General features: G+C 43.1%; 2 protein-coding genes across 2 annotated transcripts; both read right to left on the reverse strand.

Annotated features, from left to right (window-relative positions):
- Positions 1-21,596: 21,596 nt before the first annotated feature.
- Positions 21,597-84,331, reverse strand: LOC147607423 (uncharacterized). The gene is made up of 6 exons (XM_086790861.1): positions 83,512-84,331; positions 23,758-23,872; positions 22,788-23,569; positions 22,540-22,674; positions 22,019-22,063; positions 21,597-21,919 (listed from the first exon to the last, which is right to left on the reverse strand). Exons 1-6 carry the CDS (start codon positions 84,208-84,210, stop codon positions 21,803-21,805), a joined length of 1,893 nt encoding a protein of 630 aa, XP_086646987.1. The 5' UTR covers positions 84,211-84,331; the 3' UTR covers positions 21,597-21,802.
- Positions 31,416-62,816, reverse strand: LOC147607424 (uncharacterized). Its single transcript, XM_086790434.1, has 3 exons — positions 62,740-62,816; positions 32,049-32,571; positions 31,416-31,919 (listed from the first exon to the last, which is right to left on the reverse strand). The coding sequence occupies exons 2-3, from the start codon at positions 32,154-32,156 to the stop codon at positions 31,416-31,418; spliced, it is 612 nt and encodes a 203-aa protein (XP_086646560.1). The 5' UTR covers positions 32,157-32,571; positions 62,740-62,816.
- Positions 84,332-128,713: the final 44,382 nt, after the last annotated feature.

Raw genomic sequence — 128,713 nt, forward strand, 5'->3', positions numbered from 1 at the left:
AGGCTAGCAAGATTAAGGTTATATTGGAATTATCACAAGGGTGTTGTGGGCCATGTCGGTTATTACAAAAGATTCATCTTCTTGTACATAAAAATTGCTTGTCCTTTGCACAAACTTCTGATTGTCTTTGTGTGGACAGAGGAGTGTATGATAAATTAAAGTAAACCTTAGCATCAACGTCGATACTATGTGAATTAAATTTGGATGTCATCTTCCATGTCCATATTGATGCTTTTTCTTTTGTCATTGGTTGTGAGCTAGCATAACCCGAGGAGCACAACATGGATTTTTCCATTAATTTCACTAATAGACAACTCAATGATGTAAAGAAGAACTATACCACAACTCAAATGGAAGACCGTGCAATAATTTACACAGTGAAAAAGCTTTGACATTATAGCTAACAAATTTGTGTTCTTTTTTGACCCCATCAAGCTCTTCTTTACTTGGTAAACGAACCTTGTACGACTAGGCGCATTACTATATGGCTTTTAATTATGGAATTTGATTTCACTATTATAATGAAGAAGGGATCCATTCATGTGCATTAAGCTCTTCTTTACTTTGTAACCTTGTACGACTAGCTGCATTACTATATGGTTTTTAATTATAATGGAATTTGATTTCACTACTATTATAGTGAAGAAGGGATCCATTCATTGGCATATGCAGACCATTTGTCCAGAATTCCAAATGATCATGAGCCCCAATAGGGGTGGATGATGATCTTTCTGATGCTCCTTTGTCTTTCAAGTGGACATTATTCCAAAATGGAGTCTTGATATTGTCAATTGTCTAGCCAATAGGTTTCCCCTTGATCCTAAATGACCAAGGATAGAGCACAACGACTTATTAAGCAAGCAACATTGCACGACAACAATTGTATAGAATGGGAACATCCTGCTTTGTAATGTGTCCTGGAATACAAATATGCAACGAATATGCAATAGTGTTTAAACACAATGGCATGAGTTGAGAATATTTTTTATAGTTGAAAACCATAGCTCTGATAGTTCTTCCATTAGGTCCTTGGTGGCCAACAATATTTGGTGATGTAACCAAATTTATCCAAGCTAAAACATAGCTTGAATAGTTCTTCAATTAGGTCCTTGGTGGGCCAACATTATTTGGCGATACAACCAAATTTATTAGAAGGTGCAATGAATGTCAAAGATATGCTTTCACCCATGGTGGAGATCACATGCCTCTTATGTGATGATGTCTCTATTGTAATAACCTTTTGAGGAATGGAAATTGGATTTTGTTGGTCCAATTAGTCCAACTAGAAAGTCCACACATGTTCATTATATCATTGTGGCAACGAAGAATTACATGTGGCAAGTTCAATAGAGGAAGAAAGAGCTTTGGCATAAGGATGGCACAAGCAATGAGAACTGTGTAGCCATGCAAATGGCCAGACTAGATTCTGACCAAGCTAAACCCGCTCATATTTCTAAGCTCTTGAACATATTTGATGGGTTTGGAGATCCTTCCCAACATCTTAAGACATTCGAATAGATTTATGAAGCTTTGGACATGTAGATGACTTGACCAAAGTGCAAGCTTTAGGGTTGTCTTGATGGAAAGGTAAGTGATCTCTTAAAGTAGAGGAGAATGTTGGCTATCCAACATTATGAATTACTGTTATTGGTGGATTTAAGCTAGTGAGTGCAAAATGGAGTGTATTTACACAACTATACAACATAAAGTAAAAAAGATGGTGAATCAATTTGAGAATTTGTTGCATACATGAACACCGAAACTTTCAGTGCAAACCACAAAAGAAGTTCAATTATGAAAAAATATTGATATAATTTCTTGCTAGTCGTAATGACCTAGAGTAGTAGCACAACAACAAATACAACAGCAAAAAGCACGAATGACTGAGTTGTAATCTTTTTATTGGCATGTCTTTTCCACGTGTGCATATGTATTGATAGACTTCTAGTAACTAGCTATAATTACTAGTAATCTATTCTTATGATTAGTTTGCACTTCACTACTAGATCTTAGACTAGTCACATCTAGTAGATTTCTTTAGTAGTATTTAATTAACCTAGTGCACACCTGTCTAGCAATACATGAGTGATAGGAAGGTGATCCTTATCTCCAAGTTCTTGTAGATAAGCAAAGTTTTTGGCAAGACTTCCTAGGAATTCCAATGCATCCACTCGGAATTTCTAGTAAGCAATCAACCTCCATTGCCTCCCAATAACCAATAGAAGCAGAACCACTCGCGACGAACATTCAACAATCTTGCTAGGGGGTGAAACTGCTAAAAAGGAAAGCTTGAGAAGGGAGAAGATCAATAAGTTACTAGGTTTACTATCTTGAGTTTCCAAGAGGAAGCAGGGAGTGCAAAATTTAGCAATGAGTAAGAAGCTATGGTAGACTTGGTAGAAGTTGAGAGAATGCCTTGATACTCCCCAAGTTCATGCCACATGAAATAGGCATAAGCAAATGCCTAGCATACAAGGAGCTTATAGTCATGATGTATGGAAAGCACTTGACACACAGTTTATCATATTTAGTGAAGTGACATGTTGGCCCACATCTTCAAACCCTCCTTGCCATCACACAAATTAGGTCTTGTGTCTTCATTTTCAATATGCCTTATATTCCAATTCCTCTCTCTCACACCATGTCTTAACCATTGATACCTCGCCTTCAATTTTAAAAGCTCTTATAATTCACTACCAATCCCTGCTCAGATTGTCACATCCATCATTAGAGGAACCGCCCCTTAGAATGGATGATACACTGAGGAATACACTTGACATTAGACGAAAGCACTCAACGAGCCAACAAAATAAAGCAAGAGTATAAGTGTGTGAGAATGGGAGTTTCTGGCAAAAATATAAATAACAGTAGTCTCCAATAGGAAAACCAAAGAGTTGTATCTTTTCTTCTTGAAAGGAAATCAACTTGCCCCCACGTACCCAACCATACATCATGCCTACACACAAACACACAATTCATCATGTATAGGTATCACAAAATTAGCTGACATTACCCGACACATGGTCACTCTTTTCATTCCATCTTTTGTAACCGCACAATAAACTTAATGTCAGATTTTGTAATATTTTCGAGCTAACAACGTGTTATGCCAATCGATAGCTAAGAACTGAGCTTACAACTTGTGTAATGCCGAAGAATTATTACACATAGCCTACGACATTAGTCTCATTTAGCTTTTGGGACCCTAGACATTCCTTGGGCAACTCAACATTGTACATAAGTAGTCCTTTTTTAACTAATGGGAAAACAATTATCACAATTGAGTCTAGTCTTGTGCTCTTGTGGTGTAGCTTGCTTGCTTGTCTTCTATGAATTGCGTGTGAAAGCTTGAAGTGAAGAGAGCTTGTTCTCCTCTTCTCCCTCTCTTTCTCCATCTCCAGCTCTCCCTCATTCTTTGCACTGACGTAGGCATTGAAGTTGAGATAGAGCTACCCATGACTCTCTCCCTCCTTGCTCCATACCCACTTGCATGGGGTGACACCATGGAGGCAAGGTTGAGGACCCCTACTTCTCCACAAGAGAGAGAATTGTTCGATCTTGAATGGCTAAGGTGCAAATTGGCTATATGTTAACCCACGACGGACATTGAGACGTACTATGTTTTACGTCATTTATTTAAATATTCTGAGTCATGGGCCGGGCTTGTTGGCACCATATGTTAAGGATGAAGGGATTGGGTGATCGTCGATGAGAGGCGCACCTTGAATATTAGTAGGATAAGGGTTAGGATCGGCCGGCCATGTATGGGCGCCCAAGTGTGAACGGCCAAGTCACCTATAAGAGTCAAATGTAACCCTAAAATCCTCATTCTCATGTGTTGTGAATACAAGAGTGCTCTTGCCTTATCTCTTTGGTTTCCTTCTCCTGCGTGTGTGTGTGTGTGTGAGAGAGAGAGAGAGAGAGAGAGAGTGAGAGAGCGATCGAGCGCACTGTGTAGCGGCACGGCGGCGGCGGTGAGGCGGTAGAGCGGCGACGGCGGCTCCTCCTTCACGGCGGCTACGACGCGGGAATCCTTCAAGGCGGCGGTTGAGCGGTGAGTGACACACCCTTTGGCATTCTGTTTGAGCTTCCTTCCCTGGTTGTATGCTTGTAGCCATTCGTGGCTCGCATACGGTGTCTGGCAAGTCCCCAGCTACGACCTGTGCGGCAAAAGCGCACATTTTTGGCGCCGCTGCCGGGGAGTTGCCCTGCACCAAGCTCCAGTTTGCAGCTCGGCTGCTGCGTGAAGTTTAATCTACACTGTAGGAAAGCGACTATGTGTTTGTTGTTAAGGTGTTTCTGTGTTGCATTTCTGTTTCTTTTGTTATATTTTCGCTCCGCGTGTGGGCGTGCGTTCTGTTATCTGGTTTCTGCGTGTGAGAGGGATTTCTGAATCCCCAGATCTGTGTTGTGTGTGCGAACTGCGCCGCGGCCAAGGCTGAACCCTAAGGAAACCCTAGAAAACTTATCTCACAAAAAAAAATAGAAAATAAAAAATATAAAAATATAAAAAATAAAAAAGAAAAAATTAAATTTTATTTTCAAAGAAAGAACCGAACGTGTGGAGAGGAAAGATTTTCTAATTGGAGAAAAAAAATTTTGAAAAGAAAGAACCCCAATTGACCCACGACCCCGGCCTCGGTCTCGGTCTTTTGATATATATATACAGGAGAGTGAGCCTCCATAGCTTTCTTTCAAGTGAGAGCTTATGGGAAGTTGTGCCCTATATGTAGCCCACTCCCCAAGGAGTAAAGTGAGTATGTGGGATAAAGCCCTCACCCTTTCCTCCACAAGCAAATAGGCTTTTGCTCCTTCCCCCCAAGGGAAACGGACTGTTTTGAGGACTACAGGAGCTCTAGATAGGCGAACACGGTGCTGTAAAGCACACTAGGACCCTTTGAACGATACGCTCGTTTCAAGCTATCATACGTCCTAGTCCAAGTTCGACCGTAAGTAAGGGGGTCAAAAACGGGTTAAAAACAACACAAAAACAAGTAAAAACGGGGTGCGAAACACCTAAGAAACCACTTGTGTGAGTTTCAAGGGTAGTTACCAATGCACGTAGGGTACCCACGTCACATGCATCTACGCTCTGGTCGGGTGCTGGAGTCTGAGGCACTAGAAAGTGTTTCAGTCTACGCAGGCTCACACCATCCCTCCACATTAGCATCTTGGCCTTCGGCTGGAACCCAAGGGAGTGCGACCCAAGATCCACGAATAGTGGATAGTGACTCATCTTCTGACTCAGAAGCCATGGAAGGACACCCTACCAAGAACCCTGAGGAGACAAGCCAAAACATGCCAGTGTGGGCCCCACAACCTGGATCTAGCATGTTTAGTCGTCTAATAGAGACTTTTAGTAGAGCTACACGCTCTGAACATGCGACAAGCGAAGTAAATGAAGAAGGAGGGGTAGTGGATTCGCCATTCACATCTTATGTAGACCCTACCCTCCCAAAGAGTGTCCATGTGGATATTCTACCCACTTCGTTTAATAAGGGCCCTACTGAGCTACCACCTTCCGATACTCTTCCTAAAGTAGAGGTCCCTAGAAGCCAATCCATAAGAAGTGACATTGCGTCCACTTCAAGAGAACCGTTTGGCACACCAAGTCTAGATGGGATATTTCTCAATGAAAATTGGGAATATGATCTACACACAGAGACTCTAATGGACCTATACACGGGTTACACATACCATGTAGGTTGGTTAGAAGTCCTACGATCTACATCTAGCGCCACTAATCTAGAGGAGCAACAACACATGATATGTGATGTTATTCATAGAATTATCCAAATTGAGAGGCAAAATAGGGGAGTGGACCTAGTTTCCACTGGCCCTATGAGGTTTTTGGATATGGGCAAGGCCAAACAACCAACCCTATCACAATTGGAGACTCCCTCGGTGAGTCCCATAGACCCTTCATATGTTGTTTCGCCTGGAGTCTCAATGCAGGTTGAGCCCACGAGTAGTAACTTTAGCTTTCCAACCTTGGCTCAACTTTCCATTAGGGAATCCGCAATGCCTACCCCAATGATGAGCATAGCTGAAAGTGCACCTGTTACCGCTGTAGTTAGTATGACATCGCTACCTAGTGGAACAGTACCTACAACAGTGCGTGCCAGTGCCTATCGACCCTATGTACCTATCGCTACTCATGCTCAGGTAGCTCCTACGCCTCTTAGCATGCCAATGGCGTATGCTCCACGACCGCCTTATCACCACCCTTATCCAAGAGGAGCTAGGCCTAGCCACATATCATATCCTACGTCATTTGCCAACCTACTCAGACCAACGCCAACTCCTGTCAGCCAGGCTATCCCGGAAGTGCCTCCACCAGCTATGCCTGCTCACCTAGGTGATCTCGCAGCGTTTGCTCAGACGATTGGACAATCTATTGCGGAAAACATGCGGGGTATGCCTGAGACAGAACCTAGAAGCAAGGCAGTACAAGTGGCTAAGCTCACTCAAAACTTCAGTGGTAATGAGGATGTTAGGAAGCACATTGAAGTCTTTGAACACGTGTGTGATTCCTTGGAAGAGCACAATGAGCTGCATAAGTGTAAAGCCTTAGGCTTAACCTTGAGTGGGAAGGCCGGAGATTGGTATCGAACCTTAAGGGTTGAAGAGCGCACTCACTACCCCACTCTCAAGAGATTGTTCTTGAAAGAATACATACGTGAGGGTGTGCTTTGGGGAGTAGCATCTCAACTCCAAAAAGCTGAACGCGAGGAAGGAAAGTCAGTGAGAGACTTTATAAGTCGATTGAAGCATCTAAATTCTCGCTGCACTCCCGATGAACGCTTCAATAACAACCAACTCCTCGATAGATTCATCCGAGGATTGCGCCACGAGGACATTTACAATGGCCTAGTCATTAGAGGTCTTACAACGTGGGAAGCAGTCACTGCCAATGCAATCCAGTTAGAAGACAACTTGATGATCGCAGGTAAAAAGGTGTCTTCAGAAACAAAATCCATTAGTTCGCAAGTATCTGGGCACGAGCCAATGACGGTAAAACCTATTGCCAAGGAGCCCAAGATATCTGAAATGTCTGTGACCGACCTTACTAAGGCTCTCCAAGAATACTTTAGGGGTAATCGAGCTCCTCAGAATAGCCATATGTACCCAAGGAGATTGCAACAATGGTGTTCGGTGTGCTTAGGACCACATAGCACGAGTGAATGTCCCACATTCAGAGTCAAATTCAATGGGAATTGCAATGCATGTGGTAAGTATGGCCATCAATCTAAAGATTGCCTAGTACTTAAGCGAATGTTGGCAAATCAGGCACCACTAGCCTGGTCAAACACACCTCAAGTACCCGCGCTAATGCCTGCACAACCTGTCGAGCAACCGTCACAGCACATAGTTCCAAGGAATCCGAATGTAGTCCAGTCTGTGCCGTTACCACCGCCAGTGCTAGGACCACAACCTCCACATCCAAGGATAACCCCAATAAACCAGATGGGTTGTGAGTCACATAGTGCATGTGGGGATTATGAAGAGAAGATAGACCCTACTGCTCCATACGGGATTGATACGTTTGAAATGATTCCCCAGTACTACATGGAGGATCATTTCGGGCAAGTCAAGCCTGTATATCAAGCGGCTGCTCTTGCCACAAGAGGGCAAAACCTTAATACCATGGCGAGGAGACCACCTCTTCAATGTTACGAGTGTGGTGGACCGCATCGTGTAGCGGAGTGCCCTAATAGGCTACAGAAGATCGCTACTCATATGCAACCAAATCAAGGGAGCACATCGGGAATGCCGGTACTTACATGTAATCGTTGTGGCATAGATCATTTGATTGCTCAATGTCCACATAATCCTAATGCACCCAAGATTACGCCATTGAATTTGGTTGAGGTCACCAACCAAGCACGAGGAACCACACCTGTTGTACCCGCGAATGTAGTTACACGGTCAATGCTTCAAAATCAAAACTACATTCTTGAAGAGAGGGATACTGCATCAATCGCTCAGGCAAAGAAAAAGAAAACACGACGAAAGAGATCGCTTAATGCCACGAGCTCCAAGCCCAGTTCAAAGACTAACATAGGGACAGGAGACGACCCCGTGTATATGAATGATCCTGAAGATGATTCTGATTCAATAGAAACCATGGGGACCAAAGCCACTACCTTAAAGGAGGAACCCACTCGGGAGCTCAATGAAGGAGAATCAAGCGAGTACATAAATAAGGAAAAACAGAAGGAAACTTCCTCGGTCCCATAACCAAGTCAATTAATGCCCTCTCGACCACCCAAACTGACTGAGACTCCCCAAGACAAGCCACGTGGGCCAAAAACCCTCAAGAAAAAGATTGGAACTTACCCAAACCCAGTTGAGGAGATTGAACAAGTGCAACACTTAAGGGGTTTGGTGGAAGAAACACAAAGAGAACTAGAGCCAAACCCGAGAAAAATCAAAATTCCAGACACAGTGTTTCCTACGCAAGTTCAGCCTCACCGGAACCATAAACCGTTAGCTATACCTAGTATCATTCGGGAAGAAAGTGAGGATAGGACATCCGGAAGTGGGCAAACACCCTTCTTGCTGGAAAGAATGTTTAGTGAGGGAATGCTTGACCCCATCGAAGAGGAAGTGATTCCATCTTCACCAGTCTCTAGTCAAGGGGCGATGTCTCGAAAAGTACCGTTGAATGTGTCCAAGCTAATGGATTTCATGTCCTCCGAGATCAGAACCACGATCATATCCAAATTATACGGAGATCCTGAGCTATTCTTAGCTCTTCGGGCATTTCTCAATGGAGAACTAAAGGCGGAGTTACCACAATTTGCAAATATGGATAGACCCGACACGCTTCAAGATGAAGGGGAGCATTGGGATCTACAACCCAACTTTAATGAAGATTCGGTCGTGGAAATACCTGTGAACAAGTTGGGACAGTACTTTGAAGGTGACGAATCTAATGCCACCCTCCCCATTACTACCAAGGGATTAACTCTAAAGGGAATCCTTGATGGTGGTGCTGGAGTGAGCATTGTGACTAAAAACTGTTGGGAATCTATGGGAAGGCCTCACCTCGAAGTCACAAACATAGTGGTTAAGATGGCAAACGGAACCATAGCTAAACCTATTGGAATGTTAAGGGACCTTAAGATCAAGGTCCTGGGATACAAGGTAAAACATACCTTCATTGTAATGGATTTCTCCAAGCATCCTATGTCATATCAAATGATCTTAGGACGTCCTTTCATGAGGGAAGCACAAATGGTGCATGACTGGTCGAAAAACCATGTCTATCTACAATTCCAAGACTCTGTCATTCGAGTTGATCTTGAGAATGGTCGTGCACATCCTTTAGGAAGCAAGGTTATCATTGATAATCGATCGGATACCACTATTCACTCCGCCCCATTAAGGTATTGCTATACATGCAAAAAAGAGACTGATGATGGGAAGGATTCTCCTTACATGGATGTCCTACCGGGTATGACTGAGTCGGATAACGTGGATTGGGTACACCTAGCGGCAACCATAGACACATGGGAAAATAGAGGCACAAGTTGGGTAACACCTGAGGGGCAAAATATGCCACCGTTAGTGCCAATGAACATGATAGGTGTTATGCACTTGACTCCTGATGGCGAGAAAGTGGCAAACTCCACCGACACTGAAAGTAGCGAAGACTCTGACCAATGCAACTCTGAGTATGAATCTCAAGAAGAAACTGACCCTGAGCCTGATGGGGAAAATGAATCAAATATTCACCCAAATGTGGAAGCAAGGTGCTCAAGGCCTAGGACAGTGACCTCCTGCAGTTCATCCGAAAGTGAAGATTGACCAAGTGAGTTCGAATCTGATAGAAACAAAAATCAAAAACTTGGTAAGAAGAAAACGAGACATAAGCGCCAACGCTATCGAGCTAATGTACGAACTGCAATAAACAAGGAGCGATCCACTGCAGAATGGCTTAGTTATGTAGGAGCCATTGATGCTCATCGGAAGATAGCGGATAATTGGGGACAATACCTCCAAAGTGTCATGTGGTGTATTCCGCAACCTCATGACGTCGCCCAATTAGAAATCGAAGAGAAGCCAAAACTAAGTCGTACTGCAAGAAGGCGACAAAACCAAGAGTTGGCTCAACAACAAAAGGAGGCGGAATTAAAAGAAAAAAACCGGGCACAACAAGAACCAGTAGACTTACACCCCGCACCCGAGCATTTCAAATCATTCACCACAGGGGAACGTAAAGTAGTCTACACAAAAGCCCAACGAACGCCTACCAATGGGAGTAGCGGTGTCTACGATGGCCCTGCGGTAGTCAAGGAGATAGACTTAGCAGATCCGGGTAAGGAGTCTAAACCAGTTTTTATTGCTCAAGACCTCACCAAGGCGGAAGAAGCTGCACTTACGAAGCTTCTTAAAGAATTCAAGGACATATTTGCTTGGACATATCATGATATGAAGGGTGTTCCACCCTTGGTGGTGCAACACACGATTCCAATGATTAGCACTGCTAAACCAGTCCAGCAACGTCCCTACCCAATGAATCCTAAGTACGCAAAGATTGTACAAGAGAAAATTGAAAAGCTGGTAAAATGTGGATTCATATATCCTATTGAGCACTCAGAATGGGTTTCTCCGATAGTCATCGTGCCAAAGAAGAATGGAAAACTCAGAGTGTGCGTTGATCTCAAAAAGGTTAATGCAGCCACCAGAAGGGATCATTACCCCTTGCCATATTCTAAACATGTGCTTGAAAGAGTGGCAGGCAAGGAGGCATATAGCTTTTTAGATGGGTACTCGGGTTACAATCAGATCACAATTGCAGTCGAGGACCAAGCTAAAACAGCATTTATCACGGAGTTTGGAGTGTTTGCCTTTCACGTCATGGCCTTTGGCTTGACCAATGCACCTGCAACATTCCAACGATTGATAAACACGGCCTTTAAGGAATATCTAAGGGACTTTTGTGAAGCTTTCTTAGATGATCTTTGTGTTCATTCCTCCTGGAACGAGCACCTGATGTGTTTACGAAAAATATTTGAAAGGTGTAGATTATATCGCATCTCCTTGAATCCTTTCAAATGCCAATTCTAGGTTAAACACGGAGTTATCTTAGGGCATATAGTGTCCAAAAATGGGATTTCCACTGACGAGAGTAAAATCAAGGTCATTCTGGAATTACCCCCACCCACCAACTACAAGGGAGTCCAACGCTTTGTGGGCCACGTTGGTTATTATCGAAGGTTTATTCTCTTCTTCGCCGAGATAGCTCGACCATTGTATAAGCTTCTCATCGAGTTTATTTGGACCGAAGAATGTGACCGTGCCTATGAGCTATTAAAGAAGGCCTTGGCGAGTGCCCCAATCTTGAGAATGCCTAACTGGGATTTACTCTTCCATGTGCATATTGATGCATCAAACTTTGCTATTGGGTGTGTGTTGACTCAACCTGGAGAACACAAGCTAGACTACCCCATTAGCTTTGCCAGTCGATGATGCTGAGATGAACTACACCACTACGGAGCGAGAAGGGTTGGCAATGATATATGCAGTAAGGAAATTTCGTTATTACCTCCTTGCCACCAAGTTTGTTTTCTATGTGGATCATCAAGCATTGTTGTATCTGGTAAACAAACCATGCTCCACAGGAAGAATCACACGATGGCTATTGATTCTTCTTGAGTTTGATTTCACTGTTGTTGTGAGACCTGGCAAAAAACATGTCATGGCTGATCATTTGTCTCGCATACCTAATGGTGAAGCTCCTACGGGGGTTGATAATGACTTACCGGACACTTCCCTGTTCATGGTGGAGACAATGCCTGAATGGAGTGAGAAGATTGTTAACTTTTTGGTTAATGGCTTTCCACCCAAGGAGCTTCGAAAAGATCTAGCTCGAAAGCTAATCAAAGAATGCGAACCCTATTGCCTGATAGCTGGGACTCTTTATAAAAGAGGAAAGGATGACGTTCTTAGGCGTTGTGCCCGAGAGGATGAGTATCTATACATTTTGCAAGAGGCACATATGGGCGTAGCCGGTGGTCACTTCTCAGGAGACTTAACTGCGCGAAAGATCTTACAATCAGGGTATTGGTGGCCCACTATGTTCCAAGATGCATCACTCTTTGTGAAGGGTTGCGATGAATGCCAACGATATAAGAAACCCCAGAGGAAAGATCAGATGCCCCTACATCCAATCAAAGTAAACCAACCATTTGAAAAGTGGGGTTTAGACTTTGTAGGTCCAATTAGCCCAGCGGCCCGAAACACACAATCTCGCTATATTATTGTGGCCACTGACTATATGACCAAATGGGCTGAAGCGAAAGCGACACGTAAGGCAGATGCGAGGACAACAGCCAAGTTCCTCTTTGAAAATATAATCACACGCTTCGGTTGTCCTTTTGAACTTGTGAGCGACAATGGTACGCATTTTATAAATGAAGTGATTAAGGAGCTCACAACAAATTTCATGATATCCCATTATAAATCTACTCCTTATTATCCACAAGCGAATGGCCAAGCCGAGAGTACAAACAAGACATTAATCTCTGTTTTGACAAAGACAGTTGAAGCTCATCGCACGGATTGGGATCTAAAGCTCACGACAGCTTTATGGGCCTATCGTACTGCGTACAAAGTGGCTATTAATTGCACACCATTCAAAATGGTATATGGCCAAGAAGCAGTCATGCCATGGGAATTTGTCATTCCTAGTCTTCGTGTTGCTACTCAAGAGGGTTGGGATGGTAATCCCTTAGTAGAGCGTCTATATATCCTTGAGCGGCTAAACGAAGAAAGACAATTGGCTGTATACAATGCCCTTGTGGAGAAGGATAGAAGGAAAAAATGGTTTGATCGCCATCTAAAGGACAAGGACATCAAGGTTGGGGATAAAGTCCTGATGTATGGAGTGCGAAACGAAAAGAAGAAGCTCAAATATGCTGGTAAGGGACCGTATAGAGTATGTGAAATTACACCGCAAGGTACCATCAGAGTGGAGACTCTCGACGGAGTTGAAACCATTGGATTCCTTAATGGGAGTAAATTCAAAAGATACTATGACCCCCTGAGCCAGGAGGAGTTACACGCAATCCATCAAAAGAAGGCAGCTAAAGAACAGGCTGAGCTTAAAAAAAGATACAAGCAAGAGTCGAAGCCAAAGAACGTCAACAGCGTGCTAGGAGACAACGAGAAGCCAACTTGGGAATTACGCAAGTATTTTTCGAGGAAGCAGAGGAGGATGCACTGGAATCTGACCCACCTCTAAGATACCCAATTGAGTTACAGAGTCCTTACGGGGAGGTGCTGTATAATGCATTATTGGATACAGGAGCTCAACACAATTTGCTATCATATGGCGTGTGGTGTCAACTGGGAAAACCACCTTTATCCAAGAGCTCTATCCAAGTTCAAGGAATCAACAAGAAGAAAACCCCTGTCTCAGGAATTCTGCACACTCCGGTTGCTTATGACAAGGGAACCATAATTCAAAGCTTTTTGGTTATGCCTGCTGGTACCATGGAAGGGACTGTAAACTTAGGGCGCAAATGGATGATGGCCACCAAATGCAATATCGATTGGGCAACCAGACGAGTCACGACGCAAGAATCAACACTAGGTCTGACCGCTCAAAATCTCGCTCCTAAGCCATCGACTCTGGACAAAATGATGGATAACGAAAAATCACCAAGTCCAGTGGCAAAACCATCTTTGATTGTTTGCCACCCCTCTAACGCTTCAACGCCAAGACTGGAAACAGGCAAGGTGGTCTCTAAAGCTTCGCTTACTATGCCAAAGAGTACATACAAATGGGTTCCCAAAGCTTCGTTAATAGCTACTTCCCCTGCTCAATCTCGTTCAGCCACCAAGAAACCTCGTAAAAGGAAAGCAGCTACCCACCCGAGAAAGGGCAATGTAACATCGCGATGGATCCCTAAAAAATTATTAGTAGCCCAAGGGTACTACGAGGGAAATGACCAGATTTGGGTCCCTAAACATAAGTTGAAACCCTCTACATCACCTGTAAAACCTTGCAAACCAATTGTTGCCACCCCAATGACAATTCAAGACCGTGGTAAGGGAAAGGTAATAGAGTGCTCTGCACCACTTCTTCCAGAGTTAGTTTGGATTCCCAAACGATATCGATCATTACCACCTAGCTCAGGAAGGGGGGAGCCACGTGAAGCTTCTAGCTCCTCATGCCAGGCACACACTCATATAGAAGTTTCTACATGCTCTACACCTACTCTTGTCAACACCCAACAAAAAACCGATGAGTCTACGTCTCCCCTTGTAATAGTATCGTCGGAAACCATTTCCTCCATTCGTCAATGGGAGCGTACACTACCATCTCTGCAATTGGATGTGGCCACAAGGGTCATAAAAAGCTATCTGCCCACATCACAACCTATGACCCGCTGGACAAATTGGTTCCAAGAGGCTGCAACATCATTGCAAATAATATGATCTACCCAAGGAAAGGGGGAGCATGTACTCACGCTCGAAATTCTATTGCTTCCTCCTTAACCTTCTCCCCTGACCATGTAATTGCCAAATTCAAGGGGATGTATATATATAGCTTCATACATAGAAAAGAAAAGAGAAAAACAAAAATAGTAAAAAGAGCAAGAGCACAAAAACAAAGAAATATCCGTATACAATCAAGAACTAGATTGTCCTGTCATAAACCTACTGATGCTATATCTGTGTTTGCAGATATGACAGATGCCCGATCATCATACACTTCATCCACTCCTACCTTTGGTGAGAGGTATCATCTGTACCTTTCTCAGATATTCCACATGTGCTATCCTGTAATTGAAACTGAATGGGATCATATAGATGTACTAGCCAGAGAGGAAAATATTGAGGAATTAGAATGGCTAATTCGCCTATTGACCATGACTGACCCCTACTCCGTAGAGGACATATCCCCGATAGCCCAATGCTTTCCTTTTCCACAAGATGACTATCCTCGCATGGTTACATTTTTGATGAGTTTATGTGGATGGGAAAATGAAAAGGAAATATCTGACAATGATGAATGGACGGATGAAACTCATGGCACTACTGAGGTTGACTTTATTTGTTTGGATGATGCGGATAGAGGCTTAGCCTTAGGACTAGAGCCAGGACTCTACAACATCCTCTTACCGTATCCTCAGTAGTAGTGTGGTGACTGGTAGGTAGGTTAGTGTTTTTAAGTTTTTTCTAGTTTAGATTCCTTAAACAAGTCTTGAAATTTTCACACTGATGTGCCTCTCGAGGTATAGTGCTTGTTAGTTGATTGTACAGGTTAAAAAAGTTTGAGGTGGGTTCGCTTTCAAGTCCTGAGACTGCCGCAACGTTCATCAAAATATATCTACATCAAATTGCAAGCTGTCTCATCGAATCAAGGAGATCTCCAATTTACAGGTGTAATTCTTCCATACCCACTCTCTTTCGTTTTTACTGTTCAATCAATTGCATAAACTATAATGCATGACCACATGGAAATTGTCAATGTACTACTTAGTTTTTGAAGTTGCTTGCATGCTAGTGTAAATCATTAATGAGCTTAACTTTATTGGAAATATTCCTAGGCAGCATGACGTCTTTAGTTAACCTTGGAATACGATTGTCTTAGGTCTAGGGTCAAACCATCTTAATGTTTGACACCTGGCCATGTGTGTGTTGACCTCTAGGACATAGCTATTACCCCTTTGTCGAAAGGATGCAAGACAAATTATAGTTCAGGAGCGAAGATCAAAAGAAATAGATTATTAAAAAAAAAACCTACAATAAATGGCAATACAAGTCTATGATGTGCTTTAATGTTGGCCTATCGCCTTATTGATACTTGGTAGGCGAGGAGTATTCTACTCCAGACCGATGCCTTGGTTGGTAGGGGGTAGCCTTGCCTAAAGTAAGCTAATAGATTCCTGGATAATGCCTTGTGTTAAACATGGTACCAGGATCGATGTTAGTTTTGCCTTAGGAAGGTCGCCATTGTGTGTAAAAATTGTCACGTGCATTTTTTTTTTAAAAAAAAGAAGGCAAAAAGCTCTTGTAACTCTGATGTTTCTTGTGTCCCAAGGCTTGTGGTATTAACTTGTTCTTAGAGTAGACACAGTGTGGTCATCTGTTTATTTATTAAGCTTGGTTATTTTCCTTGACTTAGGCCAGTTATAAACCTTGATTAACCTTTGACACCTTGCTTACTCTTGATTTACTTTCAATAATTTTAAACTCCTGTTAATTTGCTACACTAGCTCATTCATGTGACCCTTAAACTAAGTTCTCATAGCAACATCCATTGTGGTCTAACATGCTTGAATTTATACACTTTATATCTTTTGAATTTCAGCATACTTTCACTCTACTTCCCTGTTTTGCAGACGGTCAACAACAGCCCTCTCGAGCTTACCATACCATAGCTTCCGAGGACGGAATCTACATCAGGAAGGGGGGCATGTTAACCCATGACGGACATTGAGACGTACTATGTTTTACGTCATTTATTTAAATATTCTGAGTCATGGGCCGGGCTTGTTGGCACCATATGTTAAGGATGAAGGGATTGGGTGATCGTCGATGAGAGGCGCACCTTGAATATTAGTAGGATAAGGGTTAGGATCGGCCGGCCATGTATGGGCGCCCAAGTGTGAACGGCCAAGTCACCTATAAGAGTCAAATGTAACCCTAAAATCCTCATTCTCATGTGTTGTGAATACAAGAGTGCTCTTGCCTTATCTCTTTGGTTTCCTTCTCCTGCGTGTGTGTGTGTGTGTGAGAGAGAGAGAGAGAGAGAGAGAGAGAGTGAGAGAGCGATCGAGCACACTGTGTAGCGGCACGGCGGCGGCGGTGAGGCGGTAGAGCGGCGACGTCGGCTCCTCCTTCACGGCGGCTGCGACGCGGGAATCCTTCAAGGCGGCGGTTGAGCGGTGAGTGACACACCCTTTGGCATTCTGTTTGAGCTTCCTTCCCTGGTTGTATGCTTGTAGCCATTCGTGGCTCGCATACGGTGTCTGGCAAGTCCCCAGCTACGACCTGTGCGGCAAAAGCGCACACTATAACACTTAAAATCTTCTCTTTTTCCCCTCGTTATTGGGAAGGTGCCCTAGCTTAGGAATCCCTTGCTTACTATAGTGAATGGTGTTAACGATTAGCAAGGTTGGAATGCAAATCCACCAATTTGTTTCTGCTAACGTTAGTGTTTTTTTTGTTGTTTTTTTATCGCATTAGAGACATAATGGAGCACCCTCACAGCATCGCGTATCAAGCCATACTCTTATCGTCTCAGCCATGAATCCTAAGTAGATGTAGGACGAAGAAGATTGCGAAAGGGGATGACCAAGTGACAGTTCAAGATGGCTCTAGCAAGGACACTTCCTCGAACGTTTCATCATCCTCCTCTGAAGAGGAGACAATTCTACAGCCCGTCGTTGAGGCGAAAGAAGTTATAGACCCCAACCTGTCAAAGAAGTTGGCAGAGTACCCTAATCCCATAGAGATGAAGCACAAGCTAGAAGTTGCTCTCGAGTTGATCAAAGCCTGTCAAGAGCAGTTAGAGGGTGAGGCTCCAGCAGTTCCGACTGCAGAAGCTCGCTCTACTCCATACACCAACTTCACATTGCTCAAGAAAAGACCTTGGAAAGAACCTGTTCTTTCCACAATGCAAGAAGAGCCTCCCCTAGAAGAGGATGAGAATTAGGCTCAGATCCATCGGACATGAACTTTGACAACATAGTCACAAAGGTTCTAGGAGACGATATGAGAGTTCCACTCTCAGAAGGGCCAGTGCATATCCCCTATATCATTGCAAAGGCCCACATACCTAGAAAAGTGAGAGCATCCCCACTCCAAGAGATATTGTGGGTCTCTCTATCTTTCTCTCTTCTCAAGTCCAGATCTCTATCAGCTCCTTGCTCCAAGGCAACCCAAGCTTAGTACATAGGACTTTTGCGGGATCTTAAAATCAGCACTTTTGGCCTAAGTTTTAGCCACCCTTTCATGGTGATGAACTTTGCGCAGTAGTCGAACACTCATGATCATATATTATGCAAGCCCTACATGCAAAAAGAAAGATTAGTCCATGCTTGGGGGACAAACCACATTTATGTCCGAAAAAGGGTGAAAGTAAATCTACGTACATTGAAGACCCATACTATGTGCGGATGCCCTTTTGCCAAAGACTCAATCACAACTACCGAATCCACAACAATGAACATGTGCCTTACTTGTCACAAGACATTGGGTGAAGAGTGCAGAAGTTCAAAGTTTGCTCCACTTCTAGAGCCAAGAGACTCTGAGAACTAGATGCACATCCTTGAATCCATGGATATTCTCCCTAAAAAATCACCTCAATCTTCTATATGCTAAGTTCTACCACAATGTTGTGTATGCATGCATGCAACCATTACCCTAGAGGAACCTCCGAGATTCCCAAAACCGAAGGGACAAGAGAAGTTGCGCAAGTGTCACATCTCCATCAATATAGTGCAAGTCATCGACTTGGAGGAAGAAGTGATAACAATAGACTTTGGCTAGGCATGGCCATGGAGATATGGAATTCAATAAAAGCTAGCTCTAGTCAACACTGAAGCTAGCCATAATCTCATGTCTCATGAAACTTGGTGCTCATTAGATCAACCTACACTACCACCTAATCAAGCATGGATAAGAACTGTAGATTCTTTTAAGATTGCTTATCCTGGGGCATTTACTATTGAAATACTCCTTCGGAAGGGAAGTTTTATGGGATGCCTACAAGAACCATGTGCAAAGAGGTTTTCCTTGGACGGGAATGGATGGGACACAAGGTGTTAAACTGACTGGGAATCAAGACCATCGCTACAACTTTCCTCCGAGAAGGTAACCGTACTCATGGCTGCGGACGAAGAACCCATTTCCCTAAAGTCTTAAGGGAGAAAAGATGGCATCACTTCTATCATATGAACCCTTTCTAGCTTAGGGGGGGGCCATTAAATGAAACCACACCATCAACCATACCACTCAAAAATAGGCCTATGCTTCCACTTAAGACTGAGGTAAGTCACTCCGATCCATCCAATGCCTCACCAAAACAAGTTGCAACCTCATCTTCCACTACCCCCCATGAGCAATTACCCTCACCAACGACTCACATTACTACTCTTCCACTAACCCAACACACCCCAACTACCTAACCGCTAAGAGGCCCCAAAACATCAAAGCCTATCATCAAGGTAGTCAAAAGTGGTGGGTGCCCGAGGGTGTACTCCAAGCACAAGGGTATTATGAGGGCATTGGCAGTATATGGAAAGAGAGCCACAAAAGCTGTACCAGCCACTACCCAGACCAAGAAGAAGAGAAGACCCGCCCACAAGAGCCTAAAGCTTCCAAACATGGTGGGTCAACAAAGGTTTGCTGCAAGCACAAGGATTCTATGGAGGCAATGCGTAGCTATGGCTCTCAAAGATAGCAAAGACTTGAGCTGCTTCACATCCAAATTTTCAAAATTCAGAGATCACCTCATCTCCCCGGGTCCTCATTCAACAAGTTCAAATACTGTCTCCATCAACTCAATGATTCCCAATCATGGCACCTGATCTATTCACTGATGACAACCCATATGTTACGTATCTGGACACAAGGCAACAAATTATTGGACTGACCTTCTACCTTAGCCATTGTTTAACTCAATGAAGTTGCTTGAAAAACTTCTTCTGAATTTCAAAACTCCGCTTACGTCTGTTCATGTGACAAGGGCTATTTAGCCCTATTTTGCAACCAGGGCTTAAATCTACAAATCGACTGTTTGTATACTTCCAAATAATGATATGTACAAAAATAGCTTGGGTATATATGGTGCACATATTTGTTCCAACAGATCCCAAACTTATCATCCATGCTGTTTACGCTTAATAAAACTGCTGCATGAATGCTTAACCATCAAACCATAACTTCTATTCTAGGCCTGACAATATCATCAAAAGGAAAGTAAGGGTCATGCAAACCAAGTGGCTGGCATATGTATAAATATATCTAGATGTGTGTATGTGTGTGTGTGTATGTGTGTACAGTAATATGCATAAATATACATGCATATAAATACACACACACACACACACACACACACACACACACACACACACAATTTTAAAAAAAAAGCAAACACATATGCAAATACATGTGTGCACATATACACATGTAACGTATGTATATACATGTGTTAAAATGGTCTAGACACTATTACTAGTCTTGAACAAGTATGCACACAAAGTCTTTAGACTTTCCTTATTTGGCATTAAGGTCTGGGAAAGGTTGCTTTATCCAATGCCGATATACAAAAGATAAGTGCCCATTCGATCAAGTAAGATGGCAAAGCACCCTTATTGCTCTTGCTTTGCATGGCTTTGTAGGATGCTTTACATGCCTTTATTGGCTTTGCCTTTGCTATATCAGTTCATGCATTGCATTTTTTGTCTACCTTCTACTCTGTAAGCAACACAATACACACACACACACACACACACACACACACACACATATACGTGTGTGTGTGTGTGTGTGTGTGTGTGTGTGTGTGTGTGTGCGTGCGCGCGCGCGCGTGCACATACATACTTTTTTTAAATGAAAATAAAGCTTCTATTATGGAAAAAAATATCACAAGGAGTTAACCCAAGGTGGGATTGACTCAAAAGTACTGAAAAAACAGCTGAAACTAGGCAAGAGAAATCTCCTCCATTCGAAGGCTGTCATGGAGCAACTGTCTAAAATGCATTTTGAAAAAGGGATAAGGATCAAAGTCTGGCTGATTGAACATGGTAGCATTGTGCATTTGCCATATTGTCCAAAGTGCCCAAAATCTAACCCAAGAAAAGAACGTAGCATTATCTTGTAATCCCAAATTGCCCACACCAAAAAGCCAAAAGTTCTTGGAGCATCTTCTATGAGGGAAATGAGCAGCCAGATCATCAGCTAGACGTGCCAAGAACTGTCTGGAATAAATACACTGCCATAACAGCTGTGGCACAGTCTCAATGTGACTACGACATCTACAGCATCTATCAGACGCAATATCACGTTTCACAAGAATATTAGAAACCGGCAACGTTCGAGTCAAACATCTCCACAGAAACAATCTTTGTTTGAGTGGAAGACCATTTTTCCATATACATTGCAAGCATTTCTTCCACCATCTTTGATGTTTATTCAGAACCCATAAATGATTCGCATGCTCTTGTATCCATGGCCATGGAAGTATTCATTGGTCCTCTCTACATCTTGAGTCTCTAGCCTTTCAAGAGCCTCGAAAAGCATATTCCCTTGAAAGATTTGCCTTAAATCAAATAGAAGATGTAGTGGTTGACAGTGGCATGATACTTTCTTTTCCGCAGGCTTCTAGAAGATATGGGCTTGGTATGCATCAGAGGCCACTATGGAGAAAGATTAGACATATGTTGCACCTCTTGAACCAATGCCCCCTTTAGATCCACATAATAAAATGCATGATTGCGTTTTCCAACATCCTGATGGAAGCCGATTACGAGTACACACACACACACATATATATGATACACACAGGCGTGCCATATGCCATGATCTAACCTCAATCTTCTGTAAGATGAGATAAGAGATGAAACAAAGGATGAGTGGCAAATCAAAACCATCCATTTCCTACCATGTTACAGAAGGATTTCATTCTTTGATGCTAAGAATGGGACAAAGGATACAGTACAATGCAACATGGTAAGTTGGAACCTGGGGCAGGCATTTAAAAACAGATCAAAAGAAGAAGAGAATCAAAAGAGAACTTGCTTTTCAATTATGTTACAACATGTTGCCTTCACCACTCCTACTCTGTGGCTGCTTTCCCTTCCCAATCTTGATAAAGCAAATCCGCAGCTGCTCGGGCAGAAGCTGATGAGCTATACTTCTTTCTCAATGATGTCAAAAGGGCATTGTGGGACTCCTGTTTTCAATTTGAAGAAAAGCATCAAAAGCCAGCACATAGGCAACCCAGATCAACCAGACTCACAATAAGCCATCAACCCAATATCAAGGGACATACCTTCAAGAGCCGCACTTCCTCTTCAAGGACAGCTGCTGCCTCTCTCTGTTCCAAGTACAAAACACTGATTGATAAGTAATCATAAAATTACAATACTGCTCATAAAAGCCTTATTTTTCCCAGGTAGAGATCCTGCTAATACGTAGAGTTCAAATACTTACCAACTCACGTATGAAGCCACAGACCATAAAAGCCCTTTTAAGCTCAAAAATAGCTCCCTTAAGCTGATAAGCTTAGAAATAACTTTATGAGGTCTTTTGAGCTCTAATAAAGTGTTATGAAGCCATAGGACCTCTTTTGTGCTTCCACTCCAATGTAAAAAAGTTAGGGTGCCAAGGAGGTGATAGCCCGAGTGGTGAAGGTGTTTTGCCTAGGACCAGGACCCCACAAGATGCTTCCTTGGCGGCATCACTATGGGCGGATAAAATGCGCCTACGGGCGGTGAAAAATGATAACTACGGGAGGATCAAAGAGAGGGTAAATTTGTTTCAATTATCTAAGAATTACGTGAATGAATTTACCTGTTTAACCATTTCGTCCTCCAGAGCTATGCTCCGTTGCCTTTCCTCAGCAAGGGCTAGCATGGCAGCTCGACGATGCTGTTCTACAGCCTGAACTGTATGATACAGCTTTTTTATCCGCCTATCTAAATCCAGCTGTGGGAAGAAGACGCAGATTAGGTACATGAGGATGACAGCTTTAAAGGTAAGCACCTCAATCTTAACCATAATCAAAAATTTCAATGTAGAATTCAAGGGGCATTTTATACCTCATCTTCTTCCCCCCACTGGTTGTGACCAGTTCTCTTTGTTGAGGCACCCATCCTTGAGGTTCTCTTATCTGCTTCTTCGATAGAATCATCTTCTTGAAGTAGATCTGGTGCTTTTCTTCTATAAGGCCCCCCCAATGAGAACCTCTTATGAGGCATCACTCTTGTAGGAACCTTGTCTTTCACTGAAACAGTTTTGGGCTGAGAGAAGCCTGTGTCTCTCTCTCTTTCCAATGCGTCATCATGATTTTCTGAGGCTCCTGACAGTCTGTGTTTTGAGAGTCCAATTACCTCAGAATCAGATAAATCTCTGTCATTTGAAGCTCCACGTACCTGAGCCTTGTGAAGCCTAGATTGTCTAGCAGGAAGCTCTTTGCTACCATGAAAAGACTGTCTGATAGGCTGCCATTGTGCTTTCTGTGAAGCCAACACCTGATCATTTGTTGTACTTGACAACTGACCGCCTCTTTTGAAATTGGCAGCTGGAGTGCCACTTGTGTCAAATGGGAAGCGCAGTAACTTCTTATCACCGTCCACTTCAAGTATTGGATACTTCGGAAACTCAGAAATTCTCATTTGGAAATTTCTATGACCCGCTGACTGTGTACCAGGATTTCCATACCATTGTGATCTCAGAATTCTGCGTTTTACTGAAGGCCTTTGTGGTTGCCCTCCGATGGAGAAAACAAGTCCAAATGTCACAAACAAAGCCCCGGCAATCACCATACCTATTGCAACTTCTCCCCAAAACATACTGCTGCCAATGGAAAGAGGCATGATTTCTGCACCAGCAGCATTGTAAAAATTTAGCCCATCTTTCAACTGCATTCTCAAGAAAAATGGGAGAAGCAAAAAAGCATGCTGAGCTGAAACCACTTTCAGCAAAAACTTTCTGGTCTTTTTTTGAAGCAAAAGCCAATCCTAAAATTCAAAGCAAGCCCATGGCACACAAAAAGGGGGAAAAAATCACCTGCAAATGTCCAAAATTTTCCTGTTTCTATCTGTGCCTCCAACTTTGAACTTCTGAGAGCATCATTAGAAAGGGCTACAGGTTGCTCACATCTGCTATTAACTTTTGCCTCTTCCTATTCAAGGCAAGACAAGGTGGTTAGAAGCGTGAAGTACAATACATATCAGGGGGTTCAGTACACACACTGAATGCAGCAATGAAACAAAATGAACCAGCAAAATGGTTTAAACAATTGTGAAGAATTATAGCAGCTTAGTGCCCAAAATCCAGAAATATTTACAGAGGGATACACGGTGCCTTACGGAAAAAAAAAAAGACTCCCTTTCCCCACTAAAACAAGGGGGGGGGGGGGGGGGGGGGGGGGGGATGATGCTTGTTTGCTTACCTCCAAAATCTGTTCTCCTAGTTCTGTTAAACTTTACCTTGGTCTTTATCTTCTTTTCCCATGAACTTTAGATAGGCTTTTCGGAGCCAACCTTAGGACTTTCTTGAGCCCATAGCATTCAACGAAAGCATTGTGTGTGTGTGTGTGTGTGTGTGTGTGTGTGTGTGTGTAGAGACCTTATCTACATGGCCTTTGCATGTTCGCCCCAATCAATTCTTATGGCATACATACAAATTTTCCTCCCACTCTTGGTGTGGACAAAAAAGCAGCTTAATTCTTTTATGTCCCAAGTGATGGAAGTCTTTGGAAGACTTCTAACCAGAAAAAAGGCATGCGGAAATCTGATAGTATCTTCTCCCCCAAAATTCAAATATTCATTATCATGTCTTGGCCAGAAAAGGCACTACGCTTTCCACACACTTTGCACGGAGTCCACCATGGACTTTGATGATCTCTGACGTGTGTCGAAACTTTAAAGTTGACTCTTTTGGTAAATGGGAGCTCCCTCCTTGGGAGATTTTGGTAGGCCATGTGACTAGCAAAATTGTCAGATGCCCTTATTCTACTCAATTGATTACAGATTAGCAAAAGATTCTACAATATCTTCATTGGTCGAGCACACCCCCACAGAGGAAATTCTCTACGACAAGAAAGTCTACATTGGAGTCGAGCATTTGATTGTCCACTTGCTCTACATTCTCCAAGAAAGGCATACTTCCTGTCCACAAAGGGTATCTACTCGTATCAATGAAGGAAGAGTAATGTCTTTTCCAGAAGCACAACAACGTTGGCATTTGGGCATGCATTGCAAACCAGCTTGGATACTAATTAGACAGTAGCTACAACCATTTGGTGAGTTATTGGATGACCCTATTGAAGGGAATGGAACATGGACCATTCCCTAAAGTCCCTTTATCACAACTCACTACTCCTAGATTTGTTATCGATTGATTCTCCCAGAACCATGGTTTTCTGATTATGTTAATCATCTTTGGGGAGTCCATCAAACCACAAAATATTGGACGCAAAATTTGCATAAGGTCTGGGACAGCAATTTACCTCTAAAGGAAAAAGTATTCATGTGGAGATGTATTGCTGGAGTTTTCCCTGTTGGAGAATTTTTAGAAAACATGCATATTGCGTCTGCTTGCTAAATGCCTTGTCAGAATATGCAGCGGAAATGATAACCAACTTGGGTTGACAAGAGCAAGTAGAGTGCAGAAAAATAGACGCACAAGAGACACAGAGAAATAGGCGTGTAAACTCTTCTCTATATACAAGATCCCGCAAATAACTGAATGATACAATGGTGAGGGGCATGGGGCCTATTTATATGCCCCATGCATGCAATCGGCCAGCGCTAGTGGCTCTCCACGACTGCATGAAGCAGTCGGCCAGCAGTAAATACCTTCAACGACTGCATAAAGCAAGTCGGCCAGTAGAAAAAACTCCACGCTTGCTGATTAGGCAGTCGGCCAGCCACACGACTGCTGAATGGACAGTTGACCAGCCACCAGAGGCTCTTGGCCAACATCTGGCATCCATCCACACCACCGAAAAATGGGGAAAAATAGGGAAAAAATACGGGGAGTGAGGAAAAATGATAAAGCACCTATGCAGGGCGTGCACACCCACAACAGAGGCCCTGGTGTATAAAAATAGACAGGAGATGACTTCTAACATGCCCTTCTCGTTGGCATCAGAAAGAACAATGCGGCATATTGTCCAAACAATAGATTCTTTTTTGGAAGTATTTTTGGTTTACTTGTGGTAAGATTTCCTAAGGTCACTTTTTCCAAGAACTTTTGGATGTTTGGAAAATATGCACACGGAATGGATAAATATGCTCTCTTTATTGCCAGGCTGCAATTTTGGACACTATGGACTATATGGGTTGCCCGCAAAGTGTGCACTGAAATGGCTTCTTTGAGAAATCGGGTATCTGGCTGTAATTCTTCACATCAATTAAAGACGTCCTTGCAATTATTTATTACCATTTGCTTGTTGGACTTTAAAAAGTCGCTAAGTACATCCAACAATTGAAATTGATGCTCTTAGAGATTCAACTGCTTTTACCTGAAGATCAACAATCTCAACCAAACTCTTTTCTTGTTTTTGTGGTGCTCTAGTAGTTGAGCACCTTCATCAACTCTAATGCCATTCTTTCTTTTTCAATTGGAGTAGGTGCCTTTGTAATTCAGACTTGTTTTTTGAAACAACCCTCAACTCTTCCGACTCTTTGGTGTGTTTCCTCATTCGCCTATGCCCATGAGCTAGTTCTTCAATTGTCTGCTTGTTAAGGGGCTTCTTCAGGTAGACCGGAAGACCTTCCGAGTTACAGCGGGACCTCTTTGACTCAAAATAAGTCTTAAAAGAATCGAAGATAGTGTTTAAATGCCTTGATTCATTACACCATGGTGAAGAAAGAGTTATGAATTTGCAAAGCATTGGTTAACAACCAAGAGCAAACAATGAAGAAGAACTTGGAATTTGCAAAGCATTGGCTAAAAAGCAAGAGAAAATGATGCAAAGCTATCAACAAGCAACTCCTAGGAAAGTGTCCTGGCACTGAGCAACCTCCAGATGGGTTCCCAGGGACTTTTCACAAAATGAAGTTGGCCTTGACGAAGGAGCAAGACACCCTTCCAAAAGTTGTGGGAGGTGCAAGCCAATCGAGTTGGTCACCTCGTTCCCAGGTAAAAATGGCTACATTGGTGTCATGTGCATGCACATGTACATGCTAATCCCAAGGCTAATCCCTGAAGGGCAGCAGAATAAACAGAGCATTTAGGACTTGAGCAGGGCAGAGGAGGACACTAGATTGGATTTTGCATGGCTAGAATCTGGCCGACAGGGTTCTAAGGGGGACTAGTGGGCTAGTTGGCTACAATTGTAGATTCATTCAGCCCCTTGTGGGCTGAGTCAGTAGACTAGGGTTTAGATAGGTGTTTTTTCACCTTTTCAAGAAGGCAGCCTATGGCTTGCAAGATTTGTACTTCCTTTTTTGTACTATATGAATGTACTGAAACTCGGCTATCTCTCTCTCTTCTCTCCGTCTTCTACTTGCGTAACATATTCCAAGAAGGTGTTTAGAGCTGAAAGAAGGCTCCCATAGCTTCCACATGTGACATTGCCAACAGAGCTTCAGGTTGGCTCTGGAATATTTTTGCTGCCCATGTCACAATGTCCCACCCACCCTTATTGCATCACGCATGGATGAAACCATCACCCGTGTCTTGATCTTTTGGTGGTGTGGTGACCACACAACATTGTATCAGTATCAGGTTCATCAATGCTAAACACTAATTCAATCCCACATGAAGGTGCACAGTCCAAGGAGAGTACCACAAGACATGGAAGAAGTTCCCAAGAGGTTGGTTGGTGGTGTCCACAAGACCCAAGGGGAATGGCAGTCCTCTGAGTAGGATGCCACTTGGACATGGAATTACCAAGAGGTTGGTTGGTGGTGTTCCACAAGACCCAAGGGGAATGGCCAATCCTGTGAGTCGGATGCCACTTGGCGCATACCAAGAAAGGCTTTCAGGCAACGGTTTCCAAGGGAAGATGATCCTCCAAGGGATGGAGTGAGAGTGCCAAACTCAACACTTAGGAAAAGAAGACCAAAGGGAGTGTTCAGGACAAGGCATGAAGGGATAGGGACAAGGTCGAACAGATGCACAGATCTTCATCAGATTTGGAGTGAATTTGTCTAAGGGGACTAGGGGGCTAGTTGGCTGCATTTGTGGAATTAATGTCCACAATGCTAACCGATAGCAGTCGGCCAGCATATGGGGGTGTTCTTGTGTAACAGAAGGGCAACCGTAACACGGAAATCTTATCATCATGAAAACTGAATAAACACATAAACATGCCAAATAAAAGAAAGATGTCAGCTCCTGCACAGTGCCACTAGGGGCCAGAAGATGGGTTGGACCCCCCCCCCCCCCCCCCCCCCGGTTAGATTACCAAAAAGGAGTCTACTTCCAAATACAACTTTGCGGGTGCCCAGGGATTCTCCACTGCTAGCACTATTTCTTCCATACTGTATGCATAGTTTGTTCTCGTACCGGTATGAATGGGTTCGTATCGTACGGTACGAGTTTTTATTTTTATTTTTTATTTTTTATTTTTTTTCCCAAAAAATTTTTCCCTTGAAAAAAAAAAATCCAAATGCTTTAAAAAAAAAGAAACCCTGCTTTACGAAGATCCCAAATGCTCGCAATACTTCGCAACTTTCGTGTCCACTCAGTATTCCATATGGGGTTGTTGAGAGACCTAAAAAAATCTGGCAAGGTAGACTGGTAGTGTACACTTGATTGGTAGGATGAGAGAATCTTGCTACATCACTTGGGGATCCCTGGTATAGGTAGGCTAGACAATTAGATTCTCAAGTTATGTACGAGGGAGAAGATTTGGACATGGCCATTTTGATCTAGAGAGGAGTCCCTAAACTTATCACCCTAGATGCACTCCTCGTATTTATGCAAGGACGGTCCCTTAGTCATAACGCTACACTGGGAGACCTTTGGTATTGCATTACCCATCCAGGTTCTTTTTTGGAGACAATCGGGAGATCAAACCGGGAGAGACACATATCCATGTTTTGGTTCCTCAAGCACTGTAGACTCCTCCCCTCCCAACCTTCCCTCACATTCAAGCTTGAAGCTCCATAGGGTTGTAAGTGTAAAAAATAAAAATCGTATTTTATCGTACGGTATCCAAAAATTTCATATCGTACCAAAAATTCCCGTACGGTATCGTATCGTCGTACGGTATCGTATTTTCATATCGTGACAACCATGTAGCCCACTAGACACTACTAACCCGACCTGGATGTGGTGACCTGGCCGACTGTAGATACACTGGCCGACAGCCCATTTGTTGGCCGACTGGCTGGGAAAGGTCGTGGGTTGCTGTCGGCCTGTTTTGTGCTGGCCGACCAACAACCAAGGGCCATATAAAATGGCCCCTTGCCCCCCCACATTTCCGCTGTGCATTCTGACAGTAACTACACTTCTGAATGTTCCGGATCTAAAAATTCAAGATGTGGAGTACTCTCTTATGGGAGAATATAAAAAGAAACAACTACGACATGAAGCCTATGAAGAGAAGCTAGTGGATCAAGCATATCTCACTCAAAAGAAGAATGTCAAAACCTCCTCAATGCACTCATGTGATAGGATTGGCCATCTCACGAAGAATTCTTATCACAAGGATAAACCAAAGCTCCAATGCACAACATGTGGAAAGCTAGGACATCTTGCAGAAAAATGTTACAACAACAAGGGTGAAGCAAACATTGCTAGCATCTCTACACTTGAAGCAAACATTGCACTATGCAACATGTAAACGCCTCTTATGATGATGAAGAGGCATCATGGGCTTTTTAAAGCCATGTAATGTTCTCCATTGCCCATATGTAAATCACCTCTAACCACCTATGATGTAGGTTATGTGATATGTCTATGCCCACATGGCCATGTAGCCCTTAAAGGGAGATTGATGGGAGTGTTGGGTTTCCATGCCCAACTCATGATAGTGCATAGGAGGCACTATGTTTCATGGAGTTATGATGGGGCTTTAGAGGGATACACTATGCTTAGAAAGTACCTAGGACTCATGCATTTTTATTCATGTAGAGCTATGCTCATAGGAGCTATGCTATTGCATATGTTTTCTTTTTTTTTTCCGAGAAAAGATCCTTTCATTAGTTATAAAAAAAAACGCCCACTGGGCTACAAAACCCCTCTCCTGCTCATAAGAATATTGCATTATGTTTTCATTCTCATGTTCCATAGTATGGATCAAGGAGGCTGTTGGATATGCTCCATCACATGAACACATACACATCCCCTTGGTAGAGTTCAAACTCAAAGGTCATTAAGACATTAGTATTGGCCCTTTTCACTCTTGTAACAAGGTCATAGAGCAACCACCTACATCCACCTTCTTTGGAGATATTCTTGGAGGCAAGAGGTGGAGATAATCAAGGAGTTAATGGAGGAGGGGATTATGGAGAAGATTAGTACCTAATCATCAACTAATCTCATGTACCTTGAGCCTATTTAAGAGGCATCGAATTAATGCAATTGTGTCTCTCTATTTTCTATCATTTGCAGTGTTATTATGATTAATGCTAATCACTATTATCAACCCCCTTAATCAACAAAACCAACAAAATCACCACTAGAATAGGTGATGCCATAATCTTAGGTACCTCGAAGATAACGAAGAACTCTCAAGGTTGCCTCCCAATGAGACCAAGCAACTGATGAGAACTGACAGAGAACACTCATAGCATAGGAGATATCTGGACGAGTGTTGGCTAGGTAAAGCAATGAGCCAACAATCTACCAGTATTCTGTGGAATCCACCAAGGGTGTATCATCCTCCTTGGATAACTTGGCATTGGGATCCATGGGACAAAAGGGAGGTGTACAGTTTGACAACCCATAAAGTGAGAGCAGCTTCTTCACATACTTCTGCTAAGAAATGAAGATACAGTCATTTTTCTGCCAAACCTCCAGCCTAAGAAAATAATGAAGAAGGCCAAGATCAGTCATCTCAAATGTCGTTGAAAGCTTGGACTAAACCTATGTGACCAACTCAATATCTAAGCTAGAAAGGATGAGGTCAACAACATACAAAACAATGACACAAATATCCCCATCAGAAAGAAGCACATAGAGATTGCTGTTAGCATATGCCCTCTCAAAGCCAAGTGATAACAAGAAGACATCAATCTTCTGATACCAGGCACGGGGTGCCTATTTGAGACCATAAAGAGCCTTCTTCAGAAGATACACATAGGTGTCCTGCAAGGTTGTTAGAGGCGTCAGATGCGTTTGGTACGAGGCAGGTATGGTACGCGCCTCGAAAGACTCGTATTTTTTCGAGACGTTAGACGTCTCTTATATATATATATAAGAGACGTTAGGCGTCTCTTATATATATACATACATACATACATACACAATGAATCATGATAGATAGATATATATATCACATAGATAGTGATAGATAGATAGATTATGAGAGAGAGAGAGAGAGAGAGAGAGACTAGAGTCAACTTTCAAGACCTTAGACGGTAGAGTCTAGACTGTAGAGCGAGTCGTGACGAGTCTAGATGATATCACCATTTAATTTTACAAAAATTAAGAATGATTGAACACTCAAAAGAGTCAAAGACAATAGATTAAGAATGCATACATCAAAAAGATTCATACATATTACATGCCATCATCATGATCATCATAAAGATTCACTCAGAGTCTTAGACTCCAGAGTCTGAACTATCGGATCTACCACTAGCAGCCTCACTTGAGGCATTAGACTCATCACTACTAGGAGAAGGCTCCTCACTAGATTCTAAATGAAAATCCCCATCTGAGATGAGATTGTCATCATCATCATACTCGGGGCTCCGAGCATCTACATCCACAAGGGCTCCATCCTGACCAAGTGATGCATCCTCATCTGCAGCATAAGTAGAAGAGCTACTAGAGCCCCGTCGCCGATATGTTTGGATGGGTGGTTGAGATCCTCCCCGTATAATCTGGCAGCCTCGACTCGCTACACTAATGCCTCCTCTGCTCGTGGTGGTGGAATGAGAACCACTAGCAGCAAGGCGCTCACGACCTCGAGTACGGGTGATGCGCATATCTATCTCCTGTAGCTCTCTATGGAGCTCAGCGTAGATGGCATCTTCCGGTGTCTCTTGCCTTGGTTGAATGCTCCTACGGTTCTCTGCAGTGAGTTGGATGTCATCGAGATTTACCTACATTGAAGTTGACAGAATAATAACATGTAAGTTGTAACTTCTGGGTTACAAGATAGTCGAGGGTCGAGACTAAATAGAAAGCATTAAAATTATAGATTTTGATTATTAGAGAATCGAGATACCTACTTGCTTCGGGATGTGAAGCTCTTGAAGATTTCGCACCATCCGCGAGTTAGCGCAGCAATATACGAGGCGCTCTAACTGGGATGTGCTAAGCTTGTTCCTAATCTTCATGTGCACGAGGGAGTATGCACTCCAATTCCTCTCGCATGCACCCGCAGAGCAATCCTAAGAGCAAAAAACAAAAAAATTAATTTTAATAATATGAGTAAATAGAATTAGAAGAGGCAATGGCAAATGACCGTCACCTAGGCAAGGATCCTCATGGCAAAAGCTTGTAGAGATGGGGTGGAATAGCCATACGTCTCCCACCATGAGAGTGGCTTCACCATCACCTCTCTTCTTCTAGAAGTAGGACGAGTGTACGATTGCCCGGTCAAGTTGTTGTAGGCAATGAGCTCCTCGTCCATCTTGATTTGTGCTTCATCATCAAGCACACGACGCATATAGACGTCTGCATTGGACCGGATCTCTTGATCCGAGAAGACTTCCCTTGTTTTGTAGAGAGGATGGAGGAATGCGGCCATACCTGAATGGGAGAGGAGAATTAGGGTTTCATGTGGGAGACATACACAGAGAAGAAGGGAGAGAGAGAGAGAGAGAGTTGTGGGGATAAGTCAACTCATAGAATGAGTGTGTGACTCCCCTATCACACATGTATATTTGCACTAGTACACAGTGCACTTAGTACATTAAAAGTACTAAGTGTACTATGTACTATAAAACACATGGGCTTGTACACACTATAAGGGTGGGCATAATGCCTTTACCCCAACAACCTCCCACTTAAAGGCAAAGTGCCCTTAAGTAAAGGAAAAGAAAAATCAGCATGTACATGATAATATACAAGGCCATATCAAGGCTGAAACTGGCCTCATCCAATGCCCATCAAGTGTCTGCAATGAGCAAACCGCTCCGGAGGCAAACTCTTTGTCAACAGATCAGCCGGTGTAACGGGAGGCGGACGCGTGTATTGGAATCGTATAAATGTGAACAAGATTCTGAGCACTTAACACTTGAGCATTACAACCACAAAGCTGAAAATGACAGTACACCACATAAAGGGGCCGATGATAGGCTGACCCCCCCCCCCTTTAGGTTATATTACCAAAAGAGTCTGCAAGTACAAGTTTACGGGTGCCTAGGGATTCACCACCAGCCTGCACCTGATTCTTCCAAATACATCATGAATGAATACATTTCAAACAAGAGAATCTGTAGGTACATCCGCCCTACACACAGGTACATCCGCCCTGCACAAGCCTCTTCACAGGTACATCCGCCCTGCACAAGAGTATCACAATCCTCACAGGTACTCCGCCCTGCACAAGATGTAAATGGATCTTTAGGCCCTGTTTCCACGCGAGAAACTGATCCAGAAACCTGTGTTCTCCGCGAGCAAGTGTTCCCAATGCTTGCCCTAAACACCTGTTACACCAGGAATCCTTGAGACACATCCATGCTCACATATTCCATTGCTGTCCGGCCTGTTTTATGCAATAACCAGTCCAAAACAGCAACTTTCCATCGCGAGAAATCCACCTGTAAAGGGTCCTACAGCCCTGTGGAGGTCCCTAGAGCTGTCCTGTACTGTCCAAGTTGACTTTGGACACCTGTAACCAGCCCAAAACTTAAGGGGCTTGGTGGGTTCACATACAGGCTGACAAGTGTCCCCATAAGGTGTCCAGGTAGGTGTCCAGCCCATAGTGCTCCATTTGTCCTGTTTGTATAAGTTTAGGTCCAAGTTCCAACCAAATGGGAAATGGCCATAAGCTGTCCGGACTTCATTAATTTTGGTCCAACCAAATGCGAACCCATTATAAGTTGTCCAGCCACTTATTAATGAGTGTGGACCTGCAAACCAATAAACTTTAGTAGTAAATGAAATAAACTGTAAATTAAGTGTGGACGCACTTACCACCTGCAAAACCCATAAGCCCACAGTTTTAGGCCCAAGCAGGAGTGCACACACGTGTCCACAAGGTGCCCGGGCGTCCCCGGTCCCTCGGACTTCACAAGCCAAAATAACAAGCATTGACCAGGCAGCAAGACAATGTCACACAAAGTAAAATAAAGTTATGGCATGCATCATTTATGCATTGTGCACATGTAAACTTGGAGAACCACCTATCATCATTCTTGTACTTGAAAATATTCCGCCTGCCATCATAACACACCATGTGTGCATGGCCGGAATCCACACGGGCACCGCCCGAAAGTCCACAAATGTCTTGCCATGTCCTTGGACTCATATGCATCCACTCATATGATCCATACACATGCCCAGGTATAATACATACATGCATCCGCATGTTTCTAGGCCTGACACGCATCCGCATGTCCCTAGAATATAGGGATTTGTGACAGCCGGGTTGTCATCCGTATGAATCTTAACAAGCTGAATTTGCTTGTTCTCTATCACCTCTCTGATGAAGTGATACTTCACATCCACATGCTTCGTCTTTGCATGAAAGACAGGGTTCTTTGCCAACTGGATGGCACTCTGACTGTCACAATGCAACAATGGAATATCCCCTGTATAACCCAAATCAACCACTAACCGAGATAGCCATAATGCCTCCTTGCAAGCCTCTGTGGTTGCAATATACTCGGCCTCTGTAGTAGATAAGGCAATGCACTTCTGCATCCTGGATATCCATGACACAGCACCTCCTGTGAATGTAAACACATAACCGGTAGTAGACTTTCGGTTATCTGGATGACCGGCATAATCCGAACCCGTGTAACCATGCACTAATGCATCCTGTTTGCCAAAACAAATGCACATATCCTGTGTGGGCCAAAACAAATGCACATATCCTGTGTGCCCTTCAGGTATCTCATGACACCTTTCACTGCTTCCCAATGCTTCTTGCCAGGTTTGGCCATGTATCTAGAAACCACTCCCACTGCAAATGCAATGTCCGGCCTAGTAGCAACCATGGCATACATGAGACTGCCACAAGCTGAAGCATACGGAATCTTGGCCATATCAGCCCTGTGACTATCCGACTGTGGGCTGTCCATAGCACTGAGTTTCACATATGGAGGCAAAGGAGTACTAGTCTTCTTCCCCCCATCCATATTGAACCTCTGCAAAACTTTGCCAATGTATTCCTTCTGAGACAAATACAACACATGCTGATTTCTGTCCCGAAGTATCTGTTAGAAGTCATCTCCTGTCTAGACATATACACCAGGGCCTTTGTTGTGGGTGTGCCCGCCCTTATGAGGTGTTTTATCATTTTTTCTCACTCCCCGTATTTTTCCCCTATTTTTCCCATTTTTTCCGAGGCTTGGGAGGGTTGCCAGAGGGTGCCAAGAGCAGTACAGTGCTGGCCGACTGGGTGTTGATCAGTCGGGGGCACTCTTGCTGCTGGCCGACTGGTTTTGATTAGTTTTTGGCACCAGATTGCTGGCCGACTGCATTAATGCAGTCGTGGACCTTTTTTTATCAGTCGTGGGCTTTTCTTTATGCTGGCCGACTGCCCTCTAGGGAGGTATATATAGGTCCTCAGCCCCCATACCTCATTTGTATCATATTTCGGGATCTTCTTGTGTATATCAGAGCAGAGTTACACGCCTACATCTCTCTCTCTCTTGTGTTGTTTTTCTACCTGCGTTTTTGCTTTTGCTCTTGTGTTCCCAGATCTGGTCATCATCTCCACTGCAAATTCTGACATGGTATTAGAGCCCTAGGCTCTAGATAGGTCTTGGGATTTGTGTGAGCAAGAGGGGGACTGTTTTGTGGCTGATTGGTGGACTGTTTTGGGCTGTTCGGGAAGAGGAGAAGCAAGAGGAAGGCGGGCTGATTTGCTGGACAGCCACTTGCAGGTTTTAGTTCTTCTTTGTTCCCACCCACCCACCCTTTTCAGAGTACATCCCCGCTATGGCAGATCTGTTTGAGATGGCCGAGAGACATGTGAAGATTCCGACACTCCCCACGTTCCCGGTGGACCGTCAGTTGGACGGGAGCAACTACGGCATATGGAAGGTGATGATGGAATCCGTTCTGGAGTCCTACGACCTCGCTGATTTCGTCGTTGTTGGTGTTCCACGGCCGGAAGTAGAGGAAGGGGAGTTACCGTCAACCCGAAAGGACCGGGAGGCCCAAATACAGATGTGGGATCGTGTCAACGCCAGGGTCCGTTCGTTTATTTTTCTCAACTGCACACCGCAGGTAATCAATCATGTCAAGCACATGACGCTGGCTAGAGGTATATGGCAGCATTTGGCCTCACTTTACAACAGGGTATCGCCCATGAAGAGGATTTCCTTGGTAGTACAGATGCGGGGTATGAGCCCTGCAAAGTCGTCGACGATGTGGGAGCATATTAACAAGCTGCAGGCTCTTCAGCAGGAAGTTCTTCAGGCTGGGAAGGAGATATCGTCAGAGGACATGGCCATCACGTTGCTGTCACATTTGCCCTCTTCGTACTCAGCATTTTACTCGTCTTTGATTACCAGTGGCAGGCTCAGCACCATCACGTGGGAGGAGCTTGTGCCCATGGTCCTGGACCAGGAGGAACGATTCACGAACCCTCCTCAGGGTGGAGGTTCGGAGGCCTTTACTGGCCAACGGTCGAAAGGCCGTAACTCGGGCAAAGGGAAGGCTTCATCGGAGAAGTCTTTTGAGAAGAAGTCCGACGCTGACCGCGTGTGATATGCAGCGGAAGTCTTTGTATTGGTTGATCCTGTCACACAATATGCTCACACCGTCTTCTGTATCCTGAGTTTCGTGAGTTTAGCAATCCATTTCATTTACTTCAAACTTTAAAGAGATGAGAGAGAGAGATATGAGAACTGTACACCACATTGGGTCCCGAATTACCCACTGAAGGGCCCCCTATCCCGATAACGAGATAGTATTTGCTTTATTACTTTAGAGAGAATGACTTTGTGTTGGGGTAAAGGCGTTATGCCCACCCTTATAGTGTGTACAAGCCCATAAGTTATAGTACATAGTACACTTAGTACTTTTAATGTACTAAGTGCACTATGTGTACTAGTGCAATATACATGTGTGATAGGGGAGTCACACACTTATGCCTCATGAGTTGACTTATCCCCACAACTCTCTCTCTCTCTCTCCCTTGTTGTGCTTCTCTGTGTATGTCTCCCACATAACCTAACCCTAATTCTCCCATCAACTGGTATCAGAGCCTGCAGGTCGACTAGGGGTTGACGCTGAGTTTCTTCAGAAACGCGTAGCTGAAGCTGAAGCTGAAGCTGGAGCAGGCCCGTGCTCTCTGTTTGATCGAGCAAAGAAAGCCTGTGTAAGCTGAGTGCTGGGCGTGAACGAAGGCAGCAAAGCGAGCGTTAGCCATTGAAGGAGGCGCAGCCAATCAGGCGGCGAAGGCTTTAGTCGACCGCTGGTCACCGAGCGCATAGCAAGTGGAGGCTTTAGTCGTCGGCTGGCGCTAGGCGAAACTGAAGCGAAGGCGTCGAGCGTGGAGCAGCTAACACAGCGTGGAGCGAAGAAGCGCTAGGCAAGTGAACGCACGGCGAAGGCTTCTGCGCAAGGAAGTCACCGTACGCTGCAACTCGCTACTAGTCGAGAGGTGGGCGAAGAGCAATGGAGAGTGCCGACTCCAAGCCCCTTCAGGGTCGCAGCAGCCAAGCGACGTGTTGCCACCAGGCGTATTAGCGCTGGGCGTTAGACACGTAAGCCAAGGAGGCGCAGCAGAGACCCATGAAGCTTCTGTTCGTGGAGATGGGCGTTGGATACGATCAGCATGGGACATCACTGCAGCAGCCGTCCGCGCTTGCAAAAATGCCATCAGCTCGAACTCCATACCAGCATTCCGAACAGGAGCAATTCCAGGAGTCAGGAGATGAAGCTAAAGTTAAAACTTGGTGTGCCAAAAGCCCTCCAACAGCATCATCTATACAGCAGCATCAAATTCATCAACCCCTTTCCTGCAACAGAAAATCAAAAATCAAGGTATTTGCCTCAATTTTTTTTTTGGGATTTGCAATTGAGCAGGTGCAATCATTAATTGAGCAAATACAGGCGCCGAATTGCTCAATTTTTTGAGCAAAATTGGCAAAATTGGGTGACATTGGTCACAATCAGGATCAATTTGCAGGAAATTGAATGTCGAAATTTGGGGCTTTTGATGTAATTGTGCAATTAAGCACTCATACATGCTGTATGATGTGAGAAATCGCACATTTGGGCAAAATTGCAGCAAATTGCAGTGCAAATCAAGGGGCTTTTGTGCCGATTTGGTTGATTTGCATGCAGGCAATCGCATTTGATGGTGTGGATAATGTGTTGATGCCTTACAAGCACTCAATGTGCCTGTAAATCAAGGGGCTTTCATGTATTTGATGTATATGTGGCCAGGGGGAAGCATCGTGAACACTCTGGATGCCTTCATGTGCGTCAATGTACCATGTATGATCAGAAAATGATCTTAAATCAAGGGGCTTTTCAAGTTTGTATGCTTGTTGAGCTTGGCAAAGCAGCAGGCAAGACATTTATGCCTTGAATCCTCAAAAAATCAGCTTGCAGTCAAGGGGCTTTTGCCCAATTTCTGTTCGGGACTGTTTTATGCAATGTTCGGGACTGTAAAAGTCTGATTTTTAATCATTTGGACAGCCAGGAGAGCATTTATTGCTATTGTACCTGCCGGTACAGATTTGGCACAGCTTTGTGCAAGTTTTGGCATTGCTGTACACTGTTTTGAGTGACCAAAAGGTTCAATTTCAGCTGCTGTACTTGCCGGTACAGGTTTGGTACATCATTGGTGAGCACTTGGTACTGCTGTACAGTACTTTGGAAGGGCAAAAGAGCACATTTAAGGTGCTGTCCAAAATCTGCAGCAACCAGATTTTGGTGTTTTTCATCACATAAAGTGGGAGAAAAGTTGCATTCTTGCTTCCGCAGTGGGAGATAAAGCTTGGGAGAAAAACTGTGAGCACTTTATGTGCTTTTGGTGCAGTGTTTGCACATCTTGGGTGCAGTGTTTGCACATTTGCAGGGAGTCAGGCATTAAAGGTTGCATATTGCTATGGCAACCACAGGTGAGAGCTCTTCATTGCTTCACATCAAGAAGCTTGAAGGCTCGCATAATTATGATATTTGGCAAACCCAGTGCTACAATGTGTTGCTTCAGAAAAAGCAGCACAAGCCTATCAAAGAAAGGGGTGTAATGCCCGCTTCTCTTACTGCTGAAGAGTGGGAAGATATGGATGAGCTGGCAAGATCTACTATCATGTTGTCTGTGTCAGACTCATTACTTTTCAGCATTCGTGAAGAGAAGACAGCTTGGGGAATGTGGCAGAGATTGCAGGACTTGTATGCCCAACAAAGTGCCTCAAGCAAAGTGTATTGGTTGAAGAAACTCATAGGTCTTCAGATGAAGGAAGGGGCGTCTATGACAACCCATCTAAATGAGTTTAATGGTATTGTCAGCCAGGTCATTAATCAAAAATTGGCAATGGACGATGAGTTCAAAGCCACTTTTCTGTTATGCACTTTGCCAGAGAGTTGGGACACATTCAGGACAGCCACTAGCAATTCGCATGCTATGCTGTCATATGCAGATGTTGAGGGTGCTCTTCTTCAAGAAGAGATGAACAGGAAAAACAACTATGTTGGAAAGTCTAATGCAATGAATGCACGTGGGAGATCCCAACAAAGGGGTAAAAGCCAAGAACGGGGAAGGAGCAAGTCTCGCTCCAAAAAGGATTTGGAATGCCATTATTGTGGCAAGAAGGGACACATCAAAAAGCAATGCTACAAATGGAAAAATGATCAAAAAGAAAAGGGAAAAGGCAAAGACAAAGAGAAAGATGAAGCCAAAGATGTAAAGCCAAAGGGCAAAAGTGGAGTCAAGATTGAAGAAATCAATGTGTCACATGCAGGTGGCAGTGAGGATGAGGTCCTATTTACTTCTTCACTTGTTGCCCATTCACTTCTTACAGGTGGTCATGGTATGCACTCATGGATCATTGATTCAGGTGCCTCCTTTCATGTCACAGGTTGCAGAGACTTGTTTGTCAGGTATACTGCTGGTAATGAAGGAGTGGTTTATTTGGGTGATAACCATGCATGCAAGATTCTTGGCAGAGGTGATGTGAGGCTTGTGTTTTCAGATGGCTCACAGCTTATGCTCCATGATGTCAGGCATGTGCCTGAGATCAAGAAGAATCTGCTTTCTACTGGACAGCTTGATGATGCTGATTATGTTACCACATTTGGTCGTGGAAAGTGGAAAATTAGTAAGGGCTCACTGGTTGTTGCCAGAGGCTCTAAGGTGGACACTCTTTACTTTATGCATGCAGGTGTTTGTCACCATGCTAATGTAAATGCAACCGAGCTGCCGGAAATTTCTATGTGGCATAGCCGGTTGGGACACATGAGTGTCAAGGGAATGGAGCAATTGTCTCGTTTGGGTTACTTGCCTTCTCTAAAGTTTTCAAGTTTTCAGTTTTGTGAGCATTGTATATATGGTAGGCAACTACAGTGCCCCCACAAGAAAGCTCTTGGACAGAAAGATGCTCAGTTAGAGCTTGTGCATACAGATGTATGTGAGATGCCTCAGCTTTCTTTGGGAGGGGCAAAATATTTTGTGTCTTTCATTGATGATGCCACACGCAAGGTGTGGGTTTATCCTCTTCGTTTGAAGAGTGATACATTCTCAGTGTTTCAGAAGTTTGTTGCTCATGTTGAGAATCAAACTGGCAAAACACTGAAGGCTTTGCGTTCCGACAATGGTGGAGAGTACATGTCCAAACAGTTTCAGGACTTTTGTGATGCTAAAGGCATCAAGAGGGAGCTCTCTACTCCTTATGATCCTCCACAAAACGGGACAGCAGAGAGGATGAACAGGACCATACAGGAGAAGGTCCGTTCTATGTTGTCACATGCTGCATTACCTCATGGTTTTTGGGCTGAAGCTGTTATGACAGCCGTTCACCTTATAAACAGGTCACCTAACACGAGGCTTGGTGGGAAAGTGCCAGAAGAAGTATGGACAGGGAAGCCTCCGTCATACAAGCACTTGAGAGTGTTTGGTTGCGTTGCGTACGTGCACATACGCAGGGAAATGCGCACCAAACTTGATCCTAAGTCTCACAAATGCATATTCCTAGGATATGGTGACAGAGGTGAAATGGGGTATAGACTTTGGGATCCCATGAATAGAAAGATCATACGCAGCAATGATGTCATTTTTTATGAAACATGCATGTATAAGGAGCCTGCAAGGCAACAGGAGCCTGGCAGAGTCATCTTTGATGATGATGGACATCATGGACAACAACAAAGGGCTGTAAATCAGCCATTACAGCAAGAAAACCAGCCCTTAAATGGTGCTGAAAATGGTCCAAATGGACAGCCAGAGATGGCAGAAGATATCCCTATGGATATACCACAGTTAGAGGAGATACCGGGCATGATTTTTCAGCCTTATGGCATGGAACAGGAGCCACCAATGGGTGATATGCAGGCTGGACAGCAACCTGCAAATGATGGTCATTGGGTACGGAGGTCCACAAGACCCTCCAGAGCCCCTGACAGGTTTGTTCCAGGGGTTGACTATTTGATGCTTACTGACTGTGGGGAGCCCTCATGTTATAAAGAGGCTTTACAGAGGGCAGACAAAGCTCTATGGGAGCGTGCCATGAAGTCAGAGATGGATTCTCTGCATAAAAATGGAACTTGGAAGTTGGTGCATTTGCCTGCAGGCAAGAAGGTTTTGCCATGCAAGTGGGTTTACAGGCTCAAAGTTGCACCAGATGCAAAGCCAAGATACAAAGCCAGGTTAGTGGCTAAGGGCTTCAAGCAGGAATATGGTGTGGACTTTGAGGAGATCTTCTCTCCAGTGGTCAAAATGACCACACTTAGAGCTGTGTTGGCTTTGGTTGCACATGATGATCTGGACTTGATTCAGATGGATGTGAAGACTGCTTTTCTTCACGGTGATCTCCATGAGGAGATATATATGCAGCAGCCAGAGGGTTATGCAGTGACTGGAAAGGAGAAGCTTGTATGCAAGCTGAAAAAGAGTCTTTATGGACTCAAACAGGCACCAAGGGAATGGTATCATAAATTTGATACATTCATGAAATCTCAGAAATTCAGGAGAAGTGACATAGATCACTGCTTGTACACCAAGAAAGCTTTGGATGGCAGTCTATTGATCCTCATCTTATATGTTGATGATATGGCAGTCTATTGATCCTCATCTTATATGTTGATGATATGTTGATTGCCGGGAAATCTCGTAAAGAGATGGATTCCTTGAAGAAGAGGCTGCATGAAACCTTTGATATGAAGGATTTGGGTGATGCAAATCACATTTTGGGTATGCGGATACTTCGGGACAGAAATCAGCATGTGTTGTATTTGTCTCAGAAGGAATACATTGGCAAAGTTTTGCAGAGGTTCAATATGGACGGGGGGAAGAAGACTAGTACTCCTTTGCCTCCATATGTGAAACTCAGTGCTATGGACAGCTCATAGTCGGATAGAGACAGGGCTGATATGGCCAAGATTCCGTATGCTTCAACTTGTGGCAGTCTCATGTATGCCATGGTTGCTACTAGGCCGGACATTGCATTTGCAGTGGGAGTGGTTTCTAGATACATGGCCAACCCTGGCAAGAAGCATTGGGAAGCAGGTGTCATGAGATACCTGAAGGGCACACAGGATTTGTGCATTTGCTTTGGCAAACAGGATGCATTAGTGCATGGTTATACGGATTCGGATTATGCCGGTCATCCAGATAATCGGAAGTCTACTACCGGTTATGTGTTTACATTCACAGGAGGTGCTGTGTCATGGATATCCAGGATGCAAAAGTGCATAGCCTTATCTACTACAGAGGCCGAGTATATTGCAGCCACAGAGGCTTGCAAGGAGGCATTATGGCTATCTCGGTTAGTGGTTGATTTGGGTTATACAGGGGATATTCCATTGTTGCATTGTGACAGTCAGAGTGCCATCCAGTTGGCAAAGAACCCTGTCTTTCATGCAAAGACGAAGCATGTGGATGTGAAGTATCACTTCATCAGAGAGGTGATAGAGAACAAGCAAATTCAGCTTGTTAAGATTCATACGGATGACAACCCGGCTGATCTGTTGACAAAGAGTTTGCCTCCGGAGCGGTTTGCTCATTGCAGACACTTGATGGGCATTGGATGAGGCCAGTTTCAGCCTTGATATGGCCTTGTATATTATCATGTACATGCTGATTTTTTCTTTTCCTTCATTTAAGGGCACTTTGCCTTTAAGTGGGAGGTTGTTGGGGTAAAGGCGTTATGCCCACCCTTATAGTGTGTACAAGCCCATAAGTTATAGTACATAGTACACTTAGTACTTTTAATGTACTAAGTGCACTATGTGTACTAGTGCAATATACATGTGTGATAGGGGAGTCACACACTTATGCCTCATGAGTTGACTTATCCCCACAACTCTCTCTCTCTCTCTCTCCCTTGTTGTGCTTCTCTGTGTATGTCTCCCACATAACCTAACCCTAATTCTCCCATCACTTTGGACTGTAGATAAGCCAAACGCAAGATCTCGGAGGATCGGAGAGCGGCTGATCTGTACACTGCTGTAGAAACACCTCAATGACTTGATCTCGAGCCTATGCACTCTTCCCAAGGGCATGAGGAAGGGCTGCACACCTGAGGCTCAAAGAAGAAGAAGGTGGACTGTTCTACACACTGTTAGAATGCTGAAAACACATATGAATGCTGAGTTACCTTCACGAGATGACTGCTGAATGTGTGGATGATGCACAGAAGGTTGGGCACTGATGCAAACAACTGTTTCAGGGCTGGAAACTGCTGTAGACTGAACCTTCAGGGCTGGAATCTGCTGTGGACAGAAACGCTGAGCTGTGGAGAGGGCTGTGGACTGAAACGCATGAGCAACAGGGGACTGCAGGGCTGCTGTACGGCTGGAACAGAAATGCAGCACTGCTGCTGTACTGCTGTGCAAAAACGCAGGTCTATGCAGGCTGATTTTTGGCGTTGAACTGAGGGTGAAGGGTATGCTGAATCTAGGCCTGAACTGAGTGCTGAATTCAGGGCTGAATGAAGCTAGGGTTTCTCAAGGGCTGGAGAAGAAAGCTTATGGGCTCTAGGGCTGGATTAGTCTTGGGCTGAAAGCAAGAGAGAGGAGAGCTCTTAGCACAATGAAGACTGAATGAGGAAAAGAGGCTCTAGGCAAGCCTATTTATACTAACTGGAGGTTGGTCATTTAATAAAGTTAATATTTATAAATGCCCAATAATGCAAATAATGATAAATAAATACTAATAAATATGGAAAAAATACCAGATAAATCCCAGTAAATTCCCTAAGGCTTTGGGGATGTTCTAAATGATGCACAGGCATATGTATGCATATTATGCAAGATGCAGAGTGCTTTCTGATGCAAACCCTAAGGCTTCTACTGACTCTACATGCATGAATGATTCTCTCCAAATGGGTTAAGGGACTTGACTGACTGGAAGACCCACTAAGGCTGAGGAATGACCTACGTAGCTCGTGCCTCACTTATCCTGGACTGAGGATGTACAATGGGGTCACGGCGTATGACAAATATCATCCTACTGGGTTCTAAAACTGTACAAATGTTGCACTTCTGATGATGAGCCATCTTGTCACCATGCACTGAGTGCAGAGTGCATGTGACACCGCGAGAAACTGAAGGCAGAGAGGACCTGTAATGATTGTGGCGAGAAAGGCCACTACTGGAGGCAGTGTCCCAAGCAGAAGACCGAGAAGCGTGATGACTCCTCAGCAGCAATCATGAAGACTCCGGCTTTTGTGCACCTGGAGGTGATGGACACCGATGTTTCATTTTCTTCAGGCAGGGAGGAGATTGGAGGACTCGCCGCAACGGATACTCGGGAGAGGATTCTCGATAGTGGTGCTTCCAGGCACGTGACTCCTTCCCGTTCCGGTTTACAGGATCTCTGCAGGTGTTCTGGTCATATTCTAACCGGGGATACGTCCACTATCCCAGTTCACAGTGAGGGCAAGATGGAGATAGTTCCCGATGGCAGAGGGGGGAAGCATTCCTCCCAGGTGTTGTATGTTCCGGCACTTGGTTTTCATCTGTTGTCAGTGCATCAGGTTTGCAAGACTGGCGTACGGGTGGAGTTTGATGAGCATTTTGTTGCTCTCCGGGACAAAGCAACAGGCCAAGTGGTTTGGGAAGGTGGAGTGGAGAATGGAGTCTACAGGCTTTCAGCACTCTCTCTCCCAGGTCCTCAGGATTGTGATGAGTGGCAGTGTGGTAATGGCGCGTACAGGCTTTCCGAGACCAGATGGTGGATAGCTTACCAGTAGATGGCAGCAGTTGGCAGGAACTTTCCAGTACTGATGTTGGTAGTTCTTGTGTTCGTCAGTCAGAGGAAGCTGAACAGGTCACTTGTGCTCTGAAGGTGGCAGGTGCTTACTTGCAGAAGGAGGTGGTTTCTCCAGGCTTTGTGGTTCCGGATTCAGAGGGGGTGGTTTACAGGTTTCATCACGTTTCCAGGACTTGCTTGTGCACCGTAACAGGTGTTGATCCTTGTGAGCAGTGTGATGTCTCTGTGACTCAGAAGCTGTATGGTTCATTGATCTGGTTGATGGACACCGGATTGGACGGGAGCTTCCTGATGAGGCGGTTGAGCTCATGGTTGCAGATGTCTCTTTGGGAGGCAGGATTGCGTTTCCTGTGGTTTCTGCGGCATGCGAAGGATCATGGACCCTTGTACACAGGAGGGGGATTGTTGGATGGAGTCCGACTCCACGTCTGGAGTGACTCAGTTTGGGGGGGACATCCGGACACGAGGGGATCTACTTCAGGCCCAGGAGCAGTTTTACGGAGCAGGAGGAGGTTGCATTGCAGGTTTGGGCTTCCACTGGAGGAACCCATGGTCATCCAGAGGCACTTTGTTCGTGAACAGATCGTTGCTGATGACATCTTGCTGGAGTTCTGTTCGACGGAGGACAGTACGGTGGACCTCTTCACGAAGTCGCTCTCTCAGGATTTGCTCAGGCGGCACCCCAGCTCCCAGTGGTTGGTTACACAGCCAGGAGCTGAGAGGGGTGTTAGAAGTCATCTCCTGTCTAGATATATACACCAGGGCCTTTGTTGTGGGTGTGCCCGCCCTTATGAGGTGTTTTATCATTTTTCCTCACTCCCCGTATTTTTCCCCTATTTTTCCCATTTTTTCTGAGGCTTGGGAGGGTTGCCAGAGGGTGCCAAGAGCAGTACAGTGCTGGCCAACTGGGTGTTGATCAGTTGTGGGCACTCTTGCTGCTGGCCGACTAGTTTTGATCAGTTTTGGGCACCAGATTGCTGGCCGACTGCATTAATGCAGTCGTGGACCTTTTTTATCAGTCGTGGGCTTTTCTTTATGCTGGCCGACTGCCCTCTAGGGAGGTATATATAGGTCCTCAGCCCCCATACCTCATTTGTATCATATTTCGGGATCTTCTTGTGTATATCAGAGCAGAGTTACACGCCTACATCTCTCTCTCTCTTGTGCTGTTTTTCTGCCTGCGTTTTTGCTTTTGCTCTTGTGTTCCCAGATCTGGTCATCATCTCCGCTGCGTATTTTGACAGTATCCGCATACCCAAGATGTGATTTGCATCACCCAAATCCTTCATATCAAAGGTTTGATGCAACCTCTTCTTCAAGGCATCCATCTCTTTACGAGATTTCCCGGCAATCAACATATCATCAACATACAAGATGAGGATCAATAGACTGCCATCCAAAGCTTTCTTGGTGTATAAGCAGTGATCTATGTCACTTCTCCTGAAATCCTGGGATTTCATGAATGTATCAAATTTATGATACCATTCCATTGGTGCCTCTTTGAGCCCATAAAGACTCTTTTTCAGCTTGCATACAAGCTTCTCCTTTCAATTCACTGCATAACCCTCTGGCTGTTGCATATATATCTCCTCATGGAGATCACCTTGAAGAAAAGCAGTCTTCACATCCATCTGAATCAAATCCAGATCATCATGAGCAACCAAAGCTAATACACCTCTAAGTGTGGTCATTTTGACCACTGGAGAGAAGATCTCATCAAAGTCCACACCATATTCCTGCTTGAAGCCCTTAGCCACTAACCTGGCTTTGTATCTTGGCTTTACATCAGGTGCACCGTGCAACTTTGAGCCTGTAAACCCACTTGCAAGGCAAAACCTTCATGCCTGTAGGCAAATGCACCAACTTCCATGTTCCATTTTTGTGCAGAGAATCCATCTCTGACTTCATGGCACGCTCCCATAGAGCCTTGTCTGCCCTCTGTAAAGCCTCCTTGTAACATGAGGGCTCCCCACAGTCAGTGAGCATCAAGTAGTCAACCCCTGGAACAAACCTGTCAGGGGCTCTGGAGGGTCTTGTGGACCTCCGTACCCAATGACCATCATTTGCAGGTTGCTGTCCAGCCTGCATATCACCTATTGGTGGCTCCTGTTCCATGCCATAAGGTTGAAATATCATGCCCGGTATCTCCTCTAACTGTGGGATATCCATAGGGATATCTTCTGCCATCTCTGGCTGTCCATTTGGACCATTGTCAGCACCATTTAAGGGCTGGTTTTGCTGCTGTAATGGTTGATTTACAGCCCTTGGTTGTTGTCCATGATGTCCATCATCATCAAAGATGACTCTGCCAGGCTCTTGTTGCCTTGCAGGCTCCTTATACATGCAAGTTTCATCAAAAATGACATCATTGCTGCGTATAATCTTTCTATTCACTGGATCCCAAAGTCTATACCCCATTTCACCTCTGTCACCATATCCTAGGAATATGCATTTGTGAGACTTAGGATCAAGTTTGGTGCGCATTTCCCTGCGTATGTGCACGTACGCAACGCAACCAAATACTCTCAAGTGCTTGTAGGACGGAGGCTTCCCTGTCCATACTTCCTCTGGCACTTTCCCACCAAGCCTCGTGTTAGGTGACCTGTTTATAAGATGAACGGCTGTCATAACAACTTCAGCCCAAAAACCATGAGGTAACGCAGCATGTGAACATAGAACGGACCTTCTCCTGAATGGTCCTGTTCATCCTCTCCGCTGTCCCGTTTAGTGGAGGATCATAAGGAGTAGAGAGCTCTCTCTTGATGCCTTTAGCATCACAAAAGTCCTCAAACTGTTTGGACATGTACTCTCCACCATTGTCGGAACGCAAAGCCTTCAGTGTTTTGCCAGTTTGATTCTCAACATGAGCAACAAACTTCTGAAACACTGAGAATGTATCACTCTTCAAACGAAGAGGATAAACCCACACCTTGCGTGTGGCATCATCAATAAAGGACACAAAATATTTTGCCCCTCCCAAAGAAAGCTGAGGCATCTCACATACATCTGTATGCACAAGCTCTAACTGAGCATCTTTCTGTCCAAGAGCTTTCTTGTGGGGGCACTGGAGTTGCCTGCCATATATACAATGCTCACAAAACTGAAAACTTGAGAACTTTAGAGAAGGCAAGTAACCAAAACGAGACAATTGCTCCATTCCTTTGACACTCATGTGTCCCAACCGGCTATGCCACATAGAGATTTCCGGCAGCTCGGTTGCATTTACATTAGCATGGTGACAAACACCAGCATGCATGAAGTAAAGAGTGTCCACCTTAGAGCCTCTGGCAACAACCAGTGAGCCCTTACTAATCTTCCACTTTCCACGACCAAATGTGGTAACATAATCAGCATCATCAAGCTGTCCAGTAGAAAGCAGGTTCTTCTTGATCTCAGGCACATGCCTGACATCATGGAGCATAAGCTGTGAACCATCTGAAAACACAAGCCTCACATCACCTCTGCCAAGAATCTTGCATGCATGGTTGTCACCCAAATAAACTACTCCTTCATTGCCAGCAGTATACCTGACAAACAAGTCTCTGCAACCTGTGACATGAAAGGAGGCACCTGAATCAATGATCCATGAGTGCATACCATGACCATCTCCTTGATGGGAGAGAATTAGGGTTAAGAGTTATGTGGGAGACATACACAGAGAAACACAAGGGAGAGAGAGAGAGAGAGAGAGTTGTGGGGATAAGTCAACTCATGAGGCATGAGTGTGTGACTCCCCTATCACACATGTATATTGCACTAGTACACATAGTGCACTTAGTACATTAAAAGTACTAAGTGTACTATGTACTATAACTTATGGGCTTGTACACACTATAAGGGTGGGCATAACACCTTTACCCCAACAACCTCCCACTTAAAGGCAAAGTGTCCTTAAGTAAAGGAAAAGAAAAAAAAATAAGCATGTACATGATAATATACAAGGCCATATCAAGGCTGAAACTGGCCTCATCCAATGCCCATCAAGTGTCTGCAATGAGCAAACCGCTCCGGAGGCAAACTCTTTGTCAACAGATCAACCGGGTTGTCATCCGTATGAATCTTAACAAGCTGAATTTGCTTGTTCTCTATCACCTCTCTGATGAAGTGATACTTCACATCCACATGCTTCGTCTTTGCATGAAAGACAGGGTTCTTTGCCAACTGGATGGCACTCTGACTGTCACAATGCAACAATGGAATATCCCCTGTCAACCACTAACCGAGATAGCCATAATGCCTCCTTGCAAGCCTCTGTGGCTGCAATATACTCGGCCTCTGTAGTAGATAAGGCTGTGCACTTCTGCATCCTGGATATCCATGACACAGCACCTCCTGTGAATGTAAACACATAACCGGTAGTAGACTTCCGGTTATCTGGATGACCAGCATAATCCGAATCCGTGTAAGAGCCTAGCAGAGTCATCTTTGATGATGATGGACATCATGGACAACAACCAAGGGCTGTAAATCAGCCATTACAGCAAGAAAACCAGCCCTTAAATGGTGCTGAAAATGGTCCAAATGGACAGCCAGAGATGGCAGAAGATATCCCTATGGATATACCACAGTTAGAGGAAATACCGGGCATGATTTTTCAGCCTTATGGCATGGAACAGGAGCCACCAATGGGTGATATGCAGGCTGGACAGCAACCTGCAAATGATGGTCATTGAGTACGGAGGTGCACTAGACCCTCCAGAGCCCCTGACAGGTTTGTTCCAGGGGTTGACTACTTGATGCTTACTGACTGTGGGGAGCCCTCATGTTATAAGGAGGCTTTACAAAGGGCAGACAAGGCTCTTTGGGAGCGTGCCATGAAGTCAGAGATGGATTCTCTGCACAAAAATGGAACATGGAAGTTGGTGCATTTGCCTGCAGGCAAGAAGGTTTTGCCATGCAAGTGGGTATACAGGCTCAAAGTTGCATCAGATGCAAAGCCAAGATACAAAGCCAGGTTCGTGGCTAAGGGCTTCAAGCAGGAATATGGTGTGGACTTTGAAGAGATCTTCTCTCCAGTGGTCAAAATGACCACACTTAGAGCTGTGTTGGCTTTGGTTGTGCATGATGATCTGGACTTGATTCAGATGGATGTGAAGACTGCTTTTCTTCACGGTGATCTCCATGAGGAGATATATATGCAGCAGCCAGAGGGTTATGCAGTGAGTGGAAAGGAGAAGCTTGTATGCAAGCTGAAAAAGAGTCTTTATGGGCTCAAACAGGCACCAAGAGAATGGTATCATAAATTTCATACATTCATGAAATCTCAGAAATTCAAGAGAAGTGACATAGATCACTGCTTGTACACCAAGAAAGCTTTGGATGGCAGTCTATTGATCCTCATCTTGTATGTTGATGATATGTTGATTGCCGGGAAATCTCGTAAGGAGATGGATACCTTGAAGCAAAGGCTGCATCAAACCTTTGATATGAAGGATTTGGGTGATGCAAATCACATCTTGGGTATGCGGATACTTCGGGACAGAAATCAGCATGTGTTGTATTTGTCTCAGAAGGAATACATTGGCAAAGTCTTGCAGAGGTTCAATATGGACGGGGGGAAGAAGACTAATACTCCTTTGCCTCCATATGTGAAACTCAGTGCTATGGACAGCCCACAGTCGGATAGAGACAGGGCTGATATGGCCAAGGTTCCGTATGCTTCAGCTTGTGGCAGTCTCATGTATGCCATGGTTGCTACTAGGCCGGACATTGCATTTGCAGTGGGAGTGGTTTCTAGATACATGGCCAACCCTGGCAAGAAGCATTGGGAAGCAGTGAAAGGTGTCATGAGATACCTGAAGGGCACACAGGATATGTGCATTTGCTTTGGCAAACAGGATGCATTAGTGTCCTGTTGCCTTGCAGGCTCCTTATACATGCATGTTTCATCAAAAATGACATCATTGCTGCGTATAATCTTTCTATTCACGGGATCCCAAAGTCTATACCCCATTTCACCTCTGTCACCATATCCTAGGAATATGCATTTGTGAGACTTAGGATCAAGTTTGGTGCGCATTTCCTTGCGTATGTGCACGTACGCAACGCAACCAAACACTCTCAAGTGCTTGTATGACGGAGGCTTCCCTGTCCATACTTCTTCTGGCACTTTCCCACCAAGCCTCGTGTTAGGTGACCTGTTTATAAGGTGAACGGCTGTCATAACAGCTTCAGCCCAAAAACCATGAGGTAATGCAGCATGTGACAACATAGAACGGACCTTCTCCTGTATGGTCCTGTTCATCCTCTCTGCTGTCCCGTTTTGTGGAGGATCATAAGGAGTAGAGAGCTCCCTCTTGATGCCTTTAGCATCACAAAAGTCCTGAAACTGTTTGGACATGTACTCTCCACCATTGTCGGAACGCAAAGCCTTCTGTGTTTTGCCAGTTTGATTCTCAACATGAGCAACAAACTTCTGAAACACTGAGAATGTATCACTCTTCAAACGAAGAGGATAAACCCACACCTTGCGTGTGGCATCATCTATAAAAGACACAAAATATTTTGCCCCTCCCAAAGAAAGCTGAGGCATCTCACATACATCTGTATGCACAAGCTCTAACTGAGCATCTTTCTGTCCAAGAGCTTTCTTGTGGGGGCACTGTAGTTGCCTACCATATATACAATGCTCACAAAACTGAAAACTTGAAAACTTTAGAGAAGGCAAGTAACCCAAACGAGACAATTGCTCCATTCCTTTGACACTCATGTGTCCCAACCGGCTATGCCACATAGAAATTTCCGGCAGCTCTGTTGCATTTACATTAGCATGGTGACAAACACCTGCATGCATGACATAAAGAGTGTCCACCTTAGAGCCTCTGGCAACAACCAGTGAACCCTTACTAATTTTCCACTTTCCACGACCAAATGTGGTAACATAATCAGCATCATCAAGCTGTCCAGTAGAAAGCACATTCTTCTTGATCTCAGGCACATGCCTGACATCATGGAGCATAAGCTGTGAGCCATCTGAAAACACAAGCCTCACATCACCTCTGCCAAGAATCTTGCATGCATGGTTATCACCCAAATAAACCACTCCTTCATTACCAGCAGTATACCTGACAAACAAGTCTCTGCAACCTGTGACATCAAAGGAGGCACCTGAATCAATGATCCATGAGTGCATACCATGACCACCTGTAAGAAAGAATGGGCATCAAGTGAAGAAGTAAATAGGACCTCATCCTCACTGCCACCTGCATGTGACACATTGATTTCTTCAATCTTGACTCCACTTTTGCCCTTTGGCTTTACATCTTTGGCTTCATCCTTCTCTTTGTCTTTGCCTTTTCCCTTTTCTTTTTGATCATTTTTCCATTTGTAGCATTGCTTTTTAATGTGTCCCTTTTTGCCACAATAATGGCATTCCAAATCCTTTTTGGAGCGAGACTTGCTCCTTCCCCTTTCTTGGCTTTTCCCCCTTTGCTGGGATCTCCCACGTGCATTCATTGCATTGGACTTTCCAACAGAGTTGTTTTTCCTGTTCATCTCTTCTTGAAGAAGAGCACCCTCAACATCTGCATATGACAGCATAGCATTCGAATTGCTAGTGGCTGTCCTGAATGTGTCCCAACTCTCTGGCAAAGTGCATAACAAAAAAGTGGCTTTGAACTCATCGTCCATTGCCAACTTTTGATTAATGACCTGGCTGACAATACCATTAAACTCATTTAGATGGGCTGTCATAGATGCCCCTTCCTTCATCTGAAGACCTATGAGTTTCTTCAACCAATACACTTTGCTTGAGGCACTTTGTTGGACATACAAGTCCTGCAATCTCTGCCACATTCCCCAAGCTGTCTTCTCTTCACGAATGCTGAAAAGTAATGAGTCTGACACAGACAACATGATAGTAGATCTTGCCAGCTCATCCATATCTTCCCACTCTTCAGCAGTAAGAGAAGCGGGCATTACACCCCTTTCTTTGATAGGCTTGTGCTGCTTTTTCTGGAGCAACACATTGTAGCACTGGGTTTGCCAAATATCATAATTATGCGAGCCTTCAAGCTTCTTGATGTGAAGCAATGAAGAGCTCTCACCTGTGGTTGCCATAGCAATATGCAACCTGTCAATGCCTGACTCCCTGCAAAATGTGCAAACACTACACCAAAAGCACACAAAGTGCTCACAGTTTTTCTCCCAAGCTTTATCTCCCACTGCGGAAGCAAGAATGCAACTTTTCTCCCACTTTATGTGATGAAAACACCAAAATCTGGTTGCTGCAGATTTTGGACAGCACCTTAAATGTGCTCTTTTGCCCTTCCAAAGTACTGTACAGCAGTACCAAGTGCTCACCAATGATGTACCAAACCTGTACCGGCAAGTTCAGCAGCTGAAATTGAACCTTTTGGTCACTCAAAACAGTGTACAGCCATGCCAAAACTTGCACAAAGCTGTGCCAAATCTGTACCAACAGGTACAATAGCAATAAATGCTTTCCTGGCTGTCCAAATGAGTGAATATCAGACTTTTACAGTCTCGAACACTGCATACAACAGTTCCGAACAGAAATTGGGCAAAAGCCCCTTGACTGCAAGCTGATTTTTGAGGATTCAAGGCATAAATGTCTTGCCTGCTGCTTTGCCAAGCTCAACAAGCATACAAACTTGAAAAGCCCCTTGATTTAGGATCAATTTCTGATCATACATGGTACATTGACGCACATGAAGGCATCCAGAGTGTTCACGATGCTTCCCCCTGGCCACATATACATCAAATACATGAAAGCGCCTTGATTTACAGGCACATTGAGTGCTTGTAAGGCATCAGCACATTATCCACAGCATCAAATGCGATCGCCTGCATGCAAATCAACCAAATCGGCACAAAAGCCCCTTGATTTGCACTGCAATTTGCTGCAATTTTGCCCAAATGTGCAATTTTTCACATCATACAGCATGTATGAGTGCTTAATTGCACAATTACATCAAAAGCCCCAAATTTCGACATCCAATTTCCTGCAAATTGATCCTGATTGTGACCAATGTCCTGCAAATTGATCCTGATTGTGACCAATGTCACCCAATTTTGCCAATTTTGCTCAAAATTGAGCAATTTGACACCTGTATCTGCTCAATTGTTGATTGTACTTGCTCAATTGCAAATCCCAAAAAAAATTTGAGGAAAATACCTTGTAATTTTTGATTTTTCTTCAATTTGCAGGCTGTTGCAGGAGATGGGGGCAATTCTTGCTGCTGCAGATTGTTGGTGCAGAAAGAGTGCTCTTGTGATTTGCTACGGGGGGATCATCCTCCATAAGCTGCCCAATCAGCCGCTCAAAGGGTCCGGCCATGGCTTCCACAGCTCGAGACAGTGCCGTGAGACCACCTCCTCCTCCAGGGTAGCTAGCCGTCCCCTCAACAACGCTTTCTTTGGCACAGGTCACGAGTTTGGAGCGGCTCTGCCCAAGAAGTTTGCTGCCAGGCCAGTTGCTATCCGCGCTCAGGAGAAGTACCAAGTGATCGAGCCTCTGAATGGAGACCCCTTCGTCGGTGGACTAGAGACGCCAATCACGTCGACGGGCTCCCTTCGCTACTGGCCAGGCGTCGCCTTGTATTCGCCTTCGCTCAAGCCTTGTGCTTCGTATTGCTGCTGTGCGCTTCGCTCGCCTAGTGCCAAGCTACAAGACGGGCTCCGCCCAACGATTCTTCGCTCGTGTGCCTTCGCCTAGCTGTCGCCGACTCAAGTAGCCAGCCGACGACTTCGCTTACGTATTGCTTGTGTTCGCTTCACATCGGGTTCACTGCTGGCCTCCTCGCTATGCTGCCTTCGCTTGATTGGCTGCGACTGACTCCTTGTCCGCCTGGATGCTGTGACCCTGATGCAAGCTGCTCAGCGCTCTCTGCCACAGCTGTAGTATCACAGCAGCAAAGCAAGCAGCTCGTTCAGCTATCAAGGAGAAGAGGGAAGAGGGAGGGATCACTAAGCTCTGATACCAGTTGATGGGAGAGAATTAGGGTTAAGAGTTATGTGGGAGACATACACAGAGAAACACAAGGGAGAGAGAGAGAGAGAGAGTTGTGGGGATAAGTCAACTCATGAGGCATGAGTGTGTGACTCCCCTATCACACATGTATATTGCACTAGTACACATAGTGCACTTAGTACATTAAAAGTACTAAGTGTACTATGTACTATAACTTATGGGCTTGTACACACTATAAGGGTGGGCATAACGCCTTTACCCCAACACTCCTGCAAGAAGTGAATGGGCATCAAGTGAAGACGTGAATAGGACTTCATCCTCACTGTCACCTGCATGTGACACATTGACTTCTTCAATCTTGACTCCACTTTTGCCCTTTGGCTTTACATCTTTGGCTTCATCTTTGTCTTTGTCTTTGCCTTTTCCCTTTTCCTTTTGATCATTTTTCCATTTGTAGCATTGCTTTTTGATGTGTCCCTTCTTGCCACAATAATGGCATTCCAAGTCCTTTTTGGAGCGGGACTTGCTCCTTCCCCGTTCTTGGCTTTTACCCCTTTGCTGGGATCTCCCACGTGCATTCATTGCATTGGACTTTCCAATAGAATTGTTCTTCCTGTTCATCTCTTCTTGAAGAAGAGCACCCTCCACATCTGCATATGACAGCATAGCATTCGAATTGCTAGTGGCTGTCATGAATGTGTCCCAACTCTCTGGCAAAGTGCATAACAAAAAAGTGGCTTTGAACTCATCATCCATTGCCAACTTTTGATTAATGACCTGGCTGACAATACCATTAAACTCATTTAGATGGGCTGCCATAGACGCCCCTTCCTTCATTTGAAGACCTATGAGTTTCTTCAACCAATACACTTTGCTTGAGGCACTTTGCTGGGCATACAAGTCCTGCAATCTTTGCCACATTCCCCAAGCTGTCTTCTCTTCACGAATGCTAAAAAGTAAAGAGTCTGACACAGACAACATGATAGTAGGTCTTGCCAGCTCATCCATATCTTCCCACTCTTCAGCAGTAAGAGAAGCGGGCATTACACCCCTTTCTTTGATAGGCTTGTGCTGCTTCTTCTGGAGCAACACATTATAGCACTGGGTTTGCCAAATATCATAATTATGTGAGCCTTCAAGCTTCTTGATGTGAAGCAATGAAGAGCTCTCACCTGTGGTTGCCATAGCAATATGCAACCTGTCACAGTCAATGCCTGACTCCCTGCAAGATGTGCAAACACTGCACCAAAAGCACACAAAGTGCTCACAGTTGTTCTCCCAAAGTTTATCTCCCACTGCGGAAGCACAAATGCAACTTTACTCCCACTGTATGTGATGAAATCACCAAAATCTGATTGCTGCAGATTTAGGACAGCACCTTAAATGTGCTCTGTTGCCTTTCCAAAGTACTGTTCAACAGTACCAAGTGCTCACCACTGATGTACCAAACCTGTACCAGCAAGTACAGCAGCTGAAATTGAGCCTTTTCCTCACTCAAATCAATGTACAGCCATACCAAAACTTGCACGTTGTACCAAATCTGTACCAACAAGTACAACAGCAATAAATGCTCTCCTAGCTGTCCAAATGAGTGAAAATCAGACTTTTACAGTCCCGACCACTGCATACAACAGTCCCGAACAGAAATTGGGCAAAAGCCCCTTGACTGCAAGCTGATTTCTGAGGATTCAAGGCATAAAAGTCTTGCCTGCTGCTTTGCCAAGCTCAACAAGCATAAAATCTTGAAAAGCCCCTTGATTTAAGATCAATTTCTGATCATACATGGTACATTATCGCACATGAAGGCATCCAGAGTCTTCGCAATGCTTCCCCCTGGCCACATATACATCCAATATATAAAAGCCCCTTGATTACAGGCACATTGAGTGCTTGTCAGGCATCAACACATTGCCCAAAGCATCAAATGCGAGTGCCTGCATGCAAATCAATCCAATCGGCACAAAAGCCCTTTGATTTGCACATCAATTTCTTGCAATTTTGGCCTGAATGTGAGATTTCTCACATTATACAGCATGTATGAATGTCCAATTGCACAATTACATCAAAAGTCCCAAATCCAATTTCCTGCAAATTGATCCTGAATGTGACCAATGTCACCCAATTTTGCCAATTTTGCTCAAAAATTGAGCAATTTGGCACCTGTACCTGCTCAATTGCAAATCCCAAAAAAATTGAAGCAAATACCTTTGCAATTTCTGATTGCAGGAAAGAGGAGGGGGTCGTGCTGATGCTGCTGCAGTCTGATTCTTGGAGGTGATCCTTGGAGAGCTTTGATGGCTGCTCCAATCAAGCTACTTCCTTTTTTTTTTTCGAGAAAAGATCCTTTCATTAGTTATATAAAAACGCCCGTAGGGCTACAAAAGATCTCTCCTGCTCCTAAGAGAGAGAAGAGCAGCGAGTACATAATGGCAGCCCGGGAGACTCTCCCTAGGTGCTGCAAAATACAAGCATCAGTATAAAGAACTGAGCGGCTAAATCATACAATAGGGGGGGGGAAAGAGCCAAACAGGTGGCCTGTAGTGCCAACGGGGGGATCCCGTGTGTAAGGTGTAGAACGGGCCACAGCGCCAAGTGGTGTGAAAGGCCTGGCGCTGTAAGATCGCCTCATCCGAGTCTCCCCGGATGCAGTCGTACTGTCCTCGCAGGGTGTGGATCAACTCCTGCCAAATCCCCCGCACAGTCTCTGCTGGTGGCTCCAATCTCCACTCAAAGGCCGTGAAGCACCGGGCCCTCCAGGTGAACCAGATGGTGAGGCTGCTGAGGAGCTTCCATCGTAAATCCCTCTCCTGTGTCCAGCTGGCGGACGAGAAATCCGGTGCCGGAACCAGGCGAGGCTGGCCCCTAATAAATCTGATGGCCTGACTGCCCTGCTCCATCTTATAGCCCATAGCAGGCCCTGACGAAGTCGACCAAGCAGCGGCACCCCACGTAAACACACCCTCTGGAGAGAGGGGGGCAAGAATACACAGCATCCGCAGCCAAATCTGTTGTGCCTGAGGGCAGTCCCAAAGGCAATGTCTCTGTGTCATCATAGGGTGGCCGCATCGGACGCAGGCCGCCGGAAGACCGCTGTAAACAAGCCAAGTGCCAACTGCTGAGCCCCTGTGGGCGACCAGCCACTGAAAAGCCGAGATCCTGCGGGCCTGCCGACTAGCCCAGAGCCAAGCCCAGAAATCCTCCAGGAACTCCTGTGAGAGTCCCTGCAATCGCCAATGCCCCGCTGCCGCTGGAGAAACCGTCCTCCTCGCCGTCAAATATGTCGTCCCAGCCGAACAGTATACTGGAAAAAGGTGATCTCTGTGGCCTCAAGGGATGCATAAGGATCATGCCACTCGTACTCCCCGGGGTCCCACTGTAGCCGGGCCAAGGGGCGCGCAGCATATGCCCATATGCGCCAATCCGGGAGCACATCAGCAGGGTCGGGGTCAATATGCCACTTCCGAGAAGCGGCAGCCACTACCCGAATCCTCTGAAAGGTGCACTCTGCAACCAAAGGCGACTCCACCTCCACTCTCTGGAGTCTGCCCTCATCCTGAATCTCATAGTAGAGGCATCTGCCATCCTCAGTGCTAGCTCTGACAGCAATCAGGATCTCCAACTGTGTAAAGGCTCCCATCCACCGTGGGGCCACTGGCTCAAGAGGTGTGAACCACTCCTCTGTAAGTGCCTCCTGAATATCATCCCTCATAATCAACCCCCCTCTGAAGTGACTCAGCCTCTCCACCTGGATCTCCTCTGGTAGACTGCAGAAAGCCTGCCAGTCTCCAAAACTACGAGCTGGGCCTGCCGCTAAAGGTCCCCAGGCTAGACGAGGCCGAGAACCCAGCATATGACCCTGCTCCGTACGAACCGCTGGGCTCCAGATGAGCAGCTGCCTGGCCCGCTCCTCAACACAAGAAGGAGGCCGCTGAGAGAGCCCCGGTCTCAGCAGCTCCCAAGCTCTCAGGATACTCAAAGCAAATCTGTCCTCCCATCCTCTACTGAGGCCTGTCCTCCTCATCTCTATGAAGATCCAGCGAATCTCTGGCCTGCCCATGCAACCTTTGCCCGAGCTGGCTGACCGTCCCGCCCAGACCACAGAAAGTTCCTGATCAGCCTCTGTACCTGGCTGATGCAAGAGCTCGAGAAAATCCAACAAGACGTAATGTACCACATGGTCGCTAACAGCACCTGATTTGCCACCACCACCCTCCCAGCCAAGGATAGTCAAGCTGTACTCCAATACAATAGCTTCTTCCGAATGCTCAGAAGAAGCGGGGCAATCTGCTGCTCAGGTGACAAATCGAGGCCAATCTGGCATCGCAAATACCGCACTGCTGTGCCTGGAGGAATCCATCTAAAACCGGGGTCCGGGCTCCATGCCGGAGTGGGAGCACTACTGATCCAAAAGGCCACTGTCTTGCGCCAATTGATCAATGCTCCCGAAGCTGCACTAAAAACCTGGAGCGACTGCTCAGCTCGAATAAGATTGGCCTCTTGGCCATGCAAAAATAAGCCCGTGTCGTCTGCAAACTCAGCATCAAGCAAATCCTCCCCCCGGACTGGGAGCTGAAGTCCTCTCAAACCAACCTCCTCTGCCGTCAAATACATACTCATAGCCTCCGCAAAGAAGAGAAAAAGGAAAGGGGCGAGAGGACACCCCTGACGGACTGATCTGGTCAGCTCAAAACTCGGCCCCCGTCCTCTTGCAATCAGCACCTGGCTGCGAGCTGTGGAATACAGAGCTGCCACCCCTCTGATCCATCCTGGCTCAAAGCCCAAGCGAAGCATAGTGCCCTCTAAGAATCCCCAATCAACTCTATCGTATGCCTTCTCAAAATCGAGAAGCATCACGACCAAGTCCTCGCCAAGAAATCTAGCTCGGGCCGTCGCCTCCCAGAAAGTAAAGATGTTGTCAAGGATACTGCGCTCCTTGACAAATCCTGTCTGAGTAGCATGAATCAACTCCCCCAGGAAGGGCTGGATCCTCAAACTCAAGGCCTTTGCTAAGACCTTGTAGACAGTATTGAGGATCGTAATAGGCCTCCAATGCCGAATGTCATCTGATACTCCCTCCCCCTTGGGGATAAGATAGATCAAGCCCTCTGAAAAGCTCTGCGGCATCACCCCAGTGTCCAAAACATGCTGAAAGCCCCTGCGGAGGCCTGGCCCCATAAGGTCCCAATAGCGCATTAAAAAGGCCGGCATCAGTCCGTCCTCCCCTGGGCAACTATGTCGCGGTAGGACCCTCAAGGCCTCGGCAAGCTCAATCTCTGACAGAGGCGCACCTAGAACTGTACGCATATGGTCTGTGACCCTCCTCTGCACATGGGCCCACACAGTCTGTCTGCAAACATCTCGATCCTCAGTGACTGGCTCCGCTGAAAGCAGGTCACTATAAAAAGCAGTGGCAATGGCTCTGATCTCCCCGAGCTCAGTAGCTACCGATCCATCCGGTCTACCAAGCTGGCGGACTCCTGCTCGCGCATGACGGGGTCCAGTGATCTCAAAAAACTCCCCAGTCACTCTATCACCAAGCTGCGTCCACTGAGAGGCCTGACGACGATAATAAAACTCATGTCTCTGCTCCTCTACCTCTCTAACCTCCTGGCGTGCCTGGCTCAGCTGGGACGCCACCCACTCACATGCAGGCTGCTGCTCCTGAAGGCGCTGTAGCGAAGCAAGGCTGCGTCTCGGCCGTTGCTCCCGCTCGCGAATCTCTCCCAGTCGTGTCAAAGCTGCAGCGTGCAAAAAAGAGCTAAGATCAATGAGTCCCTGGGCACACTGGCCCGCTGCATCCTGGTCAAAGCACTGACTATCATGCCAGATCCTCTCAATGTCCTCAGCGAGACTGGGATCTGCAAGTACCCTCTCTGGGATCCTCAACTGCAAGCTGGGCTCCCGTGTCCCCTCCTCCAATGTCAATATAACTGGCGCATGATCTGAAAATGAGGTGCCAACGAGAATGCCGACGGAGCCCCCTCGCTCCCCTAACCAATCGCCCACATAAAAGCGATCAATCCGTGATAGATTAGTCCCTCCCTGCCGGTGATCCGACCGAGAGAAACTAAGACTGTCCTGAGACCGGGAGAAAGCCCCATGCTGCCATGCATCAGTGATCCTCAGTGACATGCAAAACCGGTCCCAAGCTGCAAGCTCCGTGCCGTGCACTGTAACATGACTGCCTCCCACCCTATCTGCCGGGTCCTCAAGCATGTTGAAGTCTCCCCCAACACACCAATGTGCGGCCTCTGGCAACGCATCTGTAACCTGAGTCCAGAACTCTGCTCTGGCACTAGCATGATTGGGCGCATAGATGTTGAGCACACCCAATAGCTTATCATGCATCCTCAGAATGACATACTGTGCTCTACCAGGCACAATGATCCCTCGATCCACAATGGCCTGCCGCCATACATCTGCAATAACCATGCATACTCCTCCCTGTCCACCCAAAGGACCAAACCCTGCAGACCAAAAAGTGTCCCATCTACCAGGCATCACCGAACCATATCTCCGGATCCTGCTCTCACCCAAGCTACTTCCTGTGATGTAGATGCCCAAGTAGATGATGATTGCAGAGAAGGCGTAAGCTGGCGTACACGGCATCCGACCAGTGCTCACGGCTATTGACGCTGCCCCACGGCTGTCCCGACTAGTTGTGCTATCGAGTTGGCGTCTCACGGCTGTTGACGCTGCCCCACGACTGTCCCGGCTACTCCTCCCGGCTAATGGTCGACGGCGATGACTTTTGCACCGGCCGCGTTGGAGTCAAACCTGTAAGCGCACACACGCGCACGATTTCCAGCTCATGCGCTTTCAAGCGCTTCACAGCTCTGCCGGCTCTTACGTGTTCACGCGCTGCTGAGCGCCGCTCGCCTTCGCCTAGTAGCCAGCCGTCTAGCGCCCAACGCTTGAAAGCTCTTCGCCGCCTCCGCCTAGTAGCCAGCCGTCTAGCGACCAACGCCTTGCTGCCTTCGCCTAGTGGCCAACACTGCACACAGGCGACTTCCAGCGCTGCAGCTCTTCTACAGTCGACTTTCACTGTCTTGCAGCGCCCAACACGACAGCAAGCTCTCCTCTGCTCGTGCCAAGCTCAAGGCTCCATAGCCGAGCTTCTTCTTCGCGATGAAGACGACTCCGCACACCCGCACACACACGGACACAACCGTGGCTCTTATACCAGTTGAATGGGAGAATTGGGGTTTCATGTGGAAGACATACACAGAGAAGAAGGGAGAGAGAGAGAGTTGTGGGGATAAGTCAACTCATAGAATGAGTGTGTGACTCCCCTATCACACATGTATATTTGCACTAGTACACATAGTGCACTTAGTACATTAAAAGTACTAAGTGTACTATGTACTATAAAACACATGGACTTGTACACACTATAAGGGTGGGCATAATGCCTTTACCCCAACAATACCATGAATAGGCCTACACATCCATTGCCACCTCCTCTCCACAATGGTCTTGATCTCATCAAGCCTATTAAAGCATATGCCACATTACACATATGAAAATTTAAAATCAAACTTACAAGTACTATGTACACAAGAGTACATGAGGGAGGAATAACTTACTAACATTCTTGCATCAAGTGTCGTGCAAGCTTGAAGCTCCTCAATTGCATTTCTCATAAAATGTGTGAGAAGGCCCAAAGTGGATCCCTCCATGTCCGACATGCGAAGTGCTCGGTACAATGGAGTCATCGCAACTACGACGGCCCGTGCATCATCCCAAAAAGAAGGATCCAAGCACTTGCGCTGCACCGCATAAGCCTCGGGGCTTAGATGATCATCCCATTCTTCCCACTCTTGGGACACCACCGTGCGTTGAAGCTCACTACGAACGGCATGTAGTCTCTCCAAAACAATCCACATGTAGGCAAACCTTGTTTTGGAGGGCTTCACGAGCTCCAATCGCGAATGAACACGGAAGATGGCCAAGGGTTTCACCTTCTTAGTGAAGAAGGTCACAATGGTGATTGCTTGGGCCAAAATGTCCTTGACCCAAGCCAACTTGCCGATATCTTCCATGAGCAAGTCAATGCAATGGGATGTGCATGGAGTCCAAACAACTGTTGGGAACTCCTCCTCCACCATGCGACCCATTGCACGGCAATTGGATGCATTGTCGGTGATGACTTGCACCACATTTGCATGGCCAACCTACAACCCAAAGTGCTCATGTAATTAGTACTATCATCTATGTGACATGTACTATGTTACATAAACATGTAGACTTATAGTATGTACAATGAATAATTTATCTCGATGATTGCTTGGCGGATGTGTTGGAACATGAAACTCCCACTTGTCTTTCTACCGGCTTTCCCGGCATCCACCGCTCGTAGGAAATACGTGCCAAGAGGGCAAGACACGAGGATGTTGATGATGCTTCTCCTCTTCAGATCACTCCATCCATCGGAGAGGATGCTACATCCATACTTGGCCCATCCCAAACGAATAGGCTCAAGTGATCTACCAATCCTCTCCTTCTCCTCGGTGAACTTCTTCGTCCTCATGACGGCGTAGCTCACTCCCGTCCATCCATCGCATGGACCGACGGCAGCAATGGCCTTGACCATCCTCTTCCATTGCGGGGTTTGAAGGACATGAAAAGAGAGATTGCACTCAATGTTGAATGATGGTGCGTGCAATCTCAATCTCCGCCACTCGTTGACGCTCTTTTACATAGGCCTTCGTGTTTTGAGTGGCTTGTAAAGTGGGTTGTACAAGCCCTATAGCACCGGCATCATCAGAGGGATGTCGTGGTCGCTTTGATTGGGAGCTTGACCCCGATCCTTCCCTAATATTTACACTCGCGCTTCCGGATGCTGAAGAGGGCATGAGTCTCTCTTCCTTGAGCTCTTGTTGTCGCAGAGGTGGGCTTGACCTTGTGTTATCCGCTTGCAAATGAGAGTTCTCCCTAATCACCTCATCGGCAATGGCTTGTGGAATGGATTGACATTCGGAGATTCCACCTCCTCCCAACTTTGCCATGTGACGAAGCACTCGGGTGATGATGTTATTCCCTTCGAAGCCGCAATACCGGCATTTCCAACGCTTCTATCCCGAACCAGCGGTGGAGGGTCCAAGCACTATGGTGAAACGATCCCATGCGGGATTGGCCGGCTTAGGCATGATGGATTATGAGGGAGAGAATGTGTGTGTATGAGAGAGGGAGAGAGAGAGAGAGAGAGTGTGTCTAGACTCTAGAGAGAGGCCTTGAGGGAGGAAGAGAGAGAGTGCGTGTGAGAGAAAGAAAGAAAGAAAGATTTTATTAACGTCTTCCAAAAGACCGAACTCGGCCTATGAGACAAATCAGTGTACCTATGTGGGGTATCCTCTGTCATCCCAACGAAATGAAAAAGTACTGAACTAAAAAGCTGAATCTGGGTGTGCCATAAGTACAATGAGTGGGGGAGGGGATGGAGCTCTACTACTAGGAGAATGCAAAGCTATATGCATGGAGAGAGAGAGAGAGAGAGAGAGAGAGAGAGAGAGAGAGGCCTTGAGGGAGGAAGAGAGAGGGGGTGTGTGAGAGAGGGGGGGAGAGAGTGTGTGTGTGTGTGTGTGTAAGAGAGAGCCTCGAGGGAGGAAGAGATAGGGTGTATGTTAGAGAGGGAGAGAGAGTGAGAGGGTGAGTGTGTGTGTGTGTGAGTGTGTGTGTGTGTGTGTGTGTGTGTGTGAGAGGTGTGTGTGTAGGAGGCCGCCGAAGACCTGCTCGCCTGCTGTCGACTTGCTCCCTTGCTCTGTCGACCTGCTCGTCTGCTCCCTCATCCTGTTCGCCTGCTCGTGTGAGAGAACGTGTGGTGAGGTGCTTGTCCCAGGACTGTATCGGCCCTGTAGCCTTTACTGTGTCAGCCCTGCAGTAATCTACGCGACCTTCTGAGGCTACCCAGATGCTCTTTTTTCTCATCGCCAATCTGCTCTTCTTCATCTCTTCCTAGACCTGTGTGCGTGTATAGGAGTGTGTGTGTGTATGCGTGTGTGCTGTGCCTCGCTACAGGTCTAATTTTTCCCCTTCTGTATAAGTCGCTTCAGCTCTCTGTTTTTCCTCTCCTTGTAAGATAGCATTCCAATAGTGCTGTTCCCCCTTTTTTTCCTGATCTGCGTCTTCCTGCTGAATCGATTGGTCTCGATGGCAGAATCAAGCAAGTACTATGTCAAGAGAGCTCTTTCTCCTGAACCTAAAAGACAATCAAGGGAATCTCTGCCCCCCATAGCTCCTTCATCTGAAGATGCTTCCTATGTGTTTGACATGTTGAATGAGGATTTTCAACAAAGTAGAAGAGAATGGATACTACCTGCTCCGGAACTCACTTACAAGATGAAGTTACCTTCTCTTGTGCATCCTCTGAAGAAGCTCTCTCAAACTGCAGTCATCATCTTTTTTCCAGGTAAAATACCCTCGGCTAATGATGTGGGACAATGGGTGAATTCTCTCCTAGGTGGATGCTATGTAGAAGGAGTCTATTTTGCCTCCAGAGGATTTTATGAAGTTCATCTCTTGGATGTATTGACAAAACAAAAGATGCTGGAAATGTCCCCTTTATTTTTTGGTCGTCAAATGGTGCACGTCATGCCCTGGTCTCCTAACAAGGATTATCAGAATCTCATCAAACATCACTGCCCTGTATGGGTTGAAGTTGTTGATTTCCCAGATTATATGAGAACAGAGCTTCCAGGCTTAGCGATGACTTTGGGACAAGTGATTTGTCCCCCTCGTCCCACAGGTAACAAAAATCGTTTTTGCATTTTATGGGATACTGATAGACCAACCCCCTCTTCTATTGCAGTTGAGATTGAGGGTGTTAATTTGGGAAAGAAATATTTCACTTTGAAATGGGGCATTTTTGCCGGAGCTTGTTTCTCTTGTCACAAGTTCGGACATCTAGCTTCGGAGTGTCCCTCAATCCTTCATCCGCCTCCTCCAGCTGCCATTCCTCCATCATCTAATAAAGGAGGTCAAAAGACTTATGTGGAAAAGATTGAAGCTAAAGGAGCAAAGCCTTCACTTCCTCCAGGGAACCAAGCCAATTTAGCCCAAAATAAGGATAAAGGAAAAAGCAAGCTAGTGGAAAATATTTCATCTTCTCACGAGGGTTGGCAGAATGCAAAGAAGACGGTGCCTCTCAAACAAAGACCTCTCCAATCTCGCAATTGGGATGCTTCTGCTCCGTCTCCTGGCCAACCTTCTACCTCTTCGGACAGCCCCATCTCAAAAGCATGGGTCAATGCAGTTAAGAAGGGTATTCCACTTTGTGAAGAAGATGATTTAGTCAGGGAATTGGATTTTGAGGGTCAGCAAGACCCTGTGGCAATGGCAGAGGCTTGATGCCTCCCTTTCTCTTTGAGGACTGCTCTTCTCTTGTACATATTTTCATGCGTACTTCTCTTAAATGTTTTTCTTATAATATACAGGGCCTCTGTAATCAGCACAAATGGAGACTCCTATGGCATTATATAAACAATACTCATCCTGATGTTGTGTGTCTGCAAGAGCATAATCAGCATTCTTTTGCTGGCCAGCATGGGTTCTTTTCAGGCTATGATATATTTTATGCAGGATCTGGACAATTCTCTGGGCTGTGCATTTTAGCCAGACATGATCTGCAGCCCTGTGTAGCATTTAATGATCCTTATGGCCGATGGATGATTATCCAATGCATGATCAATGGAGAGATTTTTGAAATAGGCTCCTTGTATGCTTATCAAATTTCAGCTTCCAGAGCCCAAATGTGGGATTCCATTAACCAATATCCTTGGTCTTCAAATGCTTTACTTTGTGGTGATTTTAATAATAATTCCCCTCACTGGAAAGACAATACCACACATAAATCCCATATGATTCCCTCTGAAATCCAGCGATGGGAACATATGAATTCTTCTCTTCATACTGCAGATTTATGGACAGCAATTCACCCTTCGGTTTTGGGATTCACATATCATCATAATGCTTTTACAGAATATTGGGCCAGGCTTGATAGATGGTATCTTATTCATGCTCAGCAATATGATGATTATACATGTCAAATGTGGACTGATTATTCTCAACAACTATCTGATCATACTCCACTCTGGCTCATCCTTTCTTTTGGTATGCCTCTGGACGACATTCAGCTCTCTTTAGTCAGACACTTGCAGGTTAATCAATTATATCTTTCTCATGAAAAATTCCAGCAAATGATCAGATTGGCTTGTAAGCCATTGTTAGCTCATGCTCAGGAGGATCTGGATTTTGCTTGGAACTCCTTTGTACATCGTATTCAAAATGTCATTAAGGAATATGGAAGATGGTACATGGCAGAAACTAGACAGCATATCCAGTGGGCAAAATCATACAAGCAGTCCTTGGTACAGATTAGCCATCAAAGGTCTCTTTCTGCTTCTGAACAGAATTCATTGTCTTGTGCTTCTTCCATAATTGATGCTAATGATAAACGCAAGCTTTCCAAATGGCAGACAAGGGCTAGAGTTAAACCTATGCTGGATAAGGGCTGCTCCTCGAAATCTTTCTTTCGAAATTTACACACCTACAGACAAAGTCAATCTATCATGAGAGTCAGGAAATCGGATGGTCTTTGGACCCAGTCTTTATCTCAGTTAGAAAAACAATGTCTGGATCATTTTCGGCTTCTTTTTTCTCTACAATCTTTCAGAAACATCTCAGGCTGCATTTTGGGTTGGCAGCTGGTTTAAAGATTAATTTTCAGAAATCAAAACTCTTACCTCTCAAGCATTGTGATTGGCATGCTATCCTGTGGCCCGGCCAGATTATTTATCCGGAAAGCATAGTAAGACACTTGGGCTATCCCATTGGCTGGAAAATCAGAAATAAGCAACAAATATCTTGGGTGCTAAACAAAATTAAGGACAAACTAGAATATTGGAAGATCTCCACTTGGCCATTACATGTACGGCTTCGAATTGTTCAGTCCATTGTTCTGGCTTATGTCCAATTCTACCTTCCTCTATTACACTGGTCATCTCGAGATCTTTCTTCTTTTATGTCTCAAGCCATGGAAATTTTTTGGAAAACTAAGCTTCATAAAAAAGCTTTAAGGTTGCTCAAAATGGACCTGCTTTGCTCGCCAAAAATGCATGGTGGTTTGAATATTATAAACATCAAATTTCATGTGCTGGCAAGAAAGATCACTATGCTCAAAACCTTCTTTCAGCAAGAACAGCCTTGGTCTATCATGTTGGCTATTCTGTGTGGTCGGATGCGCACAAATGCTTATGGTCGCTGGTTGGTTGATCCATCGGAAGTAGTGCTTGGCAAATTTCAAGGTAAAATCCCTGGTTGTCCATTTTCTACTTCCTTGATTCAGGATTGGAAGAAAGTGCTCTCCCGCATCAAATGGTCTCCCCATCCTGCTTCTATAGCTTCCTCGCTTCGAATGGAAAGCATACATTGGAGTGCTGTTTTTTACTCTCCCCTTGCTGTACAACAACCAATCAGAGCTTACAATCTTATGAAATTGGGCATCCGGTTCATCAATGATGTAGTGGATACTACAGGGCAAATTCTTTCTTTTCCGGCAGCTTGCCAACAATACAATCTTGGGATGCATCATAGATCTATATGGAAAGCTATTGCAGATCTCTTACACCCTTTCATTCCGATTCCAACATTGGATGTAAGAGACAGGCTTCAAGATTGGCATCTTCAGTCTTCAGGCTCAAGATTATCCTCTCAATCTTTGCATCAGTTGACTTCTATACAGGCTTATCGATTGATATTACCTCCTCCATGGATTGCTCAACATGCTAATTCTCTTTGGCATCTGGATAAGTCTTTAGCTTGGTGGAAAGCAAAACTGACTTTGATATGGAAGTTGAAAATGCCATTGAAACAGAGACTCTTTCTCTGGAGATGCATTGTTGGTATTTTTCCAGTGGGAGTGAAATTGGCTCAAAGAAGGATTGCCTCTCCTATTTGTCCAAGATGTCATCATACTACTGAGAGTGTTCCGCATTTATTGTGGTCTTGTTCACGTTCCAGAATCCTTCTAGACAAGATCTCCTATTTTTTATCTCTCAGATTTCCTGCACACAGATTCTACAAGTTTTTCTGGATGTTTGGCACCTTATCAGCTTCATTGTCACAGTATTCTCTTTTCTTCCATTGGATCAGATACTGGGCCTTGTGGACCCTCTGGCTACAGCGAAATCATACATATCTGAATTCACCCCTTCAGCAGCCTTATGAGTTCTTCCGAGCCTCGTTGCGGCAGTCTTTATATGATGCTGTGCATGAGGGAGATTTGGATGTTTCTTGTATTCAGCTTTTCTTTTACTGTTTCTGATAGATAGGGCATAGGCTCTTTTCTTGAGCACTGCCCTGCTCTTGCATAGAACTTTTTTACTGCTGTTTTTTGAGTTCTAGGGTTTAGACATCCTCCTGATGCCTAACCCTTTTGTACATTCATGATATAATGCAATTTCAACTAGTTTTACTAAAAAAAAAAAAAGTGTGTGTGTGTGAGAGAGAGAGAGAGAGAGAGAAAGAAAGAAAGAAAGATTTTATTAACGTCTTCCAAAAGACCGAACTCAGCCTATGAGACAAATCGGAGTACCTGTATGGGGTATCCTCTGTCATCCCAACAAAATGAAAAAGTACTGAACAAAAAAAAGCTGAATCTGGGTGTGCAGGGGATGGAGCTCTACTACTAGGAGAATGCAAAGCTATATGCATCGAGTATACAATCATGATATGCAACCTAGCTAGCTCCATCCTGTACCATACTGGGAGTATAAAATGGTATACATCAATGAAGGGGGTGTCCACAGCTCCCTGAAGAACATGTCTGGGTGTGCTCTGAAGCGAGCCAGTCGCTCCGCACCCTCTCTGTGAAACTGAGCTCTGATCTCTGTCATCTCTCTCTGGTATAGGCGTGGTGTTCGAAAGCCAGGTGTCCTTTGTCTCCTGCGGGCTCTAAGTGTCTCTGCTCTCTGGAGAGTAATTCCCTGCCGTGTAGGGGCTGGGAGGGGGATGGATCTCTGAAAAAATGTAGTAATCTGTGTCTATCGCCCCCCCTCTGGAGCTGTCCGAGCCTGTAATAATGTCTCTCTGTGGCGATGTATGTCTAGAATGTATCTCCCCAGTATGCGCTGGTCTGCTGCCTCAAAGATCTGGCGTATGGGAATGTGGCTCTCTGAATAAAATGGGATATCTCTCTCTGATGGCTGTATATGCTCTGCATCTGCATACATAATGCTCCTCACTCTCCACCTCCTCTCTGCACAATCTGCATACCCTCTCCTCTCGGGGGATCCGTGCTGCTCTGCCAGTCTCAATCTCCAATCGGTGTGATGAAACTCTTAGCTGACCAATAGCCACTCAGGAGCCGTGTGGTAAAAAGCCCTCCATGTATCTAGGCCTCTCTATAAATCCATCATCAGTGATACTCATGAAGTGATCTCTGTAGTATAGCATCTTCGGTGGAAGAGGCTGTGTAGGCGATATCCATGTCTCTCGTGTATAGAGCTGCCATAGATCTTGTCTCAATACTCTGTTCCTCTCACTATGAGAGAGACGGATATGTGGTGCATCCCTGTCATACTGGAATGGTGGTAGATGATCCATGTCTAGGCCATGCTGTGAGAACCAATGTGTGACCTGTGCATACCATGATCCTCTGTCTCCTGCCTCAGCCAGCTGTCTAGATGCCTCAAAAGCTCTGTATGACAATCTGTCCTGTGGCATATCTCTGAATCTGTCTAGCAGGCATTTAGTCTGAAATATGGCCTCTACCATCATAGGAGGCGCAGCAAACTCTGCTCGGATAATGTCATGAGGTACTGACGGTTTGCTGCGTATCATGCATGCCATCATGAGGGCCTGTGGTCTCTCTATCTATGTCCACCAATGGGTAGCAAGGCCTGGCGCCCATACCGCTGCTCCATACATCAATGCCGGTGTGACTAATGTGTCAAATAGCCACCCCTTCATCCGGGGCTCCTGAAAATGCGCCTGGTGGCACTGTCTCTCTAGCATAGCCAATGCTGCATATCCTCGTGTCAATCTAGCTCTGGCTGCTGAACCCATGGTGAAGCGTGTGGCTGCTGCAGAGAAGGTAACCCCTAGGTACACGTATGATGTCATCACCTCCACCTGGCATCCTGCGAGAGTGAATGTCAGCCGACTCCTGCCCTGTCTCGATGTATGAAAGACCATAACCTTGGTTTTCCCAAGGTTCACAGTAAGACCCCTCTGTGTGCAGAAATCATCGAGTGCATGTAGATGCTGCTGTAGACCACCTGGAGACTCAGACACTAATACAATATCATCAGCATAGAGCATAATATGTACTGAGGTACCTGCTAAATCAACTCCATCTCCGCCTCCCCGTGTAATGAAGTCAGCCACCTCATCAATGTATAACCCAAATAGCGTGGGGGAAAGTGGGCATCCTTGCTTCACACCAATGGTGCTAGCAATAGTCTCAGACATACCTCTTGGACATCTGACTCGCCCAAAAACCTGCTCATATAATGCATAGATGCCCCATGTCATATCTGCTGGTATGCCAAGAGACTGTAGGCGTTGAAAGAGCCTCTCTCGTGGTACTGTGTCAAATGCCTTGCGGAAATCCACAAAGCAGCAATAGAGCTTTCTCTTCCTCACTCTGGCCTGATCAATCATACATCTCAAAGTGAATACATGGTCAGTGGTAGAGAAAGCTCTCCTGAAGCCTGCCTGCCTTGATGAGCGTAAACCTGCTCGCTCAGCATATAAGCTAAGCTCTTGCTCCAGCACTGCACCATAGAGTTTGGCCAGCACGTGGCCAACCATAACCGTCCTGTAGTTGATCGGATCGAGCATATCCCCTGTTTTGTGAATCGGCACAATGGTGTGCATCGTCCACTCCGCAGGCAAACCCTCTGCTAGTGCCCTGTTAAACAGGTGTGCAAGAAAAGGAGCTAAAGAATCTACTGCATATATGAGATGCTCACCCTGCAGGCCCATATGGTCGGCGGCCCGTCCATGCTGTACGCGGCGGATAGCTTCCTGTACCATCGAGTGGGTAAAGAAGCTAGCTGTGGTAGGTCGAGGCTCCTGTGTGGCTGAGGTATAGGTGGCTGCTGTGGGGCATGGTATAGACCCTCTGCATATGTGTGCCATGTCTGTGGATCTGCAATAGGTGTCGGGGTTCGGGGCTCTCTGAAGTGCCGCCATGAGAGAGGGCTATCTCTACTCATGAAGAAATGAAAGATCTCTAGCTCCTGTATCTCTGCGAAGGCCCGCCTTTTGCGGCGAGTAAGTCTCCTCATCTCTCTCCTCGACTCCTGCTCTGTGATGGCTCTCGAGGCTCTCTGTATGCGGAGCCGTGAGTATAGGGCTCTGCACTCGTCATCATACCATCTGTTCTGGGGCATAGTCCCAGGTCTCGCAGGCTCTCCTGAGTGTACACGATGTGGGAAGCTCTGTAATGCAGCCGTGTGTAGGAGTGATGCCAGCTGGGCTGTAATGGTATCCATAGGTGCCAGGGGATCCATGAGTAGGAGTCCATCCTCTACTATGCCAGTGTATATGTCTGCCATGTCATGTGTGAAGTAGATGGTAGTGTGTGGCGTCGGTATGTGGGGGGCTGGTGATACTGGTGATCCGGCTAGTGAAAATGCCAAGTATGTATGATCTGCCCCAATAGGACGAGGTGGAATGGAGAATGAGGTGACAAGCTGTGATGCCTCCACAGACCCCATAATGTAGTCTACCACCGTGCCTCCGGTCCGTGTATGACCCCCATGTGGGAAGCATGTCAGCCCTCCTGATCCCGGCCACTGTAACATCCTGTTATAAATAACGAGACGATGCCTGGCTCCTAACTCTAGTAAGTGGTCCCCATAATGTCCTCTGTCTGGTCCAGTGTCCTCTGATGCCCGACTAGCCCCTATCTCCTCTGGATCCACAGGGTGGAGGATCTCCATGTCATCATAGTCATACACCTCACACTGTCTGCTCTGTGTGTGGGCATTGAAGTCGCCCGTAAGAAATACTTCCCCTAGTGTAGAATAATGCATAATCTCCTCTGACAGACAAGTGTATGGCGAGGCTCCTGTGTCCTCCTCCTCTGGCATGTCCTCTGTAATGACATAGGAGGATCCTGATGGAGAAAAGTAACATAGAGCTATGTATATAACCCTGTCCTGTGAGAGCTGTAAGCTGATCCACATGTATCTGGCCTCTGGATCCTGTGCTACCACTCTCAGTCTCCCCTGTAGCTCCCGTCTGAATAGGACTGCTACTCCCCGCGACCCTCTCGAGGTACCCTGGCGTGTGGTCCTCCTGTATGCTGACTCCCACTGGAATCCCTCTACTCGAGGTAGCCCTCTCTCTGGGCTCTGATGTGTCTCTGTCAGAAGTATGATGTCTCTCCCCACCATAACATGCTCCAGTCGTCCAGGCTGCACCCATAGTGAACCATTACAGTTCCATACTGCCATGTGTATCTCTGTCAGTTGCCTGGTCTGTGTCCCATAGGCCCCAAACCGCTAATCCATGGGCCGGCCATCAATGATGACCCGACCATCTCGATAGAAGGCCTTCTTGCCTTCTCTCCTCGCGTGTAAGACTCGTGGCATGCAAGTTCTCCTATGCTCAAGCTGCATCCTCGTGAGATCATCATCCAAGAAAATAGGAGATCCCTCTAAACCTCGTAGTATGATCCTCTTCCTCATGAAGGTGACCCTCTCCGTCTCTCCTGCAAACTGTAGGATGAGGGCTCGCTTGCGTGTTGAGTCTTTCCCGGCTCTCCATGCTTTGGTGAAGGGGAGAGGGTGCTCTTCCTTGTAGCCGAGCTTCATGCATAGAAGCTGTCCATCTTTCTCGGGAGTGGAGTCGGGTGTCTCGGCTATACCTGTGACTCGAATGTTGAGGCGGCGGGCATGCCTCATCTTCTCCTCCTCAATGGTGGTGTGAATGATTTGGTGTTCTTCCCTTTGAGTCTCCTCCCTCACTTCTTTACGGATGTTCTTCTTCACCACCTCGACCCATCCTGACTGCTTGGCTTCGAGCTTTCCCTCCATGTCCTTTGTGATCTCCTTGGAGATCTCTTCTTTGATGGCCGTGAGAGTGTTGTCATTGATCTCCCCTTCTTCCTTCTCAGCATTCTTGATGGCTACCATTTCCACTTTCAATGCACTCACCTCCTCCTTGAGTGCCGTGTTCTCTTGTTCGAGGTTCGTGACCCGTGCTTCGAGAGCTATGATGTGCCGATGTAGTTTGTTTTCCACCTCATTGAGGTTGGAATTGGATGTCTTCTTGTTCTCCTTGATTAGTGCCTTCATTGCCATCTCGAGGGCCTCGAGTTTCTCTTGGAGACTCGGGGCCATCCCTCCAGGTCACTCTGCAGTCCTTCCCACAGGCAGAGAGAGAGAGAGAGAGAGAGAGAGAGAGAGAGAGTTATGTTGCTGCCTTGGGGACCTGAGCAAGGGTCGGTGGGGAAAGGGGGGCACAGGCGAACTGGCGGGAAGAGGCGAAATGGTGAACTATGGCGGGCAGAGGCGAACTGGCGGAAAGGGGGGCACAGGCGAACTGGCGGGCAGAGGCGAAATGGCGAACTGGGGCGAACTGGCGGAAAGGGGGGCAGAGGCGAAATGGCGGGCAGAGGCGAACTGGGGGGGGCACAGGCGAACTGGCGGGCACAGGCGAACTGGGGCTGCCTTAAGGGGGAGAGAGTGACAGAGTGTGATTCGAGAGGGGGAGACGAGAGAGAGAGATTGAGAGCTCACTCGACGCTTCTGCTGGCCTGTGGCGGCTCAGGCTGTATCAAATAGCCCAGCCCCTGGGGCCTGCCCAGTGCCGCCTGCACAAGAGAGAGAGAGAGAGAGAGAGAGAGGCCAGTCGGGCGCAGTACCCAAACGGGCAATTCGTCGACGCCCAAGGCCCAGGCTGCCACCTTTCGAATTTCCCAAATGGGCAGTTCGTCGACGCCCAGGGCCAAGGCTGCCACCCTGCCACCTTTCCCAAACGGGCAGTTTGTCGACGCCCAGGGTGCCACCTTTCCCAAACGGGCATACACGACCACTATCCTGATTCCCAAACAGGCATAAATGGCGTCACGCATGTTGGCGAATTTGCGAAAAGTACGCACATGCGACTCGGCAAAAACAGCGAAAAAAGGCCAAAAAAAATACAAGTTTTGTACACACCTCGAATGGACAGTACGCCTCGAACGCCTCTATCCTTTAGGTGCGCGCCTCGTAACAACCTTGGTATCCTGTCTCTGAATCACAAAACCAGGAGACTGCTCAACATAAACTTCCTCCTCTAAATCTCCATTCAGAAAAGCGGATTTGACATCCATCTGGAACACGAGCCATTTGAAGTGTGCAACCAGAGCCAAAACAATCCTTATGGTGGTATACTTGGCTCTAGGAGCAAATGTCTCATCAAAGTCTTCACCTGCCTTTTGAGCATATCCTCGAGCAACAAGGCGGACTTTGTACTTGTCCAAAGTACCATCCACATGAAACTTGACTTTGAAAATCCGTCTCACACCAATCACACGATGATGTAAAGGTTGTGGCAGCAAAGACCAAGTGTGATTCCTCTCAATAGAGGACATCTCTGCTTCCATGGCTTGCCGCCGCTGCGGCTGCAAAAGAGCCTCCTCTAGACTCTCAAGCTCATCGATCTCCTGGAGAGAACTCATGAGAGCATAATTCACTGTGTGATGAGATGTGGAAGCCCAAGATGAACGACGAAATCCAGGGATGGTGGTAGAGATCTAGTTATGAAGCTATGCATCAGTGAGACTAGAATCTCTAAAAAGTTGTTGAACCCACCGAGGTAGGCCAACCTTCCTCTCAAAGCGTGAAGAAGAAGATCCAGCTGCAGTAGAGGACTCATCCGATGCTGCTGGGAGAGGTGATGAAGTAAGCACTAATGGGGGTAATCCCGGAGTCAAAGCAAGACTCGTAGAGGAGTTGGACGTGGAAGAGGTATGAGATCACTAGCATCCGCCGTGAATGGATCATCCAGAAAATATGTAGATGCATCATGTGGAGAGGAGTCGATGCCAGCTCTCATCAAACCGAGCATCACAGAAAATGATGATGTCATCAACCTCCGTGTAACACGCGGAAGCTCTGGGGGCTTCTTTCAACCCTAAACACCACTGAGAACATGTTGATGTAAAAACACAAACAGAAGGGAGAGTAGAGCGAGAGAGATATGCTGGAAATTCATTATATTTATACGGTACAAAAAGGTACTCAGTCTACAGCCCTAGGTTGCCTTGCAAAAAAGGTGGTAAACACCAAAATCTATCCTACTCTAAGGACCCAACTCATAAGGAGTTGAATGACTACAACAATGAGCACATGTGCCTTTTATAGGCCTCTTGGACCAAAGGAGATCTGGCCGACCAGCAGTCGGCCAGCCAACTGGACAAAATCTTCAAGCATTGATGCGCCTGCAACCGATAGCCCTCTAGTACAGCCCACTCTCCTGCAATGTCCTCCATTGTCCTTCTCCAAGTCCACACTCGCCAAATCTACACAACATGCTCCAACTTCTGGTTCTTATCATCTTTTTATGGCTGCCCCTTCTGGATTAGCTTCTGAGAATGTCCATGGCAATTCTTGCACATGACATCCCCCTCTCCTAAACTTGATGACGGGATTCCAACCTGTTCTTGGATGACTGTCATCATCCCCTTCTTTTCCCGAAGTCCCTCTGTCATCCATCCATCTCTGGCAACCCTTTTCTTTGAAAACCCGGCCCGGCTCCAAAACCACCCTAACTCTGAATAATATCTATGCATCTATTCCATCCAGTCCCCAATCCATTCCTGCCTTGACTCTGAACACTATCTTGGTCTTCATTCCTGAGAAATGAGTCTGGCACTCTCACATCACCCCTTGGAGGATAACCCTCCCTTGGGACCGTTGCGCCCGAGAACCTATCTCGCTCACAGGACTGCCATCCCCTCTGGCTTTGTGGAACACCACCAACAAACCTCTTGGGAGCTCTTCCCGATTCTGTGTTCCTGGCCTTGGGCTTCGTATCCGTGCACTTTCTTGTACGTTGGACCTGTACACCATCATATGGGACTGAATCAGTATTTAGCTTTGCTAAGCCTGATGCTCTGATACCAATGTAACACGCGGAAGCTCTGGGGGTCTTCTTTCAGCCCTAAACACCATTGAGAACATGCTGATGCAAAAACGCAGACAGAAGGGAGAGTAGAGAGAAAGAAAGAAAGTTATATTAACGTCCACGGGAGGCCGAATCCGACCTATGGGACAGATCAGGTACATCCATTTACATTCCACTCTGGGTATCGATGCCAAAGAGGCATAAAACTGAAAAAAAAAATAACTCAAAATGAACTCTTAAGACTCTTAAGAGTTTAAGTTACAATGGGTTCTATTGCATCTAGTTCGAAATTGAGGTTCAAAATAAAAAAAGCTATATTTCATCCATGGATGGATTTGCTCTCGAGGGGGGTGGGGTACAGAATTCTTTAATGATTGCTTGTCCTCCTCTGTATATTGCCCATTTGCCATTCTTTCTTGCTTCTTTAACTTTATTCAGCTCTGCAGATTTGCTCTTGAGTTGTAGCGGGGTGAGTTCATCGCTATCCATACCTTTGTCCCTTGTAGAGACCTTGTTTGCTTCATCACTGCTATTTTCTCATTGTTGTCCATATAGGAGACTTTTGCCTGTGTACCCTTTACTATAATAGAGATAGGGTCTCCTAAGTCCATGAAGGGGACTACTTTGCTCAGTTGTGCTGTAAGTACATCTGTATCTAATATGTAGTCTTCTCGAAGCTCTTGAGCTATGTCTGCCCTATCCCAGCCTTGAGGAAGACCACCGACTCTGATTACCTTTTTGTTACTTTCCATTTGTTCCTTTTCTTTGACCGCTGATATGACTTCTTTAACAAAATCTTGTGAGTTAACTGAATTTACCTTTAAAACATGGTTTGTCCTTTTTGTTTGTAGTGTTGTAGGTATGGGTCCTTCTCGTGCTTCCTCTTGCTTCGTCTTCATGGCTTGCACTTGCACTTTCAATTCATGGATTTGTTCGTCTTTCTTGATAGTCTCGTGTTTCAGTGCTGCTAATTCTCCCTGGAGTTTCTTCAGTTCTTGCATGAGGTAGGCTTCCCATGGTGTCGGCTTGCTCACGGGTGGAGGAATGGGCGGTAATCGTGAAGCGGTGACTGAGGCAAAAGACTTCTTACTTTCCATGTGTTACTGCTGATAAAGGAGAGGGATGTTGGTGAAACGAGTCCCCCCTCTCCCCTTTGGGAGAGACTCAGAAAATGCGACCTACAAGATGCTCAACTACAGGTGCAGGGGAGAGTTATGTTGCTGCCTTGGGGGCCTGAGCAAGGGTGGGTGGGGAAAGGGGCCGAAGGGAGAGAGAAGGCGGGCGAAATGCAGGCAGAGAGAAAGGGGGCGAAGAGAGAGAGTGCGAAGGGAGAGAGAAGGCGGGCGAAATGCAGGCAGAGAGGAGAGAAAGGGGGCGAAGAGAGAGAGAGAAGGCGGGGGCGAAGAGAGAGGGTGCGAAGGGAGAGAGAAGGCGGGCGAAATGCACGCAGAGAGAAAGGGGGCGAAGAGAGAGGGTGCGAAGGGAGAGAGAAGGCGGGCGAAATGCAGGCAGAGAGAAAGGGGGCGAAGAGAGAGAGAGAAGGCGGGGGCGAAGAGAGAGGGTGCGAAGGGAGAGAGAAGGCGGGCGAAATGCAGGCAGAGAGAAAGGGGGCGAAGAGAGAGAGAGAGAGAGAGAGAGAGAGAGAGAGAGAGAGATGCTGGAAATTCATTATATTTATTGGTACAAAAAGGTACTCAATCTACAGCCCTAGGCCACCTTGCAAAAAAGGTGGTAAACACCAAAATCTGTCCTACTCTAAGGACCCAACTCATAAGGAGTTGAATGACTACAACAATGAGCACATGTGCCTTTTATAGGCCTCTTGGACCAAAGGAGATCTGGCTAACCAGCAGTCGGCTAGCCGACTGGACAAAATCTTCAAGCGTTGATGCGCTTGCAGCTAACAGCCCTCTGGTGCAGCCGACTGTCCTCCATTGTCCTTCTCCAAGTCCACACTTGCCAAATCTGCACAACATGCTCCAACTTCTGGTTCTTATCATCTTTTTCTAGCTACCCCTTCTGGATTAGCTTCTGAGAATGTCCATGGCAATTCTTGCACATGACACTCCGGATCCCAGAAGCAGTACCCTTTGGATCTTAGACTGTAGCTTGTGAAGACCATCCTCTTTGACTTCAGTGCGAGTGTAGTCCTCTTCTAATTTGGGACATGCACATAAGCAACACAACCGAAAACACGTAGGTGAGAAACAAAAGGCTTGTGTCCTGTAAAAGCCTCCTCCGGAGTCATCCCCTCAACTGCTTTTGTGGGAGCGTGGTTAATGAGATAAACTGAGGTAGCCACAGCTTCACCCCAGAAAGCAGAAGGGAGACCTACATGATGCACCAAAGAACGAGCCATCTCTTTTACGGTCCGGTTCTTCCGTTCCACAACTCCATGCTGCTGAGGAATTGCGGTCTGTCGGTGAATGTCCTTTGATGCAAGGAAGTTATCAAACGGTATAAACTCGCCACCATTATTAGTCTGGAGAAAAGAAACTGTACCCCCAGACTGATTTTCCACCATCGCGATCCAAGTCCTGAAACTAGCAAAAAGCATCTGACTTGCAAGCCAGAAAACATACCTAGATTTTGTGAGTGAAATCATCCACAAGAAGAAGAAAATATCGAGCCCCTCCAAGAGACTCGACCTCCATGGTTCCAGCAAGATCTACATGTATAAGCTCCAATCTTCAGGTTACTCGATGAGTGGCCTCCTCTGGAAATGTATCTCAATGATGCTTGCCCATCATGCACCAGCATATGTGTTAAAGAGACCTGAGCTGAGGTAGTCCGCTAACAACCTGCTGAGAATGGAACTTCTGTAAGGCAGCAATGGGTACATGACAAAGCAAGAATGCCACAGAGAAGTATTTGCCTCAAAAACCAAAGCCATCAAGGGGGAGAAAAGTTGATGAATATGTGAGTCAGTGAGGGATCTAAGAAGAAAAGTTGGTGACCTTGTAGAGACCCCCATCATGGACTCCATTGGCAACAACCGAGAGAGTCTTCCTGTCGATCACTTCAATGACCTCATCATCAAAGTACACACCAAGTCCATTCCGAGAAGCTTTGTACACTGAAAATAGATTTTTGGAAACCATGGTACATATAAAACATCATGTAAGGTGGCAGAGGAACCCATAGAAATATTACCAACACCGGTGACAGATAACGAGGAGTTGTCGCCGATGCGAACTGAAGAAGAGAGAGTCTGGTAGTCCTCCAAGATATGGGCTTGATTGGTAATGTGGGCAGAAGCACCACTATCACCGACCCATTCCACCGCTTCAGGTGTGTCACTGACTTCTTCTGGAAAAGTCATCGCTATGATCACGAGGAGTGAATCCTGTGAAGAAGTCGATGAACCTGTGACTGCCATGTATGCAACTTTGGCAGATCCCTCTTGTCCTTGCCCTTGTCTTTGGTGTTGTCCTTGTCAGATGCTTGGAAGCATCCTGGGCTTTATACTTGGCTTTGGCTGCTCGAGAGTCATCACGACATAAAAGCAGCGAGCCAATATAACCTGTCCTACAAAAGTAATCACATTCATTGCTTTTGTCCTTGGACTCCTTTGAATCTTGTTTACCCTTGCCCATTTGGATGCCTTCGATGCTTATCTGGCCTTGGCATGAGCCCTAACCTAGATGTTATCTGTTGCCTATCAGGACTTAGCTTGGGATTAAGCATGTCCATGTGCATGCACCTGACATAAGCATGTCCATGTGCATGCACATGGCATTTCCTTCTACTAAACTTGATGTGATAGGATTCTAACATTTGACCCTGGATCACTATCTCCACATATGGCCTCCCATACTTGTCATCCTTTCCTTCCTAGTAACCTTTTCACTGAAAACCTTGCCTTATGTCTCTGAATCCACTCCAACTCTGATGTAGAGATCTGTGCATCTGTTCCACTTTGTCCCCTTGCCTTCTTGCTCTGTCCCTAAACACAAACATGAATCCTTCTTCTCGAAACTGATCCTGACACCCTTGCCTCCATCCCCTTGGATGAACATCATCCCTTGGAGTCACTCCATAAAAGCTTTCTCTAAGGCCGCCCCAACTAGCTACCAACTCTCATGAAACCCTCTCGTTGGGTTTGCCCGACACCAACCAGCTTCTAGGAGTCTTAACACATGCTAAGTTTCTATCCTTGGACTTGTGCACTTCTTCTAGGACACCAACAGCGCTTGGCATAGCTGAGCCTAATGCTCACACAATGTTGCATGGTCACCACACCACCAAAAGATCAAGACACGGCCGATGGTTTCATCCATGCGTGCTGCAGTAAGGGTGGGTGGGACATGGGCAGCACCAATACCTCAGAATCAACCTAAAGCTCTGATACCACTATGACATGCGGAAACTCTGGTTAGTCTTCTTTCAGCCCTAAGCACTGCATAGGAACTCTTGATGCAAGAACAATCAACACACACACACACACACACACATATATATATATATATATATATATATATAGAGAGAGAGAGAGAGAGATGGCTCTGTATTCAGAATATTCATATAGTACAAAAAGGTACATGATTTTGTGGCCTTTGGCCTTCTCAAAAAGGAAACATAATACCTACTCTATGACCTAACTCCTTGAGGAGAGAGAGATCCAACAATAAGCGATGGTATTGCCTTTTATAGACTTTCGGAGGAATATACAACTGGCCAACCTGGTGTCGGCCAATTCCATGGACACCAATAAACAATGATGCTGCTGACTCGAAGTACCCGACCTCCAACACCTGGCCAACAGGGTTCTAATCTACCTCTAGCTCTCCTCAAGCCTGTGACAAGAGTATACTGCTCCAATCCTGATGTTTTATCCTGCTACAAATCAGGGATTAGCCTGGGATTACGCATGTCCATGTGCATGCACATGACATAGGGAACCAGATAGGGTTGTAGGGGAAGAACCAACTGCGACACACGTGTTTTATAGGATAGCCATGTGGAAGAGCCAGGCAGATGTGCCCCATATTGAAGGCCAAAATGCAGCCAAAAAGACCATAAAAAGTGGCCACCTGAGACCCCCAAAAGGGTAAGGCTGGGTGCCATAGGCAAGCCAAAATGGAAAGTGGCCACCTGATACTTCAAAAGGATAAGGCTTGGTGTCCATAGGCAACCCAAAATGGAAAGTGGCCACCTGATACTTCAAAAGGATAAGGCTGGGTGTCCACAGGCAAGCCAAATTGTGAGCCTAATAAAGGACATTTTTACTGTTTTCTGCTTATGACCTCGCCAACCAGTATGATAGGGGTATTTGAGGCCTAAAAAAGGGTCATGTCTTGGGTACCCGCCGGTGACATGATAGTACCTATATGTGCAAGTTTTGTGCTGGTGATTAGCAAGGTGCCCTTTGTCCATGGACCAGTCAGTGAATAGCCATTCTGGGTAGGCCAGGGTAAGTCCAGGCAGCTGTTCATGCACAAACCATGTAACAAACTTAAAGTTGACATTTGTATGTCCAGGCAGCTTATTAGGCCTAGTGCTGGGCGTCAGACATGCAGATAAATGGTCAAGCGTTTGGACAGGTCAGGCAGAGGCCAGGCAAGTTCTGCAGGGCCCGGACAGGTCAGGTAAGGGCCGGGCACATCTGGGAAGAGGCCGGGCAGGCCTGATTGAGCAGTGGCCAGGCAGGTCAGGCAGCCCACTGAAGGGCAGAAAACTCAACAAATAGGCCCCTCCTCTCCCCATTCAAGCATCTGATCTCAGGTCAGGTGAACAAAGCACCGCTCAAGCATCATCCAAGGCAGCAAGCCCAAGACAACAGCACTCTTCTTTAAGATGCAAGCATCAGCATTCGATTTATACCTAGCAAATACGGTAATCCAGAGCCCCACTCTTCAGGCAGTCTGTATAAATGATGCAAACAATGCGTAAATTCATTGTTCAGTATGTACAATGTAAGGGCTGGTTTTGAACGTGCAGTGTACTATTTGCAGCCGGATGTTGTGGCAGGTGCCTTATGTGCTTTAGCTATACGGCGTTTGAGCTTTGTATTGCACAGAATGGCAAAGCAATGGAAGATACAAGCACGGTGCACACACATACCAAAGAGTTCAAAATCTACCTCCTGCAAACGGTGAGGCCTGGCGTTCACTGCCTTGAGCAATTCATCACTCAAGGCGCCTGCATGATTTGTGCTTCTCCAATCCTCCAGTTGATCCCGCCCCCTGAAAGCTCTGCAACGAGCTTCTTGCAGCAAGATATCTTCTTCCGAGTTAGCAGAAAGGCCACCAAGGCCAAGGCCGGGCTGTGCAGAGCGTACTGTGTTAATAGAAAGGTCATGATGACCACAGCCTCTGTCTGCAGAGCGCACAATGCCATCTGATGAAGAGAACAGAACCAAATGGTGAGCATGTGCGGTGCTGCCATGGCTTGCTCTATCATGAGAACCGAACTGTAGAGATTCACCGCTTCTAAAAGCTTGGCTAGGTTCCGTTGATAGCTCGAAATCAAGGTGCCGGCCGGACACCTCAAACCCTAGCACGCGCGTGAGTACAGAATGATAAGCATTGCCGTCCAGAATCTCCGTCGCATTAACCAAAGCTCCAACAAGAGCCTTTTTCAGCCCTAAAAAGGCACCGCTGTCGCTGTGCGGTTCAGGGACTGCTCTATCGCCATGGCTTCTGCACAGTGCGCCGCCCTGCTCTTTGGAAGAAGGCCTGCTGGTAGAGGCGGGGGGGCGGCAGGCGTCCAGAGGAAAGGCGCCCCTCCCATGGCTGTCGAAGCCCAAAGGCAACTGCAGCTTGCTCCAGCAAGCGATCATCGTAGTGCCATAGCGAACTGTGTTAGCCTGTTGTCATGAGCGCGCTCGCTCTCTCTTTCTCTTTGCACAGCTTGAAGGCATAGCCGAACACACCATGGGAGCGCGAGGAGAAAGATCCGTGTGAAGAAACGTGTCTGGAATTCGGGTGGTTTTACACGCGTCCGTGGCGATGGACAGCGTTTGAACTTGACGAATCACATGATACGTCCCATCCATGTTTAGGGCCCACAATTTCGTCCGGCCTTCTGTTTTTTTGTTTTTTTTTTGAGGGGGGAGGGGTTATTTTAATTGGTCAAAGAAACATTTTTTTCAACCAATTAAAATAAGAACAACTCGTAAATCTATCCGGTTTTTGTTTCTTAAATCTCTACTATATTCCGGTTTTATAACTAAAATATATGAAAATTCATTCCTTAAAATAACGGCTACCTAATATCTCAGTCGTCCCTTTTCTTCGAGCATTGGTGAGGGGGGAGAGGTGGGGGCCAAAATCAAACCTCTGTCCTCAAAGGAGGTCCCTACCCCCCTAAATGTTTATGGCAATGTACAAGCAAACCAACATTCAATAAGCATGGCACATAAATACTTTTTTACACAAAAAAAAACACATTTTTTGCATTTCATCTACCTTTTATAATTGTTAGTAAGAAAACAACACTAGCTTGACTCACTTTCAATGCATCATAAAAATATGAAATTAGTAGTATTCAACTAGATATCATTAGATAGATACCATGTAGCTAACTAGGGCGACAATCATCTCTTGTCTAACACACACAACCACTTAGAATATTTTGGAGGACTTAATGTTATTTTGTGCAAATCTCTTTAATGTTATTTTGTGCTGATCTCTTTCAAGCAAAACCTATGTGAGACACTCATGAACCTTTTTTCAAAATCCTTGTTAGCATCATTTCATAGTAAATATATGTTCCTTCAAATTTATTGAAATTATGCAACAAGATAGCATAATTTTTTTTCAAAGTTTAGATAGAATAAGGAGATGGTGAACATGGTAAGAATTATACGGACTACCTAAATCAAATTTTTCATAGTTCACAACCACTTGGCCTAGTTATTTCTAGACTTATATATTAAGAAATAAACAAAATACATATGCTTTTGAGGCAACTACATGCATTCCTCATATTTTTAATGATGAACCTCAAAAGCATGGTTATCACCAAAGAAGACTTAGAACACCAAATCATCCAAAATAAATAACTAGATTACATTGCACATTTCAAAATTAAACCAGCTATGTCTTAATCTTATGATGGAATATTCAAATTACCCAAACCAAAGTTCTATCACATGGTCTCGGCACATGGAGTAATTGTGAGTTGAGGAGCCATGCTAAATATGGGGATAGATGAAGATCCCCAACCATAACAATTAAAAAAGGTTCATATCTTAAGCTCAAGGAATTTTGTGAAAGAATATCCATATGTATTTACATGGGCCAATTGCGCCTTCAAGCTTGTTTCTATAGCCTGCAACTCCTTTTCCTTTTCTTTCAGTCTTTTTTTTAAGGGCACGACGGCTTACCTTCCTCATTAGCGAGCTTGGTTTGTACTTCGAGCAGTGTTGCCTTGGCCTCTACAAATCAACAAATTCAAGCTTGTGTTGTTCTGTGAGGCCTTCCACCTGGATTTGTATGGTGGTCCCTTTCATGTATCACCTCCTACCTATGGTACTCCAGCTATGTGAGGAGTGCTTGTACTTGCATGTTGAGAGCCTAGTTGGTGTCTTGCAACTCCTTATGCTGAATGGCAGCATCCCTAGTCACTTTATCTACCTGTGCTATTACTTGGGCATTCACCTTTGCTAGGTTACTAGCATATCCTTTAAGCATGTGGTTGTTGGCATAGTCTTGCATGTGGAAATTCCTTTCTATGAGTCGAGCTGATAAGATGTTGAGGTTAGAGACATAGGCCTCCATCTCATAATCTTGTTTTTCGCCCTGTTTCATGTATTCTTCTACCCTATTGTACTTTGGGTGGAGGTAGTGAATTTGACCCTTTTCGAGCTCATACATATAACGACTCTCCTAGATGTTGTGTCCATGTTATGTAGTTGGAGGAGAAGTGGCTTGAATGAATCCTCTTACTTTTTCTCCTCTTCCTGCCTTTGCCACTTTGCTAGATGTTGTGTCCATGTTATGTAGTTGGAGGAGAAGTGGCTTGAATGAATCCTCTTACTTTTTCTCCTCTTCCTACCTTTGCCACTTTGCTACCATTTCTATCTTATCTCACCATATGCTTTCTATTCGTTCATGCTTCTTGGAAGAAGAGGGTTTGATTCCAACTCGGGTAATTAATTCCTCAAATTTGAAAGGGTCATCTGAATCCCAATGAGGTGCCGCTTGGCCATGTTCTTGTGGCAGAGATGGGCTTTCCTTTTAGATCTAGACAATGCTGAACACCTCATGATCCATTATAGGCATGCTAGGAACAATGGCGGTATTCTCATGTATTTCCGTGGTTGTGGGGTCTTGGGGAGATGGACAAGGCAATGGTGGGATGTTGGGTACCTCGCGTAGTGTACTTTCCTGGTCTTCTACATGAGTTGGGGTTGAGGGGGTGTTGGAGAAATAGAGATCGGGCAATCGAGGTCTTTACTCTCTTCATCTTTGCCTATTTTGTTGGCAGGGAGCCCAACCCAAACTTAGCCATCAAATCCTTTGTCTCTGCTAACACTCTAATCCCTTCTGCAATGCCTCTTTATCCAAGGGAAGCTCTTTGGGTTCTTGGAAGTGGCTCTGTGGTGGCAAGGGAATTCCGATAGCATGGCTAAGCACCTCTATGAGAATGTATGGGTTGACCACCTTGTTTCCGTGCTTGCTTGAGTAATGGGTGAAATCCTTATGTAGCATGCTCGCCTAATCATCTTTCTCTCCTTTGTGCAACCTGTAAACCTTGTGCATATCCACCTTATTGTATCTGTGCTGATGGCTTGACTTGCATAACCATTGACGCCACCTGGCATGCTTTCTCTAGCTTTGGATCTTAGAGAGTAGATAGTTCGGCGCCGTTGTTAACTTTGTCGGTCAGGGAAATGCTCGAGAAATCTAGTTTCTTTGAAAGGGTGTGGGCTTAGTTCCAAAAGGTAAGTGCAGGGCTTCTTAGATGAGCTTTTTTGTAATCAATATTGTCTTCTTTGACCCATCTAACCGTGCTAATGAGCTTTTCTATAATCAATATTGTCTTCTTTGAATGTTCCTTTTTTGGATCCTTGATGGTAAGAGGCTAAGAATTTGGCGCAAAGCTTAGTCACTTTGCATTGTTCTATCTCTGCCAGACTCCGGAGCCCTATTTGGTTAAGCTTCTCCTTAACTTTAGCATCATTCATCATCATGATTTGTGTACACCTGGGAGAGTTATACTAAAAGTACACCTTTTGTTCTCCACTGTCTCGGTATGCTCGAGTATGGTGTTGTGGCATTGGTCCATGATGAGAGGCTAGCAGTCTTCTAGTGTGACAAGTTCGGCTACTTTTCCCTTGGTCTTCGTCTTTGGGATTCTATCATCTCCCTTTGAGGATAGTGTGACCTCCAAGTCTTCATATAAGGGGTTGAGATTCATGTCTTACTTGCCATGATATGAAACATATAAAGTTTTATCAGGCAAAAGCACCATTTTCCCTTGTTAGAAGTTTGTGTTAAGCTATGGTATGAATGTTAGAACAGAATTGGTTCAAGGTTCTAGGGGATGAATTGCAGCCCTTTGGAAAGATAACGCGGCCATGATTCAGCAATCTACAGAATCACGGTATGACATACCTCATGGTTTTCACCCTTTGGGTAGCAGTAGAACACAGTATCAAAGGATTAAGAACTGGACTTGTGCATGATGGATATTTCTTTATGATTATGTAGACACAATTGGTGACATGATTATGTAGACACAATTGGTGACATGATTTTACAGAGATGATTTGGCAACGTGATAGATGGCGTGGTAACAAACACGGCATGTTCTGCAATCGTGATTGGTGACATGGTGTTGTGATTGGTGATGTGGCAAATCACGACATCACGATCGATTCCTCAAATTGCAGAATCATGGTGAAAGTATTGTGGATATTCTTCTTGAAAAAGGCTCCCTCTAGACAATTTTTGGACACTCAAAGTTGTTAATTGATGTTGTGGAGAGGGGCTTTACCTCCATGATTAGTGATGATGTGGCAGTCTCCCCATGATTTTGCTGACTAAATTCACAGTGTGAAACACAATATGATACTATAGTTTTCATGCACTATAGGCATGGTAAAATGTTGTTACCCTTGATTTTGTTACATGACTGTGTTTTGAAAGTCAAAAAACAAATAACCGTGATTATGCAGGTGCGACTAATGATGTGGCAATCATGATCGTGATTTTGTAGTCGTGATTGTCATGTGGTGACTTGGCACCATGATTGGTGATGTGGTAGTCATGGTTGTGATTCCTCATATTGTAGAATCATGGTGAAAATTAGGATCCACTGGGCATATGAGAGCCATTGACACCTCGAATGGCAATGTAGAAGGGGTAATTTTTGAGTGGGCTTGGTTTTGGCGGCATGGTTTTGGCGATGGTGGCTGTGATTATGCAATCATGGTTTTATTGATGAAGGTAGGTGAAGCAGTAGGTGCAAGTGTGGGTGCATTTGGTTGAATGATGAAGCTTGAAAAATAAAAAATGAGAAAGATAATGAAAAAGGAAGAAGAACTCACCTATTTACAGTTGGGTGATTAATGCATGTGACACATGGCAACATCTTATTAGTATGGGAATATGGTCCGTGATCACATTCGATTGTTACCATCAATCATGTCAACTATGGCCGTAATCACATCGATGAATCACGGTGCCAATCACGTCAAGTGAGATGCACGGTGAATCACGATGCCAATCACGTCAAGTGAGATGCATCAAAATAATGTAATTCAAGCATAAGCTATCACAACACATCTTGGGGGGGGGGGGGGGGGGCTTAATATTTTTTTAGTTCATTTTTTGTGGCATGATTCTACAGGGTTTAGAATTAGGGTCATGATTTATGCAGAATCACAGTGATAGGAATGTGAGGTTCCAGAGTGGATGATGATGCATTGTAGGTCATTTATGGGGCAAGATGGATTTGGGCAAATGTGGTGTGACATGATTTTGGGGACCAAGAATCATGGGTGTGATTCCGCAAAATCACGGTGATGAATCTAATTAGACTGTAAGTAAAGTGGCTTCTAGAGGGTTGTTAGTAGTGTTAAAACTCAATTAGCCAGTTATTCCTATATATCTTTTTTCATAGGTTCTTCATTACATTTACTAGCCTGATGAACCATTGGTTAAACCTAAGTATATTTGGATGAAGCTCTTTATATAGAAGAGTTGTGTTGATATAAACCTTATAATTCTTCTGTAGAACACAGCAACTCTTGCTCCATCCATTGAATCAGTCAATCCATAGAATCTGTAGAGTAGGTTCTTGTGTGAACGTGTCTTGTTTGGACATGTTCATAGAATCTGTAGCAAGTTCTCATGTGAACATGTCTTGTTTGGACATGTGTTCTTGTGTGTTTGTACGACAACTTTGCCCTTGGGGTAGGGAATTGTGCAATTCACTTGTTTTACCCTAGTTTGATTAGCATCGTGTGACGTCATGTTAGATACGTTCTCGTGTGGCTTCCCAGTCACCTCTTTAGTGGGTAGCACCGATTTGCGGTTGTACTATCTCGACCTTTTGGCTATGATTAGAGAGGTTTGGTTTTTGACTTGGTTTCTTTTGAGCACCCATAACTTCTTTGTTACTTTGTTTGGGAGTGCTAATTTCCTAACAAGGATCCATTCTAGTCTGGCTTGTCCCTTCCAAGTTTTGCTAGTAGGCTTTGGTATAGTATTTTGGGTGATTGGTGGGTCGATAGGGCAAGGTTCTTGCATAGATGGTTGTACTTCATTGCTTTGTTGATTACGTTTCCAAATCTTCATGTTCCCTTCATAGTATCCATGTGCCCTTAGCAATCATTTGGGAACTCAACATTTATGAACATGAGGCCTCTGGCTCTTAAAGGCTTGCTGTGAGGTGGGACTCTTGTCTTTGCTTGATACACTAGCCTCCTTTCTTTGGGGCACTTGTAGTGTTTCTAGACCAGGAAGACATAATAACATCCAAGGTGGCTTTGGTTGTTCAAACTTTGGATTACTGCTTGAGTCTAGAGAACTCCATAATGGCAATATATAACTAGATCCCCCAAGTAACAAGTGTGTCATCCTTTGCTCCCAAGCCACTTTGCAGTCCATAGCTAAAATCCAACTTCGCCCAAGCAACATTTCTTCTTCCAAGGCACTTGGAGGCATTACAAAAACCTTACACGGACAAGGGTTATTTTTGGTGGAAATATTATTTTTTAAACTTTTCAAGGCCCCTACTATTCCTGCATACACACTTTTAACTTTGGTTGATGTTGACTCTAACTCTAGTTTTCATAGATTCACCCATGTTTCATATGAGAGTAAGTTGTGTGACTTGCCCCCCCCCCCCCCCCCCCAAGTTAATCATCGCAAGGAGATTTATTGCTTTCCCCTCCTTAGATAGTCCAACTTTGAGACAAGCAAGTTTTATCTCTAAGTCATTTTCTTTGATTAGTGTGAGAGTAGCCATGTTTACTCTTAATGTTAGCTTGTTTTTTTTTTGCTTTGGTTTTGGAAACCCTTGCCTTAGCATCCTCTTATGCCTCTTTCCTGAGTGTTGCTTTTTTCAGTTTCTCATGTTTCTTTTTGCGTGATTGCTCCAACATATATCTTTGGTTAAGGGTCCATAGTACTTTTTTAGTTTGCTACCATTTATGTAGCCTTGCATCTTGACTTTGTCAATTTTTTCGATGCTAGTCACACCTTGGGAGGTGAGCTCTACAACTCTAAATGGCCCTAGCCCTCGATATTTCAAATTTTTCCTCTTGGAAGAACCGACTCCATACATAAGTACCAAGTCCCCTTCCTGTAGCTCTTTTGATTTTAGGTTTTGATCAAACCATTGTTTACGCTTGAGCTTCTCTACTTTCATCCCATAGAGAGTAACCGCTCTAGTTTCATCAATCTTTTCCAACTCAATCAACCCCTTAGCTAGAGCATTCTCCCTAAGACATTCTTTCATTGCTATTCTTAAGCTGGGAACTAAATATTCCATAGGCATCACTGCCTCAATCCCATAGGTGAGCTGATAAGGATTTTGTCCTATAGACACCTTATAGGAAGTCTTGTAGACCCACATTGCTATTGGTTAACTTATGCTCCTAATCGTTATGAGATTAGCTTCTATAGTCTTGATCATGATACCACCAAGGACTTTATTAGTACTTTCTACCTACCCATTAGCTTGAGGATAGCATGGTGATGACTTTCTGTGCAACACCAAATGTCCAGTCATTGATCAAATGGGAACCCTTATCTAACCAGCTCTAGGGGACACCCAAACCTTGATATGACATACTCGTATAAGAATTTGGATAGTTGTATGAGCATTCGCCTTTTGTGTGGCTTTCACTTCTGCCCACTTAGTGAAATAGTATGTGGTAACAATCATATACAGGGCTTGCGTTTGCACGCAGGTGGGCTAATAGGTCCAACAAAATTGATTCCCCATTTTTCAAAAGGTTGCACAATGATTGGAACCAATGGCATTCTGTTTTGTCCATGAGAAATGTTAAAGCATTAGCATTCATCATAATGTTTGACAAATTCCATAGCATCACTAAACATAGTTGGCCATAACCTTGCTTGTGTTTGCAAGATCTTTCAAGCAGTTACTTTGCCCGTAAAATATTCCCACCAGCGATCCCACTATGAGCTTCTTCCAAAACTCATCCTCCCTGACATGTCACACTATCAAAACACATGATTCTTGCCTAGCTTATACAATATCAATTGGTAAGGTGCTGCCAACTTAATAAGTCATTATATCTTATCCTTATTCAATAGATTATCCTGTGGAAACCCATAGGCAAGATATTCAGAGACCTGTTCGCTCCATTATGGTACCAGATCTAACTTAAACAACGTAGCATTTGGTAGTTCATTATCGATACGAGTGGGCAAGTTCTCCATTAGGTTTTCTCGACATGTGATCTGCTAATACATGTTGTGAACCTATTCTTAGTGTGATGATAAAGTCAAACTCCATCAATCACAATAACTTGCCAGTCATGCAAGGTTTCTTGACAAGGTACAACAAAGCTTGATGATCCACAAAGAAGATAAACTTATTACTTTTTACACATGGCTAACCCTTTCCTCTCTATTGTGGTATAATTCATCATGGTTTCATTGAGCTATCGCTAGCAAAGAAGATTGGGTAGTATAATTTATGCTCTTCTGGTTGTGCCAAAACACACCCAATTGCGAAAGTTTGAGGCATCATGGAACATGAGGTCCCAATTTGACGATCTCAAGATAAGTGCACTAGAGCTAATGCCCTCTTCAATTTATCGTAACACTAGAGCTAATGCTCTGTTGACATTCCTCAGTCCATTCAAAGACAATCAAAAGCTTATATAATGGTATGATAGTATCAACATAGAATGAACCTCCAGTAATAGCCTACATGACCCATAAACCATTATACTCCGTTGTAATTGGTGGTGGTGGTAACTCTAATATGAGTTTCACCTTGCTGTTATCAGTGGAAATCAAATTCTTGGACACTATATGCTCTAATATCACTCCATGCTTCACCTAAAATTGGCATTTCAAAGGATTTAAAGATATACAGTATAATCGACAACTTTCAAACACTTTTCTTAGGCAAGCTAAATGCTCCATCCATTTACGAATGCACACAAAGATCATCAATGAACACTTCCAGCCACTTTTGCAAAGTAATCCTTGAAAGGTGTGCTCATTAACCTCTGTAATGCTATAGGAGCATTGGTCAGTCCAAACGGCATGACCTTGTACACAAACGGCATGACCTTGTACACAAAGGTTCCCCATGTGGTGTTGAAAGTTGTTTTGTGTTGATCCTCTGGGGCAATGGATACATGGTTGTATCCTAAGAATCCATCTAGAAAACTGTAATCTTCTGCCCTTGCCACTCTTTCCAAATCATGCTTTGTGTATGATAATAGGTAGTGATCCCTGTGGGTCATCACATTCACTTTCTTCAAAATATCAACACCATGCGAAGCTTCCCATTTTTCTTGGGTGTAAATCCACAATTGGTGATACCATGGCTTGCTCAATGAATGGGTCTATAAGGAGTAATCAAAGATGCAATGGCAGGGGTAGAGAAGGAGAGGAATAAACATGAGAAAAATGATGAAATTTTAATAAAATGGGTAATTACTCACTAATCACGGTGAGGGTATGTGATGAGATGAAGCTAATGAGAGTGGAGTAGATGATAAGCATAGCATAAACATTGAATAGCATGGCTCTGATACCATGTTGGCAATTGTTGAAATGAGTGATGCTAGAGTGCTGAGTCACCTAGGCAATTTATCCCACATGAGCTATTTTAGCTTGGTTGTACTCTCCTCATATAAAAGGGGCCATTTTCAAGCAATGAAAACAAGCACAACATCTCAAGTCTTCTTATGAGTACAAGTTTCCATCTTGTAACCTAACTGAACTTGAGTCTAAACCTTAATTTGCACACACTCATGATGATGAGTCTTTCTCATTTCTATCCATCTTAGTTTAGCATTGTGATTAGTGTAGGATTAGTTTATGATTAGGTAAATGTCTTGTTATTAGGATGTGTAGCTAGGAGAGCTCGATCCATGATTTCAACATGGTATCAGAGCCTAGGTCTAGCTCTCCATTAGCTTAGATTCATTTCTTATCCTTTCCTTTTTAGCATTCACTTAGCTTTAGTAGGGTTTTGATTCTTATTCTTCCCATTCCATTAGGGCTGGGATTTCCTTAAACACTTTATTATTTTTCTTCTTGATTAAGGGTTCTTTAGGTGACTAACTATTGTTGTTGCAGATCTTAGCAGTAGCCTCTCATATTATAGGTTTGCTTTAGCTCTTCAATAGCCACAAAGGTGCACAAGAAAAGAGTGAGTAGAAGGTGAGCACTGCCTAATAGCATAGCAAAAAAGAAAAAAAAAAAAATTTCAACAGCTTAACAATTGAAAGGATGTGTTCATAATAAGAGTCAAAGATCAACAACCACCACTTAGAACAAATTAAAACATAGCAAGGTTCTCTGCAGCAAGTACACAGGCTAGGCCAATGTGAGATCCCAGTCTCCACCACGCAACAGATTCGGGGTACTAGCAGCGGAAATAGCACATCGTGCGCGGGTAGGGGTCTCACACTCGGGGCCTCGCCCACGGATATCCGGACAAGAGACTAATCCGTCGGTTTGTCCAAAATCGAAACCGGAAAAACTCCCTTTACTCGGAAAGCATGGGCGATTCCACCAGGATAACTCTTTACTCTAACGTAGTCAAGATCATTACGGATCAACTGATCTGACTGCACCTTTAACGGTACTTGGTCAATTCAAGGAAGAAACTTGCACTTGGATCATTGGGATCAACGCTTTTTTCCCCATCAAGAGGCACAGCCGTTGATTCCTATCCATAGAACAATTTCTATCCGAGATTTACTTCATCTATCGTAATAATAGAAATTAAAATCTCGATTTACGGATCCATCAGTCCAGCCTAACCCCATCCAGTCCCATGGGTTAGCCAACCGCCCAACCACTATAGTGATGGGATCCAATTAATAATTTGGTTAGGTTTTGTCCCGGGTACCAAGGAAAAGAGTTCCAAGGCCCCCTAGCCGGAAGTTCATACAAACATAAAACTAGTCATACCACTTACACACCCAATATGAAATTGCCTTTTTCTTAGCATCAACTAGCTTTAAAACAATCCTTTAATAAAACCATTATGTCACTGATGACAATCCTCAAAGTCTCTGGTTGAATCCTTATTTCCAGTCATTCTTTCATCGGTGTACTTATGGCATCATTGGCAACCAGAACGCTCACCACCTGTTCTCTCAGGGGCCTTTTCCATAGTTCCTAGCTCATAGTAACCGGTAATATATTCATATAATAGAATGGAATCTCCGTGGAAGATCAGTAAGATCAACCCACAGATCCATATAAAAGAGCCATGGACTCATCTGTTGAGGACCAGCAAGGTCAATCAACCAGATCCATGCCCGGTTTCAGAAAACAACTCTTACTCCTTGTTCCAATATCTTCCACGACGCACGTGTGGGTATCTTCGGCGACCCAGAGCCCGAGCACCGTATGGTCAGCACCCTCTAGGATCCTTCGCAGGTGACCTAGCGCTTCACTCATAGGCCGCTTCCTTGGTCCCTCATCCACCGTACCGGAAGCTCACCATTTAAATCGAACCGAGGCTGGTCAAGACCTCGATCGACCTTGCTACGCGAGACGTCCTCCATTGACTCTCCGTCAGCAGTTGCAACTTTATCAGTTCAGTCTTCATGACCTTAATCCTCAAGACGGTCAAAATGCTTCTCCAGCATTCTTGACATAAAACAGTCATTTACAAACAGTCACAAAATACAGTTTCTATAACGAACTCTTGTCTTTCCATATTATCCACTCTCGGACCACATTACTTATTCCACATTCCATTCAGTGTGTACTCGTTCTCATCCATTCACTCATATAGACTACATTATCTCACATACATCTTCATATTCATTATTCTACATACATATCCATGTTCGTACGTCCACATCATACATCCAATTTCACATTCATACATACGCATCTACATGCATACATCCACATCTACATTCATACATCCATACCTCCATTTCCACATCCACACATCCACATTCATATTCATACATCCACATTCACATGCATACATACATTTTCACATCCTCATTCATACATCCACATTCACATACATACATCCACATCCGTATCTACATCCATACATCCACATCCACCTCTTCATTCACATTCACATCCATACATCCACATCTACATACATACATCCACATCTATATACATACATCTATACATCCACATCTACATACATACATCCATTTTCACATCCTCATTTATACATCCACATCCACATACATACATACACATCCGTATCTACATCCATACATCCACATCCACCTCTTCATTCACAATCACATCCATACATCCACATCTACATACATACATCCACATCTACATACATACATCCATACATCCACATCTACATACATACATCCATTTTCACATCCACATACATACATACACATCCGTATCTACATCCATACATCCACATCCACATCAACATTCACATTCATACATATACATCTACATGTATACATCCACATCACATTCATACAACCATATTACATCCATTCTCGTCCTAACACATCCCATATACATCTTAACACATCCTAACTCATCTTAACACATTCTATCACATCTCATACACATCTTATCACATCTTTTTACATCTCATACACCTCTTATCACATCCTATCACTTTCCATACGCATCTTATCAAATCTTATCACGTCTCATACACATCTTATCACATCTTTTTACATCTCATACACCTCTTATCACATCCTATCACTTTCCATACGCATCTTATCACATCTCATACACCTCTTATTACATCTTATCACATTTCATATCTTTAAAAAAAAAAAAGAGAATTCTTATATTTGATATAAGATTTCTCTACACATTTATTTATACATAAATTCCATTTAAGGAGACTAACACTTTCGAAATTAAAATCAATCTTTTATGCATCTTCTTATGCATAAATTCAATTTGGTAGGAAATTACACTTTTAGAATAAAAGAATTTCTCTTATGCATCTAAGTTATGCATAAAATCCATTTATGAGGAAAATCACACTTTTAGTATAAAAAGAATATCTTTTATGCATACCTATATGCATGAAATCCAATATGATAAAAGTAACACTCTTACAATAAAATAATAAACTTTTATGCATACCTCTATGCATGAAATTCAATTATGATAAAAGTCACACTTTTATAATAAAATAATCAACTTTTATGCATACCTCTATGCATGAAATCCAATATGATAAAAGTAACACTTTTGATATAAAAAATTTTCCTTTATGCATACTTCTATGCATGAAAATTAAAAATGATAAAAGTAACACTTTTGATATAAAAAATTTTCCTTTATGCATACTTCTATGCATGAAAATTAAAAATGATAAAAGTAACACTTTTGATATAAAATTTTTTTCTTTATGCATACTTCTATGCATGAAAATTAAAAATGATAAAAGTAACACTTTTAATATAAAAAATATCCTTTATGCATACTTCTATGCATGAAAATTAAAATTTGATAAAAGTAACACTTTTATGTTAAAATAATAATCTTTTATGCATACCTCTATGCATGAAATCCAAATATGATAAAAGTAACACTTTTATGTTAAAATACTAATCTTTTATGCATAGCTCTATGTATGAAAATCAATGATGTATAATATAAAAATCAATTTCTCTATGATTACAATGAATATCTTTCAATTAATCTAGGATGATAATTCCTAGAATATGGTAGGAAGTCCTCTTTTTATGGTTTGAATGAAATGATTTTATGCATAATTTTTATAAAAATTTTGCCATAGCTCCGCTGCTATGACTGATAAATCTTAATTTTTCTAAGGGATAAAGCTTATCATTAAGGAAATAATTAAAATGATCTCTAATTGGATCATTAATCCATAATGGATTGAATCATCAATATACATAAACTAAAAGCATAGAAAAAAGCCATTAATTTTGGCCTCAAGCATAGCTTAATCTTGGGTTAAGGAAAAGCTTTATGAAAAGCTTGATTTGGATTGAGAATGGGTCATAAGTATGACCATTTCTTGAGTGAGAGAGAGAAATTACATAAAAACCATTAGAATTTAAACATAAATGGAAATTAACTTCAACTCTTCATCTTATGTGAAATATGCACCTCCTTTAAAGAACTCCCCTTCCTTACATATGTGTCATAATGGAATCATTTTAATATTGCTCATAGTTTTTTACTAATAAACCTTGTACATTTTCAACTCTTCATCTTATGTGAGCATTTACTCATTTTTGGATACCCAAAATATCTCATATTTTTAATATTGCTCATAGTTTTTTACTAATAAACCTTGTACATTTTCAACTCTTCATCTTATGTGAGCATTTACTCATTTTTGGGTATCTTCTTTTACAAATTGGATTTATCTCCTCCCTACACATGGATTGATGCTATTGGCCCATAGGAACCTTAATTGGACCATAATCCAAAAATTTCTGAAAATCTAGACCCTTAGGCTAAGGTCCTTTATACCCATTTCCAATTAATTCCAATTGCACATTGGAAAGTTCTTTTTGAATTTCTGTTTCAGGGGAACTTATTTTAATAAGATGAGATAATTTTCTATCCAAAAATATTAAAAATTTGAATATTCTCTCTCTAGAATATTTTCTCTCTCTAGGTTAAAACAGTTAGAAACAAGTCTTTTATATTTCTGAAGAGGGATTGATTACAGGGGAAGATGCTGGACATTTTGAGAGGCTGGGGAGGAATCTTACATTCTCTCCCACTTGAAAAACGCGAGATGCCCTCATCTCGCAAACTGGGGGTAATTTCGTAAGATGCACAAGTATGAGACTGAGAGAAATTTTTTAATTAAGATTAATCACCAATTAAAAAAATCTCAAAGAGAGTAGGGTCAAGACAAGAACAAGATTTAAACTTTATTCATTCTTGGAACATATACAGTAAAGATAGAAGAACTCTTTACACTTCCATAAGCCCGTCCATCATATGATCACAAAAGCAGCACTCACAAGCTGCGCACGTATAAGGTAACTCATCTATGGGAATGATTCTGTTGGTTATTGCCGCGCCTATCTCAGTGGTATGAGGTGTTCTAACAAAAGGACCTCTGAGAGGCAAACCAAAAACGGGGTAAAGGCATATCTTCTGATGAGGAAGAAAACACGCCAGTAAGAAGACCCGCTTAGAAAACCCAAGATGTCTTGATCTCATGACGCAGTAGTATCGGGGACCCAAACCCAAGGCTTCAATAACCATGGCCAAGCGGACATTGTTGCGAAAGTGCTGCTGACCCCAAGGTGTTACCCTAGTTATGTCTTGATAGGTCCGCCATTTGGTCTGAGCTACAGACGTTCCCAATTGATGAGGAAAAAGTGAGCGCTCATACTGTTCTATAAAATCCTTCTTCACAGACTCGCTTGCGTCTTGAAGGTGAGAAATCATCATGGATAAAACTAATTCCTGTTGCCAAGCCATGAAGGAGATTAAGAAGAAGGAGATCGATGGAAGTAAGATTACTGTGAGCGATAAGTAAAAGTTACGACTTATATAAAGGAAGGAGTTAGCGTAACCTAGAAGCCAACGGTATCTTGCCACTGAAGTTTTACCGTCTTTCCATGATTTGGGTTTGGCACATTATTCTATAGAAGGCGTTAAGAACTTTGAGATGAGGAGATAAAAGAAGTTCGTAGGTTAAGTCACTTACTTTCTTTGGTCCACAATATCTGGGGGATAACTACTTATACTCCCCTAGAGATAAAGAAATTCTTTTGGTCCGTATTCAATTGAAGACTATAACTGCTTCTTTGATTTCTCTGACTGTCCTCTTCTTATCCGTATATTGTCTCTGTCAATCCTAGGCAGCGTTTATATCTTTATGAATTGCTTGCATCTGATGTTCTAAGTCGCCAAGCATTTGACTGGTCATCTCGACCCTAATCAATGGGTCGGACCTAGTTAATGGAGTTAAGCAATCTTGTCTGAGATGGACCCTGATTAGATTGGTATGAAGGAATTGGTCTCTGAATTTGGGTTCTAGACTTCCTTGTGCCCTTTCCATGGTAGGAGTCGGGCCGTCAGACTAAAACCTTGGCATCCAAAATACCGGTTCTCACTTCTGAACTCATCGTTCTGAATCCTTAAAACAAGTGGGCTCCTGAGAAGGTATTCTGGGGAAAGTGTCTTCCCTTTTTAAACATAATCTTTCTTTTATTTTAGAGAGAGAATAATTATAAGATCAGAATGAGAGATTCTTACTCCTGTATACCTCTAAGGCTGGGGGAGGAATCTTACATTCTACCCCACTTATTAAAAGGTGCAAGATGTCCTCATCTCGCAAGTAGAGGACAACTCTTTTGCTTAAGATCCAATTTATTCTGGGGTTCCTTATATTCCGGTCAACCCAACAGAATATGGGGATAAATATCCCTTATATAGAACTCATCATTAAATAACAATTCATTCAGATCATATCATTCATATCTTTAACACGATAATGGTCCATTAGACCGAAAAATTTTCTTCTGAACATTCCTCCACGGAATTTAAGTTAAGCAAGTTCTCAATTTGTCATCCCTTAACTTGATCTACCGTCTCAAGTATTAACAGTAGCAATTTGACAGCACAATCCAGTAATCTCATAGTGATTTGCTGAATCATTTTCATCATTTATCATTACAGGGACTCGTCCCAATCATCCACATTGTGGTTTCGCTCAGCTTATTACATTTCAACCCATTTTCAGGGATCATCATTTTTCAATCAGAATCCAAATCAATTCATCAGTTCCCAAACAGAATTAAAAATCATATCAACCACATTCGAAATCATCATCTGGATAGCATTAACGCTTATAATTTCAAGTCTTAGATTTACTCGTATATACTGTCGGTAAAGAGCTGCAGTTATACCCTCGGTATATACGGATAGTCATGATACTCGAAACTATAAGGTAAATACCATCATGTCTAGGTCTCAAGCAAGTCAGGGTTCCATACAATTGCGGTACTTCCAATTGAAGACCCAATTACTAATTTACGAATTTCAATTTGCATTAATAATTTGTATGAATTATATCAAACAATTACAACCTTTTTGTGCGTCTTGATAAACTTTTGACATAATTGGCTCCTCAGTTGATCTTATTGGAGATCTATGACTTAAGTGTGATAAATAGATTTTTCTTTATCCGATCATCCGTAAAAAAAAACATTTGTATATTTATATACAAGTTGCAATAAGTACATAAAGTGGCTCGGCTCCAAAATTCAAAATCTCCTCGAGAGACGCATAAGACGACGGTACTGGGCCATAGTCATGCCCTGTTACATAAGTTCTCTAACTGCGAAGGAAGTTATTATTTTCTCCTTAGGGATAAATCGACTAAGGAGTCTAAATTCGACATGAAAGTCTGAAATTTCGAGGTGTCGAATGATATAAAATGACACCACGCACCATTTTCAGCTTTAACAGGATCATAGTCAATGAGAGATTCTGCCACAGCATTGTACGGCGGTTGCAATGGGCGTGGACATATTGCCCTGCAAACCACTTATGTTGTATTCTCTCCGCTGGGGTAGGAAAATATAAATCCGCGAAATGGCGTGCGAGTCTTGCTCGGCTTGTTTGAGTTGAAGCGGAAGAGATGAGATGCTCGAAGGCAAATGCAATCATATCTTGAGATTGGGTGAGGTTGGGAATACCAGATAAATGTGGAACTTCCATCTATAAAAACAATTTCTTTGATTAAAATTTCTTCATTAAAGAAGCTTACGGAATGAAAATACATTATGAAAATGTTGTTTCTGAATTCTTATTACCAATTTCAGATAAGAATTTAATTATCTTTATTAGCTTTCAAAACCTGCTCTGATACCAACTGTGAGATCCCAGATTCGGGGTACTAGCAGCAGAAGTAGCACATCGTGCACGGGTAGGGGTCTCACACTCGGGGCCTCGCCCACGGATATCCGGACAAGAGACTAATCCGTCGGTTTGTCCAAAATCGAAACCGAAAAAACTCCCTTTACCCGGAAAGCATGGGCGATTCCACCAGGATAACTCTTTACTCTAACGTAGTCAAGATCATTACGGATCAACTGATCTGACTGCACCTTTAACGATACTTGGTCAATTCAAGGAAGAAACTTGCACTTGGATCATTGGGATCAACGCTTTTTTCCCCATCAAGAGGCACAGCCGTTGATTCCTATCCATAGAACAATTTCTATCCGGGATTTACTTCATCTATCGTAATAATAGAAATTAAAATCTCGATTTACGGATCCATCAGTCCAGCCTAACCCCATCCAGTCCCATGGGTTAGCCAACCGCCCAACCACTGTAGTGATGGGATCCAATTAATAATTTGGTTAGGTTTTGTCCCGGGTACCAAGGAAAAGAGTTCCAAGGCCCCCTAGCCGGAAGTTCATACAAACATAAAACTAGTCATACCACTTACACACCCAATATGAAATTGCCTTTTTCTTAGCATCAACTAGCTTTAAAACAATCCTTTAATAAAACCATTATGTCACTGATGACAATCCTCAAAGTCTCTGGTTGAATCCTTATTTCCAGTCATTCTTTCATCGGTGTACTTATGGCATCATTGGCAACCAGAACGCTCACCACCTGTTCTCTCAGGGGCCTTTTCCATAGTTCCTAGCTCATAGTAACCGGCAATATATTCATATAATAGAATGGAATCTCCGTGGAAGATCAGCAAGATCAACCCACAGATCCATATAAAAGAGCCATGGACTCATCTGTTGAGGACCAGCAAGGTCAATCAACCAGATCCATGCCCGGTTTCAGAAAACAACTCTTACTCCTTGTTCCAATATCTTCCACGACGCACGTGTGGGTATCTTCGGCGACCCAGAGCCCGAGCACCGTATGGTCAGCACCCTCTAGGATCCTTCGCAGGTGACCTAGCGCTTCACTCATAGGCCGCTTCCTTGGTCCCTCATCCACCGTACCGGAAGCTCACCATTTAAATCGAACCGAGGCTGGTCAAGACCTCGATCGACCTTGCTACGCGAGACGTCCTCCATTGACTCTCCGTCAGCAGTTGCAACTTTATCAGTTCAGTCTTCATGACCTTAATCCTCAAGACGGTCAAAATGCTTCTCCAGCATTCTTGACATAAAACAGTCATTTACAAACATTCACAAAATACAGTTTCTATAACGAACTCTTGTCTTTCCATATTATCCACTCTCGGACCACATTACTTATTCCACATTCCATTCAGTGTGTACTCGTTCTCATCCATTCACTCATATAGACTACACTATCTCACATACATCTTCATATTCATTATTCTACATACATATCCATGTTCGTACGTCCACATCATACATCCAATTTCACATTCATACATACGCATCTACATGCATACATCCACATCTACATTCATACATCCATACCTCCATTTCCACATCCACACATCCACATTCATATTCATACATCCACATTCACATGCATACATACATTTTCACATCCTCATTCATACATCCACATTCACATACATACATCCACATCCGTATCTACATCCATACATCCACATCCACCTCTTCATTCACATTCACATCCATACATCCACATCTACATACATACATCCACATCTACATACATACATCCATACATCCACATCTACATACATACATCCATTTTCACATCCTCATTCATACATCCACATTCACATACATACATCCACATCCGTATCTACATCCATACATCCACATCCACCTCTTCATTCACAATCACATCCATACATCCACATCTACATACATACATCCACATCTACATACATACATCCATACATCCACATCTACATACATACATCCATTTTCACATCCTCATTTATACATCCACATCCACATACATACATACACATCCGTATCTACATCCATACATCCACATCCACATCCACATCAACATTCACATTCATACATATACATCTACATGTATACATCCACATCACATTCATACAACCATATTACATCCATTCTCGTCCTAACACATCCCATATACATCTTAACACATCCTAACTCATCTTAACACATTCTATCACATCTCATACACATCTTATCACATCTTTTTACATCTCATACACCTCTTATCACATCCTATCACTTTCCATACGCATCTTATCAAATCTTATCACATCTTTTTACATCTCATACACCTCTTATCACATCCTATCACTTTCCATACGCATCTTATCCATTCTTATCACATCTCATACACCTTTTATCACATCTTATCACATTTCATATCTTTAAAAAAAAAAAAGAGAATTCTTATATTTGATATAAGATTTCTCTACACATTTATTTATACATAAATTCCATTTAAGGAGACTAACACTTTCGAAATTAAAATCAATCTTTTATGCATAAATTCAATTTGGTAGGAAATTACACTTTTAGAATAAAAGAATTTCTCTTATGCATCTAAGTTATGCATAAAATCCATTTATGAGAAAAATCACACTTTTAGTATAAAAAGAATATCTTTTATGCATACCTATATGCATGAAATCCAATATGATAAAAGTAACACTCTTACAATAAAATAATAAACTTTTATGCATACCTCTATGCATGAAATTCAATTATGATAAAAGTCACACTTTTATAATAAAATAATCAACTTTTATGCATACCTCTATGCATGAAATCCAATATGATAAAAGTAACACTTTTGATATAAAAAATTTTCCTTTATGCATACTTCTATGCATGAAAATTAAAAATGATAAAAGTAATACTTTTGATATAAAAAATTTTCCTTTATGCATACTTCTATGCATGAAAATTAAAAATGATAAAAGTAACACTTTTGATATAAAAAATTTTCCTTTATGCATACTTCTATGCATGAAAATTAAAAATGATAAAAGTAACACTTTTAATATAAAAAAATATCCTTTATGCATACTTCTATGCATGAAAATTAAAATTTGATAAAAGTAACACTTTTATGTTAAAATAATAATCTTTTATGCATACCTCTATGCATGAAATCCAAATATGATAAAAGTAACACTTTTATGTTAAAATACTAATCTTTTATGCATAGCTCTATGCATGAAAATCAATGATGCATAATATAAAAATCAATTTCTCTATGATTACAATGAACATCTTTCAATTAATCTAGGATGATAATTCCTAGAATATGGTAGGAAGTCCTCTTTTTATGCTTTGAATGAAATGATTTTATGCATAATTTTTATAAAATTTTTGCCATAGCTCCGCTGCTATGACTGATAAATCTCAATTTTTCTAAGGGATAAAGCTTATCATTAAGGAAATAATTAAAATGATCTCTAATTGGATCATTAATCCATAATGGATTGAATCATCAATATACATAAACTAAAAGCATAGAAAAAAGCCATTAATTTTGGCCTCAAGCATAGCTTAATCTTGGGTTAAGGAAAAGCTTTATGAAAAGCTTGATTTGGATTGAGAATGGGTCATGAGTATGACCATTTCTTGAGTGAGAGAGAGAAATTACATAAAAACCATTAGAATTTAAACATAAATGAAAATTAACTTCAATAGCATTTATTAAATTATGTAACTCTTCACTACTATTCACCAATTAACTTCAATAGCATTTAAAAAACCATACCAATTAAGCTTCTCAAGCTTGAGAGGGGTTGAGAAGAGAGAAACATTGAGAAATTATAGAAAAGATCAATATTCACTAATTACCTTACAAATTGCTTGATTCTTTGTTCACGGTAGAGGCCCCCAACCAATCAATTGGTTAAGTATGTTGATGGAGCCACTAATTGGGATTGAAGAAAGAGGGAAGCTCCAAAAACTAGTGAATTATTAAATGAATTCACAGTTCTTGGCTTAGGTGGAGTAGAGTAACGACGCATAAACACTATATATTTTTCAACAAGGGGGAGGCTTCTATTTATAGGAAAAATTGAGCTCCTAACCAAACAAACTGATTCTAGAATTTTCCAAATCAGTTTGGTCGATTTTTGACCATTTTTAGGTCAGTTAAGCTAACTTTTTGGAACTAGACTTGAATTAGGAGAGAGGAGAGATGAAATATCTCAATTTTTATGAGTTTAAAACTCATTCAAGCATGTGAAATATGCACCTCCTTTAAAGAACTCCCCTTCCTTACATATGTGTCATAATGGAATCATTTTAATATTGCTCATAGTTTTTTTACTAATAAACCTTGTACATTTTCAACTCTTCATCTTATGTGAAATATGCACCTCCTTTAAAGAACTCCCCTTCCTTACATATGTGTCATAATGGAATCATTTTAATATTGCTCATAGTTTTTTTACTAATAAACCTTGTACATTTTCAACTCTTCATCTTATGTGAAATATGCACCTCCTTTAAAGAACTCCCCTTCCTTACATATGTGTCATAATGGAATCATTTTAATATTGCTCATAGTTTTTTACTAATAAACCTTGTACATTTTCAACTCTTCATCTTATGTGAGCATTTACTCATTTTTGGATACCCAAAATATCTCATATTTTTAATATTGCTCATAGTTTTTTACTAATAAACCTTGTACATTTTCAACTCTTCATCTTATGTGAGCATTTACTCATTTTTGGGTATCTTCTTTTACAAATTGGATTTATCTCCTCCCTACACATGGATTGATGCTATTGGCCCATAGGAACCTTAATTGGACCATAATCCAAAAATTTTTGAAAATCTCTATAGACCCTTAGGCTAAGGTCCTTTATACCCATTTCCAAATAATTCCAATTGCACATTGGAAAGTTCTTTTTGAATTTCTGTTTCAGGGGAACTTATTTTAATAAGATGAGATAATTTTCTATCCAAAAATATTAAAAATTTGAATATTCTCTCTCTAGAATATTTTTTCTCTCTACAGTTAGAAACAAGTCTTTTATATTTCTGAAGAGGGATTGATTACAGGGGAAGATGCTGGACATTTTGAGAGGCTGGGGAGGAATCTTACAGCCAACTAGCCTTGGTAAAGTCACGACACAAGCAACACATAGAGAGAAGAGTAGCTTGGTGGTTCATAGAAGAGCAATTGCCGTGAGTGCAGAAGGAGCTGTTTGCACAATAGCTCATGTAGGTAAGGCGGCCGACATCAGAGCACTAGTAGGTGCATATTAGGTGGCCCTCACCATCACGGCTGGCAGAGTCACCATAAAGCAGAAGAAGAGAAGGCGAATTAGAGTGCATGGCAGGAAGACGCGACAGATCTCCATGGAATATGTAGACGTCTGCAGCCACACGATTTGAAGATGAGGTTACACGTTTTTTTTAATAAAAAATAAATTATAAAAAATAAAAAATAAACTTAGCTATCCCTTAAGAGGTTGTTCACATGGGCACCATTGAAGCCGTCATCAACAAAGTTTTCTGCACATGTTCATCATGGCAATCATCGGCAAGATCAACACCAAAATTATCGAACAAAAATACAAATTTTCATGGACTTCACAAAATGAATGCAAGCCAAGAACATTAACATCCTATCATAAAAAATTCTTAAATATGTTGTAAGTGGCCAAATGAGCACGCAATCAAAAATCCTCTCACTACCCATTGTTGTGAAAAAAATCGTACTTCCTACAAAAAGTGCTTGTATCTAGCCTCTAGGACCGATGATGTACCCAAGCTAGAAATTCATCCCTCACCTAAGAGCCAAAGTAGCATTAAGGGGGGGAAGTGCCAAAGTAGCATTAAGGGGGGGAAGTGCCAAAGTAGCACATGAGCCAAAGTTGCTCACAACACATAGGGAAATATAGAAAGTAAAAAGTTAAACAAAACTTTGTAACCGACATCCAACCACCTTGAGTAGCCCAAAGATTTGGCACCAAGGGGGGGTGTTGAGAAATATGGTGCCATGGAGCACAAGGAAAATATGGAGTGAGTTTGAGAAGCTAATCACCTAGTGAGAATTATCCCACATGCAAGAGAAAGAACCATTGTACCTTTCACCTCTCTTGTCTCTACAAAAAGTGTGATGTAATCAGCCTTTGAGGCTGAAATCATAGCCAAAGTAGATATAATGCCAAAGTAGCCTAGCACAAGGGGAGAGAGAGAGGAAGAGTGATAGCCTAAAAATTGTACCCATAGCTTGGTTATGCTCTCCTCATATAAAAGGGGACATTTTCAAGCAGTGAAAACAAGCACAACATCTCAAGTCTTTTTATAAGTACAAGTTTCCATCTTGTAACCTAACTGAACTTGAGTCTAAACCTTAATAATTTGCACACTCATGATGAGTCTTTTTCATTTCTATCCACCTTAGTTTAGCATTGTGATTAGTGTAGGATTAGTTTATGATTAGGTAAATGTCTTGTTATTAGGATGTGTAGTTAGGAGAGCTCGATCCATGATTTCAACAGCAATCATATGTTCAACCATGGAGCTATGGAGGATGAAATCTCTCCATGGTTGAGGAGGAGGAAGAAGAGAGAAAAAGAGAGAGCAAGTTGGGCACAACACAAGGTGATTGTATCATGAATGAGAATGAGATATGAATGAACCATAAAGTACAATACACTTTTATAGGCATTATACCCTATCTTTTGACTCTAACTAAGAGGTTGTTCACACCTAGAGTGTTCATACCAAGTTGGCTATAAACCTAATGACCGGATACCTGTATCCCCAATGTCACATGGTATTTTGGTGTATTTCTAATAATGACATGAAGTGGTGTTGCCACCACCCTTGATCGTACCCCAATCATTTGGAGTCTTGTGGTTGGATTAGTGGTGGTGGTTGTTGCTAAAGACTCTCTAGTGCCTCTATAAGGATAGTCCTTGATTAGATGGTCAATTCTGCATTTTACACAACTCAAACTTGGGTGTGTACTGACTTGAGTATTTTGTGAGTTCATTGCATTGACCTTGTGAGTACACTTAACCACACGGTGAGGTCCTTTTTGATAGGTAAAAGCATTGCCTGCGGGGCTGTCCTTGTTGTGCCATTAATCTCCTTTCCCTTCCATTGCACTGTAGCCTGGAACATTGGCACTATTGTGTTCCCTTGCATTAGAAAATACTTCGGGGTTACCTCCCAAATGTCATCTAAGTCCTCCATGGCTTACCGGTGTTCCCATACATATTCTCCTTCTTTTAGCACTTCTTCAATGATAATTTGATTCATTGGCATTATTCGAGGTGTCAGTGGTTGTGGTGGTAGGACAGGTGGTAGTACAGGCACCTCGAGTACTCTATACATCCCCCTCACCTGGTTTTGCACATTTGACAAATTTGCCCCTAGAGCATGCTCTTGCGTAGGTGGTGTAGATGAAGCTAACTATTGTCGTGTAGAAGAAGCTAACTATTGTCGTGTAGAAGGCAACTAAGGTATTTGATGTACTCATAGTTATTATAACTGATGTGGGTACCTACACATACTCGTATCATGGTTTCCAAGTTGTATACAATGCGTGCAGTACATCAAGGGGCAAGGCCTCAACTGAGGACACTAGTGCTCATGTGATTTTATTGACATATTGAGCACCCCATACCAATGCTTGTCTAGGGTATAGATGTTAGTTCATGGGCACGTCCCTCACCTCCTTTAGCTTTATTTTATCTAAAAGCATAGTGCTTAGCTCATCTAAGGTCATATCATTTTTTCACCTCTCCAAGGAAACCCAACTTAGAAGGCTTGAACAAGAGAAGATAAGCTTAGACAGACATGCCTTTTATATGGCAATGCATGGGGAAGGTTCTTCTAGCCTCAGTGAATTGAGACATAAAGAAGGCTTGGTCACACGAGACAATGCTAGGGATATTGAACAGGCAATAGAGAAGGGATTTCCACCTCTATTTGATGTTTCAAAGGACTTGGTCACACGAGATAGTGCCAGGGATATTGAACAGGCAATAGAGAAGGGCATGCCACCTCTATTTGATGTTTCAAAGGACTTGGTCACACGAGATAGTGCTAGGGAGATTAAACAGGCAATAGAGGGGGGCATGCCACCTCTATTTAGATTAGTCTCAGGAAGACCTAACTACTCTTGCAGCACCTCTCTCAAGAAATAATAATCTATCGAGAGAATTTGGAGAAAACTTACACCAAGGTAGAAGTAGATGCAATGTTGAGAACCCCAAAGTTCCAGGAGTACATGAGAGGCATGTTGTTACAAGAGGGGAACGTGGGAGAAGCAGTCTTGGATGATGATGTGAACAAGAGTATGGGAGTTGTTCCAATACCACCCGACCCAAGGGTATATGTAAATCGACATGTTGGAGTGGCAAAGAGGCTAAGGTGGTATAGGTGGGATAGCCATAGGAAGGATGGCATACGAGGCCCCCACCAAAAGAGCCAATCAAAGTGACCCCTCACATGGAAGCCGCAACACCCTACCTATTAAGAATGATTGACGAAATCGGAAGGGGGGTTGCTAGGAAGTTAGGTACCACACCGGCACCCTTAAAGAGCAACACTAGTCAAGCCCAACCGTGTGGCGAGATTAATGTAAAAATTCTTAGGTGATGGCGATGCCATACAACACCTCGAGATATTCGAATCGATGTGCAAAACTTGTGGTCGATTAGTGACCAAATGAAAATATTTGAGTTCTCCCTTACACTAGAAGGAAATGCACATCAATGTATCGATCGCTTAAACTGGATAATAGGATTAACTTTATACGTCTTAAGAGTGTGTTTGTACCAAGTTTTGCATGAAGCAAAGATAAGTGAAGCCCTATGGCTCAATTATACAACATTAAACAAGAAGAGCATAAGTCTATGAGAGGTTTTATCTCACGTCTTAAAAACATGAACTCAAGGTGTAAGCCTAGGGAAAGGTTAAGAGATAGACCAATTGTTGCCATGCTTCCATAGGGGAGTAAGAGACACGAGGATGTATGACTACTTGTTGTCTAAGACAACATTACTTGATCATTGTTGTAAATCAGCCATCAACTTTGAGGATAACATGCTTGAGTTACCATAACCTGATGATGTCAAATCTATCACTTTCGATAGCTCTATCGTGTCGCATGTAGCACGCCAAGCAAGTGCAACATGCCTCTCTCATTCTTTCCTCAATCTCAAGTTCCTTAGAAGTGGGGAAATACATTGCACCCATCCTTTGGGCACTTATCCCTTCAAATTCTAGTAGTAAGTTGTATTGTGGGTTGAGGATTGCTTCCCCCTCATAATTGCTCCTCCATCAATTGTTGCCCTATACTCCCACGTCCTCCAGTGTTTACTTCCCTGGTTGATCTCCACAGGTTGTCCCTTTGGCAGCCTGTGGAGCTTCTCTTTTAGGTTCATAATTGTATCCTAGGATTCCTCAAGCTAATCCCATAAACCCACCAGATAGTGTTGGAGAAGAAGTACCCTTCTCCCTCGCCAATTCCTTGGTTGTTAAGAGGGTTCTCCATGGTTTCCTCACTACCTTATCTTATCTTATCTTTTTATTTCCTTTTTGGTGTCATGGCATGGACCTACGTTGTAGTCCACTCTACTGTGTGGCATGCCAGTGGAGTTGACCGCTTTTTCTTCCTCTCACCGCCCTCCTTAGCCGCGCTGATGCTTGCACAACAGGCTTCTTCTCAACCTTTGTGGTCTGGAGCACCTTCTTGTCGATCTTGACTATGGGGTACGCGGGGGCAGCTTCGTTGTACTCAGTTTCCATAGCTGCTACTTCCAAGACCTTGGCTGTGATTGCTGCCCGCTTCTCAACCAAATCCATTTCTTTCATGTTGTTTCTTCTCTACAAGCTTTGCCCCAGATTTCCCCTTGAGCTTTGGCCTTGGCTTCTACATCAGCTCTACACTCAGCACAGTAGCTTCCATGTCAAGCTTTTCTACTGCTCTTGTCTTGGCTGCTTAGCGACTAAATGCATTGCCCAGCACCATGAGATTGAGACTACCCTTGCATACCGCATGTGTCTTTTTGCACCTGATTTTCTTTAAACCAAGGTCTGCCAGTCGCTTCTTCATGTTTTGGTGATGGCTGCTCTTCCTCACTCTGTCTCTCTCTACTAGGTGCTGCCGGTTCTTCTGCTGACTGTGTGAGAATTCTCTAACACAAACTTGGCTGCGTTGGCACTTGCCAGCTTGATGTCCAAGCTCTCTATTATGTAACTTTTTTAGTTAGAAACTCTTTGCCTCAACCTCCTTCATGAGGTTATCTTAGCTATTGTGTATGGCCACCACCATTAGAATGTCTACAATGAGATCCACATGCATGCTACCATCTTGCATGTAATCATGGGTGCTTTCTCGTAGCTTCTCCAATAAAAGCCATAGGTGCGAACACTGTGGCAGCTACTGAGGGTTCCACACAAGTTCACTCATCTTCCACAAGTAGATTACCAAGCTCAACCCCTTTCTTGAGCTCAAGATGAGCTGCAATCTCAGCCCATAACCTCTTGCCCCTTCCTTGGACAAGTTTGTATCTCTTACACTCTTTGCCCAAATGAAAAAAACCATGGGATCCAAATATCCCATCAAATAATAGCCCTTTTCATGAGCAGTCTCTCATAATTAAACCAAAAAAGTGATGAGGCAAATAATTACAAAATACCTTTGAGAATGGTTGCTCCATCAACTTATGTAACAAATGTTGGGTTACAAACTTCAAGATTTAGCTCTTCAGAACTTAGAGAAGAAGGCAATTGATCTCTGCATGAGATGTATGGGATGCATGAAGAAGGCAATGGAGCTTTGCATGAGATGTATGAAATGCATGAAGAAAATAACAATGTTTACATTGATACACATTAAGAACAATAGCACCATGAGGAAGAGAACATGGAGTTGTCTTTGGTTGATAAAAAAATACAAAGAGTGATTGAATTGTAAGAACTTTATGATGAACATCAAGCTTTAGTGCAGTTTCAAGACAATATGCTTAGGATTCTATTTGGTGGTTCTAGGAATAGAGCAGATATAAATAAGATAAATGCACCAAGCTTGAGTAAACTATTAGTGCATTTGCCAAAAACATGGGATGGTAATCTAGATGGCATAAGTGCTCCCACATGTTGGGAGCAATGAAATACCATGCTTTCGACACTTGGTATGGTTCATGCAAATCGATATAGAATATGCCAAGGATTAGAGAATTCTATGCATGCTGCTAAGCTCTATCCACCAAGAAAAGAAGATAACTACATTGGCAATACTCTTGAATGTCATTGCAATATAACAATGAAAGAGACAAGAAAAATATAAAGTGTGATTGCATGCAGTGAGAAGTGCTCAAAGTACGCCATGCTTAAAAAGGATATGTTATGTTTTCTTGGAAATGTGGCAAAATAAATAGAGATGGATGGTATTTAATAGCTCTAATGATTCTAAAATAATTTATGATTTTTGGGATGGTACTAAGTGTAATAGTGTTAAAGAGTTTTGGGATCCACAATCATATTTTGAGTCGCCCTTGATATGTGATAATATCCATTACAAGCAAGCTTATTGAGCATGGAGTTCTTCACTAAAGTCAAAAGCACTTCTAGAGGAAGTGCTTCTGAAAATGAGAAAATGTACAAATTTATTTGTACATCTTGTCGAGCTCCAATATAAGGCCTCAAAATAGTAAGACTATGATATATGTATATTCTCTATACGTATATGTTAAAGTGTGTTATATATACTATTACACTCTAATGTGTCTTTTATTAAATGGATAGGGAGATCCATGCAACTTTGCTCTATGTTTGCATTGGGATGGCTTCCAAGCACCAAAGATGACCTAGAAGAATTGTGGTGTGGTTGAGATCAAAGTTCTCAATCGCGGGAAGAAATCTTTGATTAGAGTAATACCCATGTTGTTTATTCCATTCAGCTGTGCAAGAATATTGTTAGAAGCTCAAGCAAACTTTTCCACGGATTTTTATAAAACCTGATGGGGATGAGTTGGAAAGTTTCTTCATACATGGAATTGACTTACACTTCAATTACCTCGTGTCATCTATCTTTGGAGATGGCACCTTTTATAACCAAAGATTCAAAGCTTGTGCTATGCTAATGATGGTGACTAGAGACCATCTGGTTCAATGTAAGATTGGATTGTGTAAAGAACGTACTCAAGCTTTTTGTCATAGAGATAAAACAATAGCCGCTTTGGACAGTAAAGGCCCGAGGCAGTACTTGTATGATCAAAACAAAGTATCAATTCAAATATGCTCTAATGAAAAGATCTAAAGAGATGTTAATACATTTGATTCTTGTAGAGTGAGAATGCACTCAAGCTCAATGTGAAGAGATACTGAAAGAGGCGGGTCTTTGAGGTAGATCAAGTTTGTGGAGACTATATGATCTATATGGATTTGACTTGTCTCTTGATCTAGTATATGATTGCATGCACATATTAGCATTGAATATGTTTTCAAAGTATATCAGTTCTCTCATGAAAGATGTGGAAAATAAAGTGACGAGGGAAATAGATGATGAAACTCACAAAATGACAAAATTCACAACTTATTCGGTTCAATATGGTCAATTGGCTGAGGCTTCCTAGAAAGTATTTTGAGAGTTACAAGTAGAGGAAAATCAAAAAATCATGCAATAGTGTGCTGTATGTATTGTGTGAAGTCAAAGGTATTCCCAAGAAACTCTATAAATCAGGTCTCTTGTTCATAGATACTGCCCAAGCATTCTATAACTACACTCATGATAATGGATGGTCACAAGAAATTAAGATTATAAGAGTACTACTTGCATCTTAGAGAGTAAGGTTAGACGAGACTAAGTACTGCTTGCATCTTGGAGAGTAAGGTTAGAGGAGTTTCTCGGGTCAAACTCAGCTCCATTAGAGCATTTTGCAGGTATCATATATTTTTCAATTATCTTTTTTTCTTTTTATTAACATATATAATTACTTTTACATTCATACCTATAGTAATGATGCTTTACTTTGTGACGTATTGATATAAGTTTTGGAGAATTGTTGGATGATATTTTATGTCATGGTAGCCATGACATATTTTGATGTTGTATATATGAGCATAAGGTCTCAATCTATGCAAACATCAAAACCAATAACAACGACAATGGAATCTCTTATGAAAACTATTACCAAATAAGATTAATCACATGGACATTTATGTATATTCAAAAAGATGTTGGTAGACTTTTTCCTCGGCAAAGAATACTCAGAGTTTCATCGAGCTCTTTCTGCTCCAGATGGGTACTTAGTAGATAAATATGGATCATATGAATGTCTTGAGTGGAATGCATTAGGGTTTATGCATGTATCATCCATTGCAAAGGCTAAAGAATTATGGACCTGATCTACCATGAATGTTGTAGCAAGTGCATGCCAAAGAGTTATGGACCTTATCTACCACATGAATTATTGACCTTATATACCATGAATGTTGTAGCAAGTGCATGCCAAAGAGTAATGGATGAAAAAGATATTGTCATAGCAGGGAAGAAGCTAAAATGTAGGGATGCATTAATTGAAGGAAGAAGGTATGCTGAGCACCATTTAGACCATGAGATTGAGAGAGTAACATAATATAAGAAAGTCCTATTTAAGGGAGATGTCTATAAGATTGGAGATCAAGTTGTGGTGAAGATTTAACATTAGTCTCCATTGTGGCATATTGGAAAGCATGCATAACATCTATTTTCTCATTTTAGTGTAATAGTGAGTCAAGACTATTGTTTGGGGGGCTAACTACTACAGACAACTACTACAGACAATGTATTGTGGTTGAGAGAGGATTTGAAATCTTAGATGTTGATGAGTGTGTTACAAAATGTGTATCTGCCGCCATACACATGGGATTGCATAAGGCCTATTACTTCTTTACTTCATAAATTTATTCCCCTTCAACATGGAGAATGATATTATTCTAGTGAAGTCTCATTTTGATGTATTATGATCCTCATGTGATCTAAAATATGCAGTTATTAGAGTAGTGATTTACACAACAAAACAAATGAAAGCAGCATGGTTGAAAATGATTCATGGACAAGATAAGAGATGGAGGTAGTAATGGAGGATAATGATTGGAAGGATTGGTGGTTATATGTGTTAATTAATGATAAATGGGAAGTTATCAAAACAAGGAGCATGATAATAGAGGGAGAAGCAAAGGTAGTTCCAATCATGTGGCAATTATAACTTAGTTTCTCATCAACTATGCTTTTGAGACTTAAGCAAGTCTATGAATCCCTAGTATGTTTCAATGTTTATGGGGTGTTTTTTATCTTATTTCATTTGATTCCTTATAGGTTTCATTTGATGTGCTTGCATATAAGATGTTCTCCTTTAATTAAATTCATGCAGGTTGGAGATGGCAAATATGAATGTGGACATGTAGCCAATGCGAAAGAAAATGTTATGTGAAGACAAGAATCTCTTAGGTCTCATGAGCACAATGATAAATAATATGAAAAGTGCTCCAAGCTCAAAGGAAGGTACACACCTTTTAATTGTCTTAAATATTATAATCTTTTAAATATAAAGATATACTAATTTGTTTGTAATTAGATTTGTAATTAGATTATACACGTTATTCAAATTGTTTTCTATGTCATATGGTTATACAGCATTGGGGAGATTAAAGATAAGGGACCTCCTTATTCACACTCTATCGGTTAACAAATCTCAACATGTGTTAGTCCTACCAAGTTCTTTTTATTGTAAAGGATGAGATAGGCTCTTTGAAAAATCACGCAAGAGTGATTTTAGAAGAAGAAAATCCTGGTAGGTTATCAGAGGCTTCTGATTTAAAGGACAGTGGTCAAATAATAGACAAAGATCATTCTGCAGTGCCAGAGGTAATTCTTCAACACCTACATATGATGAGGTGTTTCAAATACCTAGATTAGTGAGTAGAAACGAAAACAAGCTCTATGGGAAAGACTTATTGGAGAAGTGCTTGAAGGATTAACATGCCATTTTGCTTGGCAACAACTACCATCTTGTATGAAGGTGGTTTAGTGGAGTTGAGACTCCTAAAGATCTTCACCATAACAAAGAGGCACAAGAAAATATCAAGAGAATTATTTGTGAGCATCACCATGAGATTGCAACTCTAAAATTCATTGGAGCTGAATATGTTTTGTTGGAGGAAGATATCTATAGATGGTGGGTCTCAAGTAGACAAGCAAATAGAAAGTATAATAAGAAGATGAGTATCAAGGACAATGTAAGTGTAATTTTTGTGCTTATGAAAGTTCTCTCAGAAGAAGGTAATAATTGGATTGATAATTTTAAAGCTAATCTAATATTTTATGTTTGATAGAAGGGGACATTAAAAGCACAAGAAATGATTCAATCCATAGATGAAGTGAGTAGTGATATGGAGGCTAACTCATCACTTCATCTAAGTATAAATTATTAAGATTTTATAGTTTTTAGCCATTAATTCTATGCTTCAACTCTATGTATGTAGATTATATGTATTATTCTTTAAGAACATTAATGTATGTTATATGCATAATGATTTAAGAAGCTTAATGTATAGTTTATCACTGTTTTTGTTGTTTTGTATTAATAGGTCTTGGATTCCACATTCACTCCTCAAGGAAATATTCATTCTAATATGTAAAAGAACTAAACTTGTTATTTTCTTTTCCTATGTGCCATGGGTATACTTGTGACATTCTTTTTTCCTACATAAAATATCTAAACTTGTTATTTCATTTTCCTACGTAACACTCTTTTTTACATGGGTATGTTTGTATTATATATTTATGTGGGTCTAGTTTTAACCTTAATGTTATTTACCATGTCATGGTCTTAAAGCCAACACTCACTCTTCAAGTATATATTCATTCTTGTGAAGAGGTAAGAGCTATAATGATGTACCACAAGGAGAATGTGTAATGTTTATTTCTTTGAATCATGCATAGTAACTTATGCAATGTTACATGTTTTGAACGCTTTGTTTGAGAGATTTTGTTGCTAATGTGAGCTTTGTAGGCAAGCTTTGACCTTCTAGCTAGCACTCCCTATATTGATGTGATAGAAAAGAATCAATCTATAGAGAATATAAGTATATTATATAAGTGATTTTATTATTTATTAAGTAGAATTTCTTCTGGTATTATATTAAATATATGCTGTTTTATATAGATGGATAACTTTATATTTGGGACGAAGAGCTTCAAAGGGCTGCAGCATTATATGTCCGATGAGGTGCATTTCTCTTAGTCCACATAATCATTTGAATTTAAAACTACTATTTTCGAATTCTATATTATTTCAATAGCATCTTATAAACCATGATTCTTATAATTCAACAATGGAGGAGAATAATTTTTCAACATTTACTAAGCTGCTACATCATGACACATCAAAAAGAGTGAGAGCCATAAGAAATCAAGAAGCGAGAGTATATATGTCGAGTGAAGACAAGGTTTGGTTGAGTTTTTTCTTTGTATATATGATGATTTCTCAAAATTTATTCTAAGATTTATTGTATATGTAGGATCCAATGTTGAATTTGGCCAAGTATACAAATGGGGTTTCAAGAAAAAGTTAAAGAAAGAGGAAGGTAATGCAAAACTTACACAAGTTTTTTGCTAGCTCTTTATACTCCTAAATTTTTCTCTCTCTCTTTTTACTTTTGTGATGTTAATGCTAGTTTTTGGCTTGTTCCAAAGGTAAGTGAGAAAATGAAAACTCACTTGGAAGAAATAAGTCACCAAAAGGGTGAAAATGTTAGACCAACAATCATTTTAAAGGTATTGTTATAGATAGATATACTATTTTTTGATCATGATGGGCTTGATTCTCCTATTTTTAACATGATGGGTTTATTCTTTTATTTTAATTAGGATTTAGAACACATTGAAAAATCAAATGTGGAGACATCACGTGGAACTTTACAAGTAAGTGATATTAGATTAAAGAAATGATTCATTTTATGATCATGATGGGTTTAATTCTCCAATTTTTAACATGATGGGTTTATTCTCTTATTTCAATTAGGATTTAGAACACATTGGAAAATCATGTGGAGGCATCATGTGAAACTTTACAAGTAATATTACATTAAAGAAATATATAATTTGTAAGTTTATTAGTTTGAATATTCTTATTTAGGTAAATTGAATATGCTTTGAAATTTTATATATTTGTTATCATGAATGTAGGTAAGCCACATTTCAGAGGAGGATATGGAGACAATATTATTGAAATACATGGGAGTGTATACAATTCAATATTTTTACTTTCTCTCAAGAGTATATATGGCAATCTAAACAAGGAGAATATTGGTTTTAGAAACTACTAAAAGGATACAAAAAAAGCTCGGAGTCACATTATGATTCGTGACATTGTGCATTGTCTTATTGCCAATAAGAAAGTCAAATTCAATGCACAATTCATACCTATTAGTTTAGAAGATATGGACATAATTCCATGAGATTTAGATAAGCTTGAAGTACTATTTAAGTGAACATGGTTTATGTGGAACACATTTGGCTCTCTTCTTAAATATGCAAAACTTTAATCGCTTAATATTTGGACTCCCTATCATTACTAGCATTAGCTTAGGCTAATAAGTTGTGGGATTTGGTCATTAAAAGATGTCATATCAAGAAGTGTTGCATGTGAGAAAGCTACATGCCTCTGCCTCTCAAATTTAATCTGAGCCGTCCATAGTAGCAACCAGATTTGATGCGGATCGCCTAACATATTAAATTCTACCATTCATTTTTAGATGGATCTCATCTAAGTTGCTAAAATTAAATGATCAAGATCTAATGTGCACCATCAATTTCATTGTGCAGATACAATCCTGACAATATGTATGTATATATATATATATATATATATATATATATATATATATATATATATATATATGTATGTATGTATGTATGTATGTATGTATGTATGTATGTATGTATGTATGTATGTATGTATGTATGTATATGTATATGTATATGTATATGTGTGTGGGTGTGTGTGTGTATGCATGTGTGTGTGTGTGTGCGTGTGCGCGCACGTGTAGCCTTGGTGGGCGGGCAACAAGCTTGCATAGCCTTGGCGGCGGCAACGGCCTTCTTGCATAGGCAAGCCAAGGCTGTGCAAGCAACTTTGCATAGCCAAGTCGCCGCCAAGCCAAGGCATGTCTTTGCATTTTTCTTTGAGGCTTTGAATGAGAGATAGTTGCAATAGGGAATTTCTCACATATGTGATGAACTAGGTACAACCATCTCTAAACCCTGCTTTGATCTCTTTTTTGGGTAAGGCCCTTAGTTTGGAGGGTGATACATTGAGAGAGAGAGAGAGAGAGAGAGAGAGAGAGAGAGAGAGAGAGAGGGGGGGGAAGTTTACTAAGAACTAGTGCCTGGGCTTTATTCCCCCCTCCGTTTCCCCTGAACATAAAGGTTGTTGGATATAAGTATTGATGCTGATGTTACATTATCTATGCTAGGTAAGGACAATATATGTATGTATGTGTGTGTGTGTGTGTGTGGGTTTGTATGTATCTCTACATATACCTACATATGTACAAGTATATACATACATACATATATAAATATATATATACATATACATACATACATACATACATACAAACATATGTGTGTGTGTGTGTGTGTGTGTGTGTGTATGTATCTAGGTGTATATACAAGATAGAGAAGCTTGAGAGCACACAAACTCACTAGATTAGAATCAACAAAAATGTGTGCCAAATACAAAAGATAAGTACACACCCCTAAATGAGTAGATAAGAGGGTGTACATACGTACGGGGGGAAAAAAACCTCCTAGTGAGGGAAAAAGTGCCCCGACGGTCCTAAGTGTGTTCACACACATCACTACCTATAATGTTACAAATTCCCCCTGGAGTGATGATGTGAACGTGTATAGGGTATGGCTGATCAATCCTGAAAAGGCAGTAAGCCCAAAGCTTTACAGAAAGCTTCGAACTTTTCACGAGGAAGATCCTTTGTGAATAAATCAGCCCTCCATGTTGTCATGTGTAGGCACATAGACCAAGTTGGTCTTTGTTGGCAGAGAGTCTTTCCCTGACATAGTGGTAATGCACCTCAATCTACTTAGTGCGAGCATGAAACACTAGGTTCCTCGCAACTGCTCTAATGCGCTCTGGCTGTCAGTTAAAATCGTAGTGTTAGACGATTGTCCAACACCAAATTAGCCATCAGACGTCTGAGCCACACACACTTAACTGTAGCTATAAAAAAGCTGCCTTGTACTTAGCTTCACAGTTGGAAGTGGCCACTGTAGGCTGCTTCTTGCTGAGCCATGATATACATGAATCACCAAGGCAAAAGCAAAAACCACTAGTGGACACTCGTGTGTCATAACATCCAACCCAATCTGAATCACTCAAAGCATGCAGTTGTGACTCACCCCCCTTTGGATAAAATAATCTAAAATACTGAGTGCCCTGTAAATAGCAGAAAACCCGCTCAATAGCTTACCAATACTTCGTACCTAGGCTATGCATAAATCTTCTCAACTCCTATGAGACCGCATACTGTATATCTGCCTCGTGTTGCACGCATAAAGAAGGGATCCAACAGCCTGCTGATACAAACTAGCATCAAAAGAGTCCCTGCATCTTGAAGACTAAGTCGAGTACCTGTCTCCATAGGTGTAGCCACAGGTGTACAGTCTTCAAGATTAAACCTCTTCAATAGCTTTTGTATATATTTAAATTATAGCATAACAATGCCATCATTGTGGTGCATAAACTCAATCCCCAAATAGTAATGCAAGGGACCCAAATCTAACATCTCAAACGACGACTGCAAATCAACTTTAAAGGCTAAAATCTAATCTACATTAGGTCTCGTGAGCAGCATGTCATCAACGTATAGGAACGATGACCAAAAATATGTCCTTACTCCTCTTCACCTAGAGGGTACTCTCTGTTGGATGTTGCAAAAATAATTTGCAACCAAGTATGCATGAATCTTCTCATACCATGCTCTAGGAGCCTGCTTAAGGCCATAAAGACTCTTCTCCTTTCACAGCAAAACCAGGAGGTTGCGATACATACACCTCCTCACGTAAATCACCATTGAAGAATGCAGTCTTAATGTCCAACTGATGTACATTCCACCCATGATGTGCTGCCAAAGCAATGAGACACCTAATGGTAGTCATACGATATGTGGGTGCAAAGGTCTCATCATAATCAATGCCCCTTTGCTGGGCATACCCCTTTGCAACAAGTCTCGCCTTTAGCGATTAATGCTACCATTTGCTTTGCGTTTTAACTTGTAAACCCACTTAGTACCAATGGCCTTCTTGCCATGAGGTAGATCTGTCAAATACCAGGTGTCAGTCTTGAGTATAGAGTTATACTCATCTTGCATAGCATGCATCCAATGATCATCATCATCTTGTGCTTCCTTAAAGGAAACATGTTCATAATGTGCATGATGAGAACCTGCACGAGTTTTGCTAGGTAAAGGAGCTGCCAACTTGCTATCCCTCAATATCTGCACAAGACATTTTGGCATATGCCTAGATTCTTCTATTGTTGCTCTCTACTCATCCACTACATCCTCAATAATTTCCTCATCAAAAGGCTGATTTTACACTTGCAAAAGCTGAATTTCAGCACTTGGTTGAGCATTCAATTGCTCTACATATGGCTACCCTCCATTAAACAAAGGTAGGAGCGAATCAAACATGTCCTATGAGTATATATTCTACTGTTTTTTACATAAAAGCATGGGATGAACTGAGTTTTCGACAAAAAACAACATCTCTACTTACTAAAATCTGCTTTGAGGTTGGATGGTAGAGTCTATATCCCTTGCTTTCTAAACTGTATCCCACAAATATACATTTAACTACCTTATCATCATCATCAAGCTTACTGCATTGTTGCTTAGGCACAAGAGCATAAAGCAAGACAACCAAAAAACACACAAATGAGCCATAGAAGGCTTCCTGCCATGCCAAGCTTCATAAGGAGTTTTAGACCGCAAGGCCTGGTAGGGCATTTGTTCAACACATAGTTTGCGCACATAGTTGCCTCTAACCAAAAACCATGAGGTAAATCTTGGGCTTTCACCATACATCGTGCCATCTTCCATGAGAGACCTGTTCTTCCTCTCAGCCACACCATTTTTCTGAGGTGTGTATGGCATTGTACATTGATGCTTTATGCCTTTTTCAGTCATATATGTATGAAATTCCTTGGTCATATACTCCCCCCCTCGATCTGAACGAAGGGTGCCAACTTTACATTTACATGCATTTTCAACCATTATATCTTGCCAATGTGCAGTGGCTTTACCCATGTCTATTTCCATCAATGATGAGGAGCCATCCATGGTGCCAAACCCCGAAGAGTGATGTGCACACACTTTCGTAGCACCTCCAAGCAATCCCAAGGCTCAAAAAGATCACCATGATCCTGCAACACCCATGTGTGCCATGCTGTAGCACCTACTTGTGCCAGTGGAACTGAAAAGGCAAAACTCAATCATTCAGGCTTTCGTCGTGGATTGGCAGGCGACTCTCTGCCTTTGCTTAGTGATTCCACATGGTAAACTAAAACCTTAGAACCTCTTGTACATTTGTAACATAGCACTTCCTATTAATTGTACATACACATATATCTAGGAATGATAAAATAATGAAACCCAAAACAAAACTAAAAAAATCAAAAATTAAAAACATGCACATGCACCTATGAGCACACATCACATACAGACATACACACACCCACACTCACTTGCATGTACATCCACACATACACGTATGCACACTAAGCTCCCCCCAACCCCTCCCCCCTCTCACCAAAAAACTACCTCTCCTTAGATCCTTTTAATTTTTCTCTCCCTTAGACCCTTTAAAATTCTTCGCCTAAGTTTACTCCTCGGAGAAAATCTACACATACACAAACATATACACAACTTGAGACATAAAAAAAAACCTTCAAATAAAAAAGTACATCATGCATGTAGGTTCACGTTGCCATGCTATCACATAGGCTCATGATGTCACATCATTACACCAAAAAACTTAAAAAAAGTACCACATCATTATGTAGGTTCACGTGTGTCAACATACGTTCATGCCATCACATCACCACATCATCGCATAGGCTCATGTTGCCATGTCATCACAAAAAGTGTCATCATCACGTGGGCTCATGTTGCCATGTTATCATAAAAAGTATCACATCATCATGTAGGCTCATGTTGACACGTCATAATTTAAAAAAAATAGGGAAGGCATGACAAAAAAGCCTACAACTTGCATATATGCCGCCCGCCCCAGGGATGAAAGGGAAATCTTGGCCATGCTTGTTGCATGGCCAAAAATGTGTATTTTTCACGCTTATCCAACAAGGAGAACCTTTCCACCCCTCTCTCTCATGAAAGAAGTTCAAGTTAGAGTATTTTAAAGAAGCCATTGAGGAGTCCGAAATACTTGTAGAATAACCACGCCCTAACTTCAACCCCCTCTAATCAAATCAAGTGTGCTCTCTGCGTGTAGTCCAAGCATGAGAGGAGTCCATAAATGAGCACTTTGCCACCATCCATACTTATCTTTTGTATATGGCACACATTTTTGTTGATTCTAATCTAGTGAGTTTGTGTGCTCTCAAGCTTCTCTATCTTGTGTGTGTGCATTGTTGCAACCCTAACCTTAATTCCAATAATTGGTATCAGAGCTAGCTTCCTTGACACTTGATCTAGTAGTTTGCCTCCCTCCTCTCACGACCCCTTGTTTTCTGTCTTTGATTGACATACCCTCTTAGGAGAAGAAGGTATATACTGTAGTGTGCTGTATATACAAGATATACAACATTTTTCGGGGTCCGCGGCATGATTCGGGCATGTTTTGGGCACCGCAAGGTTTATGCAGATGTTCTGGAGAGGCGTCATTTTGGATTGGTTTTGCTCGATTTTGGGTATTTGGTCTATGCAGCGATAAAGATTTGGTGTGCAATAGCATCTATAGCGTCTTCAACAACATCGACTATCATACTTTCGCTAGTAACAGTATTCTCTACTCTGTGTTATTTTTCACATACACTTTGCAGGTGATTTAGTCAGTTGGCAGCCATCCGAAGTTGCATTTAGTGAATACTGAGTACTTGCAGTGTGTTGAAAGGTTTTGCATTTGGTAGACAGTCATGGTTAGCAATAGTGATGTATTCAATATGTTGTTTGTTGAGAGGACAAACTTGATGGGACTGACGTCCTGTTTCACAACTACCAATGCAACCAGGTGCTGCAGGTACATCTGAAGTAGAATCTGATACAGATGTGGCTCCTCCACATACACCACCAGTACCTCCTATTGTTGCTCAAATGAGATGGGATGGAAGAGATGCACAAGCACATACATTGCTTGCACTTTTTGTGAAGCGAAGCATTATTCCTCATATTCGGTCATGTAAGACTTCAAAATAGGTATGGGATGCACTTGCTGCATTATATTAGTGCACAATGAAGCACGTGTTGTATATCTACGCAAATAGTTGGAGTTCGAGCACATGAATGAAGGAGACTCAATGGACAGCTTCTTGACCAAGATCAAAGATTTTAAGAAGCAGCTCGCTAGTGTGGATGAGATATATCGTGATAGTACATTGGTGTCCACAGTTCTCAATGCATTGCTGGATTCTTATTAGAGTTTTACCTCTACCCTTAGACTCATGATGCAGGGAAATCCAAATGCCCTTACATTTGATGAGCTGGTTTCAATACTCTTGCAAGAAGAAAAATCTAGGCAAAATAGATATGTTATGCGAGTTGGTGACCAAGCTTTTGTTGGTGACCAAGCTTTTGTTGCCAGTTGGAAAGGCAAAGGTAAAGCTTCTTCGCATGGTGGCTATAAGCCAAAATTAGAATCCTTAGGTAAGGATGCAGAGAGAAAGAAGGTGATAAGCCTAAAAAGAAGGGCAAGTGTCACTATTTTGCAGGAAACCAGGGCACTACATAAATGAGTGCAAGAAAAGGCTAGAGAAGGAGAAAAAGAAAGAATCGGGCATGGTTATGGCTAATGCATCTGCACCAAGTGCAGAGAAGAAAGAATCTGTAAGTTTTGCTCAAGATGATTGGACATGGACTATACATTGCAATTATGACCCTTCTGTTCATTATGTATGCATGTCAGTGGTAGAATCAAACACTTGGTACTTTGACAGTGGTGCTAGTAAGCACATTACTTCCCAAAAAAATTTGTTCTCATCTCTGGAATCTATCCCAAGTGCAAGAACCGTCACATGTGTAAATGGTTCCTCATATCCTATCAAAGGAGTTGGTAGAGTTGTGCTCACTGCTGCAAATGGGGGCGCATTTACTCTTTCTAAAGTTTTATATGTGCCAAGTATTAAGAAGAACTTACTATCAGTTTCAGCCTTAGCTTGTCAGGCTTGATGGTCGACGCTTGGCATTCCCTTGGACTCCTCCGACTTCTTTGAAGGTGGTGTCGGCACATAACTCGAGGTGAAACCCGTTATTCTCCATTATTGCTTAAGCTTTGGGATAGGCCTCGGATGCATGGCTTTTGGTCTCTACTCCATCTTTGCTCTGGCATTGGATGGTGTGGTTGCAAAGGCTTGTGGTATAGGTTTTATTGACTTTGAAACCCCAATGTATGGGTTCCCTTCATAGAAACCTTGTGCTCCATTATTCGGATTAGCAATAGTAGCGGTTTTGTGTGTCCTACTGATGAATCTCTGCAAACCAATCATACAGAATCTTATCCAACCTCTTAGAGTTTTCACATACATAATCAGAAGTAGACGATGTGGTCTTGCCAACGGCATTGTTGACTTGTTGGCATCGGGTTTGGTGTACTAGGTGGTTGCGTACGGTCGTGCTAGGGCTTTGAAGGAACCAGTGACTTGAACAGGTGTCTTAAGGGCGTACCGACGATGTGGTAGGGATGCCAATTCCTAGGTTTGAAGTGCAAGGTTGTTGTTGGAGTTGGAGAAGCCAGGGGAAATGTTGGAGTTGGGCCATTTCTTGTTGGTGAAGCAGGGTAGTTGTTGGTGAAGAGGTATGACCCATAGATATGTTGTTGGAGAAGTGGCTTGTGTGGCAGGTTATGAAGTTGGAAAGGCAGGTCTCTCTTCTCTCTTCTTCTTCTCTCTCTCTCTCTCTCTCTCTCTCTCTCTCTCTCTCTCTCTCTCTCTCTCTCTCCTCATTGAGAATCAATCTCTCTTGCTCTCAAGCTTTCTCTCCACTCTTCAAGCTCCCTTACAACCTTTCTCTCCTCTCTAGCTCTCTCATACCCTCTCTAGGATTCTCTCACACTTATACTCTCTCTACCACATATGTTGTTTGTCACACCCTCTAGGTGATGCCTCATGCTACACTCTCGTGGTGTTGAGAAGCAAGCCCTCTCTCTCTAGCTCTTCGCACTTGCGTTGGCAGACACAGAGGGCGCAAGCAGTCGTTGAGAGGGCGCGCAGGCGAGCCTTCTTTTTTTAAATTTTCCTTTTTGATTTTCTTTGTAAGACCTACACAGTGCCAATTTTACTTATTTTATTATATTAATTTTCAACTTTTTTTTCAATTATTAAAGTAATACTAATACATGAATATTAGTATTAGTATTATTATTATTATTTTAACCAACAAGCGCAAGAATTAATTAAGAGAGACAGAATTTACACAGTTTGGCTGGGAAACAGCCCAACACAAATAACAATTACAAAACTCATTATCTCAAATCTTCAATCCTGGATTGCAAAGTATATAAAAAGCGAAAGGCCTCCTCCTTCTTCATTTGAAGCGCACATTGCTGAGCTTGTGACGGATTACTTGATTGCAGTGAGGGTTCTCCAAGTACAATATTATTATTTGATCTTTTCCTTTTTCTTTGTCCTTTATTGCTTTTCGTGTTGTTTTTTTGTTTTCTATAAAATTAAAATATAAAAATAAAAGAAGAAGAAAGAATTAATATATAAATAGGAGAAAAGATAGCAAAAAGGGGGACTTTTTGGGTCAACAAAGGGGGGCAATTTTAACATAGGGAGTTTTTTTGCTCAACATAAGGAGAAATTTTAAGATGGGGGAGGGGAATGAAACTAAAAATAAAATAAATAATAATAAGAGGGGAGACTAAAAATTGACGAGGAAGGGGGAAGGAAATTTTCAAAACTAGGGGGACGATGAAGATGGCAAGTTTTATTTAAAAAAAATAAAAACGAAAGAAAAGGAAGACAAAAAAGACAAAAGGAAAAAGAATGGGGGATAAAGGAAAAATGGAGAAAGAATGCCAATCACGTGTTAGTGCAAGCGTTAACATGGAGTTCGAGAGTCTCCAAATTGTGGGTATGAATCTCCCATGTGTGCGAACGATGGCACTTGTGTGTGTGGGTGATAACATGTGTGCTTTCTACTTTCAACCCAAGATAATTATTATTTTTTAAAAGAAGAAAGAAAAAGCACGCGCCCACTTCTCTTAGTTGCATGTGCACGTCTGGGGGTGTGAAGGTGTGTGCACATGCATCTGGCGTAAATGGGAGGGGTGCACATGTGGATGTGACTGTGGTGGCTACACATGCGTGTATGAAGGTGTGGTGCACATGCGTGTGATATGTGTGCACGTGTGCAAAGTTATGTACGAGGGTGTGGTGCATGTGTGGGTAAAAATGTGGGTGCACGTGCGTATTTTTAATTGTTTTTGTCGTTTTTATGTTTTTGGGTTTTTGTGTTTTTCATCATTCTTGGTGAAGATAGTGACTGTGCACATAGAGGCTTTGTTTTGCCCAACTTTGAGCCTCTACGTATTATGGTCGTGATTCAA

This window comes from Cibotium barometz, chromosome 55, assembly GCF_041138505.1.
Source record: "Cibotium barometz isolate CiBa-2024 chromosome 55, ASM4113850v1, whole genome shotgun sequence".
Lineage (NCBI taxonomy): Eukaryota > Viridiplantae > Streptophyta > Polypodiopsida > Cyatheales > Cibotiaceae > Cibotium > Cibotium barometz.

Excerpts from the sequence above, each read along its gene's own strand:
- LOC147607423 (XM_086790861.1), bottom strand. The coding sequence starts at position 84,210 with ATGATCGCTTGCTGGAGCAAGCTGCAGTTGCCTTTGGGCTTCGACAGC. Across the intron at positions 23,570-23,757 it reads AAAATTTTGGACATTTGCAG|AAATCATGCCTCTTTCCATT; the intron begins GTGATTTTTTCC and ends CTGCTGGTGCAG. Across the intron at positions 21,920-22,018 it reads AGGAAGTGCGGCTCTTGAAG|GAGTCCCACAATGCCCTTTT; the intron begins GTATGTCCCTTG and ends AATTGAAAACAG.
- LOC147607424 (XM_086790434.1), bottom strand. The coding sequence starts at position 32,156 with ATGAAGATTAGGAACAAGCTTAGCACATCCCAGTTAGAGCGCCTCGTA. Across the intron at positions 31,920-32,048 it reads AGCTTCACATCCCGAAGCAA|GTAAATCTCGATGACATCCA; the intron begins GTAGGTATCTCG and ends ACTTCAATGTAG.